We start from the raw sequence: 105,583 nt of genomic DNA, 5'->3' as shown, positions 1-105,583 counted from the left end.
CACCTGGGAATTGAATGTCCCTTACCTATCCCTGAAGAATAAAACAGGGGACCAACCCAAATTCTTTATCCCTGAAGAATAAAACAGGGCACCAACCCAAATTCTTTATCCCTGAAGAATAAAACAGGGCACCAACCTCTATTTTGGCTGCAGTGGCATAAGTTTATTTTCACAGCAGCTCCAATCAGTGACCAGCACGTGCTCCTCAGCCCCTGGGTTTTCGGGATCAGGGAAGGGTGGGGATATTTTGGCAGCTCTGGCACCAGTGACAGCATTATCTGCTGGGTGCCCAGCTCCCACCAGGGTGAGTTTCCAAAGGTTCCAGAGCTTGTTAGTAAAATCCTGATTCATTATATTGCCTTTGTAAGTGCATCGCGGGCGTAAATGTTAATTGCCATCTATTTCTCCCGGATAAATCCCAGCTGTTTCCCTGGAGATAAGCCCTGAAAATGTGAAGGAAATGGGGGGTTTGTCCAAGGGAAGGCAGAAACCCAGAGGACTGATTTTAGCAGGTTTTACCCTGTATTCCTGGGATGGGATAAAAAGGACCCACCAGGATCTCAGCCCTTGGCCAGCCCTTGCCCTGGGAGCTGAGAGATCAAGTCCTTCCTCTCTGCTCCAGTGGTTTTGGGCACGGGGATGTCCTTGTTCATGATTCCCTGGCTACAGAGACCTCTCAAGGCCCTCATTTGTGATGTTTGTAGGTTCCAAACCGTGGGACTGATGAATTTTAGGGCCATCCCATGGCAGACCTTCTCCCCCTTCTGCCAGGGCTGCTCAGAGCTGGGACTAAAACTCCTTGAGGGCTTTTTCCTCCTGGGAACTCTGATGGATCTTGAGGAACTTCCAGCACTGCCCACATCTGCAGCAAATGGGAGGGTGCTCAGGCACTGCTGCACCACACAAGCCACAGGTCTTGGTCAATTCACACCCGAATTTGCCTTTGGCTTCAGAAGGTTTGCCCTGGGTTGGAGAAACCTCTCGTGACCCATCTCATGGGAGCCCACAAACCAGGCCTGCTGAGGCTGCTGGGTGAGCCCATCCTGCCATCCTTGCTCAGGGCAAGAAGGGGAGAAGTCCTCAGGTCTGGGTTTGTGGGATGGTGCAGGAAGTTTAAAACAGAGAGAGGGATCCTGGGGACAGCTCTGAGAGCCCTCAGGTCCCACCTGAGCTCTGAGTCATGGCAGGTGAAGAATGTCAGCCCAGCACCTCTCCCACCCCTCCAGTTGTTCTCTTTCTTCTCCTGACACACAGATCTGCAAAAGGAGGTTGTAGATGCCCCATCCCTGGGAAGGTTCAAGCTCAGGTTGGGCTCTGAGCAATCTCATCTGGCTGAAGGTGTCCCTGCTCGCTGCAGGGTGAGGTTAGATGTTCTTCAAAGGTCCCTTCAAGCCCAAAGCATTCCCATAACAGGGAATAAACTTGGTAGGGGATTTCTATCCCGTAGAGATGAGAAATGAGGTTAAATTACCCTGTTCTGCAGCGAACTTGGACATTCTTCACCTTTTCACCTCCTTTCTTCCCCACACCTTGACCCCAAACCCTTCCCCGCGGTCCTCCCTCCAGCATCTCCTGCCTCCTAACTCCTCCTGCCTTGCAAACCTTGCTGCAAACAACCCCTCCTCCCTCCTGCCCTCACCCCAGCCCCTGTTTTCCCATAACATTCACCCTCAGATTCCCAGGAAAACGACGCCGGATGAACAAAACTCCCCAAGGTGACATTTCTCCAGCCTGGAAACAGAAGCTGGATCCCAACAGCTGCCAGCTGCATGTTTGTTTTTTTTTTCTCCTCTCCATCCCACAGGTGTCCAGTGGGGGTCTGTGACCTGCCATTGATGTTATAATCAGGCTGGTTTCCATCTTTCCCCTCCCGAGCCCAACAATCGCCGTCATTCTTGCGGGTGGTCAAAGTTCACCCTGGGCCTGGCACGGCTGTGACGGTGATTGGCGGGTCCCAGGGCGACCCCCGTCCCCTCCCGTGGCACAGCTTGTCAGGTTTGGGCTTGTCAATTAGTGGCTGCACAGCTTAATGAGCTTCTGATGACGGAGAGCAGCCGAAACCTCGCCGGGGACGCCGCGGTGATGACTCGGCTGCCTCTGGTGGGGGGGTTTCTTCTGGATCTCCGTAGCCAAATGATTCCTTACGGGAAGTCGGAGCTCTCTCCTCTTTTACAGCTCAATCCTGGCTGGGAATCCTGGCTGGAAAAAGCCTGGGGTGATGGGAGATGAGATTAAGTGTCTCTGAGGTGGCAGCTTTGCTAGAACACCGAGGGATTTCGGAGCACTCTGCTGCTGGGGGGGGGGAGAAATATTTCAGCTGAGGGCTAAAATTCCAGGTTTTCTAGGCATGGTCATTAAAAAGAGGAGGATACATGCCACAATAAATCCTACGTGGCAGTGTGGTACCCTGGTGAGGGTCAGGCAGTTTTCCCCTGAGGGAGCTCCATGAAATTGGACAAAGGTCTCCAAATGGGATGTTTTAATGCTCCTGCCTTTTGCCTTCACACTTGGAGAGCATCTCCCCTCCAAGAGACAACTCCAGCAGTGTCCAATCGGTCCCATCAAACAGTTTGAGCAGTGGGGAATTCCATGGCCTTGCCATGAAGATCTGGAAGCATCAGTGAGGAGAGGCTGGTGTCCTCAGGGGATGCCCAAAGCCAGGGGGACGAGGGTGGTTGTCCATCTCTCCACCTGAGCCCCACGGACCTGGACACCAGATGGAGCAGATCTGATGGCAGCACTTCCAAATGACCTCCAGCTTTGCCACGGAGCAAACCCAAAACTGGAGAAGGGGGAGGGAGGGGCCAACCACTCGTGATAGAAACCATCACCACTGTCAGATGGTGAGTTCTGAGCTGCACAGCTCCCCCAGCCACAGGCCCTCAGGGGTTAAACTCTGACACTGGGCGGTCTGGCTGCTTAAAAAGGAGGGGCACGCTCATGGATATGTTTCTTCTGCTGTTGTAGGTGCCCAAAATTCTGCCAGGTGTGATTATGGCTGGTGGCAACACCTCTCCACGAGAAGTGCTCTGTGGAGAAGAGGCAGCCAGAGAGCGGTCCTTGACCGCAGCCGATCGAGGGGCAGGGCAGGCTGAGCAGCTCAGAGTGCATTTTCCTGCTGAAGTGCTGAGGAAATTACGTGCTTGGGGTCAAAATGATGTGAGGAACACGGCAATTCCATGGGAGGATCCCGCTGGCTAAGTATGGTCATCTCCACTGGGGCCTTCCCTCCAGAGGTGAGGGAGAACTGCTGGAGATGCTGTCTGGAATGGGATGAGTGAATCATTCCTATTGATCTCCACTGTGACAGGCCCTGGCACAGGTTGCCCAGAGAAGCTGTGGCTGCCCCTGGATCCCTGGAGCTGTCCAAGGCCAGGTTGGAGCAACCTGGGATGGTGGGAGGTGTCCCTGCCCACAGCAGGTAGGTGGAACAAGATTATCCTGAAGCTCCCTTCCAACCCAAACCGCTCCACAACTCCATGAGGGCAGAAGAACCAATTTTTCCTGCCTAATCCATCTTCCCTGGGCACCGAAAGGCATCACCAGGGCTGCTCAGACAGAGCCTCGCCCCGGGGTGTCAGCAATTAGCAATGCTGATGTCACACAGCTCCTCGCTCACAGGTCACACTGCATGTCACTGAGTCATGAAGTGCAGCTATTTCCAGATTAAGGAGAGGGGAGAAAAAAAAAAAAAAAAAAAGCCAGGCAGAGAGAGAGTGACAGCAATTTACCCTGAATCCCTGGGGAGTCGGAGTCACGAGAGCCGAGCTGATCTGCTCCCTTTGCTCTCCAGCCCTCAGCCCCACACTGGAGACGCTCCCAAAAGTGCCCTGGCTGTTGGGGGTCCTTGTGCCACCCATGTCTGAGAGGAGAAACCACGGCAAAACGAAAGCTCTGGCTGCAAATATCCCGATTTATCTCACTTAGAAGTTCTGCCTTGCTCTTCTCCCCATTTCCACCTTCCTTTTGCTGCCAGGATGGCAAAAGGGGAGCAGCAAAACTCGGTCTGTCATCTTTTCAGCAGCCCAGGCCCATCTGTAGGTGAGCCCAGGGACACAAATCCATGGAATAATCGCTTTTGGGGGTGGTTTTTTTTTTTTCGGTAGCAAATTGCTGTGGGGGTGGTGTGATTCCTCAGCTCCTGGGAGTAATTGCAATTCTCACCTCGAGGTGAGAGACTCAGAGGTGAGAAATCCTCATCCTGACAGCAACCAGGAGCTTCAGGGCAGCAGAAAGCAGAGCAGGGATGGACCTCGGTGTCCTTCAACTTCTTCCACGCAGATGCTCATCCTGGTGTCACCCCAAAATACCCCAAAATGGCTTTTCCATCACCACGAGGAGGGATTTGGTGCTTGGACTTTGCTGCCACCAGCTCAGAGGTCTCCACCAGCAGCAGCAGATTATCACCAAGTATCTCCTAGACAGACAACTTGGGAGAAAAGATTATTTTTGGGGGCCTTGGAGTCAGAGCAAATCCAGCCCATGGTGGGTTGTTTTTTTGGTTTTTTGGGGTTTTTTCCTGGGGCAGATGCAAAAGGAAAAGCATCACTTGGGAAGCACTTGGTGACTCGGGGTGGTGTTTTTATAACCTCAGAAATCATCTTGCACCAACACTTCTCTTCTTCTTCCCCCCAAGAGGCAGCAAGAACAGGGGGTAGTTCAGCTGGGCTGATTCGTCATCCGAGGCTCCCGAGTGGAAGGAAGACATTCCAGCTCCAAAGGGAGCCATCCAGGAAAAGCCAAGGGGGTTCTGCAGCCCCAGGAGCACCCAGAGGACCAGCAGAGCTGCCCTGAGGGATCCCTTCCCGTTTTGTCCTTCCCCCACTCGGGTTTTTTTTTTCCACGGGAAAGAGAAAGCGAGTGACACGTCTGCTCTCTCAGCTGAAAAAGAAACCGAGGTATCTCTTTTTTTGTTTTTTTCTTCCCATAAATGCCATGAGTCACCAGGCAAAGTGTTCCTCTTGCATCACTAAGGAATCAGATCCACCAAGGGGCCAAATCCACCAGCTCCACGTCGACTCGAACCTCCACGGGATGATGATAAGGACGAAATGATGTCTCACAGCTGATATGACACGGCTGATAATGATGAAATAACTCACTTTGCACCCCAGCTGGCACCTCAACCAGCTGGATTTTCACTGGGGAGGGTGAGGGATGGGATGGTGGAATGAGCATCTTTCCCTCTTCCCTCACTCCCTCCCACAACCCCCAGCCCTGTGAGCTAAAGAAGTGAGGAATTTAGCTCTGGGTTAAAAATAAAGCCAAAAAAAAAAAAAAAAAAAAAAGGAGAGAAAGGTTATTTTTAACGCAGAGCAGAGCTCTGATCTGGTTCACCACCAGGGCACGGAGGCAGGGTTGTGAAACAAGAGGCTGCTCAGCTCAGCTGAGGCCAGGAGGGGATGTGGGGATGGGGGAAAAATTCATTTCATGGGGTTTTTCTGTCGCCTCGAGAGAACCATCCCTGTATGAGCCTGTTCAGGGACACACAGAGTGTGGCCTCCCAGCTCAGCTCCTGCCCCGGGGCTCACCCAAAATTCCCCCCTGCCCCAGCAAGCACAGAGGAAGGACATTCCCCAAAACCTGCAAGCATTTCAAATTTCCATTATTCCCCTTCAATCCCACTTTGCACTCGAGGCTGAACTCGGCTGTCGCTTAACCCAGGGCCTGAGCAATACCTCAGTGAAATAATAATAATAATAATAATAATAATAATAATAATAATAATAATAATTTCTACCTGCTCTGCACAGGGATCATCTCTCCTCCCTGCCCCAGCTCCCTCCTGGCATTTCCCAGCCCTGTTCCTCCCATCTCTCTTGCTCATGACCTATTTTTTTTGTGGGTTTTTTTAGGAAAAGGAGCTTTTGGGCTCGTGTCCATCTGTCTGTCTGCCTTCTCTGGGTAAGATTTTTGGCTGCTGGGTGATTTCAACCCTGTTTGACAGGGGATGGAGGACTTTGAGGAGTTCATTTCCTAGGAGCATCAGGGGGAAATGTAAAAATTAAGGAGTTTTGGTGGCTTCCTGCTGTGTTTCAAAACTCCTCTTGCTGTCTATAGCAAAGCAAGTGTTCAGTATTTAGCCTGGGACAGCACATGACCTCAATTTATCTTACAGTTACCCCAAAACAGAAAGGAGGTAATCCTAAATTTATCCTGCACCCATCTCCTGAGATTTGGAACTGTGGGAATTACCTTTTCTCCATGTGGAGTTAACAAGTTGCCGTGTTGAACCTATTCCCTCTCACCTGTGTGAGGTAAAATAAAGAAATTTTTGATTTAAATAATTAAAATGTTATTTAAATAATGAAAATTAACTGTTAGGGTAAAAAAAATGAAATGAAAGGGAGGAAAAATTACAAGGATTTTCCTTGCATAGGGAAACTGAGGAAGGGGAAGGAATGATGCAGGGAAGGGGGAGTGATGCAGAAAAGGGGGAATGATGCAAGGGAATGCAATGGGGGTGAAAGGAAAGGGCAACTCTGTAGGAAAAGGGGAAGGGTGTAGGGAAGGAGAAAGAATGGTGCAGGAAGAGGGGGAACGATGCAGGGAAGGGGAATGGTGGGGGGAAGGGGGAATAGTGCAGGGAAAGGGGTAAGAGTGCATGGAAGGGGGAACAGTGTGGGGAAAGGGGAATGATGCAGGGAATGGCGGGAACGCTGCAGGGAAAAGGGAATTGTGCAGGGAAAGAAGAAGAGTGCAGGGAAAGAGGGAAGGGTGAAGGGAAGGAGAAGAAACGGTGCAGGGAAAACGGAATGATGCAGGGAAAGGAGAATGGTGCACGGAAGGGGAACGGTGCAGGGAACAAGGAATAATGCAGGGGAAGAGGAACGGTGCAGGGAACAAGGAATAATGCAGGGAAAGAGGAACGGTGCAGGGAACAAGGAATAATGCAGAGGAAGGGGAACGGTGCAGGGAACAAGGAATAATGCACGGAAAGGGAACGGTGCAGGGAACAAGGAATAATGCAGGGGAAGGGGAACGGTGCAGGGAAAAGGGGGGGCGGTGCAGGGCAGGGGAAGGGACGGTCCCCCTCGCCCGCATTCCCGAATTCCCGAGGGTCCCGGTCCCGCACCCCGCGCGCTCCCCGTCCTGTCACGCGCCCGCACGGGCGGTGGGCGTGGTCACGCATAAACCACGCCCCGAATGATTGACCACGCCCTTGTTTTACAGGCCACGCCCACAGCTCATTCCCCGCGCCGCCACTCCCTGCAGTGGCCACGCCCACTCCCACTCTAAACCACGCCCTCAATCGTCTAGGCCACGCCCCCACTCCGCCACTGCAGCCTCTCCCGCCGTGGCCCCGCCCCCTCCCCGCAGGCCCCGCCCCCCTCTATTTCCCGCGGTGCCGCGCGCGGGGCGGGCACTGACGTGGCCCCTCACGCCGCCATCTTGTGCTCCAGGGCGGATCGCGGCCGGGCCCTCCGAGCGGGACCCTCCGAGCGCAGCCACACGCACCGCTCCGCTCCTCCGCACGACGCCGGTGGGTCTGCCGGCGCTTTACCTTTCGCCCTCCCTTCGAGCCCTTTTTCCCTCCTCTTCGCCTTCCTCCCGCCGCGCCCGCGCCCTGCGGCCTTGGCGCTGAGGGGAGGCGGCGGCGGGCGCTGAGGGAGCGCGGCCGGGCGGCTCTTTGCCTATCGTTCCTTCTCATTCCTTCATTTTCCCTTCTCACTCCTTCATTTTTTCTTTCTCGTTCCTTCTTTTTCCCTTCTCATTCCCCCACCGGAGGCCCCTGTGAGCGGCGCTGCCCCATCCGCCCCTCACGCCTTTTGGGGGTTGTGTGATTGGGGGGGGGGTGTTGGGCCTTTCCTCTCCCCTGCCGGAGGGGTGGGATATGCTGTGGGAAAGGGTGGGAAAGGGGGATCGCTCCGGCTCGCCGACAGCTGCACAAGGCCCCGCTCCCTCTAGCGATGGGATCAGACGGGATGGGCTCGTCCTCCCTTCCCCAAACTCGCTCATTCCGGCCTCTGCCCCGCCCGGGGACGGCTCCGAGGAGCAGGGAGAGGCATTTCCTCCTTTCCCCGTGCCCCCTAAACCCCTCCTCTGGAAGGGGAAACGAGGCTTGGGTGAAACTCGTGGGGCGCAGAGGTTGGTTTGTTGGTTGTTTTTTTCCTCTCTAAGCCCTTGGCTGCTGAGTTGGTGTTTCTGCCGGGCCGAGGAGTTTGAGCTTTATACCCTGGAGCCGGCAGCTCTGTTTGCCGCGGCTCGGGGCTGGCGGTGCGGGAGATCAGCTTTCCCTGCTGCCGGTGGGGAGGATATTATATTCTCCCTGAAAATACTCCGTCCTGCCCCTGCGAGCGCCGAACGCGATCCTTGGGGCTGATAAACCCGCGGGGGAACGAAGCGATAGCCCAGCCCTGCCCCGGCGGAGAGAGCGGCCGAAAACTCCCGTGTGGGGTGGTGAAAACTGCCCAAATGTTGTTGTGTTTGACATTGACCTTGTGGCTCTGCCGCCCCGCTCTTTGCCAAAGCAAATTCCACAGGTTGATTAAGAGCCCTCAACCAGAGGTCGGTGTGGCTGTCGAAATGGTGGCTTTGTCAATAACGAAAAAAAATCCAGCTGTTTGCTTGATACTTTGAGCTTTGCCTCGCCGGGCTCGCAGCACCCCCTTTGCAGGGTATTCCATTAACCTTATTTTTCAGGCAGAGAGAATCGAGGCAAAAGGTGGATTTTTTCCAAGGTCATTCAGCGAGATCGTTATTGCTATTTTTGCTGCTGATTTGGAGCACTTCTGTAGGAAAGGAAAAAAAAAAAAAAAAAAGGAAGTGTGGCTGAACTGAGGGACGGGGCTATTTTGCTTTTATTCATGGGGTTCACAAGTGAATAAAGTAGAAGTGCAGCCTTGTCGATAAGGGGGTTCTCTGAAGGGAAAGCGTGTGGGTTTGATGCACCGATTTCCTCTGTCCCAAACGCATCTGCAGCGCTGGAGAGCCCTGTTGGGCTGCTTTCCCTGCTGGAGTTAATTGCACTGGGTGAAAGGGTGAGGAAACTCGCCTCACCTGAGCCCTCTGCGGCTCCAGCTCAGCTGCTTTGCCGGGTTTGTCGGTGCTTCTGCCAAGGTGGAACATCCTGAGCAGCGAAAACGTCTGGGGCAGAGCTGTGTCCCCTCAGCACCCTTCGTGTTTGTGATGTAAACCCTGTCAGAAGCCAAACACCCGAATGTGAATTTCACTGATTGGGTGGTGTGTTGTTTTTTTTTTTTTTTTTAAGGTTTCCTGGTTGTGAAATAGCTGGAATGGGGAAGGGACTGGGCAGGAGCAGTGCTGGGTGCTGAGCTCCCTGTGAGTGTTACTCATGCTGACCAGGAGAAGGGGGCAGGACCAGTCGCAGCTTTTCCAAGGCAAACCAAGTGTGTGTGTGGGTGTGGGTGGGAGTAGGGGCTGGATTTTGGTCCTGGTAGTTCTCCAAACTGTGCTCCAGCTGCTCCAAGCAGCAGCGTTCACACAGGTAATTATCAGATAAGCCACTGGTGACATGAACTGGGGAAGGAGGAAAAGCTCAGGGCCCAAAATCCCATTTAAATCCGCACTGGTGAAGCTGAAGGAGCCACCTTTACACACCCCAGCAGCTTTTGTTCCTAAAACAACCTTTTATTTTTGAAGAGTGACTTCTCAAGCAGCAGCTCTTATGGATCTCAGCACCCACCCAGCTTGTTTTACAGTGGGTAAATTCAGTGAACCCAAGTTAATTTTATCCGAAAAGGAATAGTTCCGATTTCTTTTTATAGAAATCTCTTGGAAGTTTTGCTCCTGGAATGCTACAGAGCTTGTGTCAGAGCTGGTGCCATCCTCAGCCATTATTCCCTTTCTTTAACTGATGAGCAGAGAAGTTTCTAATCAGCTTCCTACTACAGCAGCTGTTTTTCTGTGTAATTCAGCATTTTTGTCTTTCTGCTTGCGAGGGTCCGATTTTATTCCTTGTTTTCAACACACACAAACGTCAGGGGTTGTGCTGCTGCTGCTTCTGCTGAGCTTTCAGTTCTGCTGAAGCTCTAACACAGCTCCTGTTCCCTCCCAGCTCCCTGTGCAGGCTCTGCCCTGGCATTTTCCCCCAAACCAAACCCCACTGTCGTTGCTGGAGCTCCTGTGTGAGTTCTTGCCATTTCTGCTATGAGTGTAAATGTTGACTTAGTGCCCAGTTACCAGGAATGAATAACAGGATATTTGGCTTAAAACTGACGTTTTTTTTTTAACTCAGGAACAGCTCAGCCTCACAAAAACAACTGCACATAATGCCCAGTTCTCACACCGGTGTGCCCAGTGTTAAACTGGTGAACACAGAGGCACAGAGGCCACTCTTGGGTGTCACAACTGCATTGTTGGCACCACGTTATTTCCTGAGCAGCCACCAGGAGGTGATGGATGTGACTCCCTCTGTGCTTTCCCACCTGTCAGCCTGTCCTTTAAAAAAACTATTTTTCAGCCCAGATCCCTGTTTTTCCTGTGGGTTGGTTTGTTGGTAGTGTGGAACTCCTTAAAATAGTTGGGAGATTTTTGTGCTGAAACAGCAAGAGTTTGTTTTCCCTGCTTGAAGGTGAGAATAAGGGAATAACTCTTGGGGTTTGAGTACCGAGCCAAGCAACCCTCTCTCTTTGATGCTGACTTCTTATTCTGACCACTATTTTTGGAGAGAGTTCTTGTGTCTGAGAAATAGGCATGACCCCAGAGGAAAATATGCTCTTTTGTCCTTGTTTTGATCTTGTGAGTGGAACTATTTTCTGTTTTCCTGCCACTCCGTTCCCAGTTCTCTCAAGAGAGAAATGCAGGATCTGGGTAACTGTGTGTGAGCAGCAAACAGTTCAACCTGCTTGGGTTCAATGAAGGTGCTGCAGAAGGAGATTTCCTTTCCCTTGGGGGTGGCATGTTCTCCATCTGCCTCAAACATGCAGATGCTTTTGAGGCTTTTTTGTTGATCCCTGCAAGCCTTCGGTGGCCAAATCCAAATTATTCCCCTTTAGGTGCAATTGCAGTTATGGATCTTTAACTGGTATTTCACAGGATGCTTCAGTGCTGGTACCTTTCCTCTGACCTCCCCTGAAACTCAAATAACAAGGTCATGATCCTTCAGGACACTTTTTCCATCTCAGGCTTGGCAGAAACACCAGTTTCTGGTGGGAAATCCTTGCAGTGGTCAGTGTTGATCTCCAACGCTCCTCCAGCTCTAATAGTTAAAATTATTAATGAGTTGGGACTTAATGAAGAGGTTCTTGCCATCACCTTTATTTCAGTGGTGTTTAAGTGCAGGACAATCACCTGGTGAAGAAAGAACCTGCCTGTCAGCTACTCTTCAATTTTACATCTGGTCTGTGCCTAGTGATGTTAGTGTGGTCTAAAATAAATCAAAATTCAGCTAAATTTCAGTGTCAAAGCCCCCAGGTGAAAGAGTTTGGGTTGATAAATACTCATCTCTTGGGATATCAGATGTGGAAGGCCCCCAAACAACTCTTAAATAACAGTGGAATATATCCTTACTGGAGTAGTGTACTGGGCCATCCTGGCTGTGTATAAAGAGGTGTTGTGATCAAGAGCATTCTTCAAAATTTGCTGTAGCAGAGCACTTTAATCTGTAAAGAAATTACTCCAAGTTCAAAAGAACACATCAGTGCTGAAGGCTCTTCCTGCTGAGTGGGGGTGTGAGCACTGGGGCTCTGGATAATTCCTAAATTTTAGCAGTGCGCTATTCTCGTTGGATCACTTCTCACATTCTCTTTTCAATCACACTTTATGTTGTGAAGAACAGGCTGCTGAGTTCGATTTGCACTTTGAATTATTTGCCAGTTGTTCTTGCATGTAACACCAGGAACAGCTGTTGGGGTTGGCTGTTTGGTTTTTTTGGGTTTTTTTTAAAAGACTTTCTCACTTCTTATTTTCCAATTGGTTTGGTGATCTCTTGTAGGAATGTTTTGCTTCTCCTGACAGTTTAATTTAAAACCTTCTAGAATGCTGTGAATTAAAAACATGATACAGGGCAACTAATGAGAGCTGACTGCATTTCAAATCAATATTTCTGGGAAATAACAAATTGCTGCATTTTTGTTCCCCTGTGACTGATACGAAGGAATTAAAGATTTGGGGCTTTTCTAACTGTTTTAGACATGGGGTTAATGCTTACCTCAATGTCAAGTAGATTTTCCTTTAAATTGAGATGCATTTTGGCAGTAAATCCTTTGTCTGCCAGAGGTGCCCAGGCAGATAGGATAAGGTGCAGAAAGCTACTGGGAAACAGCTTTTTGGTAAATCTGCAGCTGTCGGGGGAGGTTTAGCTTGTGCTTTAATATTTTGTCTGATTCAGACTGTGTGGCCCAGTGTGGCACCGTGTTTATCTCTCCTTGAAATGGGCATCTCAAACATGATAGGAAGGTCCCAGGGAGACAGAACTAAACCCCGATGAAATCGTGGCATTTTTCACAACTCCTGCCTCAAGGAAGTTGAATCTGTCTGCTGAAAAGCACCTTTCCAGAGGTGTAAAATGAAGTTTTTGTGGCAATTTCAAGGTGTGTCGAACTCTCTTTGCTGACCTCCCTAACCCTTCTGATCGCACTCCCCTGGGCTCACCCAAAACCTTTGGAGGTCAAGCAGCAGATTTGACCCCTCCCCATAAGCAGCCTGAACGAGGTGACTTTAAAATGCATTAACAGATGTTTAACTATAAAACGCTGCGGATGATTAAGTGTTTAATGCTCTTTGGCCCTGAGTTATTCCTCAGAGCTCTTGTTCTAACCGCCTACAATTAATAAAAGCAAATTCTGCTTCTCCTCCTGGGCCGTATCACTTTAACAACCACCAGGCCTCTGCTGTTGCAGACACTCATTCATTTTTAACTCATTACACCGAGCCTCTCTGCAAAGGGCTGCCTGTTCTCCTAATTGCTTATCTAAATGTATCACTTACTAGAAAACAGCCTGAAAATACTTTGTTTCCTGAAGTGAAACTGTAACTTATCCACTGACCGCCTGTCCTACCCTTTCCCGATGGTGCATTGTACCCGAGCCCAACCTGCCCGACAGGTTTTCGCTGCTGCTGGGCTGGAGTGCAGCGTTGTCCAAGCCCTTCAGGGAGGAACAAATCACCCCAACAGCTCCGAGTTGGGGGGATCTGGCTTTGGTGAGGGCCGCTGAGCAGCCGTTTCCCAGGAGGTGAAGTCGTGCTGAGGGAAAACACTCTTGTGTTGTTTATTTAAATGTTCCCTTTCATACGCAAATCTCCCCGCTTAGCCTGATGGATCCCTCCTTTGAGGATGTGCTCAAGGAGTACAAGCGGCTCACGAGACGTAGTCTTTTATGTTTTCAGGAATTTTACTCCAAAAACGATCAGGGTAGCAACTACAGACAACATTTGGGTGGAGGGAAAGAGGAAGTTCAGCTTCAGTTTGGAATATTGGTGAGTTGTGATACAGACTGCAAAGGTTGGAGATGCCTGGAAAATGACAGGATTTTTTTGTTGTTGTTGTTGTTAATTTAAAAGAATCTTAAATTTCCTCGTATTTTGAGACTGTCCAAGCAGTGGGCTGAAATGAGAATTAAAGTTTAACCCTGGAGTGCAGTGGGATCCCGTGATCCCTCAGCTGAGCTGCATTAACAGGCAGTGAAGTCCTGGGAAGCAGCTCTGGGCTGTCGGGGCAGTTTCTGCTGTGGCAGCGTCTGTGTGTGACACTGCAGGGACAGGAGTGTGCAGCACAAACCCTGGGAATGATTCCCTTGCTGTGGGAATGGATGACTGGGACCAACTGCTGGGCACAGGATGAACCCTGTCCTTTGTCCCAGCCACATCCAACACGTCACCAGTGGGAACCACAACAGTTTGTGGGAGTTCTGCGGGTGGATTTCTCCTGGTGTTTTTCTTTTAGCAGTGATTCAATTGCTTTTTTAGTCAACATCTAAACACACTCGTGTTGCCAGGGGTGGGTGGGCTGTAAACTGCACTGTGCTGCCTATAAAAATAAATGGGACTTTCTGGAATGCCACCTACCCTGAAGTACCAAATAAGTTACAGGAGTGGTTTGGATAACAGGAATGTGGAAGAGAATAAGAGGGAAATGGAACCCAACTGCTTAACTGTGTCTTAGCTTCTTATTCTTCACAGAAAGTAAAAATAGGGGGAGGATGGGTGGTATAAAAGCAGCTTCAGTGGCGAAGGGCAGACTTGACCTGGAAATAGCTGCCAGGAAAACAAGGAGCTAACGGGATTCACTGCTGTTGGTGCCAAGTATAAGCAACTTGTCCAGCAGCCTGGGACGTCTTCAGAGTGTGGAAAGATGTTGTGGATGTAAATGGCAAGATTTTGTTCAGTTACCCCATTACTGTGATCAGTCCAGGCTCTTGATAACCTGTTATGCTTTTAAACACACAGAAACAGAAGAAAGGCCTTCTTTGTAAGGTTGTCTGGCCACAAAAACTCACAAACTCGTTCTGAAGAGTTACCAGAGCTCTGGTAAAAGGTCACAGTTCAGCCCTGGCTGTTGCTTTGCAGATGAAGCAGAAGATAGAGGTGGCATGAGCAGCCAGACAAAGGAAAGCTTTAGAGCTCCCTCCCCTCCAGCCCAGACAGAGCTGCTGCTCTGGGCTGGGCTGGACCATTCCCTTCTGGATGAGTGAGCTGGAGAAAGGGGGACTCCAGCAAATCTGTTTTCTCTGCTTCCTAGTTCATTTTCAAGTTTGTACAACCTCCATATATTCAAGGGGGAGTGGAAAACCCACGGTCGTGCTGCAGGAATGTGAAGGAAATGGTGGAATCATGGAACTTCTAAACCTCCTGTTTGGTTTTAATCCACAGGCTGCCCTGTCTGGTTTGGGCAGGAGTTTAATTTTAAAGTTTCGATCACGTTGAACTTCAGTCCTGTAAAAGAAATGATTCTTTGACTGGAGTTGCTTCAGCAGGTTGACGTGGTGGTTGATGTCATCCAGGAACTCTGGAGTGGACTCTGAACTTCCCTGTGGAGCTGCCTGTGCTTGGACATGTGACTGGGTTAATGTTACAACATTTAACTTCTGGGTCAAAAGCTGTGTCCAACAAAGCTTCCTGAGGAGGACAGAGCTGCTTAAACCTTTCCCAGCGTGGAGTGAGGAAGCTTCAGACATACCTAGGACAGAGCTAAACAGAGCAGGAGGAGGGGTTTATTTTGTGCTTTTCAACCCAAAACTCTCTTGAATGGTCTTAAATGGATACTCTGCAAAGTGTTACTTCTAGTGAGAGTTTTGCTTCGAGCGTGGCTTCATCGTTAAACACGGAGAATGTTCCACAGGTGGCTCAAACTTCATACTCCGCTTTAAATTGCACGATTTGGTGTACAGGAAATTCACTCTTTGAATGTTACACGTCTTGGCTGTGTGTGTGTCTTGTGTCTGAAACTTGAATTTTCAGTTGGGCTCGGTCTCTTCTTTTTAAACTGACACCCAAGAGAAGCAGTGAAGGTGTGAACGGTCCCTGTCACCCCATAATGACTCTGTGAAAGCTTCCAGGCTGCTTTTTCGTGCCTTATATAAACAGAATATTAATTCTCTTGGCGATTTCAAACCCCCTCTGAACTGTGCAGGAGTAAGTTTGGAAAGAGGGGGGGATTTGAGCGCAGTGAGTCCCATCCCAAGGGCACGGGGAGGTCTGAGGGCAGGAGCAGAGACAGTTTCTGCAGTCCCCAAACAGGAAGCTCCTACAGTGACGTTAATCACTGTAATCACCCCGAAGTGCCGGCTGGGAAGGAAGGAACGTTCATTCCTCAACCTGCTCTTTTAATGCAGCTCTTAATTTCGGATAGTTAAGTTTGATTAATTAAGTTTGCTTCCTACAGGAGGTTTCCCCCTGATGCTGATGGAAGTAACACTGCCCCGTGTTTGTGCTGCTCACAGGCCATTTCCTCAGGGCTGGGGAGGAAGGAAACTCTTCTGAGCAGGAGAGAATCCAAGCTGTATTCCCAGTTTCCTTCACAAAAGGGGCACCAGCTATTGCTGTGCTAAGCAAAAGCTGGGTTTATCTGCAGATCAGTTAGAAAAAGTTTAATGATGACACTTTGGCTGCAGATAAATTATCCTGTAACAATGGGGGGGAGAACACCTCAAGTGGTCAACTGTGTGAATTTTGCAAGACAGAGTCTGAGAACAGCATTTAATGCCAAAACCTCTGAAAGAATATTTGAGATATTTAAAGCACTCAGAGCAGGTTGTTTCATGAGCACTGAATTTTGGCATATCTTAATTTTTGTGCTGCTTCAGTATGGGAGAAAATCATGCCCAGTTGTGTGTGGGGTGTCTGTAAATGATTCAGGTTCTCTCTCGCGTGGGTTTCTGTGGGTTTTCAGGCTGTGGTCAGAGCACAGCTGTTGGTAACTCCTGAGTGATACTCTGATCTTTTCCCTCCAGACTTCACTGGCCAGTGAGAACATATCTCAACCATGGGCAATATTTTTGCAAACCTCTTCAAAGGCCTTTTTGGCAAAAAAGAAATGCGTATTCTAATGGTTGGCCTGGATGCTGCAGGAAAGACAACTATTTTGTACAAACTTAAACTCGGTGAAATAGTAACTACTATTCCTACTATAGGTAAGACTTCCACGTTTCTATAACTGATTGCTTTGAGATTTGGGTCTTACTGTTTGTGGCAGTGCCTGATCTGAGCCACCACTCTTGGCTGAAGTGGCTTGCCTGGCAGAACAAACCCTTGCCAAAGCCGTGGTGTGAAGGTGGCACAGCCATGGCAGGGGATTTTGGGACTGCTCTTTCACTCCATCCCCTCTGTCAGTCACTTGTGGAACGAGCCTTTATGGACCCAGAAGGACAGTTTGTCTCCTGACTGAGGTGTACCATCATGTAAATGAGACTGAGAAGCAGAAGGTGACACCTTTTTTTTTATCTTTTTTTTGGTTTTTTGAGGGTGAGCAGAGACCCAGTTTGCAGTTCTCAGAGCCCTGGGTTTTTTATTTTTTGAAGCCACATAGTTTGCTCTGCCTTTTGTAGCTGCTCAGGTAGCAATTAGAGCTGTTCATTGGCGTGATCCCAGTGTGGGGGTGATGGTGGGAGTCCCAGACAACCCACATTTTTCTGCTTTGGGAGCTTCACTGTACAACGCTACTTGTTTAAATGAAGTTAAATTTCAAGATAACTTCTTAAAATGCTGACATTCTGAGTGTGACTTGCTAAATACAATAGGCCAGCTATGTTTAACCGAGATTTGTGCCACCATTTCTATTTTAGGTTTCAATGTGGAAACAGTAGAATACAAGAACATCAGCTTCACAGTGTGGGACGTGGGCGGCCAGGACAAGATCAGACCCCTCTGGCGCCATTATTTCCAGAACACACAAGGTGAGTGAAATCACAGCTTTCCACAATCTAATTTTTTTTTTAAATACCCTGACTAAGATAATTTTGCAAGTTTCTCGTGAGGGGAATGGAAATATTTATTTTTATTATTATTATAAAAGGGTGTGTTTGTGTGCTGCTCTGGCTCTTCTCTTAAGCCACTGCAGGTTCAAAGAGGGATGGGAGGAAATTCAGAAACCAGTCTTCCTTGTCCTTGTGACTCAGAGGGAGCTCAGAAGTTTGCTTTCCTTCTGTCAGAGTCACAGCCCTCTGCCCTCACTTCAAAGCAGAGTCTTTACTACAGGCTCTGCAGCCCCAGGAGCTGAGAGCTTGTCACTCTTTCACTGCTGTGCCTTTGGAATGTGCCTGTCTTTGAGTCCTGTCACAGGGCTCCAGGAGCTGCTGCTCCCTGGAAAATACCAAGTGGTTATGTGGGGGAAGCACCCAAGCTCCAAAAACACAAATGCAAACTGGCACCAGTTTTCACCAGCTTTCAGCAGGAACAGACTTTCCCTCAGACATGAGATCACAGTAATGAGAAAACTGTATTTTTCTCGTCTGTACTGGGTTGTTGTGGGTTATTTTTTCTTCAGAGCTTAGTTCTGACCTCCAGATTTATCCATCATTAGCCAATAACTTCAAATTAATGCTTATTCTGATTGTTCCCTTCTCGCCAGGTCTGATCTTTGTGGTTGACAGCAATGACAGAGAACGTGTGAACGAGGCCAGAGAAGAGCTCATGAGAATGTTGGCAGAAGATGAGCTTAGAGATGCTGTTCTATTAGTGTTTGCTAACAAACAGGTATGCCCAGAAAAGGGGTCACTCCGCAAGAACTCTTGAAAATGTCCAAAATGCTCATAAGTGCCAGATTTTGACCTTGACAGTCATGTTTTGAGGGTAAATGATAGATAAATTCTCAGTAAATGGCCATCCAGGTGTGTTGAAGGCAGCAAACCCCAGATTAAATTCTCACCTGAAAGGAGCATCTTTCTAAGGAGTCTTGGCCGATGGAAATTCATGTGTTTTCAGTTTTAGGGGAAAATTCTACCAGTTTGATTTTTAAGGTTGATGTGGCTCAAGTGAAGCACCTGCCCAAGCTTCCTCCAAACAGAGAGGAAGTCTGGAATGCCAGAACATCCCTGAATTCTTCACTGAGGGTGCTTGAGGGCTCTGCTGGTGTTGATGGAAGCACTGGGGTGACTTTTCAAATCCTTGTTGTTGACCTGTGAGCTGAGAGTTCTGCCTTTGATTGCTTGTAAAGGTCTTGGCAGCTTAAACCAAATGTCAAGGACCTTAAACATGACTAGTAAAGAGGAATAACATCTCCCTTCATCATTGCACAGGCTCAGCTGGGATGGTGAAGAATCCATAAGTCATGTCTAGGAGCAGGAAAGGTGGGCTGTACACAGGAGCTGTGCTCAGCAGGGCAGTAATTTGGGAGAGAAGTTGATCTTAAATCATAGGTGCAGTCACAGAAAAGATTTCCTGAGTGGAAAGTGGGCGAAACAGAGCTGGAATTGTAAAAACAGGTTTGGATCAGCACTGTGGGGCTTGGTGACTCGATCCAAGCAATCAGCTGTCTCGCTTCCCTACGAAATATTCCATAATATTTGCTTTTGGTGGTGGTGTCAGACCTGTGAGGCTTTTTGTCAGCGCAGGGGAAATGGCTTGAATATCAAAGCAAGCCAGTGAGTTCTTCTGAAAGAGAAGTTCTGAGAGCTCTTAACTTTGGTTCTAATGCCTTTAAAGCCGCCGATCAAAAGGGTGGGGGCGACAATGACTGTTGTTCCTTCCCCCAGGACCTGCCGAACGCGATGAATGCAGCAGAAATCACAGACAAACTTGGACTGCATTCCCTTCGTCACAGGAACTGGTACATCCAGGCAACCTGTGCCACTAGTGGAGATGGTCTCTATGAAGGACTGGACTGGTTGTCCAATCAGCTCCGAAACCAGAAATGAAACCATAAACCTTCCTCTTCCCTCTTTTTCCACCCCCTTCCCCCTCTTATTTCCTCCTACTCGCCCTTCGCTTTACTCTAATGTGGCAAACTGTGCTACTTTGTGGTATTGAGTGCCGGAAGCTGTTTTCATTTCTTTTTTGTCACAGTATATATTGCATCATGCTGTAAATGTGGCAAATACAAGCCTGAAAACAGTTAGGTTTCTTATTTAATGTAAATAGTTTTTGTTTCCAATGAGGCAGTTTCTGGTACTCCTATGCAATATTACTCAGCTTTTTTTATTGTAAAGAATCAAGTCACTGTTTAGTACCTGGAAGGGATTTAATTGGGTTAATAACACAAAGGGTTGCCAGTGGTCCTTGTGCAGTAGAGCTGAATTCCACCTCGGTTGGGTTGTGAGATCTGTGAGATCCATTTTGGCGGTTGGTTTTTAACCTGAATTCTGTATTTTTTTAACTAGACAAGGAAAAGTAAAAACACTTCAGCACAGCACACAAAACGTTTGACATCGCTTCTGCTGCTCCAGCTCTAATGTGGTGACTCTTGATTCTTTTGAAAGGGTGAGGCAGTGATTGACACCCGATTAGCTTCATCTGCTTAACGAACAGATCATGACCGGTAGATCTCTGGCTCTTTCCGTAGCTCGTAGTCTGTGCTCATCCTCGTTCACAACCGTTACAAGATTTGCTGGGCCTGGTTTAGGTGAGCTTTGCAGACTCATGCTAAACATCTGACTTTTGGTTCAGGTGAGATTTCTCGTTTCCATTGGACTCGAATCATTTCCAGAAGTCGACATTTTTAGCCTGTCGTTATTTGTCAAAAAGTGTTTTGTACTTTTCTTGTGCGTAAAACCACTCCAGGAGGCAAAACCTTCCCACAGGGTGCACAGCCTGTCCTAGTCCTGAGCTCTATAGGCAGAAAGTACTGTACTTAACGTAAGAATTGCCATGAAAAACACCAAACATCTATGTATAGTGTCTAGGAAAAACAAACAAACAAAAAGCATGAGAGTTTGGAGAGTCATTCCACTCTAGAAGTACTCAATCCCATTTTGGAACAATCCCATATCTGTATATGTGTGAAAACCCTTGGCATCCCTCATACTGCAAGGTTCAGATTTGCCATCAGAAAAATAAAAAAAAGACCTCTTTACTTTTCTTTTGTATTTTGATAAACACTGAAGAAGCTGGAGCTGTTAAAAACTTTAACTCGAGGAACTATCAGAACTGGTTTATTTAGTGTTGTGGAAACCTTTATTGCTTTCAATACACAATTAGTAATCAACTGTTTTGTATACTTGTTTTCAGTTTTCATTTCGACAAAGAAGCACTGTAATTAAAGCTATTAGAATAAAAATCTCTTAACTATTTCATGTTTTTTATGCCTTGCTGTTCATTCGATCATCTTGGCAGAATCATGATATACTTGTTGAATAAAAAGTTTCATGAAACTTGCTCTGGTATGGTGTTGTTTGTATCATCTTTGTGCAGGGCCGTGTGCTGGATCCAAACCCAACCCCAGTTTGCATGGAAATTTGAGGATATCTCCTATGTTTCCCAAGTAATGTTATCATTCCTGGTAGGAATCCTGCAGGTGAAGTGGTGGGTGATGGAGTTGGAGTCACTGGAGTCACTTCATTGCCTCAGGGGATCATTGCAGCTTCTTTGTTTGCTCCATCACTTCCCTCGTTGGATTTGTTCCCCCTGCTGATCCCATTTAATAACAGGATCTGTGAATTAGCAGTTTTGTGGGGGAAAATAGGAATTCTGCCTTTTTAAACTCTGTTTTGCATTTTTCCCTTCTGCAGTCCCCTCTGGATCCGGGACAGCTGCTGCTGGTCAAGCTCGGGCTGCCAGGCAGGAGCTGCCTGTTTTCCTGGCTGGAGATTCCCCAGGACACAGGCTGGCCAGCTGTAGGATGAAAGGTCTGTCATGCAGGTTAGAGAGCGAATTCCCAGCAGGGAAACCTGGGGTCCTGGATGGGTAACAAGGATTGTGGCCGTAGAGGGTAAATAGCACTGGGAAAAAGGGGATCCCAAACCTCCTGCGAGTCAGGTTGGTCTCCCTTTGGAATGTCAAGCTCTGAGTCAGGATTTTTGCATCCCTAATAGGGCAGGACCTCTCTCTGTTCCCGTTCTGGGAGAGAATTGAATGTGAAGGGGCAGCTGGGATAGGATCCCATTTGCTGTGGAAAACATAGGGAATGTGCTGCTGTTATGGGACCTGTGGGAGATGTGCTCTGCCCTCTGCTCTGGGCAGACACAGGCTTTGTTTGCTCTGTTCTGGGCTGGACTGGCCTCTCAAGAATTTTGGCCACCCAGGGGAAAGGATCCTGCCCAGTCCCCCAGGAACCGGTGGAGCAGCTGAGCAGGGAAGGGTATGGGGTGAGCAGCCCTTCAGTGGGGCTGGGCTCCTTCACATCCCCCCTCACCCTCAGTTGTGGCTTATCCATATTTCTCCAACTGTTTTACTCAGGTCTTGGAGTGTGAAATAGGAAGAGGGAGAGCTCTGACACGGGAGAGGCAGGAGAAAGCTCAGAAGAGCTGGACAGCTGTGCCACAGCCCCTCTGGCATCGTGCTTGGCACATCAGCACCTCTGGCACTGGCTGGGACACGTGTGGAGCTGTGAGTCTGGTGAGCAGCAGCAGGGTCAGAGCCCCACTCCTCCTGCTCTCCCTGGGCTGGAGCTGCTCAGACCATGAGGAACAACCCTGTGACCCTGCCAGGAGTTTGTCACCCCCCAAACAGCCTCTGGGTGTGGGGGATCCCCGAAGGTCGGGGCTGCTCTGCAGCCTCTCCCTCTGCCGGTGCCCAGCACGTGCTCACGGCCAGGGAGGGACAGGGGACAGAAGGGCTTTGTCAGCTCCTCACCCCCATCCCCCTGGGCCTTTGTCCACCAAGACACACAAACCCTCCCTGTCTTAAATTGCATCATTAATTACACAAACGAGGCTCTTGTGCTTGGCACGGCCCTGCTGGACCCGGAGACACTCCGGAGCTGCTCGGCAGTGTTCCTGTTTAGTGATGTGAAATTCCCTTTTTCCAGTGCACCCAGGACATAAATACTCATGTTTGGAGGGTTTAAATCCCAGATGGGAATGGAGTTTGCTGCTCCCTGGGGTGGGTGGATGTGGCTGGGGGGCGACACTGATCCCATCCGTCTCCCCATCAGCCAAGGAATTATTTCAAGTGTCCAAGGCCAGGCTGGGGCTTGGAGCAACCTGGGATAGTGGAAAGTGGCCCTGCCCATGGCAGGGAGTGGAACTGGATGAGCTTTAAGGTCCCCTCCATGTAGCTGTGAATTTAGGGAATGTTTAAGGAAACTCTTCCAACTGCTGTGCTGGCAGGTACTCGAGGGCAGGGGAAAGAAGATAAAATAATAACAATAATCATCTCTTCCAAAGTTTCTGTACATAAACATGAGGTATCCACAGCATTTCCAGCACCACAGCTGGAACCATCCCAGCACCAGCCCTCACCCCACAGCATCCGTGCTAAATCCTGCCTGGATGGGTGGATGGATCCAGGGATGAAGAGGAAGGGGCCTGAGAACCTGCTGCCCCCAGGGGTGGGCAGGGGCTGTTGGCATCACAACCTTAATGCCCTTTGCCGGACTCTGCGCCTGCAGAGCTGCGGCTTTTTTCATGGATCCACCTCCAAAACCAGAACTGCTCTGTGGGATCTCCCTGGAACGATCCCAGGCTCCCCCTCAGTCCGAGTCAGTGTCGTGGCGCTGCCTGACCCCGCGGGCTGGGGGGGTCCTGCTCCTGCTCCTCTTCCTGCCCCTGCGCCGGGGGGATGGGTGGTGGCCGCGGCCGTCCCTGTCCCTGCTCTGCCTCCGCCCGCAATCCCGCCCGGAATCCCCGCTGCTCCCAGAGGAATCCGAGTGGTGCCGGCGCCGGCTGCCGTGCCGCGATGTCTCCGAGTGCTGCTGTGCTTTCCTGCGGTGGTGCCTGCAGGGAGAGGAGGGTGAGTGGCAGCAGGGACACCGGGGACACCTACAAGGTGATTCTGGAGGTGCAAAACGGGTTTTTGGAATGCCAGACCTCCTAAGTGCTCTCCTAAATCCTTCATCTCGTTTTCCAGGGGTGATGCCCCAAGACCAGGGCTCAGCTCCCATCCCTGCCCATACCTCTTTTCCCGATCCGGAGAAGAGTCGGAGGACGATGGGGCAGTGTCTCTCTTGGGATGCTTGTCCTTGTCCTTCTTCTTCTCCTTCTTATGTTTCTTCTTTTTCTTCTTCTTTTTCTCCTTTTTGGATTTTTTGTTGCTCTCTGGCCTGCAGGGAAGACAGAGATCAAACGGTGAGAATCCCTGCCCTGTGCATCCCTCTGGCTCCTCCAAAAACTCATCCCCATCCTTCCCTCCAGGCACATCCCACCACATCCTTTGGCCGAGGAAAAACCCACAGAAATAAAAAAGAACAGAGGTTTTGGGGAGAAAAGCAGAGTTTTTCAGGCAGATGCAGAAAAACCCGATGCCAAAGGGAGCCATGGAAGCATTTTACAAAATATTCCCTGTAAAAACCAGGCCATTTCAGGTGGTTTCCTACCAAAGTGGGAAAACTCCTCACCGTTTCTCCTCCACCTTCTCCTCCTTCTCCTGCTTCTTCCTGGAGCCAGATGTCTCAGGGCTGCTGGAGACTTTCTGGTGCTAGGGTTTGGAGAGGGGGGGAAAAACAGGGAGCAAGTCCGTGAGCCCATAGCTTTGAATTACAAGAAAAAGGGATTTTTTTTTCCCCTTTAAAAATGAAATTTGAAAAAAGCCGAAATAAAATTAAATGAAATCTGGGAGAAAAATTAAAGCTGTGTCCAAATTAAAACCCCACAAATTAACTCAGGACACGGGCAGCTCCTTCAGGTCTCTCTGCTACAACACCCAGGTTGGGTTTTAAATAAGTATTTAAACATTTTAAGTTAAAATATTCCATTTTTTGCCTTTTCCTGTCTCTTAACCTCCCAAGGACAACACAAGCAGTGCTGTACCGTGAAGACGGAGAGCCCCATCTTGGCCGCCTCCTTGTCCTCCTTGGAGAGCATCACCCGGCCGGCACTGCCACTGGGGAGAGATCACAAGGAAAAAAAACCTTAGAAAAGGTAAAATCAGCAAATCTGACTGCCCTGGAATCAGTGTGGGATCCCCCCCTGCCTCTCTCCCTACCTGGAGCTGCCCAAACCCACCACCCGATCCACGTCCTTGTCGTCCCGCTCGGCGCCCTCCCGTTTGCAAACCTCAGCCAGGTCCTGTGGGAAGGGGAGGGGGAAGAGCATCCTGGGCGTGTCCCCCCTCCCAAAAAAAGAGCCAAGGGGAGGGGACACCCCCCAGGGATGTAGGGGGGACACACAGTGCCCCCATTACCTCCTTGCTGAGGCCCGTGGGCTGCCTCTTCACGTTCTTGTAGCCCCTACAGAAACAGAAGCGGGTGATGCGTGTGGGGGAGAGGCTCTGCACCCCCTGTTTTTGGGGAGGGGGTGTGTGTGTGGGGTGTGTGGACTCACAGCGCTGCCATCATGGCCTCCTCCTCGGCCAGGCGGACGGCAGCCAGCTCTTCCTCCCGGGACAGCGGCGGGGCCGTGTCCTTCTTGCCCTTGGCGTACCAGGTCAGGTCCTTCCCCTTCTGCCACCGCCCCACCGGTGCCATCAGCGAGTTCCCTGTGGGGACAAACAGCCCCAAAAAAACCTCCACCGGCACCCCAAAACCACACAGGCAGGGGCGGGCAGGGTGGGTTTGGGCAGGACCAGCCCTTACCCAGGTAGTTCTCGCGCTGTTTGTCCGTCTTCACATCCTCCCAGCTGAACTGGTCCTGGCCCCCCCGCACCCCGCCCCGGGACGAGCCGAACATGGTGCCGGGACCCCAAATCCAGCAGATCTGTGGGGAGGGGTTGGGTGACCTGCAAAAAAGGATTTACCCCTCTGGGCCCCCCGTGCGGCCCTGGGGGCGCTCCTGGATGTGGGGGGACCCCAAAGGTGGTGCCCCAAAGGTGGGGGGTTGTATAACCCTGAGGTGGGGGAGGCACGGCTTGGAGTGGGGTTCAGGGGCTGGGAGGGAGTTCCATGGGGAGGGGAAGGGTTCAGGGGAGGGGAAGGGTTCAGGGCTGGAAGGGGAGGGCTTTATGGACTGGGGGGGTTCATGGTCTGGCAGGGGGTTGTAGGGTTGATGTGGGGGGGAGTTAAAGGTTGGTGGGAGATTTCAGTGCTGGAAGCGCAGGGGGGTCATGGTCTGGATGGGAGGGTTCAGGGCCTGAAGTTGGAATCACAGTCTGGGGGAAACCACATTTCCTAGGAAAATCACATTTCCTGTGTGGAAATCAGGATCTGGCAGGGGGTTGCAGGGCCAAGGTGGGGCAGGAGGGGCATGGGCTGTTGAGGGCTGGGAGGAAGGGGCGGTCAGGGCCCCGGGGGAGGGCAGGTACAAGTGTGAGCGGTTGGGGAGGGAGTTACACGGCCTGGAGGGGAGATCGTTGCACGGGCCGGGGAGAGGAGAGTTCCAGGGTCTGGGAGGGGGCTGAAGGGCCGGAATGGGGGGGGTTGGTCTGGGTTTGGGAGGGGGTTCAGGCCTGGGGAAGCTGCAGGGCCTGACAGGGGGTTTGCCCGTCCCGGGGGCGTGTGAAGCACCCCGGGGGAGGGGAGGAAAATCCCTGCACCCCCAGCATGGGGGGAGCGCGATCAGCAGGCTGGTGGGACCCTTGGGGGTCTCACACGGCCCCTCCGAATCCCCCCAAAAATCCCCCCGATCCGCCCCGCTCCCCTCACGCACCTCCGGCCGCCGCGCGCCTGCCCCGCCGCTACCACCGCGGGCACGGGCGGGGGACGGGCCGGGCGGCACCACCGCCCGCCCAGCGCGGGGGAGCCCCGCGGAACCGCGCCGCGACCACACGGCTCGGGTTGGCTGCTTGGGTTATTTATTTGTTTATTTATTCTGCGCTCCTTTCTTCCAGAACTGCTTGTAGGTCTCCAGGTCGATGCCCTCGAAGGTCTCCTCGGTCCTGGGCTTGGGTTTGCCGGGGAAGTGCCGGCGCAGGCGGGCCTTGCGCTCGGCCTCGGGCAGCGTGGTGCTGTCCAGGGGCAGCTGGGGACACGGGGGACACGGCGTGAGGCACCGGCACACGGCGGGACACCCGCCCCAGGACGCGATGTGACACCGCCCGGGACACCACACGAGTCTCCCTCGCCCCCATCCCCTTCCCCCCCGTACCATGAGGATCCTCCTGGGCTCCCGGTAGCGCAGGCGGGTGGTGGAGCCGTCGATGCCCACCAGCAGGACGGGGTAGAGCCGCCCGTAGTGCTGCCGGTGCAGGTGGGACACGGCGGCGCGGTTGGAATTGCTGCGGGTGGAGGCGGCCGGAGGGAGCCGGGACACGGCCCGGGGGTACAGGACACTGTGGGAACGGGGACGCGGTCACCGTGGGGGGGACGTGAAGCCCCGTCCCACAGCACAGAGCCGGTGCTGCCCCGGGGAGGTCCCAGACCCTCCGCGCTCACCTCAGGGCCCGGCTGGCGGCCATCCCAGCACAGGCGGGACACTCGGGGCCTCCACGGAGCAGGGGACACAGCCCAGCGACACCCTGGGGACAAGGAGAGAGGTCCTGCGGTGACACCAGGGAGACCCTCGGCACCCCCTCCCTGTCAGGGATCACGACAGCTCCTGGCAGGGTCTGGCTCCGCGATGGCTCCCCCCATTCTCACATGGTTCAGTCCACCACATCCTCCCCCGCCCTGCAATGGTTCAGCCCTGGCTTCCCGCTTCCCCCATAATGGTTCAGCCCCATCAGGGGTCCCCCCATCCCGATATTGGTTCAGCCCAGCACATCTCCCCACCCCCCATCGCCACAATGGTCCAGCCCCACCGTGTCTCCCCCCACCCCATCGTTCTGCCCAGCGCAGCCGCCCCGCAATGGCTCCCCCACGTTCCCCGCTCCCTCCCGCGCTGTTCTCCCCCCATTTTTCCCCCACCCCATCTCCTCCTGGTTCAGCCCCATCCCCGCTCACCCCAACCCCCCGCCCGCGCTCGCCCTTGGTCCGTCCCGCCGCCGCGCGCTCCGCTCGGTCCCGCCCCCGCGCTGACGTCACGGGGCGGGGGCGCCTGCGCTCGCGCGGGTGCTGCCGGGATCGCCCGCCCGCCCCCCATCCCCTCATGATCCACGGGCGGATTCGCGGGGCGGGAATCGCCCGGGCGGGTGAGCGGGGACGGGAACCGGGCTGAGGGGGCACGGCCGGCCCCAGGGAGCCGAGACCCTCCCGGGGAGCCTGCTCGGAGGGCGTCATGGCAGCTCAGTGCCTCACGAGGGGCCTCGGGCTGAGGGGGCGCAGGCGGCCCCCAAGGATGCTCAGCCCCTCACGGGGACCTTTTTCTGAGGGGGCGAGACCACCCCTGGGTGCTCAGCCCCTCACGGGGGTTCTGCGCCCAAGGGGCTCAGGGTGCTCTGCCCCTCCTATGGACCTTGGAATGAGGGGTCCTGGAGTGCTCAGCCCCTCGTGGGGGTCCTGGAATGAGGGGCCCCGGGATGCTCAGCCCCTCAGGGGGGTCCTGGAATGAAGGGCCCCGGGATGCTCAGCCCCTCGCAAGGGCCTCAGGCTGAGGGGACACAACTGGTCCTGGGGTGCTCAGCCCCTTGTGGCACCCCTGGGCTGAGGGGTCTTGGGGTGCTCAGCCCCTCAGGGGGTCCTGGCCGGTTCTGGGGTGCTCAGCCCCTCAGGAAGCCCTGGCTGGGGGGTCCCAGCCTGCGATGGAGTGCTGGGCTTCTCATGGGGGTCTTCAGTCCCTCAGAGGGTCCCTGTGCTGGGGGGCCCCGGGGTGATGTGGTGCCGATCCTGCCTCAGGATCTCCTGGATCAGGGGTCTGATCCCCCATCCCTGGGGATGCTGAGCCCCTCAGGGTCCTGCCCGTGCCCCGTTATCCCCCCCCGGCTAAAAGGTGCCTGAGTGTTCTGCCAGCTCCCTGCTGCAGTGGGATGCTCCTCCTGGAATCACAGCATGGGTAAGGCTGGGAGGGATCAACCTCCCTGCTCCCGTTTCAGTGCCCTGTCTGCCAGGGCAGATCTCTCTGTCTCTCGGGAAACAATCCCAAATTTTAGGCAGGTGGGAGTGGCAGCTTTTCAAGGAACCTGGCTAAAAATAGGGAGCAGGTTTATAATCCTAATCCAGGAGACCTTTCTCAAGGCTCCAGGGAAACTGCTTTAATCTTCTTTTCTTCTTTGTAAAAGGGGGCTTTGCCTTCCCTGCAAAGCCTCTCTGCTAATCAGCATTAATTATCTTAGCTCTTGTGATGTCTGTCCTTTGCTTTCCTGGTTGTGTTGCTGGCTCCCAGGTAAAATCCAGGGCGAGTTCAGCAGGCAGGAGCAGACCAGGAAACATTCCTTGTTTTAGGGACTACCTCATCTTTTTGCAGCCCAGAGGGGTCACAAGGCCATTTGTCCTCAGTCTCAGGTGTGAGACCTCCCCACGTATTAATTAAATAATTAATTAGCCGTGCTGTTCTCTGGCTGATCAGCTCCCTGGTGGTTTTGGTGGGTTGGGATGGATCCAAAGCCATTTTTGGGAGACTCTCAGTGCTGGGGTAGTTGCAGATTGGCTGCTCTGAAAATGCCAAAATCTGAGCAAAGGATAAAAAAAAAACCAAACTCCAAGCGTTCTGCTCAAAATAAATCCATCCTTGTGATGTTCCTGCTGCAGATGGCTTGGAAGTGGGATGCATGGATGCGTTCCTGGGCTGCAAACCAAACAGGAGGTAGAAAAAGCCCCGTATCCATCAGAACTTGGGCCTTTTTTGGTGCTTTACTTGTGGGGTTTGAGGGCTGTGGGGGGAGGAGCTGCTGTGGCAGAGCTGGGGGACCAGGGGAAGAGGGCAGGGCCATCCCTGTGCTCAGTGGCTCTTCCTTAGCAGTGGATTTGCCCTGGGAAGCTGTGGCTGCCCCATCCCTGGAAGTGTTCCAGGCCAGGTTGGATGAGGTTTGGAGCAACCTGGGCTATTGGAAGTTGTCCCTGCCCACGGCAGGGGGGTGGAATGAGATGTCATTTAAGGTCCCTTCCGACCCAAACCATCCCAGGATTGTATGAAATTCCCAGGCCCGTCACCTGGGAGTGGGAATGGCTTTTGTTCCCTCTCAGTTAAGGCGTGTTTCCCTCTGCAGATTCCAGCAGAAGACAAGGGATCTGTGAGGGAGGCAAGAGGAAGCACCTGCAAGTCCCTTGGTTTATTTTTAGCCCGTTTTCCAAGGAAATGAGAAGTGATCACACCCAGGTGTCTTTTCTCAGTTATAAGTACTTTTAGAGGGGAAAAAAGAGGGAGTGAGGTCGAGGAGTGGATCCCAGTATGGAAGTGCTGGGATGTGATTTGGATCTGTGGGCCAGGGGAGGAGTTCCCCTGGTGCCTTCGTGGTCCTTGCCCTGAGGTGAAGCAGTGTCTGGAGGCGACAGCCACGTGTGGATTTGGGCCAGAGGAGCTGCACTGCCTGCAGGAGGAAGTGCCTGGAAGTGCCAAAGGACAGCTTGGATGGGGCTTGGAGCAACCTGGGGTAGAGAAAGGTGTCCCTGCCCACGGCAGGGGGTGGGATGAGATGAGCTTTAAGGTCCCTTCCAGCACAAACTGTGTGCAGGTGAAATCCTTGTCCCTTTATGTTGGTGACTCTGAGGTTACAGTTTTCCTGTTTCCCATAATCCCAGGCCAGCCCCCCTCAGCCTTTTTGGGGGTGTTGGATGCAGCTTGGCCAGGTGGGAGAGCAGAGAGCGGGGGAGGATCCACGAGGGAAGATTAAAGCCCAGTGGGTGGCTCCCATTGGCCATCTTAAAATTGCAGCTCGTTAATTAAGGCTTTAGGAGCTCACAAATAGCCCAGCTCCGTGTCCTGAGCTTGTCTCTGCTCCCGGGGGCTGCGCTGAGTTCCTTGGCTGGAAGGGAGCAAAAGGAAAAGGTAAGGATGCCTTGGAATGTGCTCCCAGCCCATCCCTCCCATCCCTTCCCTGCTGGGGGTTGAAGGAAATGATTGGAAGTGCTTTGGGCAGCTTTGAATTTCTATCCGTGCCTGCTCCAGGGCAGGTGAAATTTTGAGGGTGGAGGGAGAGGAAATCTCTGTTCCCTCTAGCTGGGATCCAGGACTGGGAATTGTGCATCTGGAACAGTTTGTGTTGGCACAGCTGGATCACCTTGGAGGGGAGGCTGTGGAACACCTGGACAGGCTCTTGTGGAGCCTTTTCCAAGGAATGCTTAGGGCTCACCTGATTTCTTGGTGTGGAAGAGAGGAACTGTGAGGGGCAGAAGAGAGGGAAAGGCTTTGGATAACTCCTCAGGGATCCTCTGCTTCCTCGCTGCGGGCTCCTTTTTCCTTTTCTGGTATTGAATATTTAGGCAAAACCTGTGATATTTGGAAGTCACCAAAATTCAGGGGTTAAGGGAATGCTGAGAAGGTCCCCAAATGACCAAAATTCAGGGATTAAGGGAATGCTGAGAAGGTCCCCAAAAGGGCTTCCTTGAACTGGTGTTTTTTGGATGATGGAGCTTCATCCAGCACTGATGGGACTGGTCCTCTGGGATCCCTGGAGAAGGTTTGATCCTGATGGATCTCCGGGGCTGCAGCACCTGGAAAACACCAAGCCAAAACCCCAACAAACAAGGAGGAATTTCCTCATGGATAATCATTGCCTGTGGATGTTTAACCACCCACGCTGCTGCCCTGGGCACCTGCTTAGACTCTGAATCCCCCAGGCTTGGCTAAACTTGGGTCAGACAAGTGTCCTCAGGGGACAGAGGGACCAGTTGTGTCATTCCCTGGCTGTTGTGCTGCCTGCTGGAGGGATTTAGGGATAAGGACACGTCCAGGCCGGGGTCAGGGAGGCAGCCAGGCTGGATTAGCTGCTTTGGTGAGACAGCACTTGGCTTAAGGCTGGTTAAAAAGTGAGCTGGAAGGTCAGGCTGACATTGCTATGAGCTAATTTAAAATGGAAAGGTGTTATCTGCCCCTTGCCTGGTTGCCCCCCTAGACCACACCCAGCCCAGGAGGTTCAAAAAACTGCTTTTCCAGGGATTTTACTGCCTGAAGAAGGAATTTTTTTAGATAGGAAGGACAGAACTGGCTTGTCTGATGTGTTAGCTCTGCCTTGGAGGCTGCTGATGGATGAGGGTCCCCAGTGGTACCCCCTTCCCTCTCACAGAGCATTTTCTTCTTTATTTGTATTTATTCTTTATGAAAATATTATTAATCTTGATAATTAACCTTTCTTCCTCCCCAGAGAGGCAGGAACATAAAAACACCAGTGGGACTGGGCTGGCTTGAATTATCCCAGTTTAGTGGCAGCTGGAGCCCAGTTTCCTCCTCCTTTGGGTTATTCCTATGGGTTTACCTCAATCCATGGGGAAGATCCTGCACTCCCAGTACTTTGTATCAACTCTAGGCTTGGGATTCCTCATCATTTCTGATTTTCCTGCAGAATCTTCTCTCCAAGGCTACAGAACTGGTGCTGTTCTGAGGAGCTGAGCACCCCTGGGGATCCACACCTGTGTTTTCGTGGCTGTTTCCAACCAGACACGTGTTTTTCTGTCTCTCCCCAGTCATGCAGGGACCGAGGCCAGTGGTTCTGAGTGGCCCTTCAGGTGCAGGGAAAAGCACTTTGTTAAAGAAATTGTTCAAAGATTACGAGAACATCTTCGGCTTCAGCGTCTCCCGTGAGTACCCCTGTGTTCCCAGGGAAAGGCAGTGGAGCAATTCAGGGCTGTGGCTCTATTTGTGCCCCAGATAATGGTTTTCCATGGCTTGCCCTATGTCCCAGTCTGTCTGGGGGCTCTTTGGGATGCTGTGAGTAAATTGGGATGCCTTTTGCTGCTGATTTTGAGTGGCAAGTCTGATTGGTCTGGAATAGCACCCTTTCCAGGTCTGGGCATTCCCCACATCTCTAAACACAGCTCTGACAGGTGACAAGATTCTTCTGAGTGATTCCTGACACTGAAAGTAACAAAATTCCCCCAAATTTCTCCTTCAAAAACTCACTTGTTTTTTTTCCCTGGAGCTCTGCCAAATTATTCGTTACCAAAAATGTGTTTTAATGTCCCAGCACTTCGGATCCTGCAAGTGAAATCCTTGCACTGACATTTAGATTCACTCCACCACGAGAGAGCAAACACTGGATGTTAAAAAATTAAATGGGATGGGAGGTGAAAAGACTTAAAATTTATTATCTTTCTTTTTGTGTGCTTCATCCTGTGCTCTTGATCCAGCTGAGTCTCTCTTCTCGCTCCAAACTAAATCTTATTGTTTTCTCCCAGGTTTTCTCCTGGTAGAGATTTTTTTTCCCCCCAAAGATCCAGGGGCACACTTAGACCTTGGCATTTCCTTGATGCTTGGGTGATGTACAGAATTTCCAAGGTTGTTTTCTTTTCCCCCTGCAGATACCACAAGGCAGCCAAGACCTGGGGAGGTGAATGGCAAAGGTGAGTGTCCTGCAGTCGGCTCTGTCTCCTTGGAGCCTCCCAATAACCCCCCGAGGTTTCAGTTCAGACACCCTGCTCTGACCTGAGTGACCTTTGGTTTTCCAAAGTTTCAGGGGAGATGCCCCAAATGTCCAGTGCTTTGGGAAGTGCAGCTGCTTAATGAGGTGTTTTAATCTTTGTTAACAGCTTGTCCCCAGCTGTTTCCTTGTTCATTTGCATATTTAAGAGAGAACCAAAACGAGGTTTGTACTTAATTTCCAAGGGGCAGTTTCCACTCTGAAATGAAAGGGAGGAATTTTAACCAAAGATAGAGAAACATTCCTTTTTAGTCCGTTTGGTTTTGATGTTCTCTTTTATCTCCCTCCCTCTCATCCCGTTCTGGTTTTTAATTACAAATGTTTTCAAAGGAAGGGCCTTGCCAGCCCTGCCATAACGTGTTCCATACCTGTGGGCAAGAGTGGGAAGAGGTTCCCACTGCACCAGGAAGGGGAAAGGGGATGGAAAAGGGAATACAGCAGCATTTCTGGCCACACAGAATGTTTGGAAGAGGTGTCTGGACAACTGGTGTGGAGAGGGAATGCTGTGTCCAATAATTAGGAAGGAGATCTCTGCAGTCTCCCAGCGCTGTCCAAAACACATTTTAAGTGTCTTGTCCCCTGAGGCTCCCACAGGTGTCATTTTGACCATGAACTTTACCTTCAAAACTCTTAATTCCTGGCTATTTTTCCTGGTTTTCCCTCTCCAGATTATCACTTTGTGACCAGAGAGGAGATGCAGAAGGAAATCGATGCCGGGGAGTTCATCGAGCACGCCGAGTTCTCTGGGAACATGTACGGGACAAGGTATGTCAGCTGTCCCTGCCCATGGCAAGGGTTGCAGTTAGATGCAATTAGATTATTTAAGCCCCCTTCCAACCCAAACCATCCTGGGATTCCATGGATTTGGGAGCAGAAGCCAAGACTGTGCTGGCTGTTACATCCCACTCTGCTGAAGTGTCTGATTATGAATTCCACAGGGATCCATGTACCCCTGGCTGGGCTTAAAAAGAGTTGGGTGGGTTCTAAAATAGCTTTGCCCTGGGCATTGGAGCTGGTGATCAATCCAGCATGAGGCTGGAATGTTAATTAGGAGTCAGACATCTTATATAATTATTATGGGAAAACTGTGGTGCTGTTAGGAAAGGACCTGCTGAGGAAGGAGGTTAAAATATTTTGTGGATTAAAGAAATTTGCCTGAAATGCTTTTCAAGAAAACTTAATGTTTCCTGAAGAACTGAACGTGCCTTTTTGAGGATTTTTCTGGAGATGGCAAAGTTTCCTTCTGAGGGTAAATTCTTCCCTGTGAGGATGGTTTGCCAGAGAAGCAATAAAGACCAGCGTGCAAATGAAACAAATACAGGATCTCTCTGTGCCTGTGTTTTCTCTCCAAGTCCCTGAGGATGTTTCTAATCCGATGTGGGATAAAATGGAGAGATGTTTGTCAAAAGAGCTGGAGTTTTCACCAAGTCCTTTCTGCTCCTTAAATCTCATCAGTGAATAATGACAAATAACAGAAAATCAGTTGCCTAATTTTAGAGCCCCGTGTGTGGGATAGCACTGAATCACCGAATCCTGCCCACAGAAACCAGGATTTCTTGGAAGCTGCCTCCAATCAGAGGCTGAAATCAGAGTGCAGGTGTGGATTCTCTTCCTCAGGGCTCTGAGAGCTGCTGCTCTTTGTGGTGGGAGTCACTTGGTACCTGGGGATACAGCAAACCAAGCCATTTTGGGGATGTTTGTGGTGGGTAAGGGTCGGTGCTGGGATCTGGGCAAGGCAGCAAAACCTCTGGATTTGCAGTCCAGGTACTTCGGGCGCACCAGGAGCGGGTTGGTGTTGCTGCATTTCCAGGGAGAGCTGTAGGAGTTCAGGAACAAGCTGCAGGCAACTCCCCCACGTTGAGGAAGAAAGATTGTCTTTAAGGACATATGAGAACCCACCACTGAAAAATGAAGTGAGCCATCAAGTGCATCCTGTGACTCGGATGGAGCATCTGTGACCATCCCTCGGGAGAACGTGTTGGGTACAGGAGTCAGGGGATCTCTGGAGAAGGGAAGCTCTCAGTGGCTTTGCTCTTTGCTGAAAGTTGATTCTGTGCTTGTCACAGAATGGTTTGGGTTGGAAAGGATCTTGAAAGACCATCTAGTTCCAACTCCCAGGCACGGGCAGGGACCTTCCCACTGGGGGGTGGAGTTTTGTCACAGCAGGAGCTTTATGGACGGTACCTGAATCGTGCTGCTCATGGGACAGTCACACATGAGGCATCTCCATCCCTTCCAGCATGGCTTTGCCAGCTTCTAACAGGAGACAGCAGGTGTCTGCTCCACCCCAGGGACCCAGAGGACATTTGGAGAAACTATTTAGCAAGAGCAGAGCCCCAGTTTGGGCCCAGGGCAGTCCTGTGAGGTTCCCCCACTGCCAGAGGGGGACACACCAATCCCCCAGTGCACACACTGACCCCTCCCCCGTGTGCTGTGTCCCCAGTAAAGGTGCTGTGCAGGCTGTGCAGGCCCAGAACCAGATCTGTGTCCTTGACATCGACATCCAGGGCGTGAAGAACATCAAGAAGACCGACCTGAACCCCATCTACATCTCGGTGCAGCCGCCGTCCATTGACATCTTGGTGAGCGCCCGCCTTGCTTTGCCGTTAGGCAGTTAGAGGTAATCAGCTCTTGCTCTGCAGATGGGGGGGGGTCTTACCCCTCCTTCATCCACCCCTGTGTTCTCAGGGCCCTGGAATAGGCGGGGAGGACGTTCCCAAGCACGCAGTTCAGCTCCTCAGCCCCTGGCTCTCGGGGAGAAATAACCTTCCTGTGCTCTGGTTTCTTGAGTCCCTCCCACGTGTTCCCCACACCTCGGTGTGTTTGCCTGTGCTGGGTGATGGACTCCATCCCAGTCCTTCAGTTGGGCTTCAATGCTGGGGAGAGAAGGGTTTTCTGTGCTGTAAATTCTGCACCCCTCTGGTCTTACCCCCGTACAAGTGGTTGCAGTGGGGCTCTGCAGAGGTGGAGTCGCTGTCGTGGTTCAGAGAGGGGTGAGGACACGTGAACACAACCCCTGACTCTCCCCTCTTGCTCTCAGTACATCAGGCAGTCTCTGGTTCTCGTTGAGCTTGAGGAGGAGGAAGCCAACAGCACCACATGGCCAGAGCCCAGCAGAGAGATTTCATTTCCAGCAGTACCTGGAAAAATAAATAAATAAGAGGGAGTTAAAAAAAAAACCCAAACCCTGGGACCCCGAGCTCCAGGTAGGAGATGCTGAGCCCAGTTTGGCCCCTGGTTTGCACTGGGCTGTAAATGAGGGTGCAGGGTATTCTCACGTGCCCGTGGTCACAGACAGCCCTGGCCTGAGGGGGTGGGTGGGGATTTCTGCCTGCAGCTTTCAGAACATTTATTTTCTTAATACATTTTTCACCGTGTTTAGGAAAAAAGGCTACGAGACCGAAAGACTGAGACAGAGGAGAGTTTACTGAAGCGTTTGACTGCAGCCCGTGTGGACCTGGAGCTCAGTAAGTCCTTGGAGTGGTGTGTGATGGAGAGGGGATGATGCCTCGGTGATTCAGGAGCTGTTTTTTGCAGGAATATCTGATTTATGCTCTCCAGAGCCAACTCTGATGGAAGCACTTGATGCCTTGCCCACTGCAGCTCCCTCTGGGTGGTTGGCAGAGCAGTGGCTGAAATGATATTACCAAATAACTTTAAAATGCCACAGGACTTTGGGTTGAGCACAAGAGGTGACCCAGGGAAGAAACATCCTCCTCTAACTCTTTTCCTTGTCTTACCTTCCCCAGGTAAAGAGCCTGGGCTGTTTGACCTGGTCATTATTAATGATGATCTAGAAAAAGCCTATTCTGAGTTGAAGGAAGTGCTGCTGGAGGTGAGTCCTTGGAGCTTTTCCAGCCTCATTCCCGGGCAGGTGTCACCCCTGGGCTGAGCAGGTGAGGGTCTGTCCTCAGGCAGCCCCAGGAATGTCACCTCATCCCACACTTGGTCTGGTTTGAGGGATGTCAGATCATGCAGAGATCATGGATTAGTGATCATGGATCTATGGCCTGAAAGTGGGAAATGAATCCAGCACAGTCCTGGGTTAGGGAGAAAATAAAAGATACATCCCTGGGTGGAATAGAAGAGGATTCCTGTTTTTGGAGCCTCCAAGTCAAACTTGCCTTGTCCTTGAAGGTGAACTCTGGGCTCAGTCCTCTGATCTGAGCTGGTGGTCGTTCCTGACCTCCAGAGCTCTGAAACCAGGAGTTTTTCCCAAAAAGTGGCAGATTCTCAGTCATTTTCCTGCTCTCCTTGCAGGAAATCAAGAAGACCCAAGAATCCAGGAAGTCCTGAGCTGAGCTGACCCTGCTTGGACACTTCAATTTTGCACATCATTCCCAAAGCATGTTTTATTCCAAGAGACATTCCCTTTAGGCTGCTCCTCCTCCCAGATTTCCCTAGGATGTTTATATTAAAAGGAAAGAAAAGGAAACCTGGTGGTGCTTGTGTTCCTCCTCACCGCACGTGCTCCCCCAGGTTTGCACCTCCGGATCCTTTGGAAGCTGCCAAAGGGCAGAGCCCTTCTGGAAGGCCGTGGAGGAGCATTTTGGGCACCTGCATCCCTGGCACGGGGCTTGGGATGTGGTGTTTGGGGAGGGACATGTTGTGCCAGCTGATGCCACTCCGTGAAGGGGAGCTATTTTATCATCAACTCACTGCTGCTTTTTTTTTTTTCTGGGGGAAAAATCCTGTGAGCTTCTCTGCTATCCCAGCAGCAGCCTTGGAATTCATGTGTTGTTCTACTTGAGTTTGGGTGCAGGTAGATTTTTGGATGCTCTTATACCTACAAGTTGGGGACAGAAAGATTTCCCTCCCAGGTTGTGCAGCCTTGTGGGCTGATGTGCTTGAGGGCAGCAATAAATCCCTTTTCCTGGAGGAATCCGTTGTATCCAGCCATTGTCCTGTGCTTGGTCTTTGCTTTGAGACCTGGAGAGCTTCCACTTCACTTCCCGAGTTTTCCTCAGCCTTGATGTCGATGCTTTCATGGAACTCATGGTGGGATTTCTGGGGTTGTCCTGTGTAGGACGAGGGGTTGGGCTTTGATCCTTGTGGGTCCCTCCAAACTCAGGATAGTCTGTGAAATTCTGAGCTCTTTGGTCCCTCCAGCAGGTGAAATCCTGAGGGTCCTTGGAGGGATTGGTTCTTCACAGAGGGTGAAGATTGTGGATTCAGGCTGGGAGAGCTGGGGGGGTTCAGATCCAGGGAGACCTGAGAGCCCTTTGCAGGGCCTAAAGGGGCTCCAGGAGAGCTGGAGAGGGACTGGGGACAAGGCATGGAGGGACAGGACACAGGGAATGGCGACCCTCAGCCACCCTTTTAGCCCCTCACTAGTGTGATTTGAGGGTTATTTTGACCATTTACCTCTCTTGGGCTGTTTCAAATACATCTTCCCTAGATTTCCTAGAAAGATTCCTTCCTCTCGTGGGATTCCTGCTGCTTGGTTCTAACTCGGGGTAAAACAAGCAGGAAAACCCCGCGTGGATTCAGGGGTGTCAATCTCTGTGTCCCGGTTTTTCCTGCGCCATCAAGCGATGGACTGAGATTATTTGTCACTCCTGAACCATGGGATTTCGTTACAATTTGAGGGGCACGTTTGCAATGGGAAAAGGTCCCCTCTAGATGGCAGATGTGACAGCGGGAAAGCGCCGGGATCGGGGATCGGAGTCGCGGAGCAGCAGAGCCGGAGGTGCAGGACGCGGCGCTGGGCTCAGTCCGGTGGCTCCGGCCATCCCGTGGGACCTGCGGCGCCGGCAGCACATGGAAATGCCCATTCCCTGCCTGCTGACCCCTCCTGCCAGCACCTCCAGCCCAGCCTGCTCGCATCCCAGCGGGAGAGGTGAGTGGTACCCGGGAAACGGGGATGGCGCTCCGGCCATGTGGCAGCGCTTGGAAAATGGGAACAGGACGAGTCGTTCGGATCCCTCGTGTTCCCCTTCCCTGTGGGAAAGAGAGGGAAGTCTGGAATAACCTGGCCTGTTGTGGGTGAGCTGCTTTGGCTGCTGTGCGTGATGGAGCCGAGCAGGGAACGCCTGGATGGCCGGGGCTAATGGGAGGTGACGGGATGGCCGTCGGGATGGGGATGGGCAGTGGAGGGATTGGGAGCGGGTGGTGGAGCCAGGCTGGTCACCAAGCAGGTGGCACAGCTGGGGGGCACCCCAGGGACTCATTTCGGGTGCTGGCAGTGCCCCTCTCCAGGTTTGGGGTTCAGGAGGGGCATCAGGTCCCAAAACTGGGTGGGCGAAGGCACTTGTTGAAATAATTCCTACATCCTGAAAAAATGAGGGTTTATCTTATGAAGTGCATTTGCAACCATAAATACCTTTGTGGATCCATGTTTTTGGTACTGGCTCCTCGGGGTGTTCCAGTCCCACATCCCAAGGACCACGCTGGGCAGCTGTGGCAGTTCCTGAACTCTGGGTCCTCCACAACTGCTCCTGGTGCTCCATGTGGAGCTGGGATTGAGGGATCAGGAGCCTCCCTGCCCAGGGGTTGTCTGTGATTTTTAAGATGCTCCTCCTGGAAGACCCTTTCTCCCACCCAGGAGATCTTCCAGGCTGGAAGGTGCTGCTCCCATCTCAGGGCACACCCAGGTAAAGGAACAGGCCCCACTCTGGGGTTGCTTCCAGAAACGTCAGGAAAAGGGATTTTATGTAACTGTTCCATCAGACAGGGATAAAACTGGACAGACTTCAGCTCTTTTCAGCTCTGAGATGCTTTGGGAGATGTGGCAGTGGTATGAGGAGCCACATGGGGGAGAAGCTGGGATAAAACCTGCCCTGGGAGCTCTCCCTGGATGGGCTGGGGTTCACTTGGAGCCGACGCCAAAAAAAAAGGACAACCCCCTGTGGCACTTCTGCTTCAAAGCTGTTGCTTTGCAGTCATTGCCTTGTGGGTTTTTGCTGAATCTGGGCTGACACCACTTTTGGGGTAGGAACTGCTCCTCTCCCCCTGATTTTTTTTATCATTTTTCCCCACCCATCCAAGCTCTTTGGCAATTCCTCCCCTTCAGGGAAGGAATGTGGGGTGCAGACGCACCCAGACCCTGCTGGGAAGGATGTTGTGTGGGGATGCCCAAGGGGCAGCCAGTCCCTAAAGCCCAAACCCTCCCGGGGAAAGCCAGGAAAAGCTGGAGCCACACTCCAGGACAGCTCCAAGCAGCCCAAATTAGCCCACCCTGAGGAGCCCACGGTCCAGAGCCTTGTCCTTGCCGTGGTTTTTCTTGGCATCTCTGATTCCCAGGCTCCCTTCCATGCCACTGCAGAAAGGCACCGCGAGGCAGAGCCAGCCTGGGAAATAATTGGGCAGCCGGCGTGGAAAAATGAGCAACGAGGGGAAAAAAGGGAGCAGGAGTAACCCTGATCCTCCTGCCTGTCCGTCAGAGCCCGGAGAGAGCCGGCAGAGCTCCCTCTGGGAGCATCCCGGGCGTGGGAGTGTGGTGGGATGTGCTCGTGGGGGTGCTCAGGGAGGGTGTGGCACGGGTAGGGCTGTGCCTGCGGCGATCTGAGTGCTGGGCTAGGATTTCCTGGGGGAAAGAATTCCTGGAGAAAGGTGTTCAGCTCTGAGTGGGGTTGGTGCTGTCCGGCCCCGAGTCCAAGGGTACAAATTCCCACCTCTTTTGGCAAAAAACACGATTTTTTTGCTCCGTCCACTCTGATGGAAGCGTCTTCTAGGGAATCCTCTGGCGCCTGTGTGGCCTCAAGCAGGAGCTGAGAGGTTTAATCCAGGGAATCTGGGGTGCCATCCCTCTCCCTGGGGCTGCAGTGGAGCCACAGGGTGAGACCTGCTGGTGCTCCCTGATCAGACACAGTTGCAAAAATCCTCTGGCATCATCCCAGGGTGGGATGAGGAGCGATGGAACCTCTGGGAGCAGAGGGAGGTGGGCTTGGAACAGCTTTCCCAAGACGAGGAATCCAGCCATGGTGGATTGGGGGGTGGGGGTTTCTGAGGGGACTGCACCTGGGATGGGTCTTGTGCCGGGTGGTGTGATCCGTGCCAGAGCTCCGGGAGCCTTTGGATGATCCTCTGGCACACAGGGTGTGACTCTTGGGGCTGGGCCTGTGCAGGGCTGGGGGTTGGACTCCCTGATCCTTGTGGGTTCTCCCAGCTCAGCCCAGGCCGTGCCTGGGTGTCCTGACGCCCTCTGTGCTCTCCCCCAGGACAGGGAGGTGACATCCACGTGCCAGCTGCTGCCACCTCGCCCTGAGACACCGCCCAGCACCGACAACAGGTGGGTCCCAGCAACCCTCCCGGGGGATATCCCTGATCCAAACACCTCCGTTCCAGCACCCCTCATCCAAGAGGGCTTTTCCCTGATGGCCTCACTGCTGGGAAGGTCGTTGTGTGGAAAGACGGGGTTTCCCCTCCGGCACGGGGTGCTGGGGAGAACCCCGATGTCCTGGGTGCTCCAGGGCGCTTGTAGGGCGCTCCACGAGGATCAGAGCCGCCCTGGCAGCCGGACCAGGCTGTGCCAGCCCTGTATTTGGGTCAGCCACATCGACTGGACGTGCAACTGTGTCATCCCTGGAGAGCGCGGGACGCCGATCCATAATCCCGGCCGGCTCCGCGGGGTTGCGACACGCACGGCCCAGCGCTGGCACCCACGCGCTGCTCCGGGGTTATCCACCCCAAACTGCGGGAATCCAGCACTGCCTCAGCTTCTCCCGACAACAGCAGCTTGTCCCGGACATGACTCCAGCCCTGTAAATACCGGGAGCCATCTGCAATTCCCATTGTGCCAGTTGCCACCGCACACCGGCTGGAACAACCGGATGCTTGTGAAACCAGGGATGCATCCACCCCCCAGCCCCCCTCCTGGTGCCTGATTTTTCTCTCTGTCCAGGGAAAGAGGGAGCAACAGGATGTTTTTCCGGGTTTTACTGTCCCCGTCTCCGGAGATGCACAAAGGGGATACAAAGAAGGGAGGCAGGAAAGGCGAAATTCCAGTATCCAGGTGGAGCTTGGAAAACACATTAAATGTATTAATTTCCACAGAGAGGGGATTACTTTAATGATTCATTGGAATGGATAAGACCCCTGGAGCCGGGTCCAATGGGCACAGGGAAGGACAGGGTGATTGTCCCCCCCACAGTGGCCACGTCCTCAGCCCAGCATTAATTTGCAGATATTCCCTGAAGGATCGGGGGTTGCTGCTCCTGTTCGTGCCAAGGAAGTCTTGATGGAATGTGAAGTGCCTGTGTGGTGGCAACCCAGCCACGGGGATGTCCCTGGCTCCCCAGTGCAAAGCCAGCAGGGAGGTGATGGGGGAAAAACTCCTCAAAAAATTTTTCCATTCCCCCCCAGTTACACCAGCAATGTGCTGATTTGGGTATGCTGGGAACAGGATGAGGGGAAAAAAAAAGGGTGGCTTATCATATTTCCTGGTGGGAAGAGCAGGATTCTCGAGCTGCATCCCTTGCTTTGGGCACGGGGGTGGTGCTGTGATGCCTCCTGGATGTGGACTGGAGGGAGCAAACAACACCCCAGCATTTAATCTGCCTTTATAGATACAATTTTTATTTAATACTCCGTGTTTCATGCACCCATAGGCCCTCCCATGGTGCCATTCCTGTTCCTGTGGTGGATTTATTGCTGAAATCCAACCTCATCCCTCTTGTCCTATAGGGAAAGAAAAGTGTCATCAGTCTTCTTGCAGTAGCTCCTGGTGTTTCCAGAGACAGGCAGGATTTTCCCTTGTGCCTTCCCACCTCCTTGGCTGCTGCAGACAGGCCCTGGGGGCCCCTGAGAACATTTTGGTTTGGTTTTCTTGCCACCTTCCCATTTAATAATTGTGTTTATCAGAAAGGGCTCCCTGCTCATCACCAGCCTGACCAGACCCGGCTCATCCTCCCTCCAGCCCAGAGAAGCTGTGGCTGCCCCTGGATCCCTGGAAGTGTCCAAGGCCAGGTTGGACGGGGCTTGGAGCAACCTGGGCTGGTGGAAGGTGTCCCTGCCCGTGGCAGGGGGTTGGAATGAGATGAGCTTTGAGGTTCCATCCAACCCAAAGCATTCCATGATCCTGTGATCTCAGTGGACACCTCCAGCCCTTCTCCAGCTCCTCAGTGTGCTCCTCCCCTGGGTGCAGCTTCCAGATGCAAAGCCCCTGGAAGGATCCCAACAAAATACTGCTGGGAACTGTTAACAGCCCTTCTCAGCCCAGTCCTCCCACCACCTTTGTACCCCTGATGGATTTGATCAAAGATCCCACCTCCTTCCCCTCTTGGAGGAACCTCACACCGGCCAACACCGCAGCGGCGTTGGCGAGGGAAAACCGGGATCCCTCCTGCCCTGGGAGGAAAATCAAGGGAAAACGAAGCCCCCTGCTCCTCTCCAGGGGCAGGAGGAAGCTCTCAGAGGAGCAGAAGCTTCGCCCTTGTGCCACCACACGCAGGAGCCGCAGCCCCGGGGCGGGGAGGGGACAATGGTGCCATTGAGCAGGACACTGAAACGCTGCCGTATTGTGCCTGGCAGAGAGATTCCCGGGAATAATCGCCTCCTCCTTGGCTTTGTTGCAGGGCTCTGCTGGTCCTGCTGCAGGGCTTTTCCCCCACGGAGGTCTCTGGTTATGTGGTGAAGACCCTCAGCCCAGAGGCACCTTTTTTTTTCCTGGCTGGGAAAGGTATGGTTGGAATTATCCTTCCCCCCGGGGGGTGGCACTGGGTGGGAGAAATTGGGGATTTGGGAGCAAAAGGATGCTCTGCTCCTCGTCCTGGGGGGGCCTTGTTGCTCTTTCATTGATCCTTGTATATACTGTGTGTATATTATATTGTATATATATTTTATTGCATATATATTATATTACATATATATTATATTGCATATGTATTATGTTGTATATATAGTATATTTTTAGATATAATATTATGAGATATATTTTTAGATATAATTTTTAAGATACCTTTTTTAGATATATTTTTAGGTGTCATTTTTTTTAGATGTCATATATTTTAGATATCACATTTTTCAGATATCATGTAAAATGTCAACATGAAGAGCTGTGGAAATGATCTTATTTCTTTTTATACAGAACCTTTTACATTAAATATGAGCTTTAGCTACAGAAACCCGGCTCTTCTTAGGGGTCTGGGCAACTCCTGAAAATTTAGAGCCAGGATTTTCCTTGGGACTGTTTTAAGCAAGGCTGGATGAGGCTTTTGCTCTGGGTCTGACACAAAGCAGGGCTGAGATTTTTTTTTTTTAGGAGCATATTTAAGGTTGTTTTCCAGCTGGGAAACAGCATCTCCCTGCATGGTTTCTGGTGAGGGGGTTTGTTTTCCTTGTCCCAAAATCTGCTCAAAATCCTGGGATTTGGGCTCATGAGCACATCAAGGGCAGCAGCAGCTGCAGGAGCAAGTGCAGTGGTGATGTCTCCCTTCTCCCTCCTCCTCTTCCTCTGTCCCTGGAGCATCCTATGAGCTGATTTCCTCTTGAAGATTCCTTCTGGGAACACATCCCCCCCCCCTGCACGGACAGCCAGGCTGTTTCCCAGCTCATTCCTTCCCTAAAGCAGCTGGAGAGCAGAAACCCACTTGAGAAACGAAAAATAAGAGCGTGAAAACTTGGCTTTCCCCATGCCAGGAGAAGAGGACATCTCTTCAAAATCCCTTCAAACCAGGAGAAAAAAACCCCAACAAGTTATTTTGAGTAGTTTCAGATGGGGGGAGCTACTTCCACGGGTCATGTAGGATGAGGAGGTTGGAGAACCACGAGATTTTTGAAGGTTCAGAGTCTCCTTCACGCTGGATTTGCCAAGAGTTAGGACTCTCTGTGAGTGCAGGGAGTGAAACCTCTCTGGTTTTGCACCCCTGGAAGCCAAATCTCGCCTCCCAACACGGGGCCTTTAAGGAAAACATCAATTTTTGTGAGATCAGCCGTGAAATCATCCGAGTTGGCAACAGGAAGGAACAGACAACGACGTGCCAGAGGTTGTAGCCTCTGGATGGGGCAGTTATTTAATCCCTGGGGTCGAGTGAGGGGCAGCATCCCCCCCCACACCCCTTCCAGCTGTTTTCCCTTCCAGCTGTTCCCCCTTCCCTGCAAAACAGGGCTGAAGAGCAGCTGGGATGGTGCTGGCCCAGAGGAGCCTCTGGGCCAACATAAAATACTAAAACTGTTTAACTCAGCCTTGCTAAAAAAGTGAAACTTAAAAAGTTTGGGCTCTGCTTTGGAGGTAAAAATTGGAGGGAAAAATAGTTGGTTTTTTTTTTTTTGGTGGTGGTGCTGGAGTCTGTCCCTGCAGCTGTGAGGACAGGCTGGGTTTGCAGCCGATTTTTCTGTTCGGCTTCAGCGCTGTCGGAACAGAAAGGCAAAGGAATTCCTAACAAGGAGGAACCATTTCTCATCCTGCTGCAGCACCTCTGCTTCTTCCCTGCTCCGAGGAGCCCTTCCTGCTATTTTTAGCCCCAAACCTTTGGACTGTTAGAATAGTTTGATTTTTTTGTGTTTCCATAAGCGTTGCCTCTGGGCAATGCTTAATGGGGTTTTTTTTTGGGGGGTGCTTAGAAAGAGATTCAGGAAATAAAAGGAAATCCACGAAATAAAAGGGAACCAAGGAATCCTTGGCGTCCCGGGGCTTGCAGTGTCACATCCAGAGGAGCTTTCCCGGCTCGGGAAGCCTCCCCTTTGGAGGTCTCCACGTCACCGTCTCCAGGCTGGAGCAGCGGGAAGAGCCCGGGTTCAAAGGGGTGGGAGGGAGGAGAAGCGTCGGGAGCTCCGGGCAGGGACAGGGATCCACAGCCAGCCACGATGGGACCTTTTTGGGAAGGACTGAGCCCGGAGCTTCTCTGTATGTTACTTTTCAGTTTGTTTTATTTCGTTCCCCCCTGTCCCGTCCTCCCTCCCTCCCCCCCTCCCTTCCCGCTCCTTTCCCCACTTTATATTTTGCTGATGAGTTTTTAGCTTGGCCGATTCCCAGCACTCCACAGATCCCCTCCCTCTGCTTCAGCCCCGCTCTGCTCCCACCCTGCTCCTCGTTTTCTGCCCTTTTCCCCGTCCTTCGGGTGGGAAATGTGTTTGCTGTGAGTTGATGATGGTGTCCTGCCTCTCCTGCTGGTGGTGAGAGCCACAACATCCCTATTTGGCGTCGGTTTGTGCGCTTTGTCGGCGTAAATCACCCCCCCGGCGCCCGGGGCACTGCAATCCCAGCTCCAGGGAGTTTGGGATTAAGCTGCTGGTGGTTTAGCTTTTTCCTCGTGGGGAAAAAAGGAAGGAATTCTTGGCTGGGAGGGTGGGGAGGTCCTGGCACAGGTTGCCGTGAGAAGCTGTGGCTGCCCCTGGATCCCTGGGAGTGTCCAAGGCCAGGTTGGAGCAACCTGGTCAAGTGGAAGGTGTCCCTGCCCATGGCAGGGGGTTGGATTGAGATGATTCTTAAGGTCTCTTCCATCCCAAACCATTCTGGGATTCTGTGAAACCTCTCTGTCCTCTGGGACCTCCTGTCCCTGTCCCAAACCTTCTTCCCTCTCAGACCACCAGAGGTGGGGAGAGGAAGATCCTTCATGTTTTGTTTTTCCTGCTGGTCCTGGGTTACATTTCTGAGGTCTCTGCAAGTTTTTTGAGTCTGTATCCTGCTTTCTTTGGGGTCAGCAGCTTAGATCCCTTTGCTCCTGCATCCCAAACTGGTCTTAAAGGAGGACTCTGGACACAGGAGCTCATCCCAGCAGGAGATGTGGATTTGCAGCTGCTGTCTCTAACCCAAGGACAAAAGATCCACTGGATCTTCCCCATGAGGTGCTTTTGGATTGTTTCTAAAGACAGGTTTTCCACGCTTTTCATCCTCACATCCAGAAACACCTCACACAGGATGTGCTCCCTCCTGTCAGCCGGGGAAACTGAGGCACAGGGAGCATCACCACCAGTGGGAGCTGCACCTGCTCCTTCCTGGCCTCATCTCCTTGGCTAACCAGCCCTTTCCTGAGGGAAAACTCTCCTCTTGGCTACCAAACACCCAGGATGTTCCTCTGGAGGGGGATCTCCGACTTGCATCCCCCACTTACACCTCAAGGTCCTGAGAAGAGCTTCAGGTGGAGATGCCGCTGCATTTTGGTCACTTTTATTGGTCCCATCCTTTTAAATCTCTCAGATCTTCCTTGGGGTTAAGGGGTGACCCTGAGTGACACCCCTTCTACCTCCAGACCTCTGCAAACGTGGGTGCAACCAGAACTTGTCCAAAGGGTTTTCAGGAAAGGGGGGCTGGAAGGAGCTCCTGAGCCCTCCTTGGTCATGCCTAGGAAAGGATTTCTCTCTCCCCTGCTGGAGGCTCCATCTCCTCCCATCCCAAAATGCCCTTCCCATCTCTCCCAAGCACGGGAGCTTGGCTTAATGAATTGATTCAAGCTGCCCTTGGCAGGAGGGTGTCGTGTCCTCTCCTGGTGGGAGGCTGAGCAAACAACCTCATACCCCAACCCGAGGGACACAAAGAGTCTCAGGAGGCCACAGACATCACCTCCTTTCCCCCAGATTACCTTGGAATGCCACAGGGGGGCAATCTGCCCTGCCTCCAAAGCCTCCTTAGGAAGCTGGAGGAAGGAAATCCATCCTAACCCAGCTCCAGTGAGTCACAGGCGGGTGGGAACGGGACAAAGGGGGATGAGGCTGATGGGGAATCTGAGCCTTGTGCTCCTCCTGCGAGCTCTGAGAGCTATTTCCGAGACAATCCTTGGGTCTTGTCCAAGACCAAAATACCAGGAGGCTTTTTTTTTTTTTTTTTTAGTGTGTGCAAGAAGGAAACCCCTCCTTGCCCAGCAATCCACCCTGGAGGTGGAGCGGTATTCCTGCAGATCCCAATGTTACCCAGGACTCTCCTCTCCTGTAATTCAGGGCTTGTTTGGAATTCTTCCACCCCGTGTCCATCCAACCAGCCCAAGGGTCATTTTTAAGGCTGCAGAGCTCCCTCTGACCTGATTTGTTTCTTGGAGATCGTGGTGAGCAACTGTGTCAATCCACGTGATTCCTGCTCCCCGGTGCCAGGAAAAGGGAAAACAAGGGAGCTCGTGTGGGATCTCTGCACATCTGCACATTTCTACACATTTCTGCACAACCTGGGGCTGCAGCAGCAGAAGACGGGGAAAATGGAGGGAAAATGAGGAGCCCCATCCTATAAATTAATATAAATTGCTATTCCACCTCCAACTTTGCTGGAGCAGCTTGTTCCTCTCCCTGCCTCGGCCTTTTTTTTTGGTGCTGTGGGTTGTCCCCTCGTCGCTCTGGCTGCACCCTCAGAAGGTGGGGACCCTGTCCAGTCACGTTGTCTCCAAGGTGAAGATCCCACCAGCTCCCTGTGCCACTGTTTATCTGGAAGACTTATTTCCTACCCACTTGAATTTTCCCTGGCTGCATCTTGTCCTTTCCTGGTGTGTTTTTGAGCTGCCTGCTGAGAACCCCCAGCACAGCCCCCACCTCTCCACTGCTCCCCCCGAGGGGGACCGGCCCCAAACTCAGTCCCATCACCCCAATCATTAATGACACTCAACAGCCTCACCTCTGGGAGATGCCACCACCAGCTGGGAGCAGTGGGGGTGACAGGGTGCCACCTCTGCAGGGGCCAGGATGGTCACAGGAGCCTCTTTTCTGGGTGGATTTGCACAGATTTCCCTTGTTTCCTCAGAGATGAGGTGCATTTCGACAGAGCAGGGACTGAGGGATCTTGGCACCTCCCAAAGATGTTATTTCTGGCCCTTTTTAATTCCCTCCAGAACACGAGCTGGGCCTGGAGCTGATCCAGTGCCTGCCTTGTGTGAGGGGCCTTGCAAGCACAGGGTGGAGGCCAGTGAGGCCACGAGCCACTGATGGCACATGAGCCCCACCAGTGGGGTGTAGGTGGACAAAACCATGGGGAAACAGCCCAGAAATGCAGTTTGTCCCCAGGGTGAGGCACCACTTCCAGCTCCAGCCCAGCCTTGAGCAACTCTGGGTGCTTAAATCCCTTCTCTGGATCAGCACAGGGTGCATCCAACCCCACATAAAGGGCTCCAGCCCTGCCGTGCACCCGGAAGCCTCCTCTTGGGAAACCTGAAGCCGGTTTCAAACATCAGCCCGAGCCAAATTCCTCCAGGCACGTTTTTATCACCTTTTTTTTTTTTTTTTTTTTTCCTCCCTGCCGGGGACAATGGGTTTGCTCGTTGCCCTGCCCAGCCCTTTCCTCCGCGCTCCCAGACAGCAATGGTTAACCAGGTTCGCTAAGGAATGAGCGTCCTGGTTTCCTTCCCAGGGCAGGCAGCTCCCGCTGCCTCTCCCCCATTCCTGCCCCGGGGAGGAGCCGCTCTCTGTCTCTCCCCAGTGACATGATGCAAGAGCAGACGATGTCTCCCCGGCCCCGGCTGTGTTTTCCGTGACCCCGTGGCCTGTGCGAGCACTGCCAGCTCCCCCCCGGGGCCTTTGTGCTCCACGAGGGCAGCTCTTTGCTCTCCTCCCCCGGTGATCGGTGCGTGGCTCCCGCGGGGGATGCTGAGCCAGCCCCGGCTCTGCCGAGCCTCGAGTCGGAACGGATCAAAGCTGATAAAAAAGATGCGATGCTGCTGGAGCAGAGGAGAGGAGAGGAGAGGGAGAAAAGATGATGCCACGGGCATCGCAAAGCAAGCCCTCCTGTGGAAACATTTGGAGAGCGTGGCTTCTCCTGGGGGTTGGATCCCCCGGGGAAAGGGGAGACCGCCAGGGCCAGGGCCCTGTTCTGACCTCAGCCCCCAGGCCCCAGGGGCCGTGTAAGGGACACCCCATGCCGGGTTTGGTAGGTGTTTGGGGTCATCCCAGACGCCACAGCCCATCAGCTGTGCCGGGGCTCCAGGGAGAGCCGCTGGATCGTGTGTGTGTGATGCTCCAGCTGCCGGAGCAGCCGGCCGGGATGCGCCGCTCGCTGCTCCCGCCGCCGCTTCTGCAAGGGCACCGGAGGGAGCTGCCTCGCAGGGTGCTTTGTTGCATGCTCGGCTTGGCTTGGCTAGGTAGGAGGTGGTGTCTCTCAGGCTGCTTTTTCCGTGCGGCGGGGCCGGAGGGAGGTGGGGGGAGCGGAGCCGGGGCTGCTGCTCCGGCTCGGATGGAGCTGTGGGGTCCGTGGGGCGCTGTTTTATGGGATAACCTCACTCCTGGCTGTGACAGCAGCGAGGGAATGTCCTGGAAAACAGGAGGACAGGGATTTAGCCAAGGCAGAAGGGCAGCTTTCTGCAAGAAATTCCGTGTCTTGCAGGTTTGATGTGCCGGCCAGGACACGTGTGGGGGTGGCGCTCGTTTATTTAATCCTGCAGGAGCCAAGCTCTGCCGGAGATCCCGAGGTGGGAGGGTGAGGAGGAGGTTTTGCTCCAGGCAGCTCCTTTCTTGCCAGCTTTAGCCCCCGTGTCCCGCATCTCGTGGCTGCAGAGCCTCCTGGCGCTTTCTGAGCCGTTCCAGAGGATTTTAATAGCAAGTAGTGAGGGTGAGCTCAGATTTACAGGGAGTGCTTTTATGGTGTTTATGTTGGCAAGGGTGGAGTTTGTGCACGGTTTGAAATGCTCACTGAAACCTTTTATCACCGGGGCTTAAAAACAACAGAGCACTGATGAAAGTCCCGTGCTAATTGGAGAGGGGTTGATTTAGGGCTGGGGCTGCTGCAAAAATGCCTGGCTTTGAGAGGTCGTGAAGTCCCCCGTGGGGAAGGAGAGATGATTTCATCCCTCAGCCCGGTGGGATCCATCCAGCTTTAGGGATCCATCGTGCCCGTGAAGGTCACATCTGGCACTGAGAGGGACAGACCGTGGTGCCTGGGGCTCCTGTCCGTGCTCACAGCCTGGCAGAGCCGGAGGATCAGCAGCTGCAAGAGGCAGCAGCTTGGGAAAGCAAGCAGCTGCTTAAATGTGCTTTCTGAATTACCCAGACCAGCTCATCTACACAGACATGGGGCAATGCTGGTGTTAAAAGCACAGCTCACTTTTCCCCCCATCACTCCTCTCCCCGTGTCTCTGTAGGGTCTCAGTGGCACAACCCAGGTTTTGGTAAAATCGGGCACTTGGTGAGATCTGTGGGGTTTGGAAGGATTGAACCTCATGAGCACCTCACAAGAAAACACCCTCCTGCTCCTCTTTTTCCACTGAAGGGCAGGATAATCCCTCTCCCAAGGTCTAAGAGTAGGAATCTTCCTCATGTGCTAGCAGTGGGTAGCGATTTTTAGGTATAAAAATCCCACCCAAATGCCTTAAAACCAGTCTTGGAGGATGCCAGGAGAGATCTTTTCCCTTTGAGGAGATTCATGGCACGTGGTCCTTCCTCCACATCACCCCACAGTTGCTCCATACCCCTGCAACCCTTCTCCTAGAAACATCTGCTGGCACTCCCCTTCCAGGCAAAAGGGCATTTTATTCCAGGCCAGTTGGTCAGGAAGGATCCTGACTTGCTTTAGGCATCCTGGTAGATGTATCCCAGTAGATGTATCCTGCTAGGTGTATCCCAATAGGAAGGAAGGGAGAGAAAGCCACGGGGTTAGGACACATCTCTGAGCCTCCAATCTGGATCCCAAGTGCTTGAAGATGGAGGGAATTTGGTTGCAAGTGGTTTAGTGGAGCGGGGACCCTTCTATTTTAGGAGATCTCTGACACCTCTCAGCCTGCACTGCACCACACAGACTTGAAAAAGAATTAAAAAGAAGACATAAACCCAACAATACCTCCACACACACACACAAACTTCTTCTACTGGCAGTGAAATTTTGGCTGACCCCCCTGAATCCCCATTAACCCGTGTCAACGTGCTGGCACAGGGACAAGCCTGACAGTAGGAGAGCCCATCCTGCTGTTATTCCTTGGCATGGGAAGCTTCCAGCCAACCAGCCAACACAAACATTTGGAGGAAAGGCAGGGGCTGCCTGGAGGGAGCCGTGGTGGGCAGGGACAGCTCCTGCCACCACCGGGCAGGAGGTGACATCATCCGGATTCCTCGGCTCAGGAATGCGGGGTTTGCTCTTCCCTGCCAGCAATGGCTTTGCAAAAACAGACCTGCCCAGGGAAGCAGCTTTCACCCAGCCCCTTCCACTGCACGTCCCCCACATCCCCTTCTCTTCCCTGGGTTAACGGGGGTGTTGGGTGAAAAAGGATGAAATTGGTTGTTGCCCAAAGCGCACGGAATTCCAGGAGCTGGGAGCTGGGCAGAAGTCTGGGCAGGCACTGGAGCTTGTGGGGGGAGTGAGGATTTCTTAGGCAGGTGATGGGCTGAGTGTGTGTAATTCTGAGCTGCAGGAGGAGCCCACAGGCCTCTGTGGTGACCCCCAAGGTGACTTCTTGGTCCTGTCAAACCCAGTGACCCCTTCAGGTGGTTTTGAGTTCAGGGCCTCAGGGAGTGAAGCGAGCTGGGCTTGATGCTCCTTGCAGATCCCTTCCAATCTGAGACACTCTGTGATCCTGTGACTGGAACAGATGTGCTGATGTGCAGAGCACCCTGGACAAGCAGCCAACAAACACCTTGCTCAGAGCAGGGCAGGGATTGTCCCCCTGTGCTGGGCACCGGTGGGGTCACACCTTGAATTCTGTGTCCAGTTTTGAGCCCCTCATGACAAGAGGGACACGGAGGGGCTGGAGTGTGACCAGGGAAGGGAAGGGAGCTGGGAAGGGGCTGGAGCAGCAGGAGCAGCTGAGGGAGCTGGGGGGGCTCAGCCTGGAGAAAAGGAGGCTCAGGGAGGACCTTCTGGCTCTGCAACTCCCTGACAGGAGCCGGGGGGGGTCGGGCTCTGCTCCCAGGGAACAGGGACAGGAGGAGAGGAAATTGCCTCAGTTTGCACCAGGGGAGGTTCAGATTGGATATCAGGGAAAATTTCTTCACTAAAAGGGTGGTCAGGCAGTGGAACAAACTGCCCAGGGGAGTGGAGGAGTCCCCATCCCTGGAAGTGTTCAGAAAGTGTGTGGATGTGGCACGTGGGGACATGGGGTAGTGCTGAACAGGGCAGTTCTGGGGGAAAGGCTTGGGCTTGATGATCCCAGAGCTCTTTTCCAATCTTAATGATCCCATGATTCCATGATTAGTCTGGCAGAGCTAATTCTTCAGCAGAGCCCAAGTTCCCTCTTGGCTTCTCCCTGGGGTGGAGCATCCCCACGTCCCATCTCCAGCCCCTCGAGCTCACAGCCCTCCACCCCTGACTCTGCCCTGGCTCCAGCCTCAGCAAACACCCCTGGAAATTCATGTCATCAGCGCTTCCAGGGGCACCAGGGACAGCAGAGGGGTCAGTTCCTGTGGGATGGAGCCTGTTGCCCTCATTTCAATAGGTGGAACTAGGTGTAGTTCAGCCACCCCCGTTGTGAGCCCAGCCAGGGTGATTTAGGGGTTGGAAAGGCCTGGAGTATTTTGCTCTCAGGGCCTGACAGAGGATGGCTGGCAGGAAATGAAACCACTGTGCTCCAAGGCAGGGGTGGCTTTGCTCTCTAATTTTTCCACCAGGTTTTTTGGAAATTCTTGGCAATTAAATAAAGAGCAGAACAGAAGGGCTCTGGCCAGAGGAGAAATCCCACTTGGTCAGCTGGATTTTTGAAAGGGGTGGAGTGAGGATTTTGGAAGGGACAGCAGGGCAAGGGCTGGCCAGGCTCTGGATCTGCGTGCTGAGGGTGGTGGGACGTGGCACTAGGGGTGCCAGGAGAGGGCCTGCTTCTTTTTGGGGGCCACCAGCGTGGGTCAAACCACGGGGATGGACACAAAGTGGAGCCTGGGATCGTGGCAGGGAGAGGCACTGATGGTTTGTCAGGGCAGAAGAGGTACATCTAAGGAGGCAACAAGGCAGCTGGTTGGGGTCAAGTCCCACATGGGTCAGGGTGGCAGTGCCATGGGAGAGACCCTCATGGGCACATCCTGGGCCTGGTTTGGATATTATCTCCCACCAGGCAAGGCCCTTCCTTCATTATGTTGTGTCCACCCTCCATCACAGGGCTGTGTGCGGTGCTGCTGACCAGGGCTCATGGTTTGCAGGACTTTCACTGCTCCTGAGAGGGCAAAAAACACATCTCCCTTGGGCTGTTCCTTTTGGGAGAGGTGGGAATAGGGGTCTCCTGCTCATTTCTGCCTGGAGTCACCCTGGAAACAGCTGGGAGTTGGCTGAGCAGCACCAGCACGAGCTGCAGAGGAGCTGCAACCCTGCAGAACGTGATTTGGGGGGGTTGGTTCATGTTCTTAACTTGTTGTTTCTTAACATTTCTCAGAAACACAGATGGTGCTGTGGTTCCTTAATTACTTGTGTCTGGAGGGTAGAGGGAGAGTGACTTGGAGAGGAAGGGAGGGGAAAGAAGCAGAGATGGAAAGAGTGAACTTTCAAGAGGAGCCTCCCACCACTTCATCTTCCTTCCTCAGCTTCTGGTGACAGCTGAGCTCAATCAGGGTCACTAATTGCAGCTTTTCACCCCAGAAAATTCCCAAGGGGTTTCCTGGAATACCAGGATGTGGTGGGCTGGATGTCCAGCCAGTGACCACCACAGCTGGGCAGCAGCAAACTGAGATGTGCCCCCAAAGCTGGCTGAGCTCAGAGCCCCTGACCTGGCATTTCTAAGGGTGATTTACCACAAAGTGAAGGAGAATCAGGGCTTTTCTCCTAAATGCCCTCTTTCCACAGGACTTTCCATGTCTTTTTTAGCTTAGCAGAGGAAGCTGAACCAGCTGTGGAAGAAATGTGAGCACCAGACCGGGAGCCTGGGAAGGGCCTTTCTGCGAGTCATGGGGGGATTTTATTTTTACTGTGAACTAACCCATGACTGTAACACCCTCTGTGCCCCATTGCCAGCCTCACAGTGGAGCTTCAGGCATCCCTGCTTGGCAACCATCCAAAAACACAAGCCCTGGTGGTGCCCTGGCAGCAGGAGCCCCCTCACATCCCCGGGGTGCTGGAGGGTTTGGTGTGAGCAGGGTAGGACTCACCTGAGCTGCTCATTTCCCTGGAAAAACCTGCAGCTGGTGCTCTCCTGGGCAGATCTCTGCCCTCAGGACCAAACCCTTGTATGAGGAAAGGGAGAGGAACCTCATCTGGCTGCCCTCTTGCCCCAGGGTGTGGATCAGCCCCAGGCTCTGCTGGCTCATTCCCACATCCCAGAACTGTGTCACAGGCGTGGAAGGGCTGTCCACCTCCATCCTCCTACATCCTCCTACATCCTCCTTCCTTCCCCTTCCTCCTCCACGAGCTCATCCATGACCAACCAGCATCGGGAAGGACGGGGGGAGAGGGATCGGCGCTGGCTCTGTTTCCCCCTCGCGCGTTGGCCGAGGGAGGTCGTGGGCCCGGAGGGACTCAAATTTTGTTTTCACAGCTGGATCCCCTGCTATCCTTTCTTCTCCCCAGCACTTTATGGCTGCTTGTTCCCTGGAGAAACCTGCTGGGGAGCAGAGTGTGTGCTGGGATGGGAGCAGAACCTGCTGCTGCCTCGGGGGTGGCGAGTGGGGCTCTTCACCTCGGGGCTTGGGACCTTTGTGGTCAGGGTGAGGAGCAGTGGCCATAAACTAAACCAGAAGGGGTTCCACCTCAACGTGAGGGAGAACTGCTTTGCCCTGAGGGTGGCAGAGCCCTGGAACAGCTGCCCAGGGAGGGCGTGGAGCCTCCCTCTCTGGAGACGTCCCAAACCCAGCTGGGAGCGTTCCTGTTTGATCCGCTCCAGGTGATCTCCAGAGGTCCCTTCCAACCCCAAGGATTCTGTGGCTCTGTGTGTTCATTAGGGATTCAGGCTGCAAGGGGTTGTGCACTCCTGCAGCGGGGCCACAGGATGGATCCTGTCTGGGGAGGGGGCAGTGCTGCAGGGAGGAAGGTGCCATCCCATAATGGTCCTCTGAGGGTGCCTCTCTGCAGCCCAGACCTCCTGGACCCTTTGCTCTGGCACGGGGTGGGGTGAAGGCAGCTGGGTAGCAGGGACACAACCAGTGTGGGGTAGGTTTTGGTGTGGGGGGTGCTGATGTAGGGTTTGGTGGTGTGGTGAAGGGTTTGGTGGTGCTGGTGGAGGTTTGGTGCTGCTGGAGTGTTTGGTGGTGCTGGGGTAGGTTTTTGTGGTGCTGCCATTGGTTTGGTGGTGCTGTAGTAGATTTTGGTGGTACTGCAGTAGATTTTGGTGGTGCTGGTGTAGGGTTTGGTAGTGCTGGTGTAGGTTTTGGTGGTGCTGGTGTAGGTTTGGTAATGGTGGTGTAGTTTTGGTGATGTGGTGTAGATATTGGTGGTACTGATGTAGGGTTTGGTGGTGCCAATGTAGGGTTTGGTGGTAGCGGTGTAGGGTTTGGTGATGTGGTGTAGGATTTGAGGGTGTGGTGTAGGATTTGAGGGTGTGGTGTAGGGTTTGGTGTTGCAGTGTAGGGTTTGGTGGTGCCATTGTAGGGTGTGGTGGTTTAATGGTTTAATGGTTTGATGGTGCCTGTCTAAGGTTTAATGGTGTGGTGTAGGGTTTGGTGTTGCAGTTTGGGGTTTGGTGTTGCAGTTTAGGGTTTGGTGGTGTGGTGAAGGGTTTGGCAGTGCCAATGTAGGCTTTGGACAGTTGGTTGCCCAGCCTGGTAGACAGGCAGGTCTGTGCCCATGCCCAGTGTGTTGGAGGGGGTGGAGAAGGTGCTGCCAGCGCCCCATTGAAAGCCCAAGGGTTTGGACCTCCAGCACTGCACATCTCAACCTTTGCTTCCATTGTGGCCCAGGGCCAGGTGAGATTGGCTCCAATCCCACCTGGCTGCCAGCCTGGGGGCACCTTTCCCACCTCAGTATGTCCAGAGGGGACAGAGGGACACTGATCCCACCCCCTGCAGCCCTGCTTGCTTTGGGGACGCCGAGCCACGTGCTCTCCCTTCTTGGCACGGGGCACCCGCTGGCTCCCGAGGTGAGGCAGGAGCTGTGACCTCTCCAGCATCAGCAGAGGGGGGGGCCCACCTATGTAAACACATCCAGGAAGGCTCCCATGCCTTTCCCAGCCCGTGCTCCCTTTGGATCAGACCGTGCAGGCTCCGCCGATGCTCCATCCCAGGGCTCCGGGAAGGTACCGTACCCCTCACCCGGGCACTGCTCCGGGCATCCCGACCTCACCCTCCTCTCTTCTGCGTGAAAACGGGGCTCTGTAATTAAATCTGTGCATAATCACCTAAGGGGGAATTTATTAGTGGTTTTTAAAATTAATATTTACTGGTGATGCTGGTGAGTGGGAATATCTGGGTGAGCAGAGTGGGAGTGTCCCTGCTGGTGCTGGGAGCCCGGCCAGAAGGATAGGAAAGCACTTGGAGTAGTAATGTTTCCTTTTTTTTCCTCTATTTTCTCTTTTCTCTGTTATCTAAGAACAGTTGGCAAGAGCACATCCAACCCTTTTGCCTCCTCATTTATCCCGTCGGAGTCTCTCTCTTTTCCCTTTTAATTATGTTTAGGTCTAATTAATAAGGTGGAGATGGGACATAAAGAGACATCTCAGTCTCTGAAACCTTTGCCTTGGCATTTGCTTTCTTGTCTTCATAGAATCATGGAATGGTTTGGGTTGGGAGGGACCTCAAAGCCCATCCAGTTCCACCCCTGCCATGGGCAGGGACACCTTCCACCAGCCCAGGTTGCTCCAAGCCCCATCCAGCCTGGAACACCTCCAGGGATGGGGAGTGACAACCACTCTGGGCAACTTCTTGTTGTCTTCAATACCCTTTCGAAGTTGATGTTGGATTTTTTTTTGCAGAGGGGTCTGGTGTCCAGGGCTGAGCTCAGGAGGATGTTTGGGTGATTTGGGGTGGCAGCTCTGCAGCTGCAGAGTTTATCTGGGACAGGGACAGGTCCCTGTGGTGGAGGGAGGGTTTGGCAGCTGTCCCCAACCCTTGTCCCCATTTGCACAACACTCAGATCACGGAGCACCCTCACAGCTCCATCTGACCTGGCAAGTCAGAATCTCCCCCAAAGCCAAAATGTTGAGAAACAGATGTCCCAGGAATAAGTGTTGGGATTCTCAGAGAGGTTTGGTGTTTTGGATGTCACGGGTCAAATGAGATTTTTGTCTTGTCTTTCAAGTCCTGCTGCCTGAGCTTCACCTCAGCTCCTGCAAGCAGAACACTTTCCAAAGTGCTGGATGGTGGGATTAGGACACCAGAGGAAGGTCACAAGGATAAATCAGAGGGATGGAACACCTCTCCTATGAGAAAGGGCTGAGAGAATTGGGATTGTTCAGCCTGGAGAAAAGAAGGTTTCAGGGAGACCCCAGCCCCTCTTCCAGTGCCTAACGGGGCTCCAAGAGAGCTGGAGAGGCACTTTGGAGTGACAGGACAAGGGGGAATGGCTTTAAAATGACAGAGGACAAGGTTAAATTAGATAATGGGATGAAATTCTTCCCTGTGAGGGTGAGGAGGCCCTGGCACAGGTTGCCCAGAGCAGTTGTGGCTGCCCCATCCCTGGAAGTGTCCAAGGCCAGGTTGGAGCAACCTGGGCTGGTGGAAGGTGTCCCTGATTAATTAAAATCATTCCCCTTGTCCTGTCACCATCTGCCCATATAAAATATCCCTCTCCCTATTTTCTAAGACCCCTTTAGACCCTGCAAGGGGCTCTCAGAGCCTCCCTGGAGCCTTCTCTTCTCCAGGTGAACCCCCCCAGCTCTCCCAGCCTGGCTCCAGAGCAGAGGGGCTCCAGCCCTGGGAGCATCTCCAGGGTCTCCTCCAGACCTGCTCCAAGAGACCCAGATCCTTCCTGTGCTTTGTTTGTGTGGATCCAGAGGACACAACTGCTCCACCTCCACTTTGGGGGGCTGCTGCCTTTACCCTCACTCTGTGTCTAAGGTGTTTCTGGCTGCTCCCACCCCCTTCCCTCTTCCTGCACTGACACTGGGAATATGGTTTTCATGCAGCTGAAAAATAGGGGTAAAAACGTTCCTTTTATCCGCTTGGCAACAGGCAGGGACCTCACCCAGCAGCTCCTGAATGGAGCCCAGAAGCCGTGGCTGAGCTTCCAACCTCTCCTGCCCCCTTTTCCTGGGGCTCTTCCAAGCTCCCTCCCAGCGCACCATCCACAGGTGTTAGGGAAAAAGGAAAAAAAAAAAACCCACACCTTTCTGGAGCGGCCAAAAAAGTGTCTGTTTGCCCTTTTTTTCCAGCATTCTCCAGCATTTCCCATGCACCCTGACCTTCTTCCTCTGCCCCTTGCCTGCATGGAGGCACCTGTGCTGGGTGAAGTGTGGATGGAGGAGTGTCCACATGGAGCAGGGCGGGAGGAGATGACGTGCCCTGATGGATTTCCTCCGATTTTTAATTGAATTTGGGGTGGTGGTTTTTTTTATTATTTTATTTTTTTTTATATTTTTTTTTCTCCCTCTCAGGGAAGTCTGGAGCGAGTCGAGCCTGGCTTGGCTTCACAGGCTGGAAAGTTTATTGCTTCCTGTTGTGAGAGCTCAGGGAGCCAGGAGGGGTTTTCGGGAGGATTCGTGGGCAGCGCCAGGGGTGACCCCGCCGGGCGGGGTTGGACCTGGCCTTTCACTGCCAGTGCTCCTCCAGCTACTTCAGGAAAGGGAAGCAAATAGAGGAGGGGAATAATTGCACCGTTTGACCTCTGGCTATCGAGGCAGATGTTTTCTTTGGAGCGGGAATAGACACGAGGGGGGAAAAAAAGTGCTATAAAAGGGTTTTGCTGAGCCACGTCCTGGGGCTCCCCGTGGGTCCCTCCTTGCCACCTTTCAGGACCTCCCCCTGTGTTATCTCACCACCTTTGAAAACTTTCCAGCAGAAAGGTTTCCCTTCTGAAAAAAAAAAAAAAAAAAAAAAAAAAAAAGAAGGTGTTTTTTCTCAACACTGAAATTTATCTCAGGAATGTGTCCGTCACAGCGAAATTTTCAGCTGGGAAGGGCTGGAATAAATCCCTTCTGCTCTCCAGCCCGGGGTTTAAATGCTTCCTCTGGGTTTTTGTGCTTTGGAATGGAGATCTTATTGTTTTTAACCGTATCAGATTAGGTTTTTTGGTCGTTTTCAAAGCTTTTTACCTTTCTGTGGCCATCAGTCAGGGATATCCAAAGGAAATCTTTCCCTGTTTCCCAGCAGAAATGTTATTCATTCTGCTGACACCATTGGCTTTTTGCTCTGGGCAGAAACCAGTGCAAACTTCACGGAAATTCCATGTTCTGACCCATCTTCTGGGCTAACTGAGGCACAACCACAGTTCAAATTTCATGGAAATTCAGGGTTTACATCTGCAGAGTGGACAGAAGAAAATAGCCTTTATTAAGCAGCCAAAACCCCCACAGGCTCTGGAAAAATGCGTGAGACCAGATTTTCTCTTGCAAGGAGCCAGAGACCAACCACATCATCCTGATCCAGACCAGAACCTTCCCAGGTTCATCCAGCAGGACCAAGACCAACCTGAGGATGAACAGGAAGAGACTTTTGTCTCTCTGTCACTCAGATGACACATCTGCACCGGGATTGCTGTCACCTCTGTCCTGAAGAGTCCTCCCAGAGGTTGGTGATGGAGCAGCTTTTTCTGCTGCCTGTAAATTGGGGTTTTAGGGCTGTTAAAGTTTTGGCTGAGTTCTTGGGGTGGGAAGCCCTGATTAATCCCAAGGCTTGGAGAAGAGGTTAGTGAAGTTAATCCAAGAGGAAAAGACAAGATTTAAGGGAAGATTTCCTTCAGCCTTTGCCCTCACTTGTGGTGTTCAAACATTTTTACTTCTCGGACATGAAATTGTGTCATCTCAAAACCCCCAAATCTGACGATTTCCAGCAAGGTAAAACCTGACATTCTTAATTTATTTCAATTTTGTGACATTTGTCTCAAGTCAAACGTTGCTTCCCAGGTCATGTTTAAAAAAAAAAAAAACAGGCTTATCATTTGCACAAAGATGTGCATCTTCATTTCACTTAGCTTTAAAAACTGAACAAATAAACACCCAGAAGGGGAAAATTAGAGAGGAAAATGAGCTGTCAGCACAACCCAGCGCAGAGCTTTGGAGGTCTGTGCTCAAAGTGGACAATTTTGGTCCCTGCTCAGCACTGACGCAGCAGGGAGATGTTACACCAGGTCTCATTATCATTTGTGACAGCACTTATTTATTTCAGTGGGACATTTAAATAAATGTGTATAGATCCCTGCTCTGAAACACAAGCGGTGCCTGGGGCAGAGGTGACCTGCAGAGGTGACTCCCAGCCAGAATTACACAAGGCTTCATCATCACATCTTTCCCCCTCTGTCCCCTCTCTTTTATTCCCCCTTTCTCCCTGCCAAGCATTAAATCGAGGGCCTGGGATGCTGCAGGGCTGGGTTTTCCCTGCACATTCATTTACGGCTCTGCCTCCAGCCCTCTGCCTCCTTCCCTGGGTGATGGTTTGGTGATGGGAACCACTCAGTCCCTGCCAGTGGGGTGGCTGGAGCTGCTGGGCTTCAGCTGGAGCAGGAGCAGATGTTGCCTGGCTGGCCTGGAGCACAGATGCCCCCAAAATCTTCCACCAGGCAGCAATTGCTGCATTTATAAATAAACCCACGCGGTCGGGAAGCAAAGGGCGTGGAAAATCTGCGTGACCCACGGGACCAGGACCACGCTGAGCTGCCCTTTTATCTCTGAGCTGCTGCCTGAAGTCCTGCAGAGCCTGGAAGTTGTTCTCAGCTGGTTATTTTTAAATAACTGACCGTACTTCCCCACGGCTCCGTCCTGCACTGGCTGGAGCGGGGTGGGACTTTCAGCACAGCCCTTCGGTGGGAATGGGACCTTGGTGGCCACCCCTCAGGTCTGATGGATCTCACAGGGCTGGTTCTTTAGGAGGTTTTTGTTTAGGTGTGATGTGCTGGCAGCTGTGGGGTCCCTCCTTGTGGGGGATATGCCCCCAAAGAGCATCCAGTGGCCCCTCTGGAGGTGACCACGAGGTGACCCACCACACTGTGTCCAGACCTGAAGGACCACGAGGGGAAGGAGATCCCAGTCCCAGCGTGCTGGAGGCCAAACCCAACCCCAGCAGCACTCAGGGGTAATGTGACCTCAGCCTGTGCATGTTTTCACCCTCTCAGAGGGATCCCAAAGGGAGATCTCCAGGAGGGCTGTGGGGTTTTTGGAGATCTCCAGCCCTGGTGCTCTCCCCTGAAACCATCTCCTTCTGTCCTTGGAGAGTGCAGGTTGCTGCTGTGCCACGTGCTGCAGCTGAAGCATGAAGCCAGGGTTGTGATAAACTGTGATAATTTAACTCCTTTAGATGCTTATTTCCCAAAAATGCCTCCCAAAACCTGGTTTCCCTGGTGGGGCTTATTCCCATAAGGGTGTGGTTTTCCCTACACATGGCTTAGCTGACAGGGCTTTTCCACTTGCCCATCTTAGATGACTAATTCCAAGCAGTGAATTAACTTACCACTGTGTATGAGTAATTAGTGTATAACTTACCACTGCCTGTGAGTAATTAGTCTATAACTTAAAGCCTTGAGGGCTGTGGGTTCCAGATGTTCCAGTGAGCAGGAATTGCCCTTCCACGTCCATCCAAGCTCTTTGGGAAACCAGAGGCCTGACAGCAGGAGGAGTATCCTGCTTTTCCAGGGCCAGGGATGAAAGTTCCTGATAAACCATATGGTTCCCAACCTTCCCCTTAAATGAAATGCATCTGAACATCTTTGTGCCCTCAGAGATGGGATCTGATCCTTTCCAAGCCTTGGCTGCTGCTGTGGCTTCCTCCTCCCTCCCTTGGATGGACCTTCTGCCTTGACTCCCCATTCCCATCTCAGCAGACACCCAGAGCTCTGACCCTGCTGGGGTGGCAGTGCCAAAGCTCCCCACGGCTGGAGCAGGGACAGGAGCTTTGGAGCAGCAGGATGGAGGTTTTCCCCTTGAAAACCACCTGGCTTAGGCTTCATGTGCATTCCCACCCTACTTCTTGTTAACCACTGCTCTTGCAGAGAAGCCAGGAAGCCTCAGTGTGTGCCCACAGCCCCTTCCCCACCCTCCACCTGCTCTCTGGTGAATCCACCAGCCCAGAGAGAAGAGCACCAGCTCTTCCTGGGGGAGCAGCGAAGCAGGAGTTCCAGGGCAGTTTTTCCCACTAGTGAGCCTTCCCTTTTCTTTTCTTTTCTTTTCTTTTCTTTTCTTTTCTTTTCTTTTCTTTTCTTTTCTTTTCTTTTCTTTTCTTTTCTTTTCTTTTTTTTAATTATTTTTTCGCCCCCAACAGCCAAGGAACCTTTGCCAAAGCGTGTTTCCCACATGTTCCCTATTAGTCATGCTCTCTGTCTTACAAATCTGTTACCAGTGCCACAAGCCGATGCTATTAATTTACTTCCAACCGACTCCAGAGCTCAGCGGCGGAATTCCAGGCAGCCTTCCTAAAGCCAGCCCCGGGCGGCTTGTTTGGATTTCAGACCAGTGCCCCCTCTCTTCCCCGGTGTATTTATACAGCGCCTTCCCCGCTTCTCCCGGGGCTTGGCGAGGGAAGGAGCGCCGGGAACCGCTCCGGGGTTGTGCCCGGGGGTCGGGCAGGACCTCCCGGCGGGGGATGCTCCAGAGGCGGGGTCCGACAGCACCTTAAATACTTCCCTGGAGCTCCGCTTTCCAGCCGCTGGGGCGGGGCTGGACCGAGGCAGGAGGGAGTTTATCCAGGGCAAGGCACGGGAATGTGGCTGGAGCCACGGCGAGAAGCACCATGTCTCTGTAAGTCCATGGGTTTTGTTTTTTTGGTGGTTTTTTTTTCCCCCCCCCATTGTTTTCCCCGCGGTTTAAGCAGCCGTGCAGAAAGGAAAGGGCATCCAGCCAGCGCGGGGCGATTTCTTTCTCCCTTCGGCTTATCTTAAACTGGGGTTGTAAAGTTTTTATTTCCCGGGTCTGACAGTTGTGCCTGTGGTTGTGTAGAGGGATCGGCAGGTTTTGGGAAGTCGCTGTGATGAGAATGCAGAGCTCAAGGCTCAGTCGTGTCTACACATAATTGTGACTACTTTAGGAGTTTCTGGTGGTTTGAGCAGTCCAGTTCCTGCTGTGCAGCTGTCCTGGAGTGAAACTTGTGCCCTGTGAGCGTTCCACGAGCTGTGTGTCAGCTAATCTGGAGGTGACGTGTGAAGGTGGATGATTGAATGAATGGATTTCAAAGCCTGAGGGATGATGGCTCCTGTCTTTGGTAGATAATGAGCTTCATGAACCACCTAATCTAATCCATCTACCTGCTGCAGATCCACACAGGTTTGGGGCTTTTTTTTCCCCAGACTGTGTAACTTTCCCACTGCATGGAGGGAATTAAATCTCGTGGAGGCATGTGGAAAAATGTAAAAATCCATTTCCTGTGCTCTTCTAGTTGGCACTGTGAAGAGAAAGGACAGTCTTTTCCTAGTGGCATCCTATCCATCATCCCTGAGAACAAATCTTTCCTTGGAAGCGTGTTTGCCATAGAATTGATCCCAGATTATCACGGGGCACTCACCCCCACTCTTTAAGCAATTAAAGGTGCTGAAATCTCTCAGTGTGGTCTTTGTAGCCAGTGAGCCACGAAAAGCACTGGAAGTTCAACTGAACTGATGGTAGGAGGGGTTTTAACTCATTCCCTTCAGCTCCTGCTCTCAGATCCGGTGGCAGGAGGGTGGGTGGGCACACAGGAGTGTGACATCCAGGGGTGATCCCACACAGAGGGGTCCCAGGGGCACAGGAGCAGCTCGTGGCTGTTCCCTGCAGATGTTCCTGCAGATCCAGATGTGCACAGGGGGCTGGGCTGCGGTGTCAGCGGCAGGACCAGCACGTCGAGCTGGTGGCTGGTGACCAGAGCTGTTCTTCCCAAAGCAACAACCCTCCACTTGTGTTATTTATCCATTTTTTCCTTTTCCTTGGCTCGGGAGGTTTGGGAGTGTTTAGAACCAGCGCTTTCAGGGGCTCCTTTCTAAAACATGCCCCCCAGAGGAGACAGTGGGTGCTTTGCTAACAACCAGTTCAAAACTTGAATACTTAACTCCAAAAGCCGTGGTTACCTTGGTCAGACCCTCCCAGCCCCATCAAACAGCTGCTGGGAGGTGACTTGGAGCTCTGGGAATCGTGTCTTTGAGTAACACTCACAAAATGGGAAATCATCCTCGGTGTAAACCCTTGAGGTGAGCCCTGAATTTTGAATGGACTGCTCTCCAGGACATCTGAAGTGAGTCTTTAAGGATGATTTGAGGCTTGCAGTTAGTTTGGGGTGCTGGTGGGGGCTGAGCAGCTGAAGCTGGTGTGTCCTCAAGCCTCGGGCAGACCCGGGTGCTGCACAGACAGATGCACCGAGTCCCACACCCAGCAGGGTCTTCCCTTCCCAGCCCCCTGTCAGCTGGAGCCTGGCTGAGTGCCTGGATTAATCCTGCAAATCATTCAACGCCCCATTTCGCCCATATTTGAGTGTGAACACAACAGGGGAAAGGTTAAAGACACTTTAGGGTGTACCCACTGCAAAGAAGTAAAAAAAGACACTCGCAGGGGATGTTTTCCCATCTCACCCCTGAGTAAACCCAATTTCCTCCATAAATAAGGAATAGCTCTGTGGGGGTTGCTCTCCATGTTCACCTGCACAGTGTTTCTGTGCTGACCACTGGGTCCAGGGCATCGCTTTTGGGGCAGGAGATGGGGGTTCTGGTCCTGGCAGCTTTGAGGGCTGTCGTTCTTCTGAGGGCAGAGAGGAGAACTTCCCCCACCTCACCCAGCAGTTGTCCCTGCCTCAGTTTCTCCAGCTGCAGGACAGGAACAACACCATCTGCAGAGCTCCCACGGGCCCAGCCCGGCGTGTGAAGGCTCGGGGGTTTGGGTTCGCAGGGGGTTCGTTTGATCTGCAAACAGCAGGGTTAGAAAATTCCATCTGCTGCTCTCGAGAGCCCTTCGACAGCGCAGGAATTTCGCTGCATCTCGAGGCCGGGACGGTGCTGCCTCCTGGGGCAAACCAGCCCCTCTTGGCTCCTGTCCTAAAGCAAAGCCACATTCCTTGGTGTGGAGAACAGAGCAAGGCACGTTTCCCTTCCTGCTCCCGTGTGGGGCTGTGCCTGGGGCTGCTCCCACCCTGTGCCTGGCACGGGGAAGCAGGACCAAAGCCTGGATTTGGGCCATGGAAACCCCACGGCACAGTTTTGTGTCTCCAGCGGTGCAAAGCCAAGGTGGGGCCACACTCGTGTCTCATCATCATCAAGCTGGGTTGGACAGGGCTTGGAGCAATCTGGACAGGTTAAAGGTGCCCCTGCCCGTGGCTTGGAACAACATGATCTTTAAGAGCCCTTCTAATCCAAAAAAATTACAGGATTCTGTGATTCCATGATCATTTTCCCCCTTAGATCTTCATCCCCACTCAGCCACGCTCACCCAGCATAGAGGGTTGGGTTTGATGTCCACACAATTTCCACACATGGACAACAGCCCTCTAACTGTCCTCTCCCTCTGTGTCCTCTCCCTCTCTGTCCTCTTCCTCTCTGTCCTCTCCCTCTCTCTCCTCTCCCTCTCTCTCCTCTCCCTCTCTCTCCTCTCCCTCTCTCTCCTCTCCCTCTCTCTCCTCTCCCTCTCTCTCCTCTCCCTCTCTCTCCTCTCCCTCTCCTTCCAGGGCTCTCTGGGTCCATGATGTTTTCCCTGTCACTCTCACCTCCAGGTATCTGTCAGGGCTGTGCCAGTCAAGCAGTAAAAAGCCTCCTGTCTTTAGTGATGCCTGGGGCTCACCCAAGGAGCTTGGGCTGAGGTCCCACTGCAAGTCGAGCTAAACACAGAATGGTTATTACAAGCTCTTCCTCCCCAGCTGTCCAGGTCTACTAATAAATGCCTGGGTTTCTCTTGAAAGCTTTTTCAAGGTTTATTTTTGAAACAGTCTGCATTTGATTAAAGCTTTGTTTTGTTTTGTTTTGTTTTTTCAAAAGGGACTTAAAAGGGCCATCGGCCTGTAAACATAAATATTCCCATTCTTTCGCTGATTCTTTGCATTTTTCTGGGTTTGCTAATAAAGGATATTGCAGAGTCTCTGTGGTGTGGGCAGCACCCTCTGCTTTCAGCTCAGGCCCTTGAACTCGTGTTGTCTGAGTGAGTTTATCCCACAGAAACAGTTTGGGTTGGAAAAGACCCCTGAGATCACTGAGCCCAACTCAGCACCACCGTGTTCACCACTAACCCACGTCCCCCAGTGCCACATCCACACACCTTCAAAAGCCTTCCAGGGGTGGTGACTCCACCACTTCATCTGGTTGGCAACCATTTTTCCTTTCCTCTCTCTCCACTTCTCTCTTTTGTTGCTCTTTTAATCTGTTTTCTTCTTTTTTCCTTCTCTTGTGGGCAACTTGAAAACAACGAATTGTGTTTTACTAAAGCTGGTAAACTGATGGTTTGCAGTAGGTGTTTTCTGTGGATTGGTTTTTGTGATGAGTGTTTCAGTGAAATATTTTTTCTTTTTTTTTTTTTTTTTTTTTTTAACTCCTGTAAAACCTTTTGCCAAAATATCTTACTTTTCTCAATAAATTAGAAGAATTTCTCTTCCAGAAGAGTGTGTGACTCGTTCTCCGGACTCAAATTTGAGGTTATAACGAACCAAAAGGCTTTTAAAAAGTCTTTAATAAAATTTAACCTCTCTGGGCAGCTTATTGCTTAAAATCTGGAGTGGAACACTGCCCCTGGTGCAGACTGAGGCAATTTCCTCTTGTCCTTTCACTTGTTATCTGGGAGAAGAGCCCCACCCTCACCTTGCTACAACCTCCTGTCAGGGAGTTGTAGGGAGGGAGAAGGTCCCTCCTGAGCCTCCTTTTCTCCAGGCTGAGCCCCCCCAGCTCCCTCAGCTGCTCCTGCTGCTCCAGCCCCTTCCCTGGTCATGCTCCAGCCTTTCCATGTCTTTCTTATCATGAGGGGCCCAAAACTGCCCCCAGGGTTCCAGGTGTGGCCTCACCAGTGCCCAGCACAGCGGGGCAATCCCTGCCCTGGTCCTCGTGGCTGATACAAGATGTGACCTCACCAACCCACGGTTTTTATTTCCCCCCTTTCCCCGCAGGTTATAACTGAGTAGCCCTTATGACCAACATGAGCTGGAGCTTCCTCACCCGCCTGCTAGAAGAGATTCACAATCACTCCACCTTCGTGGGGAAGGTCTGGCTCACCGTGCTCATCGTGTTCCGCATCGTCCTGACCGCCGTGGGGGGCGAGTCCATCTACTCCGATGAGCAGAGCAAGTTCACCTGCAACACGAAGCAGCCGGGCTGCGACAACGTCTGCTACGACGCCTTCGCGCCGCTGTCGCACGTCAGGTTCTGGGTCTTCCAGATCATCGTGATCTCCACCCCTTCCGTCATGTACCTGGGCTACGCCATCCACAGGATCGCCCGCTCGGCCGAGGAGGAGAAGAAGTTCAAGGGGTTCAAGAAGAAGAAGCAGTTTGCCCTCAACTGGCAGGCCGTGCGCAACATGGAGGACGCGATGGAGGCCGACGAGGAGGAGCCCATGATCTCCGACGACGCGGCGGAGCACGAGAAGGCCAAGGCCAAGCCCAAGAGCAAGGAGCCCCAGAAGCACGACGGGAGGAGGCGCATCCAGGAGGAGGGGCTGATGAAGATCTACGTCTTCCAGCTGCTCACCAGGGCCTCCTTCGAGGTCTGCTTCCTGATAGGACAGTACCTGCTCTACGGCTTCGAGGTGGAGGCGTTCTACGTCTGCAACAGGGTGCCCTGCCCTCACACCGTGGACTGCTTCGTGTCCCGGCCGACGGAGAAGACCATCTTCCTGCTGGTGATGTACGTGGTGAGCTGCCTGTGCCTGCTGCTGAACATGTGCGAGATGTTCCACCTGGGCTTCGGCACCATCCGCGACGCCATCCGCAACCGGAAGATCAACAGCTTCAGGCAGCCGCCCTACAACTACGCCTACCCCAAGAACATCTCCTGCCCCCCCGAGTACAACCTGGTGGTGAAGTCGGAGAAGTCCACCAAGATCCCCAACAGCCTGATGGCCCACGAGCAGAACTTGGCCAACGTGGCCCAGGAGCAGCAGTGCACCAGCCCCGACGAGAACCTGCCAGCGGACCTGTCCACCCTGCACAAGCACCTGAGGGTGGCCCAGGAGCAGCTGGACATCGCGTTCCAGAGCTACAGCAGCACCCAGGCCAACACCCAGCCCTCCAGGACCAGCAGTCCCGCCTCGGGGGGCACGGTGGTGGAGCAGAACAGGGCCAACACCGCCCAGGAGAAGCAAGGTGCTAAGCCCAAGGCCTCCCTGGAGAAGGGGAGCTCCAGCAGTAAGGACGGAAAGACGTCAGTATGGATATAACTTTGTGGAAAAGGTGAGGGGGCAGCATAGGTGGGGGGTTATTTTGGTTTGTCTCTGGTTTTTGGCATTCGTTTCGCTGGGCACAGGCACAGTTTTTGTGTGGAAGTCGAGAGAGAGAAGGAGTTTCAGACCAGTTTAGTGCTGTCTTCCAGGACGTTAACAAAAGACATTTCTTCCCTTTTTCCGACGTGTTCTCCAGCTGGGAACCTCCAGTGAGTAACAGGAACCTCCAGTGAGTAACAGCAACCCCCCTGCACCTCCCACCCCTCCAGTCCCCACCAGAACCCCCCAGCAGAGATGGACAATGCGCTGTGGGGGGAGGTGGAGCTGCTGGGGGCTCAGGAGGGAGGTCAGGCTGGCACGAGCAGCCGCCCTCCTGCACGGGCAAGGCTCGAGGGCTGCAGGTTCAGGCGGCGTTTAATTACTAAACACCCTTAATCAAATTAATTTCTGATCCCCCTGATATGAGAACAACTGACAACGTTGCACGGACCTTCACGACACAGCGTCCTGCCTGGACTGGCAGGGGTCTTGCAGGGCATCATGAAGACGTTGCTGGATGCTGCAAGCCAGGAGTGGGGCAGGAACACAGGGACTGTCTCACACACAGAGCCCAAAGAACAGCCCAGCACTGAAGGTTTCATCTTTTATTCCTCTGCATCGAAGCAAAAAGCGGAACTGCTCCAACCCCTCCGGAGCAGGAGCGAGCAGTGACGCCGCATCCTCCCGGTGCCTGTGTAGCACTTGCTACAGATGTGATGGGACTCCTCGCAGTCACAGAGTTTTTAACGAACTGCTGCTTCACATCATCAGAAAGTGCCTTTAATGCAACAAAAGGAAAACAAAAGCGTGGAGGGTTTAGGCTTCTTTATTTGCTGAGTTTTAGTAGAGGTCGGAAGGACGGCGTTGGCAAATTTGGGTTTTCTGATTAATCAAGGAAGATCTCTGTTGGCAAATTTGGGTGGTTTTTTTTATTTTTGATGAATGAAGGAAGATCTCTGTTGGTAATTTTGTTTTCCTGATGAATCAAACCCTTATAAATAGTGGCAGGAGGCAGATCTATGCATAGTGTGTCTCTGGTGTGTGTGTACATGTACGTATATATACAGACACATATGAACATGTGTGTGTGTGAGTATAGACATAGAGAGATATATGTAAATGTAATATCAACCCTCTGGTCATTTTGCAGCCTTCCACCTCCCCTGGGAAAACCCAGCTGCTCCAGGACTGGGGCTGAGCTCAGCCTGGAGCAGCTGTTGGACTTTCAGCCTCCAGCCTCACCTGGGCAATGGGGAGGTTTCCAACATTTTCCTGAGGGGCTTTGCAGGAGATCTGGCTTCAGTGGGGACAGGACCAGGATGGCAGCAGGAAGTTTTTCCTTAGTTTACAGGGAGTTTTTTTCAGCTTGGCTGGGGTTTAGGGTGGTTTTCCTGCACTTACAGTAGTCTGGGGGAGTGTTGAAAGCTGCTGAGCTCCAAGGCTCCTGCTGGTGCTGAGATGTGCTTTGTCAGGGTGGTTTCATCCCACATCTCCTGCACAGCTCTGGGTCTGTGGCTTTGTTGCCCTTACAGAAGGAAAACCTCATCACTGGGAGCACAGGGAGCATCTCCTGCCAAGTGGCAGAGGCTGAAAGCAGGAGCTGCCCAACCCTACCAGAGAGGGTCTGATCCCTGAGATGTTCCCAGCTTACCTGTGGCTTGGCAGATGCTCTCACAGCCTCCCAATGATCCCGTGGCTGATTCCTCACCATGGAGAACCCACGCAGGCAGAGCCTTCAAGATCAAACCTAACACAAAAGAAGTCAATCCTCCCTAACACAGCCTCTGTGCTGAGCTGTTCCCTCGGGGCTGTGCCAGCCACCCAAAGTCACATCCAGGTCCCTGGGCCAGTTTTTCCTATCCATTGGATTTACAGGGTTTCTTGCTGGGCATCACTGTCATGTCCTTGAGATCAGCCCCCAAAAGCCCTGAGGATGCCCTGTTGTGTCCAGGCCCTTTGGCTGTTGTGGGGAAGGGGCAGAGGATTTGGATATGCCCTTCAGCTCCTGGGAACCTCGGCTGAACTGCTCCATGCCTTTAGAGAACAGTCCTGCAAGCCAAAAAGTGGAATTAAAAAGGAAGCAAAGGAACACCCTACAAGGTATCCAGCTGCAAACAGTCAGTGTGGTTTTGTGTAACAGCCTGGGGAACACTTCCAGGCTTGTTCCTGGTCCTGCTGAAGGCATTGGTAAAATGCTTGGAATGCTGTTTGCTCTCACTGCTAGAGATCTTCCCCTCCAAAAAAGCGTCCAGGAGGAGGGTCAGCACATCCTCCCCCAGCAGCAGTAGTAGCACACATCCATCCCAAATTTCTGCTGGGAATTTTGCAGGAAAGGCTCGGGAAGTTCACACCACGGTGGTGGGGAGACAAACATATCCAACTGTGCTGTTTGTCCCTTGTGTTCTCTCCTGGCTGGGGGTGTGCTGGGCAGAGCAGGAGAGGCTGGATGCTGACAGGGCTACTGTCCCCTTGTCCTAAATGCCTGCACATCCACAGCCCAGGCTTCTGGGAAGGACAGAGAGGAGCTCCTGGGTGGAAATTTGCTCCCTAGTCATTACAGGGCACAAAGCTCGTCCTCCACATCAGTGTGACTCCTCTTTTATTCCCAGCCCTGTGTCCCATGGGAAACAGGGTGTATTTAAAGCCATGATCCCGAGGGAATGGTGGAAGCTCTGAGGAGATCCATGGTTGGATGCTGCCTGGGTTCTTCTGATTCCTTTTGGATGAGCAGCAATCTCAAGGCCCTGGATAAATTCGTCCTTCCCACACAACGCTGGGAAGTGCTGCCCCTGTGCAGGAGTCTGGATTTTGGATTTGTCCTGCCCATAGCAGCCCCAGCCGTGACCTGAGCATTTCCCAGTGACTCAGATCTGCCCCTCAGCTCCTGCTGACCTGCAGGTTCACCGCTGAGTCACCCAGGGATGGGAATGTGCCCCCCCTGCTCTTCCTTCAGGAAACAATCCTGGCAATATCTCCCTGTGGGGAAAGCAGGGCGCAGATTTTAAACCAAAATAAACCCCAAACCTGGTCACAGTGACCTGAACAACTCATTAAACCCACTCTAGAGGGCAGGTTGACCTGCCTCAGTGGTACAGGGGGTCAGTGCCTGATGGGAGGAGATTCCAGGGCTTTGTGGCTGTAGGTTCAGAGGCACCTGGAGCAGCAGGGTTGGGAAAAGACCATGGATCTTCTTGCCAACTTGCCACCATCAAATGACTCCTTAATGGGTAACATGAACCCTCCTCTCTTCAACCCCTGGTGTGTCCTCCCCTCAGCAATGCAGAATGTCTCATGCTTTTAACATCTGCATATTTTGGGTGTTTGAAGACTTGTTTCCATCCTCAAATTTGCTTTTAAGCCGAACAACTCCAGCCTCATCAACCTTTCTCCAAGGGCTGCTTTGCTAGCAAAGTTTTCCCTGGCGTCCTTGAACCAACACCAGCCACTCCACATCTTCCCAGTGGTGTGGCTGTGCTGGTCCTGGAGCCACCTTCCCTCTCTGCTCCTCTCCACCCACCCATCTGCCACCCTGGCCCTCCCCAAAACCCCATCCTCTGCAGGCATGGGGATTGCTCCCCTCTCCACGTGTGTGCTTGTACATTTGGGACCCTCCTGCCCTCCCTCAAACCCCTTTTTTTTTGTCCCACCCCAGTCCTGGGGTTCTGGGTGACCTGTGGGTCCTGCAGCGGGTTCACAGCCCCCTCCCCTGCTGGTGTCACCAGCACATTGGACACTCCCACGCTGTTTTCCACGAGGAGAGTCAATAATTGCAGTATTGACGAGTGCCAGAGCCAGGGCAGACTGTTGGGTGATCAATACACCCCCCTTGCTTAGGGACACGGGGTAACAGCTCCCTCCACCCTCCCTCCAGCTCATCCACCAGCACCATCCTTTCCAGCCCTGCTTTCCCGTGGTTTCCAGGTGTTTTGGCCGGGGTTGAAGCACAAGGGCACGTTCCCAGCAGGAGTGCTGGGGTGCCATGAGCTGTCTGGGAGAGATGCAAAGTTTCCTGCCAGGTCCCAGCCAGCCTGGAGGGCACTGCTGGCTCCTCTGAGCCTGGGGAGGAGGGATCCTGGCTCTCCCAGCTGAGCCAGCACGAGTCCCTAGCAACAGAAAAGATTATTATTACTGATATTATTATTATTACTCTGTATACTGAGTTGCTCACTTCCCCCCTTCCTCCTCCACTCTGTGACCTCGAAATCCTTTAGGATGTTGCCTCTTCCCACTGAGTCACTGCCACGAAGGCATTAATGACTCTGCAGGAATGACTCCTCTCGGGGGCAGGAGCAACAATCCCTTCTCTTTATCCTGTCAGTTGGGCAAGGAAAAGGACAGACAGGCAAAATATGCATAACCACGAGCAGAATCCCCATCAGAATCATTCCAGACTCCACCAGCAGCTCAAGGAATTTCAGTTAAACCACGGAGCATCAGCCATGGAAGAAATGCCAACAGTACAATTAATGCTTTGCTTTCCTTTTTTTACAGTTTGCAGTGTTGTTCACACACAGGACGGGTTTGGCTCTGCAGCTGAACTAATTGTAAATGTTGACTCTCTTGCTAAACTTGGTCAGATGAAGTGCCCACACTTAGATTTCTCTTCTTACCATTCAGGGCCAGGAATGTCCCAAGTAAAAGCCAGATTACCTTCTTGCTTGCATTGCATTCCACTGGGAAATACTTGAACTTAACTCAAGGCCATAACCAGTCTGTGCTGTTACAAAGCGTCTGGGATTGTTATTTTTATTGATGTTGTTGTTAATTTTTTTTTATTATTATTATTATTATGTACTAACTGTATTTGTACTAGGAATTTTTGGAGTATGAGGTTGAATCTGTGCGTATTTTTCAGTGTCAGTGTTACATCTTGGACTGTAGTTAGAATATTAAACACTGGTCAAAGGAGAAGGAGACATCAGTCCAGCTCTTCAACTGGTTATTCCACATCCACTACTAATAATATGGAATAAAACTTACATTTTGTTACATGACGTAAAGCATGTGATGTTTCCTTGGGACGGGCCCTTGAGTGCTGAGAAGAAGTTGTTCCTGATCCATGATTTTCCCGTTTTAGCCGTGCAGGAGCTCTTTTTTTTCCCCAGATATGGGTATAAATCATTGCAGAATAGTTTTGCCTTAAGAAGCAGTTGACCTTCGAGTTGTTTGGGATGCGTTGTCTCCCTGATGAATCACTGCCCGCCGTTCCTTCGGGCACGGAGCTCAAACTGCTGGGGAAAGCCTGAGCTTCCAAAAAGCAAGAAAACTTTGGGGAATCTGGGAGAAACTGATGATTCAGGCTGAGCAAATGATGGGAAAGAGCTTTGTGAGAGAGCCTGACTTTCCATGCATAGCCTCGGTCTCTGCCCGTTAAATCACAGGCGCGTTCACCCGCAACCCCTGTCCAAAAAAGTCTTCAGGAGAAACATTTCTGGACACAAACATGCATTTTCTTCCTGGTTTTTTTTTTTTTTTCCTTGTTTCTCTGGAAGTTGAACTGTGTTGACAAATTCTTTGGTATGAGCAGGATGTGGTCCCACTGAGAGAGAGAAGAGCCAAGGCCAGGCTGGACGAGGCTTGGAGCAATCTGGGAGAGTGGAAGGTGTTCCTGCCCATGGCAGGGGGTTGGAACTGGATGATCCCTAAGGTCCCTTCCAAGCCAAACCATTCCATGAACCTGTGATGCCAAGAGCAGGATCCTCTGACAAGCCCACAGCGGGGGGGTCAATGGTCAGAAGCATTTTAGGCTAAAACACCCCAAATAAGGGAAACCTTTGCTAAAGACCAAGGTGTCCTTCAAACCAGCAAGGTCTGAGGAATCAGCTGAGCTTGTCCCTCAGGCAGCCACGTCCTGCCCGGATGTCCCAGAGGATTCAGTGGGAAATCAGTGAGTGAGGAGCAGCCTCATCTCTTGCCCCCGTGCCACCTCCAAATTGCTGCTGCTGGAGAAGGTGGGGACAGTTTCCATGGAGGAAGGACAGAGCCAGAGGGTGATGGGCCCCCCGAGCCTGATGCTCAGTAGAAGGAAGAATGGCAAAAGCAGCTCCCATCCACCTGTATTTTGGGAACCTGGAGAGCAATTGCAACCCCCCTCATTTCTTTGGAAAGCTAGACAAATGATACCAGTGACTCTCCTATTCTCTCTGGGATCATAAACCCTTCTTTTGCATTGGCTGCTCCAGTATTCCTGTCAACAGCATCCCACTGGCTCCTAATCGCTCCTCCCAGGGAAATGCCAACAACAGCTTTACCTCCATCCTCAGTCCCACTAGCATGGAATCATTGGAAAAGCCCTCTAAGATCAATGAGTTCAACCACTAACCCAGCACTGCCAGATCCAACACATGTCCCCAAGCACCACACCCACACCTTTTTTAAACACTTCCAGGGATGGTGGTTCCTCCACTTCCCTGGGCAGCCTGTTCCAATGCCTGACCACCCTTTCAGTGACGAGATTTTCCCTAATATCCAACCTAAACCTCCCCTGGTGCAACTTGAGGCCGTTCCCTCTTATCCTATCATTTGTTACCTGGGAGAAAAGACCAACCCTCCTTTCAGAGCATCTCCTTTGTCTCACTCCCAGCAAACTTAGCCACTTTATTCCTGCTTTATTCCTTCATCCTGCCTGTTGTCCTTGCAATTTCCCCCTGTCATCACTGATCTTTGCACTGCCCAGGCCAGCCACAACCCATGTTTCCCTCTCCAGGACTGTGGGATATTGTCCTGCTGCCGTGGTTCACCACAGCCCCACGTCCTGCTGGCTGCCTGAGGCTGACCTCCCAGGGCACAGCCTGGGGAATATTCATGAAATAGGGTTTGGGATGAATAATTGCTGCTCATGTGGGTTTGGGGATGAGGGTTTGTGCTCAGCACCCCGAGAAAAAGCTGGAGAAAATGAGTTTATCACAGCAGCATTAACCCCCAGGGCTGGCTGCGGTGGTTATCCCTGATTTCTGCTGGTGGAGGAGTTATGGGTGGATAAATAAATGCCAAGGATGAGCCCTCACAAGCGGGAGCCTCAGGCTGTCCTGCTGCCACAGGGTTTTGGGCAGTGGGAGAGCGGAGAGTGGAAAGCTGATGGAGCTTGTGCCATTGCCCAGGGGCTGGTGAGGAACAGAGAGAGAGTCTCTGTCCCTTGTCACCATCCTCTTATCTGCGAGGATTTCTGGGTTGCCCCAACACGCCTGCCTGGATGAGAGGTGTTCCACCACGGGGGGAATCTTCCCTTTGGGATAGAGCTTAGCCAGGGATGCTGTCATGGAAGCTCTGGGAGCTGTGTTGTCTCTCCAGCAAGGTTTCAGGTCCCCCAATTTTAGTGGGGACAGACACACGTTCAGTGAGGGCTGGCACAGACCTCCCAGGGCCTCTCGGTGTGTTGCAGGTCTCAGCCATGCTATGACTCGTCTCAAACCATCCCCTGAGCTGATTTAATGCACCAAACTGGCAGAGTTGTAGTTTCTGACACTGAAATGTTTAAATACGACTTTACTGGCTGCAAAACTCTATCATAAAGGAAAAGTAAACCCAGAGAAAAGCACATAAAAGTACGGGAGAGGGAAAAGCAAATGAAGGCTTGAACTGGCCCCCTGGTTCTTTTCCGTTTTCAATTTTATTTCTCTTGCTGCCCTTGCAAATATCTGCATGTGGGATTGGATACAACCTGTGTGATGGTTGGGAAGCAGCATGGGAATGCATGGGGATAGCCAAGGGCTTCCCATGGAATGGCTGGTCCCCATGACTTGGTGGGTGCAGCAGGGATGTGGCACCGGCAAAGAAGAGCCAGAGGTGGATCCAGCTGTTGGAGTTTCAGCCCAGCTGTGCTTCCAGATATTCCCCCTTCTCCTGGGCCTCCAAAAAGCAACCACAGCTCTTGCTCTTGGCACGTTCCCACTTGCAGGGAGAGGAGAAAACCCCGCTGGGCATCAGCTCCCTGCATCTCCAGATGGTTTCAGGCCAGGCTGAGGTTTCCTCAGCCCAGTTTCTGACACCCAACACGTGCCAGGGGGGCGGGCAGAGCTCTCCACGTGCCAAGGTCACCTCAGATCACACCTGTGCCAGCCTTCACTGTGCCTGCCAAGTGTCACCTCCAAGCAGGGCCAGCCCCAAACTGAACACTCTGTACCTCCTGGCACCACCAGGAGCTGATCTGTTCCCCCCACACAGGGGTGTGTGATAAGGTTATCACACCCAGGACACGCAGGCAGAGCCCAGTCCTGCCCCAGGGCCGGCTGGAGGAACACACTGGGCGTCCCCAGCTCCTGCAAAACGGCTCCCTCCGCTCAGGGTTTTGGGATTGGTGGGGTTTAGGGGCTTGGAATCGATCCTGGAGATTTTAGCTGGGTCATTCAGGGCCAAGCGATCCCCCTCCCGCTCCCTGCAGAGCTGCTCGTTGCTGGTGGATGGCCTGGAACCGAATGGCAGCCACTGGAGAACAGGAATTGCAAATGACAGGGGATGACTCACGGCTATTCCTTGGACTGTGGGATGAATTCCAGCAGAAAGAGCCGCAGCCAAACCCAGGGCTATCCAGGCCCTTCACATTCCACTTCCCAGAGCGCCAGGGAATGTTCAAGAAGGAAGCAGAACAGCACCTTCAGCTCCGTGATTTTAACAGCAGGATTTTAACAGGGATTTCCCATCCCTGGGAACATTCCAGGCTCTGAGCAACCTGAGGGATTGAAGGTGTCCCTGCTTGTTGCAGGGGGCCTAGGCTAAATAACCTTTTAAAGGTCCCTTCCAACCCAATTATTCCATAATTCCGTGTTTTTATTTCAGTGCAATGCTTAGTAGAATTCCCACTGCTAAACATTATAATTTAAGACAGAGCTGCTGACAAAGTTTTTCCAGGAGTGTTAAAGGAGGATGGGGGCAGTTGGTGGGTCCTGCAGAAACAGAGGTAGGGGAGAATTAAAACAGTGGAGAACAGGAAGTTTTCCAGCAGGTTAGCCAAAATGTCCCTGGAAGAGAATGATTCCACGTGGTTTTAGGGGATTTTAGGCTCGGCAGGGGAAGGAATGGAGGTGTTTAAGGAAACACCTGGGCATGGCACTCAGTCCTGACGGTCTGGTTGACAGGGTGGTGATGGGTCACAAGTTGGACTCGATGATCTCAGGGCTCTTTTCCAACCCGAATGATGGGTGATCCTGTAACGCCCACGGGGGAGCAGCCGGGCTGGGCACCCCTCGGGCAGCCCCACAACCAAACCGCGGGAGGTGGGAGCGCTTTAGGGTGTTCCCCTCGCTCCCTCCACGGCCGGGGAGCCCGGGGAGCAGCCGGAAGGATCCCCAAATTCCATCCTCAGGATCCCCAAATTCCATCCTCAGGATCCCCTTGGATCTCCCTGCCCCGATCGGGACCGCCCGGGAGGGGGCGTGGCCACGGCAGAGGGGGCGTGGTCTGTGCGGACGGGGGGGCGTGGCCAGAGCGCGGCCCCCGTCCCGCCGGCAGGTGTCGCCCTGCCCGGGGACACACCCAAGATGGCGGCGGCGGCGGGCGGCGGCGGGCGCGGGCTCCCCTGACGGCGCCGCCATGTTGGTGAGGGCGGTAACGGCGCCGGGGCTCCGCCGCCTGTGCCGGGGCGGGCGGGGCTCTCCCGCCGCCTGCTTCCCGCCGGGCCGGGCGCTGCTGGGCGTGCGTGGCGCCGAGGCCGCCGCGCTCCTGCAGGGGCTGCTCACCAATGACGTCACGCAGCTGGCGGGGGGGGCGGCGGGCGGGGCCCCCCCCGCGATGTACGCGCACGCGCTGAACGTGCAGGGCCGCTGCCTGTATGACGTCATCCTGTACAGGTGAGACCATGTGGGGACCGGGGGGGAATTGGGTGAGACCATTGCGGGGCGGGGGGGGGTGGGGTGGCTCCTGTCACCGCCCGTGTCACACTCGCGACACTGCCGGCTTCTGTTTGTGAATTGAAGCGCAGTACAGCGCCTATTCCGAGTGGGTTTAGTGACTCCTCTCCTCTGCTCTGGAGCCAGGCTGGGAGAGCTGGGGAGGTTCCCCTGGAGAAGAGAAGGATCCGGGGACACCTCAGAGCCCCTTGCAGGGCCTAAAGGGGCTCCAGGAGAGCTGGAGAGGGACTGGGGACAAGGCATGGAGGGACAGGACACAGGGAATGGCTTCCCACTGCCAGAGGGCAGGGTTAGGTGGGATATTGGGAAGGAATTCCTGGCTGGGAGGGTGGTGCAGGCCCTGGCACAGGTTGCCCAGAGAAGCTGTGGCTGCCCCTGGATCCCTGGAAGTGTCCAAGGCCAGGTTGGAGCAACCTGGGATAATGGAAGTTGTCCCTGGCTATGGCAGGGGTTGGAACGGGATCATCTTTAAGGTCCCTTCCAACCCAAACCATGCTGGGATTCTGTGCCAGTGGAAGCCGCAGCTGAACGTGGCTTCTCCCCCTGCTGAAATTCCCCTCACTTTAGGGAAGGGGTAGAGAATTCCCCACACCTTGTTCCTTTCCCTGGGAGAGGTCCAAGGCAGTGTTTGCTGGGAAAGAGCATAACTGATGGCTGGAAAACAGGAGGTATTTCCTGCTCCGTGCGTGCCAGCAGCCTTCCATGAAACTGCCCGGACTTCTGGATTCACACCAGGATCCACACAAAGCCTCTTGGCTCCCGCTGCTCCAGGGGTTTGTTTTTCCTGACCTCGCAGGTGGTTACTTTTTTTAGGCTCCACGGGAGCGCGGGAGAGGAGCCTCACATCCTGCTGGAGTGCGACAGCAGCGTCCTGGAGCCCCTCCAGAAACACCTGAAGCTGTACAAGATCCGCAGGAAAGTCGACATCGCCCCTTGCCCTGACCTCTCCCTGTGGGCTGTCATCCCCGGGGAAGGGGCTGGAGATGCCTCCGGCTCCCTCCCAAAACGTGCAGGCCAGGCTGTGCTCCTCACTCCCGACCCCAGGGCGGGAGTCATGGGCTGGAGGCTGATCACAAAGAAAGGAGCCAACCCGTCGGAGATCATCCCCGGGAGCCGCGTTGGGGACGTTCAGGATTACCACAGGCACAGGTACAAGCAAGGTAAAGCCGAGTCCCCATTTGCACTCTGTGTGGCACTGGGTTTTGGGAGTCCACGTGCTGAGATAAGGCAGGAATAAGTAATGTGTTTAGTTTGTTTATAAATAGAGGTATTAGTTGCTGCTTTGAGTGAAAAACGTTCTCTGGCAGTTAGAATTCTCTCTGGGGGCAGAAGCAGTATTTGGGTTTTCTGTTAGCTCAGATGATGGGGATTGGGTCAGGAACGCCGAAAGAAAACCAGGATTATTCATTTTCTTAGAAGCTTCTGTGGTCTGAGTAATTCTGGTTATTTTGGGATTACACACAGCCCGTGTGTTTTGCTCGTTGCTAAGGAAGGAAGAGGGAACACCCAAGACTTAACTCTCCTAAAAATTCATGGGTGGATTTGCTGAGTTAACTCAGAGGCCAAGGGGAGGATGTTTGATTTGGGAGGAAACTCACTGCTGGGAGTCCCAGTGCCTTTGATTTTGGTGGATTAAATTAATTGGCAGAGGGAAAGGTGGTGGTTCTGTGCTTAAATCAGAGTCCGTCTGGTGTGGAAAATCAAGTCGTTGATGAGTCAAACAATTCAAGGCACTTGGAGCCCAAGCCTTGTGGAGGAGTATTTACCTCTCGGCTTCGCCCTTTTCCCAGGAATTCCTGAAGGTGTGAAGGATCTCCCTCCTGGGGTCGCCCTCCCTCTGGAATCCAACCTGGCCTACATGAACGGCATCAGCTTCACCAAGGGCTGCTACATCGGGCAGGAGCTGACGGCCAGGACACACCACATGGGCGTCATCCGCAAGCGCCTGCTCCCCGTCTCCTTCTTGGCTCCGCTCCCCAGAGACGGCATTCCCGAGGGCGCCGAGATCCTCACCGAGTCGGGAAAGGCGGCCGGGAGGTTCCGGGCTGGAGGAGGTGACCTCGGGATAGCCCTGCTGAGGTTGGCTCACCTAAACGAGCCGCTCTGCATAAACGTGGGAGGGGACAGAGTGCGGCTCAGCGCGAGCACGCCCGAGTGGTGGCCCAAAACTGCTGCTAAGTAGGTGAGGAGCCGCCTGTTTGCCTTACGGGGGATGTTGATTTGTGGGAGAAGTTCGGCCTGCGGCTGGTGGTGGTGGTGTTGGATGGAAGGGGCGTTACAGGATGCGTCGAATCTGGACTGAACAGCGGGAACCCAAAGCTGCGAGGTCTGATCAACCTCTGAGCGTTGTGGAGAGAGAGACACAGGGAAGTGCACCTTTTCCTGGGGGTAATCCCTGCTTATTTAGGGGTTGCCACGTGTTGTTGGGTTGGGCTGTGAGTGGATTTTGAGTCTGGCCCTCCACCAGCCTGTGCTGCGTGCGGGATGTGGGGCGCGTTCCCGCTGAACTGAGCGGTGGGAGCAGGAGATTCCCCGTTCCACGCACGGAGTGTTTCCGTTCAGAATAACCATTTTGTGATATTATTATGATTTTTTTTGTTTTCTTCTTTTGAGTGGAGATCATGCTGCTCTTACATATATTCTCAGGCTAAAAGCGTTTACTGCAAATTACTCCTTGCGTTGAGCTGCTCAAACTCACTGATGGGTGTGGGTGTTTCTCCCCACCGCTGGAATTGTGTTCAGGAAGAGGAAAACCTTGTACTTCACATTTGAGGCCTTGAGTTTTAAGTTGGCGTTTCTTTGCTTCGTTTTTTTTCCGGCCCCCAACGCTCTTCTGCCTTCCCAATTTTCCCTGCTCCTGCAGTCAGCATATTCCTCTTTGCTTCCAAAGCCAAAACCAGCTCTGTGCCTCCTACCCCTGTCAACCTGCAGTGTTGATTTACAGGAGCCCTTTCTATTTTTGTATTACAATAAATCCATTGCACAAGGGCATGATGAGAGAGGTGCCCAGGTCTCCCCACCCCCAACATTTTGACCAAAAAAACCCCAACCTGTTGCATGAATATTTGTAGCAAAACCCGTCCAAAGCACATTCTGCCACTGTTTCAGTGTTACTGTGAAAGGAAGTTGTCTGTGAAAAATTCTCGTATTGATTAAAACTCTGTGGTTGCTGTAAGATGAATATGTGGAATATCTTGTTAATTATATCTAATTTAAAAATTGTTTATCCGAAGGAGAAGAGATGATGCCTTTCATTTGCCTGGGGTGAAGACACACAACAGGACAAATACTTTTTCAGGTTGCTTGCTGACAAGAAAAACACTTCAGACTGTTGGTCAGGTTGGGGATTGTTATCAGAGCCATTCTGCTGGAAAAAAAATAAATGAAACTGGATCCTCCAAGTGCCACAAAGGCGAGGCTGTGCTGCTCGCTGATGCTGCTTTGCCAGAAGCAGCTTTTCCTCTCTGCCACCCATTGTGCAAAGTCTCCACAGAATAGTTTTATTGTCCCAGTGTGAGCAGAGCCCGAATAAACACTGAATAAACTCCTCTGTTTGGGGAAGCCCTGAATTTTTCCTGCCTCAGTCACACGTTCCTTTCGTCCTCTTTAACGTATTTTAAAGGCTTTTCTTGTTGCCAACGGCTGCAGGTTGCATGTATGGAAGGTTGGACACAAAATAAGGTGGTACTGAAATAAAGAGGTATCAGATGGATTCTGGAGAAAGGATGTGGCACGAATGGGAGGGGGCAGCCCCAATTCATGTTGTCCTTAATTTTTTGGTTTTTTATTATTCTCACTCACATCCTGCTTCATCATTAATGGTTTTAGCTGGGTGAGCTTGGGCTGGAAGCTGCAGGGTTGATTTTTGTCAGGGTTTTTTTTGCCTCCCTGGAATCATTAAGGTTGGAAAAGCCCTCCAAGATCAAGGAGTCCAACCAGTGGGATGAAATAAGACCCACTGCCACTCCTCACTGTGGAGGAAAATACATTGAAACGCCTGGTCAGAGGAAAAAGAAAGTTTCATCTTCCTTTTTTTTCTCCCTCTGCCTTTTTAAATTTTTCTAGGACCAGCTCTTGCTTCGTTGTCACATTTTTTTACATTTCCTGTCATAGTAAAATTCCAAAAAAGTTGTTTTGGTATGGTGAAGAGTCCAGAAGAATGACTGCTCATACTTCATCAGTCTGTAATTATCTATCTATCTATCTATCTATCTATCATATATATTATATAACATGTTATATAATATATAACATATATTATATACTATACAATATATATTATATATACTATACATAGCATATACTATATAGTATATTATATATATTATATACTATATAACATATATATAATACATGTGTAACATATAATATGTATATACATAACATAATACATACACAATACATATAAAATACATAACACAAACAGAATATATAATAAAAATAAAGAGAATATATATAAACCCCATAATATATAAAGATATATGTTTTATATAATATATTTAGATATATTGTTATGTGTTATGTATTTTATAACTTATATGTAACAAAACATATATAAAACACATATAAAACATAAAATATATTATGGGTGTCTACTGAGTAATTAAAATGACTGCAATCCAATATTAAAAATACAATTACATGTAATATTTCACACTGCTGTGGCCAGGAGGTTGTGTGTGAGCGTCTTCACCCTGCATTACTTGAAGTCAGCAACTCTAAAAAGCCCTCACAGATATAAATATGTGCTCAATCTAAATATTTGTTTAATATTAATATTTTAGGTGTGTTTTCCTGCTGTTAAGGCATTGCTGAAACCTTTGAGGTCCACAGGGAGTGTCCAAATGCTGCTCAGATGAGAGTCACGGGTCTGATTTATTCCTCACAGCTTGTGGTGATCCTGCTTTTCCAGGGGACTCCAGTCGTCCAGGGTTTTCAGAGCTGGAAAATTTGGCAGCTTTCATCCCCTTTTCACAGCAATCCCCCCTGAAACCACGCTCTGCACAAGCACTGGGGGCGTTTTACATCTTATTTTGAGAGAGGGGTGTAGCTCCCACTATTTCTAGTCACTTAATATTGTCGGGAGCTCAGTTCCTGCTGGATGGGAACACAAAAAAATGCTACATTTTTACTTTGAGCTATTTTTCCCCATCCTTTCCCTGTGTGGCATTTTGCTTTTAGGTGGACTGTCAGCCCTTCAGATTAGTCTGCCTTGTTTTTTTTCTCTTACACGCTGTTCTCAAACTAGCGGAAATAATTCATGCCTGAACTGTTTTTGTGGATTTGTGTCTGGATTTCCTCTCTCTGCCTCTGTCCTGGAATTTTGCTGTCTACTCCTATCACTAAAATAAGAGTTTGTACTTTAGTGCTGTGCTGCCAGAACACTGGAAATGTTTGGGCTTTTTCTTTTTTTTTTTCCTCTTAATCCCTGCTTGAGGTTTTTGATCTTTCCAGTTTCTTGAGGGGGAAAAAATATAGAAATGGATATAAAAGCTTCCTGTCTCCTGTTTATATATGTTTTAATTCTCAAATTGTGCTTACACCAGGCAGCTGAAGGAGGACAGGGGCAGTCTGGGAATGTCATTACAGCTTTGTGGAGAGAAACCAGTGGGGGGATAACAGTAAAGCAAACAAGGACTGAGATTTTTAGGGAGAGGGGACCTAATTTCCTATTTATTTCTGTGTCAGAGAAGCAGTGGGGAATGAACTTAATATTTGAGGGAGGTTATGTGCTGTGTGGCACTCACAGTCTATTTTAGCAGTGCTTTCAATGTAGTTTTATTGTTCAGGGTGAACAACTTATTTTTAAGTTTAGCTTGGGTGACTGAAATAAATGGATGTTGAGGGGCAGTTTTGGGGGGGTCTGTGTGTCTGAATCATTTTTGATTTTAAATTTAGTTGGAATTTAGCACTCTGCTCTCTCTTCTGCTCTCAAGACTGCAGTAACACTTGATTGATGATGGGCCTCACTTCCCAGCAACTGAACAATATTATACCTTTTTTATGCAGTTTTCTTCAGAAAGGTGAAAAAGGCTCTGTTTGCCATTCCCATTGTCTCTGGATTTCGTTATCTGCTTAAATTATGTTCATTGTTTTTGTAGCACTAAAACAGGAGTGATGTCAGGGGATGATCAGGGTTTATGATCTGAGTTAAGGCAAGGAATTGTGGAAAAACGACGACTTTATTAAGGGAAAAAAAAGGTTTAACAGGTGATAAAATGTAACTGTTGACTGGATACTTGAAAGTGGGGAGAAGGAGAGTTGCTTCAGCGTGAAAGAAAGCCTTTAATAAAACAACCTTTAAGTTTAATTCTTCTTACAGAAGGCAGAGGGCCTGATTTCTCGTCGGTGGTTGGAGAGAGCCAAGTGGTGCCTTCAGCAGGGAGACAGGAGGAGAAGTGGCAGGAGCATCACCACCAACGAAAAACAGCCATTCCAGTGAATTACTGGAGATGCCAAAACCCCAGAGATGCAGGAGGGAATCAGCTTGTCATGAGAACTCTTGTACTGTCATATATAACACAATATAATGTAATACAATATATAATATATTGTATATATACACAAATATATGTATATATAGTGTATATATGCAGCATATTGTATCATATACACTATGTATTATATTGTATATTAAATATCACACAATTACCTCAATGCATTATTAATTAATATAATAGCTAGCAGATTAATTTCTAAATTAAAATACATGAATTGTTAATGTAGTGATATATAACAGGAATATATTTTATATATTATATGAACATAAAACATAGTCACAAATAGATTTATATAAAATACAAAAACATATTAATATATTTATATATAATAAATATAAGTATAATATATTACAATATACAATATATTATAATATATTATAATATATAAAATATCGAATATAAATGTAAAATATTATAATAGATTAGAATAGATTATGATATATATTATGATATATAATATATAATGTATTATATATATGATTCTAATATATATTACAATATATATTACACTATATATTATGAAAATATTTTAAAAATATAAAATATATCAATACAAGTATATTTATAAATTATAAAAAGGTGAAACACATCCATCTAAATATATTTATATAAAATACAAATATATATGGATGATATATAATTTTTATTTATATTTATATAAATATATATTTATATCTTTATATAAAGATATATTTAATTTTATCTATTATTTAAGTATATAAATATATAAAAGGTATAAAATAAAATATATAAATATTATTGACATATAGGAAAATATAAGCTATAAGATATAAAATATATATTATATATTATATATTATATATTATATAATGTATATAGTATAGTGATCACGTTAGGATAATTACTTAGGAATTACTTTTGCTAACTGGGAAGGAGAAGGTGCATTCCAAGCACTCCCCCGCACTTCTCTCCCAGCTGAGAAGAGTTTCCCGACCAAGTGAAGCGGCTGGGGCGGTGCCCATAAAGCCCCGGGGGAGGGAGGGGGGTCCCGCAGTTGCGGTCCCGGATCCCGCAGGGAGAGCCTACAATTCCCGTCGTGCTTCCCGCGTGGTGGTGACATCACCCGCTCCGGGGCTGGGACTGGCTGGATGGAGAGCGGACCCAAAAAAATGTAAGCTTGGGATTCCTTTCGCTTCTGCAGCGGGGCCTGGGGCGCCCTGCGATTTTTGGCTGGCGGGAGGGTTCCAGCTGCCGCGGGGGACTTTGAGAGGGCGGGCGGATAAAACCCCCTCGGGAGGCGTTCGGGGCAGGAATTCTGCGCTGTTCCTCGCCGTGCCGGTGCAGGTCGAGGCTCCCGTGCCCGTGCGGAGCAGCTCTCGGTGCCAGCGCTGCTGCTTCGCCCCCAAAAAGGGCCGGCTCCTTGCCCCGCATCCGCGTGTTTTCCGTGTCCTGCGGCTCCGAGGGGCGGAGGGGACGCGCTCCCCACAGCCTGGCAACAGCGTGCGTGTAGTAACCGAGGCTGGAGTGTAACTATGTTGGAGTAACCGGCACATTCCAGTGCCGGCCCCGCTTCCCGGCGGCGGGCAGGGAAGGGCTGGTGGGAACGGCTGCGCAGGTTTGTCTCGGTGGAAGTTGGTCCTTGCTGCGGGTTTGTTCTCCAGGAGGGATGCTGGGCGGGCTGGGGGTGCCTGGAGCGATGCTGGGATTTCAGGCAGCGGGGGGAAAACAATCCAGCCGAGTGATTTCTGAGCTGTAATGTTGGTTTTGGGTTGCTGTGGCTTAAAGTAAGATCGTGACTTACTCGCCTGGGAGTGCTCAGCCTTTCAAGTCATTCTGTGATTGCGGGTGCCTGAAAAAAACACACCCCACATGGTTCTCTAAGCGCAAATGTCTCTTGCTGTTGGCAACCAGAGTTTCCTAAGGAGACTCAAAAAGTGGATGGGAAACGTGGGAATACTTGCTGTCATCTTTTCTCTAAGAAATGCAGCGACTTCTCAGGCAGGTGATGGATCCCCTCTCACTTTTCTTTAGAAACAGTTTACATCTGTTAAGTGACATCGAGGACGCCTATTAGTACTCGAATTTCACTAAGTGAGCAGCAGGCCAAGTGGGAAAAGTAGCCTTTGTGTCTAACCTCAGGAGTCTAATGAAATTAAAATACAAATCTCTGTATATTGTGTATGCCCCGATCCTCATGCAGCTGATGGGAAAAAAAAAAAAAAAAAGTTCTATTTATTTCGCCTCACCTGCCAGTTTGTAACTTCTAAGAGTGTGGTTTTCACACACTCATTAATATATATTAACTTCAGCGCTTTTGTTTAAAAACATATTTTGACAGTCATTTTGGTTTGGTGGAGTTTAAACTGTGCTGGGTTGTCCATCTGTCACAGTGAGTCTGGAAAAATACTTTGTGACCTCAGCTGGAATTTTATATCCCTAAAACAAAAAGGTTTATATTAACGCCAGCAATGCTGTTTTACTGCATGGGACGTAATCTACAAATCATGCACTTAAGGTGCCTTTGGATTAGTTGGCTTGAAAGGGAGTGGAAGTTCAGTAAAAAGTCTGTACCTGTTTGTTCAGTATCCCCTTGTGTTTCCCTGGACTGCCAGGAGATAATGGAGTGTGACACGTGGTAGGAGCTGTGAGTGAAGGTGAATATAGAGAGGGAGCTGGCGTTAAGTTCCCTTTATATTTCCTTGCAGCCTGGAGGAAAATATAAAATCCTCTGAAACTCCAGAGTAAGGGCTTCAGTCATTCTTCCATGCAAAAGTGCCTGGGAATAGTGGGACTTCAGTGTTTGGAGTGCTTGTGGCTCTGGACCACAGTTAGTGTGCAGAGCTATAAAAATCCATCATTAGAAACAACATCAGTAACTTTTTAAACAGTTTAAATAAATTGCAGAGCAGGGCTTTGTTTCTAAACTACCCACTGGCAAGTTATTTTATTCCTTTTTTTTTTTTCTTCCATAAAGCAAGAAGTGGGGAGGCTGCAAATTTGAATTTCTGAAACAACCAATTTTTGGGCAGACTGAAGTTGTGATAACTTCACAAATCCACAGTTCCCAGTGGATAAATCTGTATCGTGTAGTTTCCTGAGTGCTTACTCTGTTTAATTCCTTGTCGTTGCCATTTAAAGTTTAAATATAAATCTTGCAGAAATGCTCTGAGGATTTTTTTCTGGCTTGGGAAGAAGAACCTCACAGAGGTGCCAGTGCACTGCTCCAGGGATGGAATCAGGGAGCAGATTGGAGTATCCTCCACAACAAACTTTCTGTCACTTCAGCTTTGTAAAGACAGACCTAAATATAAAATAAAAAGGTGTGTTAAGGAGAAATGTGGGTCTCGAAACTTGACAGAAGTTGCATCCCACGTAACCTGATTCTGGAACTTGCAAACCCTCAGGAGTGTGGGTGGAAGTTTTTAGGCCTTCCTTGTGATCTTCCTAAAACACTGAGGGGTTGTTTAAAATCGTTTGTTTGTGTGTTTATTAGTCTGGAGAATTAGATGTACCACAGCACGTGGAATTGCAAATATTTTGCTTGGATATTTAGAAGATTATGGGAAGTGTGTCTGTATGTGTGCATACAGGGAAAATGTTATCCTTTTTAACCAGGCTTTGGGATATGTGGATCAGGAGGCACCAGAATCAGTGGGGTGACTCTACAGGTGCTGTTTATAGGGTTCATTTGAAGTTTCTGGTGTCGGTTTTAAGGTACTGATGGGAAGATGAGTGGACACTGCACTCCCATTTCCCTGCTGGTGGAGCATTATGCTGTGGGCATTGCTCTTTTTGCTCAGAGTTCTTGAGCACTTTTCAGAAGCAAACAAACCTGAAACTATTTGTAAGTTCAGGACATGATATTAAAGCACTCAGTGAAAACATTTTTATTTTAATTTGTCAGTGTAACAATGCAATCTGGCAGTGCTGCTTTAGCTATAAAATTGGCTTCTACCAGAGCTCTAATGTGACACCCTCATATCCTGAAGGTACCCAACAGGACCTTTTTGGGATTTAATTATTTATCAGTAATGCAAGAAGCTTGTGCTTGTTTCAGCCCCTGAAAACAAAGTGGCAGCCACAGAGAGTTGCCATTGAAAATCCACTTTTCTGGAGGAGGGTGCGATGGCCCGACCTGTTTTGAACACCTGGGTAAATTTTAGGCTCTGTTTGGACTCTTTCGAAGGTTGTGAAGCCAAATTGCAGCACCTGCAGTGCTTTGGAGGTTTCCCATGATGTCAAGCAGTTCCTGTTTAGAGATATCAGTGGGTTGTTGTTTGGGCTTTCAGGTGTCAATTAGTGCTCTGTGAAAAACTCGTTTAAAATCACTAAACCCACCCTTGAAGTGAGAGTAGGTCATCCACAGTGGGATGTGGGTGTAGTCTGACATCATCCTGTTACTTTAGGACAGGAGCAGGTGCTTTGTCAGGCTTTGAGAATTTATCATAATGTGTTTGTTCCACACCTTCTCTGAATCCTGAAAGCAGCCCTTCCCCCCCAGCCGAAGCTCTGGGCCAGTGAAGATGAAGCCTCACACTTGTGTAAGGCTTGTGTACATTGTGGGAAGCTTGTGTGCATGGATTGCTGACCTGGGACATTGTTTTGCTGTGATTTAGGTTGGGAAGGACCTCTGAGATCACCGAGTCCAAGCCTTACCCCCAGCAGTGCCCTGTGCACCACTGAGCCACGTCCCCCAGTGCCACATCCAAAAGCCTTCTGAACATTTCCAGGGGTGGTGAGTCCACCACTTCCCTGGGCAGCCCCTTCCAATGCCTGACCACCGTTTCAGTGAAGAAGTTTTCCCTAATATCCAACTTAAACCCTCCCCTGGCACAACTTGAGGCTGTTTCATCTCATCCTGTTGCTTGTTACTTGGGAGCAGAGCCTGACTCCCCACTCCTGGCTCTCCCCTCCTGTCAGGGAGTTGCAGAGCCAGAAGGTCCCCCCTGAGCCTCCTTTTCTCCAGGCTGAGCCTCCCCAGCTCCCTCAGCTGCTCCTGCTGCTCCAGCCCCTTCCCTGGACGTGCCCCAGCCCCTCAATGTGAGTGTTGTCCCGAGGGGCTGTGCTTACATCACACCTGGCTCTGGATACCTGTGTGTGTGTGGGGACTTGGAGAGATGCTGGGAGGAGCAATGAGGGGATGTAGAAATGAGATTCACGTGTAAAGTACAACTTGGACAGGTCTGGTGATTTTCTGCTCTTTTTTTTTTTATTTTAATTGCTTTTAAACAGGCTGAGTCAGTCCAGCAGATTCTAAATTTCGGCTTGCACAGCAATGCTGCACACTGCAGAGAGGAGAAGCTGCGTGCTGCTAACAAGGACATGGTCAGAGTGCCACCTCTGCTCGCTGCAAGCCACAGGTGAGTCCAAAAAGTGAATTTACTTAGGTGAACAGAAATAAAAACTATCGGGATGTTTGTTTTACAGTGAATAACCACATAGCAAAAACCCCTGAAGGGAGTGTTACATCACAATTTCACTGTGCCAGGACAAGGGAGTGACCCTCTGTTCGTGGAACTCAGTAGATCCTCACACACTCCTCTTGTCAAAGGCATTTGGGAGACTTAACCACAAAGAACAACTGCTGGAAGTTACTCTGAACCCAAAGAAAACAAACAAACAGACCCCAAACTTTCTATTGAATGAATGTTTTTAGATGCTTCTGTTAAAACAAATGGCCCATTAGTCCATGAGTGCTCTCAATGTAATTAGTCAATAGATCTCTTATATTGAACAAGCATCTCATAAATTTACTTGTTCCCTCACACCCTTAAATGGTGCTTTTTTTTTATGGGTTTTTGCCCCAGCTGTCTAAGAGAAGTTTCAGACTTGATTCTTTCTCCTCAGGAAAAAAGCTTCTTAATTCTTTGACTGCTAAAAAGGAACATTTTTCCCTCTGCTGCTGCAAAAAAGCCTTTTTGATGATGTGAGATTGGGATTTAGAAGGCAAGTCTTCAGTAATCTGCCATTTTTATGGGTTTATCTCTGACACTGAGAGGTATCAGAATAACTGACCTATTTTCTCCCCTGAGTTTGGTTTTTTGTGGGGTTTTTTGTTTTGTTTTGTTTTTTTTATTTGGGTTTTTTTTTTTTCTACATATCCCTGTTGCCTGTTTACTTGTGCTGGTTCATTTCCTGGATAACCCAAGGAAGCAATTTTTTACTCACTAGTTTAGGGGAATTACTAGCAGTACATCCTGATTTAACCAGTCCCAGTGTGCTACAGATTAAGAAGGCTGTAGGTAGGAGTTATTAGAAATCTTAAAAAAAACCCACCAAAAAACCCAAAACAGAAAACAAAAAAAAAAAACACAAAAAACCCAACAAAAAACCACACCAAAACCCAACCCAAACCAGTGCTTTTTCTTATGTTTTCTTTTTCTTGGTGAGATAAAGCAGAAATAAACAGGAAATATTTATCCTGCCAAGAAGTCAGTGTAGAACACACAGTGTAAATGTAGCAACACTGTGCAGTGCTGTTGTTCACTGTTGTTACCAGAGATGTTTATAAAAGCATCGTTGAGCAGAGTGCTCTGGAGCAGGGAGGTCCTGCAGGTTTAGGATAACTGGCTGTAAAAAGCCCTTTTGCTACTTTACCCCAAATGCTTTTTGGCAAAATCAAGAATTTTGTCAGGTGGGACTTTGTGTCAATGAAAGTAACATTTTCCAGTTGTATAATGAAGCAAATATTTAGCTGTGATTACATCACTTTTCAGCTTATAATGCATCCTTCCAGCAAACTGTTAGTCTGATGTGAGGCATAAACTGCTCTCACCTCTGAACAGGAACAAATTCCTCGCTGGGAGGGTGGGCAGGCCCTGGCACAGGTTGCCCAGAGAAGCTGTGGCTGTCCCTGGATCCCTGGAAGTGTCCCAGGCCAGGTTGGAGCAACCTGGGCTAGTGGAAGGTGTCCCTGCCCATGGCAGGGGGTGGGATGAGATCATCCTTAAGGTCCCATCCATCCCAAACCATTCTGGTTTCCATGAGGTACCCCAGATACAAGTAACAGTGGCATAATTTAGAAGTCTCTATGACAATTCCTAAAACTCCCTGCAGGCTGCCTGAGGGGAGCCTTTGGTGCCCTGTCAGCAGCTCTTGCCATCTCCCAACAGCAGCTGCAGTCTTGAAGTGTTTCCAGGACTTCACTGGACAGGAGTAGAAACAGAACACTTCCAATAATGAGAAACAACATGTGAGTCTCCTGCTGAATCCACAGAGCTGTGAAACCCTCAGACAGAGGATTTTTTCACAAGGTGTGAATCTTTTTTTTAGCTTTTCTGGAAAATGAGGAGCTTCTTCACGTGGGACTTTGTCAGTGAAAGTAACTTCTAATTGTGTAACGAGGCAAATATTTATCCCATCTCAGGCAGTGCTGGCGAGGCAGAAACCTCTGTGTGGAGAATTTTTCCTCTTTTTAGCAGAGGGTGCAGTGTGGGGGGACACTGGTACTGCTGTCCTGTTCATCCTTGATGAAGCTCCTGAACAACCTGCTCTGTGTCAGGGCCTCCAAAGGTCCCTTCCAACACCAGCTGTCCCCAGGTGTCTCCAGGCAGGAAGAGGGTTTAGTACATGCACCATTTGATTTTTCAGGAGCAAACAGAAGCTGTGCCTTGTTAGGCTTTGAAAGGGGAAAAAGAAAAAGTCCATCCTGATAACCTACCTGTGTTTTAGATGTGGAGTTTTTGTCATTGTTTTGAGAGATAATTTAGGGAGAGCAGCAGCTTTCCCAGGATTTGCAGGGTGGAAAGGATAAAATAAAAGCTCTGCTGAAGGTTGGGATTGTCATAATTTGATATTTTTAAAATTTTTTTTAAGGCAGCATTTCATTTGTTGTGTGGGTTTTTTTAATACTAGAATTCTGAGTGTGGTTTTTTTTTTACTGTAACTTGTTATTAAGTTCTCCTGTAAATCCCAGAGGAGAAACTTGTGTTTAACTGGGTGGAAGGACAAGCTCTGCTGTTTTGGAAGTGCCAAGGCTGTATCTCGGGTACATGAAGTACCTCCTCCCCTGATCTTTAGACACACTGTCCTGCACAACTCACATTAGCAGTGATTAATGGCTCTGAAAATAAAAGATAAATCCATTCCTTACAGATCCTATTTTTAATCTCTGCAGGAGTATTTTATACCCTCGCCAAGGAGCAGAATTTATCTCTCTGTGTTGCTCCCTTTCTTCTAAACAAGACCAGGGCTGGGGCATTGGCCTGTGCTTGTTGATACTGATAAATTTTTCCTGGAATTTCGGCCTTGGTCAGCTACTGCTTTCCCAAATATTACCTGTGAGTGATTCAGGAGTCCTTTGGAGCACAAAAATGTGGATCCCCCCCTCTTCTTCTGCAGGGTCAGAAATGACCTGTGTAACTCAAGCTTTGTGGTGCCATTTGGTCCCTGGGTCAGGAAGTCATTATTTTCTGTTATTTAATGATATAAATGATATAAATTGATGTAAAATGATATAAAATATTGATAGTGTGTTTGCATGGAATTTTGCAGGATATCTGTGCAGCCTCTGCAAGTTTCTAGTACCTCTGATTCTGTTATTTAATAGGGATTTGTTTGGATGTGTAAGAGCAGTTTATAAGCGAGTGATGACCCCTCAGTGAAAGCTTTTTATTCAAAAAATTCCCTGAAGGATGGTTCTGCTTGTGGCAGGAACACACCTGGCCAGGGAATATTTCTTTACTTCCTCTTCAAACAATACCCAGGGGAAGGGAGACCTTCCCAGTCCATGACAGCTTTCACTAAACCAAGGTTTGACCAAGGATTTGTAGTAATCAAAAAAAAAACCAACCACCTAAATTCACAGAATTCCAGGTTGGAAGTGACCTCAGCTATCACCTGCTCCAACCTTTCTTGGCATAATTAATACTTGAATCAATAATTTATTTGTAATAACTCTGGAGCAATGCTTAAAGCCGAGTTACTCTTCTTACTCACTCTGTGGAGTTCACAGATGTCCCTCCCTGCTTTCCTCTTCTTTGGAGTAGTTTGTGTTTTCAGGGATGTGAGTGGGATAACTGCCCTTCCCTCTGTTTTCCAGAGGGGATGTGTTTGCCTGTGCCATGTGCACTTCCAGTGATGTAGAACAGCAGGTTCTGTGCTGGTGAACGTGACCCCCCCACACCTACAATGTGAAACCTGGGGAGAATTCCTGTTCTTGTGTAGTAAGTCATTTTTGTTATTCACTGATTTATTTCTAGAGGACACACACATTTGTCAGTTTTGAACTAATTTAAGGCAAGGGGGGGGATGTTATTTAGACTTTATCCTCTTATCACAGCGATGCTTCATTTTTCCCCTAATAATTATTCAGGTCAAGAAATAAAATTAAGGCTTTGCTGTGTTGCCTTTGCTGCTCCTTGACAGAAACGTAGAATAATAAAAACACTCCCTTCTCTTTCCAACACAGGGTAAATAGGAAGAACCAAACAATGGACACTCAGTTGTTTTCCCCATTATTAGGAGCAGTTCCCAATTCCCCCCCACCCCTGGAATCATCCCGGCTGTGCAGCGACTGGTCGGGATGTGGGGAGGAGATGGGCTCCGAAACTTCCTTCCAGGACTGCACAAAGAAAAGGTATGAGCATTCCTGCTGGGAGCAGAACAAACAGGATTCCAGATGTGTTTCAGAGAGGGTTTATGGGATAACTAGAAACCCAACAAATTTTCTTTGAGTTTAAATTATTACAGAGGTTGTGGGGGAAAAAAAAAGGGGTGTGTTTACCTGTAAAAGCATCTGAAAGGTTGGAAAGAATACCACATTCAGGGAACAGAATAGGAAATTCCTATATGCCATGGAAAACTCCTTGAGGAAAATCCCCCTCTCCTTCTGTGCCTCCCACCCCTCAGTACCACAGATCGTGATTTTGTGCTTGATAATGCAGATTATTTCCTGGAACGTGGAGGGTGTTAGAAACAGGTCAAGTGTAAGTGGTACCTGTGCTGCTGAAAGGATGAACATGGTACAGCTACTCCTGAAAATGTATCAGCCCACTGGCTTGTTGTGCCCTTGATATAATGCACTCAAGTTTGATTTTTATATAAAAACAAATAAAAAATTGTAATTTCTGGGTGCTGAATGAATGGAAAGGGTCTTTGGTGCTTGAATCATGAAATGTTTTTATGGAGAAATTTCCTCTGCCCAAGTCCAGCTGTTGGTGTTGGAGGCACTTCTGATCAGCCAACTTATCGCAGTGAAATTATTAACGGTGCAGAGAAGGCTGGACAGGGGTTTGAAAGCTTCCCTGGGAGTGGAGAGAGCAAATAAAACTCCTCTTTGGTTTTGATAAATCACCTCTGCAAAGGGAAGACTGCTATAAAATTGTGGATGATATGAAGATTACAAGGAGAACAGGGAATGATGGCAGTAACCAGGGAGCACCCACTGAAATAATTGGTTTCCCCCTCTCTCCTTTCCTCCTTTATGCCAAGTGATGGCAATATAATATTGCTTTTTGGGGGGGATTGGTTGGTACAGGCTGGCACAGCAGCTTTTGGCACTCTGGTGATGCCTTTCTAGTGGGTATTTCTAGGATCTCACTGCATTTTTTTTTTCTTTTAAATCACTTTCTTAATAAGAAAGATGAAATTCGAGATGGGAGGAAGGGGAGTCCACTGGTTCACAAGGTGCTGAAAGGTAACAGTTAAGAAAGACATATAATGCAGAAAAACTAATTTTTTTTGGCTAGTTTTTCCTGAAAAGTGTCACAGTTTAAGCTTTAAGTGTTAGGTTTAAGCACAGAGTGACAATCTTCTAATTAAAATATTCAGTATTTTCATAAAAGCAACTTTTAGATTATTGCAAGGCAGCTTTTTTTTTTTTAATATGGAAATGAATTAAATTAAATGATACTTGTGTGTTAGTGATAATCCATGTCTACACCCATTCTGAGATATTCAGTGTTCCTTGAGGTCTCCTTTAAGAAAAACAGATAAAGAGAAAAGTTTGCTATTTTAGAAAGACACATGAGAGATTCTCATCCAGTAAAAGTTTTATGTTTATAAAACACTTTCAAGAGTCTTTGCACTTCTGTGTGTCCTAAATAAAATCACTCAGAGCAGATTCCTTACAGAGGGAAATAAAGTAATAGAGGTAAAAGTCTAAACGTGATGAGGACTTAAAAGCCAGTAAGTGGCTTATTTTTTACTGTAGCAAGAGATTAACAAAGTGATTGCCTTAATAGTTTATCCCTCATTTTATGCTCTCTGTTAATCAGCCAAATTAGTGAGTGAGTGGGTGGCAGCATTGGCAGGTGATGTAGTTTGGATGAGCTGATGCCAGGGAAGACTGGGAGACCCCCAGGGACACTGAGAGGGATCAGCTGAGTGACAATAGGCTGGGGAGTGAACTTCATTAAAGCAAAACAATGAGTGTTCCAGGGAAGGAGATCTCAGAGTGTTATATTTTAATTGATTTCTGAGTGAGGGTCAGGTGTCAGCACAGGCAGCTCTTAAAGAACTCGTTTTGGCCCTGAAGTAACAGCTGAGCTTGTGTAAGACTGCTGATGGTTGAACACCTCTGGTGTTTATCATAACTTCAGTAAATATTCCTGATAAAATTATTTCGAACATGACCTTAAAAAGTGGTTCAGCTTAAGTATAACTTCTTTTTTTTTTTTTTAAAGATTAAAATAATAGTTCTTGAATTGCAGATAAATTACAATCCCCAGGACTCTGAGAATGTTCATTGTATTTATCCTCTCAACAAGACAGTCAGGGTTTGGAGGAATGTCTGTGAAATAGTTGTGGAAAGAGAGGAAAGTCTCTTGCTGCTCCAGTCTCTTCACTTGACAGCTTGGGAAGTCTCTGGTGAAGCAAGAAGTCGGGAAAATTGTTCTACTTCTCTCAGGCTGTAGAATTCACAAATACAGGAAGAGTTTGGATGCTGAGAGTACATTAAATTCAAATTTCAAACTAGCAGATGCTGCTAAAATAAATTAAAGCTTTTATACTTTGCTTTTCCTTTTGCCTGGGATTTGTTTAGGAGAAAAAAAAAGACTTATCTAAGCTTTTATTTATTTGTTTATTTGTTTGTTTTCAGGGCACCAATTAATCTTTCTTATTCTGGCAGCGGCCCTGATATGTTTGGGCTGGTGTCAAGCATTTTAGAGGAGCCAAACAAGCCTGAACCGGTCACAGATTGGTAAGTTTGTTCTGAAAGCTCTTAAATTTTGTGTTGGTTTTTTTTATGCCCGTTGTCACACAGATGTGATAACCATTTTTGATTATTTCAGAGTTCAGTAATGAAGGTCTTATGAATTCTCTTGAAATGTGGAAGTGTTTTACTTGCTAATAAAAAAAAAAAGGCAATAAACTGTTAGAAATGCGAATTTTTCCGAAGTCTTCCATCAGCTTTTACAGCATTTGGGGAGGAATGAAAAATATGATTAATTTTAACCAGTAGGGAGTTGACAGAATGCAGGGGAACATAAAATATTTAATAAATCCAAATAGGTTCTGCAGTTCTGAATATATGCATTATAAACAGCAGGGAACAGTGTTGGTAGTCAGATTTCACAGAACATTTACTCAACTGCAGTGGGAATATTCCTCTCCTTGATTTTTTTTTTTTTTTTGAGGGGAACTGTGTATGGTTGATCAATAATATAATGGGAAAGATGTGTAGTGGAAGGGAATAACCTTATAGTTATTATATATAGCGTGAACTATTTTAAGGTAAGAAATGTCTAAGAAAATTAAATAAATAAAATAAATAAATAAAATGCTTAAACTTCTTTTTACAGGAACTCTCTTTCAAGGTTGTTTCCCCCCCTGTGGGCACCTGATCTTGGAAGCAACGGGAGATTCCTGGCGAAGCACCCTCAGGAAAGCAAGGATTTCCCAAACCTGATGGGGAGGACGCAGAGCTGCCCCCAGGAGCAGCTGCAGAAGCCTCCAGATGTGCAGATGTTGCCCAGAGGTTTGGGAGATCTCCAGCTCATCGAGTCTTGGCTTCCTCAGCCTCCTGGCAGCGTCCTGAGGAGCAGCTACCCTGAAAATTCCTGCTTCCAAAATAATAACAATAACAGGGTTCCCCAGGAAGGGTTTTCCTTTCACGGGGTGAACTTTAATCAGCACCTGGGCAGCTTCGACCACGGGAGGCTCAGTGGGGACTGTGAGAAATCTGGCTCCAATTTTGGCCCTTTTCCTTCCCCGAGCAGACTGAAAGAAGGCACTCATGCTCAGAAGGAGTACTGGAAAAGTGAAAGGGCAAGAGGAAAAGCCCTGAAAAATTATGCTCAAGAACAAGCTAAGTGTTCCCCTGATCTTTCCCATCAGCCCTTTGATAACTCCTGGGATAAAGTATCCCAGGACAACCACTGGCTTTCTAAAAGGTATGAAAGTGTTGCAGCTGCCCACAAACTGCAGTCAGCTCTCCATCCATCTCTGTATTTTTTCAACCAAGCCCCTAATGAAAACAAATTCCCTGGAGAAACAGCCAGAAAACCCCAGGAAACTCACGTGCAGAACGGCCACCGTGGCTTTCCTTTGGGGAATGCTTTTAGTAGTAATGGATGTAAGATTAACGTTGGCCCCAAAGAGCTCTCTCCTGAAGTGGCTGAGTGTGATTTATCTGTGAAAAACCTTGTGCAGAATGGGAGTTACCCATCATACCGTGGGTGTGCGTGGCTGGATGGGAAAGGTCTGGCAGCTGGATTGGATATTCCGTGTGGGAAACGGGTCACAAGTCCGCAGTCGTCCTCAGGGGTCTCAACCATGTCTGGGGGTTCTCCCACCCACCAGTCCCCTTACTACTCACAGCTCCTACCTGTCCTCCCTCCCAGGAAAGATGGAAGGTTACAAACATCCAATGGTTTTTCCAATAATCTGGGGCTTTCTAACTTCACCTCAGAAATCCAGAAACAAATGAAACCCGCTGGGCAATCCCAGCCGGATTCCTTGACTAATAAGGAGGGGCCATACCATAAATTCCCTGTTCATTCCTCATCTGACTGGTTAATGCAGCAGAAGGTTGGAAGTGAAGACCCCGAGAAATACCACAGGTTTCCAAAAAAGCAGACCCAGGAGAACTGCAACAAGGATGAGAGAAGAGGCAGAAGGAGTTGGATTCCTCATCTGGGATGTGCCGCCCCAAACCGCCCTCCCTTCAATATGTTCCCAAAAAATCACGAGCAGAACGGTGGTGGCCTGTCAGACTTCATCAATCCTTCCTTTCTTCCTTCATTCCCCTTCGTGTCTGATTTGAAGCAGAATCCCAGCCTGCCTCTGCTCAATCCCCATCTGCTTCCACCAGCGAATAACTTGGGTTTTCCCCCGTCGCCGTTTCCGTTCTCGGAACTTGTTGACCTTTTTCACCGCGATGACTTTAACCCCTTGAGCCCTTTCCTCAATGACTTGTTCTGTGGGGAAGTGGCTGCTCCCTGCTTTGCCTTCCCAACCCCCTGGAACAAGTACAGACCCCCGAGGAACCGCAGTGGAGCTGCCAATGAGCTGCACGTCCGACTGGAGGAGTGTTACGAGCAGTGGAGAGCTCTGGAGAAGGAGAGGAAGAAGGTAAAGCCCAGCTGATAATGATTCCTGATAAGAACTTGACTGGTTTTAAATCATATGAAGACAGATAAAACTTAGTGTTTCTTCTTTGGTTGGTTGGCTTTTTTGTTTGTTTGTTTGTTCTGTTGATTGTTTGGGGTTTGTGTTGTTCTGTTGTTTTTTTTTTTTTACTGTCGGTGTTGTAGTTTTGTCTTTCCTTTTTGGTTTCTTATTTTACTAAATCTTTGGTTTTAGTAATATAGAAAATTAAGCAACTAATCCTGGGCAAACCTGCAGTGTCTTGAGTGCATGTGCCCTCTCCCAAAGGAAATAGCAATTTATGCTCTTCTTATCACAGCCTCTTTCCTGCCTCAAACTCTCTTGCTAAGAGCTGTTGTGAGGGAGGGATCACACTAGAGAAATGGGAATGATAAAGGAGGAGGAAATGCTTTCCCAAGAGGAGTCAGATCTCTGAATTCCATGCCAGACATCAGCAACTAAATTGTCAGTAGTCCTTCTCCTAATTGTACACTGAGCCTGGCTATTTCTTCCACTCTGGAGAAGGCTCCTGGTCTGATGAGGAGACAGGTGTCTGACCAAACTGGACCTCTGGAGAGCACATTTGCCTTTCCCTCATCGTTTGTGGGATGTTGCTAATGGACTTCAGGAGGTGTTTGTATTGTTCTCTCATGGATGCCCCTACACAAGACTCCTCTCTGCCTGTCTGATCTTCCAGGGGTTCTCTTCAAGTGGGAAAGGGTGATGGTGATCCCTGCTCCAGTGTTTTTGGAAACACTTCTGCTTTCTGTTGTGGCAAAGAAGGCTGTTCCAGGCCTGCTCAGGCAGGATTTGTGTCAATGAAGTCTTTTGGGAAGACCAAACCATAGGTTTTATGTCTTGGTTTCTTTATTTCATGATTAAAGGAAGATGTAGGAAGATAAACAATGTGCTTTATAATCAGAGGGATTTAACTGACTGACTTGGTCTGGTCTGTTCCATGTGATCCAGTTTTATCCTAATGATCTGCTTGGGCTTCCTCAGTCCTTTTTGTACTTAGACATTCCACCTGTGGATATCTTTGTTTTACCAGTTGTCTCTTTGGAGTTGCCTGCAGTATTAAATGTGCAGATCAATTAGTTAATTACTTATTAGCTGTGATTCTTAAATACCTGGTGGTGTTATATGAATACATGACTCTTTTCCCATCTGCTTTTTTTTTTCCTGGAGGCCCTTCAGGCTTCTCAGGTGAGAGGAGTTGGAGTCAGTGAGCTCTTGTAATCCATGTTAGGCAGGGGCAGAGACTAAATAATATGGAAGTGTCAGTAAAGCAAAAAGCCAAGGACTTCAGCACATGTTTGCAGTAGGAATGTGCATAGTGGGAATGTGGACTTAACCTTGCCTTGAACTGCAGGGTGACACCTGGGCCCTCTCTCCTGTGTCCACTGGACACTGAAGAAGGAAGGAGAGAAGGAATCTACTGCTAGTTGTTTTTTTTATTCCCAAGTAGTTCCTCTCCAAAAATAGGTTTGGTGATGTTTAGTCACTGTCTGTGTTATGGAAGTGGGTTGTTCAGTGTCTTTCTCAACAGGGAGTTGGGCAGCTGTATTAATAACTTTTCAGAGCTGATACACGTTTAAGTTTATAAGTTAAATCTGGGTTAATCCTGATGAACTTTAGATACAATTTCTGCTGCTGTGATCGCCTGTTCCTTTGTTTTAATAATCACAGTATGTGACATCTGAGAAATGCAGTCAGAGCCGTTGAGTTTAAATTCATAGAACTGCAGAATCATTAAGGTTAGAAAAGACCTTTAAGATCATCAAGTCCAACCATCAACCAGCACCACCATCTTCACCACTAAACCACATCCCCAGGTGCCTGTTCCTTGGGTGCTACACAGGAATTTCTTTGCCTGGGTCTGTGTCCAAGATTGATTAAAATAAAGTTGTACAGGTTTGGTTCTCACTTCCCAGCTCAAATGACACCTCTGTGGCCTGACTCCCTGTCAACTGAGCATTGCAGTCTGAGGGAGAGCTGAATTAGGGAAATATTCCTGCAAAGAAGCTGGAGAGGGAGTTTAGACAAGGGATGGAGTGATGGGACAAGGGGTAGTGGCTTTAAACCAAAAGAGGGCAGGGTTGGATTAGATTTAGGAAGAAATTGTTCCCTGTGGGGGTGGTGAGGCCCTGGCACAGGTTGCCCCGAGAAGCTGTGGCTGCCCCTGGATCCCTGGAAGTGTCCAAGGCCAGGTTGGATGGGGCTTGGAGCAACCTGGGATAGTAGAAAGTGTCCCTGCCTGTGTCAGGGGGTGGAATTGGACAATCTTTATGGTCCCTTCCAACCCAAACCATTCCATGATTCTATAATATTTAGAAATGTTTTTCTGTGACCACACTCAGAAGTAAAGATGGGACTTCTAAAGTACTCGGAAATTCCAAACATCCCCCCCCAAAACAGGCTGTAATACCGCACTAATTACAAACATTCACACTGGATATTCATTTTCCTTTCAGACTGAGGCTGACCTTGCGAGACACTTCCCGGGGAAGAGCATCTCCAGCTGCAGCAACGCCCCCGTGTCCCGCCTCCCTGCCAACCCCTCGCGGGTGGATCGTCTGATTGTCGACCAGTGGCGGGAACACGCCAGGGTAGGCCTCGTGTGTGTGTGTGTGTTATATTTGTTTGTAGGGAGATTTATTATTTTTTAATAAATACTGAACGACTCCTGGCGTTCCCTGGCAGGTGGTGACGTTGATAGGGACGATGGAGAGGCTTCGCGGCGCCCCCGTGCACGGGAACATCCCCGCGGCCCTGGAGCGCCACGGGGGAGCCATCCACGGAACGCGGGCCCGGCGGGAGGATGAGATTGTTAACGCCGCCAATGCCCCGAGACAAGGAGTGCCACGCTCCACTCACGACAAAGGTACCTGCCCCCACCCTGCCCCCCTCATCCCTGCAGAGATTTAATTGTGAACGTGCTCAATTTAAAATATGCCGGTTTGGAACAATGTGCGGCAATTCTTGTTGCTCCAGCAAAAGAAAACTTGTAAATACACGCTTGTTACACGCAGTTACTCTGAGGTTTAAACGCTTCAAAGCATTTTTCCCTCTTGACTAAGAGAACTGTAAAAATTAAGCAGTGATGTTATATAACCGCAAGTCACCGTCCTGAAAGTAAAAATGCACTTGTTTTTAAGCATATTTATTTTTAGTGATACCGCTGTGCTTTCTTTTCTCTTTAGTTTATAAAGTTAAAGTAAATTTACTGGGGTTTGTGTTAATTAATGTCTGTCTACCCTTATCTAAATCACAAATACACCAGAAATTACATTTCAAGTTCTGTTGAACCAAAGCCAGAGGGACCTGTAGCAGCAGTAGAGGCGATACATATCGGAATTTAGGGTTTGGGGGTAAAGGTAACTTTATTTTTCTTCAGAAAATGATTTCCAAAGAGGGGATGCACTTTCTGCTGCTGCAGTGGAGAGGACAGAGAGAGATTCCTTTGGCTTCCAGCAAAGAATAGTTCTTCTTTGTTAGAAGGGAAAGATAAACCATAAAAAAAGTCAGTGTTTTTCTTTTGCAATTTAAGTGTCAAGTATGATGTCAAATCCTTAAAAGAATAGCCCTATGTGCAAACTGAGTCCTAAAATAACTCCTAAAATTGTGTCATGTGACAATAACCCCCAGCATAAGTCAGGAGTAGTGGAAGGGAAGGTTCTTGGCCAGGCATGAGAAGTGGGACACGGTGGTTACATGAATGATTATGATTAGATTTATTACCAATGCAGTCACTAAATATTGCCAAAGCAGTCTGTAAATAACAGCTTTATCATCTGTTACAGTGGATTGTTGTATCATCAGGTTGCAGTCTCTCTTGTTGTATCACAATCCTTGAGACCCCCTCACTTCCTAAACTTCCCAGAGAAGTCCAAGTGCAGCTTGATCCACTTAGTCCCAGATTTAGTCAACAATCTGTGTCTAAAGAGTTAAAACATCAGCAGTTTTGGGTAGAAACGGGCAGGTTTAGTGTCTGGCCTTGCAGAATTCCCCAGTTACGAAGCAACAAAACACTTGTGGAGCTACTTTAGGATTTTATCTCCATATTTGATTGGATTGTAATGCTTTTAATTGACCCATCCCAAAGTGAGCGATCCCTGCCTTTGGGACGCTCCTTCCCTGCCAGGGGGAGAGATGCACCCAGAAACTGCCTGCAGGCTGACCAGTTGGCCCAGTCTCCACCAGCACTTTGTGCACAGACACAAGGAGTGCGAGGTGTCGCACCTGCCCTTCACCAGAGAAGAGCCGCGACCAACGGGAGTTCAACCAGCACAGCTCAGCCCTTTCTTGAGCACACTTTGCTCAAGGAGATGAGCTGAATCATTTTTTTTTTTAACATTTCTAGGCTTGCACACTGATTTGAGACGTTTCTCTGTTGCAGATGTCCTGGCTCTGGCAGCTGCCATCGGGGCCCTGGCTGGTGCCACGCGCCGGGCTCGCACCGCGCTCTGGTGCGCGGCACAGATGACTCTGCCGAAAAACCCTCCAGGTGGGCTGGAGAGACCAGATGCTGCTCAAAGGGCATTGCAGGAGCTTCCTCCTCCAAGCACACAAGAAAAAGGCAGCGTGGAGCAAGAAAAGCCCGAGGAACCCCCGAAGATCATCGTGGAATAATGAGAAATAATAGTAGCAATAGAGAGGGAGAGGCTGAGGACAGGGAGGGAAGGGCTCAGGGTCCTGCACAGCACCGTGGAAAGGGGGGTTTTGGTGGGATGTGAGGAAGCAAAAGGGTTCATTAATGTGCCTGGTCAGTGCTGCAGTTCTGTTACTGTGATTCTGGTGTTGAGAGACGCTTCCCGTGGCAGTGTTAATGCAGTTTTGATATTGCTGGTATTGCAGTAGGAATCTTGGTGATAGGAGGAACTAAACAACAGCTGAGCATTGCCTTGTGTGCTTTTCCATCACCTGACATACCAGAGAGTGTGGCAGAACTTAATTCTCCTTTTTTTTTTTTTTTTGTTAATGAGATAATTTAGCACTCTTAAAGGTACTTAATAAATTATTCAGGGTTTTGTGGGGGTTTTTTTGGTTTGCACCATAACATAGTTCTTTCAAGAGCCAAAGTGATCACTAAGTAGTTTGCATCCCATCACTCTGCCAGGAGCAGTGCACACTCCTGTGTTTTTGGGAATCAGGTCAGCCAGATTATCACTATTTTGACAGGAATAATCAGTGTTTAACGTGGTCTGTGTGAGATGCTGCAGCAGCTGTGCTGCCAGTTCAGCTTCTGGCAACCCCAGTGTGACCTGAGCTTTCCTGTAGCACAGTCCACTTCAATTTTTTTCCATTAAAAAAAGGGTTTTGTAGCTTTGCAATGTGTTCTGCATTGGAGTACACATCAGCAGGTGATAGCAAACAGTCACTCAGGATTAGAAATTTAGATGTATTGTTTCCTCAGTGGGTTAAAAACCAGTAACTATATAACATAGTATGCACTTATATTAATAACAAACAATAATTTTTTAAATTAAGTTCATGGTACTATGATTTTTTTTTTCCAGACACATTCCGTATTTATTTTAATGTGTTCATTGAATGTTTATTTAAAATTCTATTTTGGTAATATAAAGTTTAAATATTTTTGCCAAATCTTCTGAATAATCAGATTTAACAATTTACTCAGGAACTCTGTATATTATTATATAAATATACACGTGGTACTCTTAAAGGTACTTAATAAATTATTCAGGGTTTTGTGGGGGTTTTTTTTGGTTTGCACCATAACATAGTTCTTTCAAGAGCCAAAGTGATCACTAAGTAGTTTGCATCCCATCACTCTGCCAGGAGCAGTGCACACTCCTGTGTTTTTGGGAATCAGGTCAGCCAGATTATCACTATTTTGACAGGAATAATCAGTGTT

The 105,583-nt window shown here is 50.3% G+C and overlaps 7 protein-coding genes across 13 annotated transcripts; 5 read left to right on the top strand and 2 right to left on the bottom strand.

Moving 5' to 3' along the window:
- The first annotated feature begins 7,348 nt into the window (after positions 1 to 7,348).
- ARF1 (ADP ribosylation factor 1) lies at positions 7,349 to 20,705 on the top strand. The gene is made up of 5 exons (XM_050310011.1): positions 7,349 to 7,483; positions 16,353 to 16,532; positions 17,184 to 17,294; positions 17,969 to 18,093; positions 19,092 to 20,705. The coding sequence occupies exons 2-5, from the start codon at positions 16,385 to 16,387 to the stop codon at positions 19,251 to 19,253; spliced, it is 546 nt and encodes a 181-aa protein (XP_050165968.1). The 5' UTR covers positions 7,349 to 7,483; positions 16,353 to 16,384; the 3' UTR covers positions 19,254 to 20,705.
- Positions 20,706 to 22,626: 1,921 nt separating this feature from the next.
- Positions 22,627 to 25,906, bottom strand: CUNH1orf35 (chromosome unknown C1orf35 homolog). Its single transcript, XM_050309975.1, has 8 exons — positions 25,004 to 25,906; positions 24,753 to 24,906; positions 24,613 to 24,658; positions 24,415 to 24,497; positions 24,240 to 24,312; positions 23,828 to 23,907; positions 23,387 to 23,533; positions 22,627 to 23,207 (listed from the first exon to the last, which is right to left on the bottom strand). Exons 1-8 carry the CDS (start codon positions 25,095 to 25,097, stop codon positions 22,964 to 22,966), a joined length of 921 nt encoding a protein of 306 aa, XP_050165932.1. The 5' UTR covers positions 25,098 to 25,906; the 3' UTR covers positions 22,627 to 22,963.
- Positions 25,907 to 26,140: 234 nt separating this feature from the next.
- On the bottom strand, positions 26,141 to 26,975 carry MRPL55 (mitochondrial ribosomal protein L55). Its single transcript, XM_050310025.1, has 3 exons — positions 26,738 to 26,975; positions 26,451 to 26,634; positions 26,141 to 26,324 (listed from the first exon to the last, which is right to left on the bottom strand). Exons 1-3 carry the CDS (start codon positions 26,758 to 26,760, stop codon positions 26,166 to 26,168), a joined length of 366 nt encoding a protein of 121 aa, XP_050165982.1. The 5' UTR covers positions 26,761 to 26,975; the 3' UTR covers positions 26,141 to 26,165.
- A 389-nt stretch (positions 26,976 to 27,364) lies between these two features.
- On the top strand, positions 27,365 to 37,186 carry GUK1 (guanylate kinase 1). Of its 2 annotated transcripts, none has more exons than XM_050309988.1 (8): positions 27,365 to 27,432; positions 31,799 to 31,912; positions 32,633 to 32,674; positions 33,420 to 33,516; positions 35,195 to 35,333; positions 36,134 to 36,218; positions 36,501 to 36,586; positions 37,012 to 37,186. In XM_050309988.1, exons 1-8 carry the CDS (start codon positions 27,390 to 27,392, stop codon positions 37,045 to 37,047), a joined length of 642 nt encoding a protein of 213 aa, XP_050165945.1. In that variant the 5' UTR covers positions 27,365 to 27,389; the 3' UTR covers positions 37,048 to 37,186. The 2 variants fall into 2 exon arrangements, with proteins under 2 accessions (XP_050165945.1, XP_050165953.1); XM_050309996.1 differs by lacking the exon at positions 27,365 to 27,432 and adding an exon at positions 30,008 to 30,164.
- Positions 37,187 to 43,228: 6,042 nt separating this feature from the next.
- Positions 43,229 to 73,870, top strand: GJC2 (gap junction protein gamma 2). Of its 2 annotated transcripts, none has more exons than XM_050309889.1 (2): positions 43,229 to 43,369; positions 67,561 to 73,870. In XM_050309889.1, the coding sequence occupies exon 2, from the start codon at positions 67,581 to 67,583 to the stop codon at positions 68,826 to 68,828; it is 1,248 nt and encodes a 415-aa protein (XP_050165846.1). In that variant the 5' UTR covers positions 43,229 to 43,369; positions 67,561 to 67,580; the 3' UTR covers positions 68,829 to 73,870. The 2 variants fall into 2 exon arrangements, with proteins under 2 accessions (XP_050165846.1, XP_050165856.1); XM_050309899.1 differs by lacking the exon at positions 43,229 to 43,369 and adding an exon at positions 45,463 to 45,535.
- A 4,485-nt stretch (positions 73,871 to 78,355) lies between these two features.
- On the top strand, positions 78,356 to 82,284 carry IBA57 (iron-sulfur cluster assembly factor IBA57). Its single transcript, XM_050309962.1, has 3 exons — positions 78,356 to 78,655; positions 79,529 to 79,875; positions 80,506 to 82,284. Exons 1-3 carry the CDS (start codon positions 78,399 to 78,401, stop codon positions 80,895 to 80,897), a joined length of 996 nt encoding a protein of 331 aa, XP_050165919.1. The 5' UTR covers positions 78,356 to 78,398; the 3' UTR covers positions 80,898 to 82,284.
- A 4,025-nt stretch (positions 82,285 to 86,309) lies between these two features.
- Positions 86,310 to 105,336, top strand: LOC126636910 (uncharacterized). Of its 5 annotated transcripts, none has more exons than XM_050309699.1 (9): positions 90,411 to 90,536; positions 92,289 to 92,429; positions 94,217 to 94,340; positions 94,586 to 94,753; positions 97,217 to 97,318; positions 97,920 to 99,690; positions 102,180 to 102,314; positions 102,409 to 102,589; positions 104,105 to 105,336. In XM_050309699.1, the coding sequence occupies exons 4-9, from the start codon at positions 94,608 to 94,610 to the stop codon at positions 104,335 to 104,337; spliced, it is 2,568 nt and encodes an 855-aa protein (XP_050165656.1). In that variant the 5' UTR covers positions 90,411 to 90,536; positions 92,289 to 92,429; positions 94,217 to 94,340; positions 94,586 to 94,607; the 3' UTR covers positions 104,338 to 105,336. The 5 variants fall into 5 exon arrangements, with proteins under 5 accessions (XP_050165631.1, XP_050165640.1, XP_050165648.1 ...); XM_050309709.1 differs by having other exon boundaries at positions 90,436 to 90,536; positions 92,292 to 92,429; XM_050309674.1 differs by lacking the exons at positions 92,289 to 92,429; positions 94,217 to 94,340 and adding an exon at positions 86,310 to 86,791 and having other exon boundaries at positions 90,409 to 90,536.
- The last annotated feature ends 247 nt before the right edge of the window (positions 105,337 to 105,583 follow it).

This window comes from Myiozetetes cayanensis, unplaced genomic scaffold (genome assembly GCF_022539395.1).
Source record: "Myiozetetes cayanensis isolate MyiCay16 unplaced genomic scaffold, myiCay2020 scf1, whole genome shotgun sequence".
Lineage (NCBI taxonomy): Eukaryota > Metazoa > Chordata > Aves > Passeriformes > Tyrannidae > Myiozetetes > Myiozetetes cayanensis.
The sequence above is the reverse complement of the archived record's forward strand: the minus strand, read 5'-3'. Positions and strand labels throughout refer to the sequence as shown.

Bases quoted from the DNA above. Each gene is read 5' to 3' on its own strand.
- GJC2 (XM_050309889.1), top strand. From the start codon at position 67,581: ATGACCAACATGAGCTGGAGCTTCCTCACCCGCCTGCTAGAAGAGATT.
- GUK1 (XM_050309988.1), top strand. From the start codon at position 27,390: ATGATCCACGGGCGGATTCGCGGGGCGGGAATCGCCCGGGCGG. The intron at 27,433-31,798 runs GTGAGCGGGGAC...GTCTCTCCCCAG, and splicing joins GGCGGGAATCGCCCGGGCGG to TCATGCAGGGACCGAGGCCA. The intron at 31,913-32,632 runs GTGAGTACCCCT...TTCCCCCTGCAG, and splicing joins CTTCGGCTTCAGCGTCTCCC to ATACCACAAGGCAGCCAAGA.
- CUNH1orf35 (XM_050309975.1), bottom strand. From the start codon at position 25,097: ATGTTCGGCTCGTCCCGGGGCGGGGTGCGGGGGGGCCAGGACCAGTTC. The intron at 24,498-24,612 runs GTAATGGGGGCA...CCCTTCCCACAG, and splicing joins CCACGGGCCTCAGCAAGGAG to GACCTGGCTGAGGTTTGCAA. The intron at 23,534-23,827 runs GTGAGGAGTTTT...TCTTCCCTGCAG, and splicing joins GAGAAGGTGGAGGAGAAACG to GCCAGAGAGCAACAAAAAAT.
- LOC126636910 (XM_050309674.1), top strand. From the start codon at position 90,499: ATGGTCAGAGTGCCACCTCTGCTCGCTGCAAGCCACAG. The intron at 102,315-102,408 runs GTAGGCCTCGTG...GTTCCCTGGCAG, and splicing joins AGTGGCGGGAACACGCCAGG to GTGGTGACGTTGATAGGGAC. The intron at 102,590-104,104 runs GTACCTGCCCCC...TCTCTGTTGCAG, and splicing joins ACGCTCCACTCACGACAAAG to ATGTCCTGGCTCTGGCAGCT.
- MRPL55 (XM_050310025.1), bottom strand. From the start codon at position 26,760: ATGGCCGCCAGCCGGGCCCTGAG. The intron at 26,635-26,737 runs GTGAGCGCGGAG...CCGTTCCCACAG, and splicing joins GCCGCCAGCCGGGCCCTGAG to TGTCCTGTACCCCCGGGCCG. The intron at 26,325-26,450 runs GTACGGGGGGGA...CCGTGTCCCCAG, and splicing joins AGCCCAGGAGGATCCTCATG to CTGCCCCTGGACAGCACCAC.
- IBA57 (XM_050309962.1), top strand. From the start codon at position 78,399: ATGTTGGTGAGGGCGGTAACGGCGCCGGGGCTCCGCCGCCTGTGCCGG. The intron at 78,656-79,528 runs GTGAGACCATGT...TACTTTTTTTAG, and splicing joins TATGACGTCATCCTGTACAG to GCTCCACGGGAGCGCGGGAG. The intron at 79,876-80,505 runs GTAAAGCCGAGT...CCCTTTTCCCAG, and splicing joins CAGGCACAGGTACAAGCAAG to GAATTCCTGAAGGTGTGAAG.
- ARF1 (XM_050310011.1), top strand. From the start codon at position 16,385: ATGGGCAATATTTTTGCAAACCTCTTCAAAGGCCTTTTTGGCAAAAAA. The intron at 16,533-17,183 runs GTAAGACTTCCA...TTTCTATTTTAG, and splicing joins AACTACTATTCCTACTATAG to GTTTCAATGTGGAAACAGTA. The intron at 18,094-19,091 runs GTATGCCCAGAA...TCCTTCCCCCAG, and splicing joins TAGTGTTTGCTAACAAACAG to GACCTGCCGAACGCGATGAA.